Source organism: Carica papaya, chromosome 8 (assembly GCF_054855325.1).
Source record: "Carica papaya isolate Zhongbai chromosome 8, ASM5485532v1, whole genome shotgun sequence".
Taxonomy (NCBI): Eukaryota; Viridiplantae; Streptophyta; class Magnoliopsida; order Brassicales; family Caricaceae; genus Carica; species Carica papaya.
In genome coordinates this window covers 30,497,592-30,604,042 of record NC_142316.1, presented here as the reverse complement: position 1 = coordinate 30,604,042, position 106,451 = coordinate 30,497,592, and the positions used below count along the sequence as shown (strand labels likewise).

Sequence of the window (106,451 nt, the reverse complement as noted above, 5' to 3'; positions counted from 1 at the left end):
CCAATAAATTCTACTTTAACAACATAGAGAAATTGTTTAGAAAAATTTCATTGTCTGTAAAAAGCCTTTTTAACTTACTATAATTTAAGTAAGTATTATTTATGAATAAATTTCCATAATATATTTAATTTATTATCAGCATAATCTTTTTAACCCAATGTTTTTATTTAATTGGCTGAAGTCGTAGCCACGAACTACCACATTTCACTCAACAAAAATGAATCTATAGTTGCAAAAATTTTATAAAATTATATTTTATAATTAAAAAAAAACATGTTGCAATATTGAAACTTATTACAAATTTATTTTGATAAAGAATTTTCTAATAAAAAATAAATCATTGTGAAAAAAAAAAAACTCATAATAATAACAAACATATATTGGTACCATAAAACTCGTACTTTATGAGTATTGGCAAATCTTATATAAGTTTTTAATTGAAATAACTAGCCATTTTATGTTTTTAGTTATATCAAATTAATACAGCACGTAATTATTTTAATCAAATTTATTTATTTTGTTAGAATATAAATCCATCGCTAACATTATCTTTTTATCCTAATAGAACACACCTTGAGATTACAATATTTTCATTTAGCTTTATTCTCTTGTTTTTATAAAATAATTTTATAAAACATATATATAGTAACAATAAATATATTAATAGTAATAATAATAATAATAATTAAATTTGTAAATAATTTTGTCCATTTTTATTGGTTGCTCCAATTTTATGACACAAATATAACAAAAAAAAAAAGATAAATCTATCACAAAAAAAAAAATAAGTTTTATCTTCCTGCTTTATCCAAATTCTATATAAGTTTTTCATAAACTTTCTTATCAAAATCTATCCCTATATGAATTTTTGTTTGTACAAAAGTAAAAATATTGTGTAAAATGTACACTAAATATAATTATAAAACTATCAACTTTAATAAGAAAAAACGATGTAGGTTTAGTTTGTCCAAATGACTATATTGTATGTATAATATTTAAATTGATTCCTTAGTGTTGATGTGGCTTGATTATAAAGATATCTTATATATATTTTGGAGTATGTTTTATATTTATTGTGAGGGATATGCATTTATCCTGAAGGAGTGTTTGGCATTCATTATTAATAATATTTTATGTACATCTTGAAGAGTTTTGTGAGAAAAAAATTCTCGTAGTTTCTCTATATATAAAGATCTATAATTTTATTGGTATACTCTTATTTAATCATAATGAAAAAGAAAATTTCTTCGTTTATCCGTGAATATAGACACATTTACCGAACAACATTAAATCTTGTATCTTTTCTTACTTTATTATACTTTATTATAATTGTGTGCATAGTAGGAACTAATTTTTCCAACAACTTGCATCAATTAGGTATTGAGAGAAAGCCATATATGAGAGAGAAGAAGCTCATGAATTGCAACACCAAACTAGATTCGTTCATCCATATATGCGAGAAAAGAATAATTGAGTATGGCAAAAGAAGTTTTGCCAGTGTGTGGTGTTGGGGTTGAGAGAGAGACATCAGATCTGTGCAAAATCGATATTGTCATGCATGTCTTGAACCACAAGACGAACAGCAGCGTCTAAAACCAAGAAGGTGAATCATACGGTGACAATATATCCCAGTTCAATTGGATATGCGCAATTGAAGAGAAATATGTCCTAGATCTGTGAAGTCGAAGTCCCCATATATACATGACACTGGAAGGTTGGAAAGGGAGAAGTTGAGGCGACGGCCAACGTGCGTAAAAACAATATCTGACTTATTTTCAACATGATTTCATGAGATATGTTTTGGATCTAAGTGTGTTGTGACTTTCTGATGATTTTCGATCAAAGTGCAACAGTGCGTAGTGATTCTGATGGTAATGCATAGTGGTGTTTTTCCCATACAATGGTATTTCTATGTAAGTGGTTGTTTATTTTTTATAATGATAATTCTCTCTATTTGTTTTTGTATATAGTATAGGGATTCGAGACGATATTTGCAAAGTACAAGATAAAAAAATTTGATTGCATAATGAGTTTCAGTATGTAAAAAATTAGAATAAAGTCGCCCATAATTTTACAAGGTTTGTAGATGACAATTGAAGAAAGATTTTTAGAAGATATGAAAGAGTTAAATAAGGCATATCTACAATAGAGAGTCTTATGTGCGATTTTTATGAGTGCAACTGATAATATTATGCGAAAACTTGCTAGAGAAAATTTGGCTTCGACTTCGTGGAAGAAATTAGAAAAGTTATATTTTGCAAAATCTGTAACACCCAAATGATTATTTTTATTTTCGTATTTGAATTTTAGTTTAATTTTTTATATATCTAATTTATAAGATTTTAATTCAATTTAATTTAATTTAATGAAAATAAAAATAATAATAATGATAAAATAGGGTAAAACTATTTTTTGGATTTAATTGAAATTGATTTTGAAAAAAAGTGGTGAAAATTTAGATTCTGGGGGTATTTTTGAAAAAAAAATCGGAAACCGGTGGTCAAAACGCAATTTGAAAAAGTTGTGGCACGTCAGCAGTCCAGTCAGCAGCCCCGGCCAACCAGGACACGCCGCGTGGCAAAGAATGCTGACACGGGACGGGCCACGTGGGCGATCCGCGTGCGCGCGATCGGACGGCCCAGATCCGTTCCCGCGCGCACAGACAGCCCTTCCCGACCTCCGTTCGATGCAATTTTTATGCCACTGTGATCACCGTCCTTTTCTCTACAGGTTGACCAGAGCAAAACATCAAAACGCGACTCGCGCCGGAGAAGCCACCGTACCCGAGAGCACCGCCGCCGGTAAATCTCGGTTTTTCTTGATTTTTGGCCCACCGAGGGCCCTAGGGTTGTTTCAACGCAGGAACCAATGCAAGTTTGGACAAATTCGGCCGAAAACAGCAAACCCGAGGCAACGATGCAGTCGCATGGGGGAGCCGCCGTGACGAAATTCTGATATTGGCCGAAAGGGGCCCTAGGTCTGATTTGAAATTTTTTTTGGGACACGTGTAGGTACCGATAGTGCGTTTCAGTTTCTCGAGAAAAATTCAGGAAATTTAGGGACAGCCCGTAGGTACACTGTAGAGCCGATTTCAGACATCAAAATAAGTAAGGATCTCTCACCCTACCTCCTATCACGGTATTAAAGCTTAATAAATAATTAAACGGTATTTTGTGACTTTATAGATGTGTATAATTGATTGAGGTTGCCAATGGAGCCCGAATATGATATATTGTTGGTCAGTTATTGGTTGATCCATTTTTCAGTATTAAATGCAGTATGATATTTGATGTATTTATTTTATGGTCTCGTATGCATGAATCATAGTTTCTTTTATTATAATTTGTATTATGATGAACCCGATACTGTGTTGTCTTGTTTGGTGTCAATTACTGGTTTACATGTTGTGTATGATTGAATGATTGAGACCGAGAAAAAAAGGCAAAAAGGTTATGTGAATGATAAATGGATAATGTGGACAGCCTGACTAGATATCCTGGGAGATGGTGGACGGTCCGAGTCCATAGGGAACCCTATCGGGAACGTGGTCTCTCATACCGGACGGGGTATGGAGACCTTATGTGTTTTGGTGCCCATACCGGACGAGGTATGGGGACGACCCGTTTCACCCTCATACCGGACAGGGTATTGAAGTTTATGGTTTTGGCGCCCATACCGGACGGGGTATGGGGACGGCCCGTTTCACCCTCATACTAGACGGGGTATTGAGGTTTATAGTTTTGGTGCCCATACCGGAGGGGTATGGGGACGGCCCTGGAATCAGGTTACTAATATCAATGGTTCATGTGTAGCGGGGACCTCCTATAGATCCCCATGGATACTAGTAGGCTGGTAAAATAGGAAATTTGTTGTCTGATTATTGAAGTGCAAAAGTATAACATGTGTTCGGTTAAAAAGTGTACATGATTTTATGATGTTTATGATGTAATTATTTTAATAAGTTATTTTCATGAATCTCACCGAGGTAAGTGGACAGTAGAGATTTTTATGTTAATAAATGAGTTTGTTATAAATTATGCTACATTGGTTGTTTTTGTTTTCTACCGACCTTTACTCATGTGGCAATGAGATAGTGTAATGTCTTTACTGGGCTAGTGTAGCTCATTTCTTACTTAACCATTTCAGATCAGGAAGACGGGGTTCCCGAGCCCGTTCTGCAGGAAGACGGCGAGTTAGACGCCTAAAGATTTCATAGTTCTATTTATAGTTTTTATTTTGAGTATCTCTTTTAATTAGCTTATTCTTTCATATTTTGAGTACGTTTTTGGTTATTGTGTAATGGATGTCAATTAAAAATTTTGATTACGCTTCCGCATTTAAGATTTTTAATACATATATCTTCATTTAAATTCCGGGGCCGTTACAAAATCTCTTACTAACTACCTTTATTTTAAAAAAAATATTATATAATCTTTGGATAAGTGAAGATATACCTATTAACTAATATCTTGATAAATTTAATTCCATTATTATGAACCTCAATAATATAGATACCAACATTGATAATAAGAACTAGAGTTTAATTGTATTGTGTCCACTGTCATCTTCGTATGATACTTATGTTGTTAGTTTACTGCATGCAAAAGATAATAATTCACTAGATGATGTTAGTAATATACTAAAATTGAAGGAGTTGAAACAAAACTTCCCATAATACATAACATAATGAGAGAGTTTAATGAATAAACGAAGAATACATAATAATTCAGAAAACATATCAAAATCTAGAGTTAAGATGACAAATTGCTCTGGGTGGGGGAGCATAGTTACTTTAGGAGAGAATGTCCTATATTGAAATACAAGAAGAGAAAAAAGCAGGAGAGTTATGTTAATATAGTCAACATGAATAATTCTGATGGTACTGATAATAATATTGTTAGGGAAGTTTTATTTGTAAGTTCAAATCATAAGGAGAACTACTGGGTTTTTTATTTAGGTGTTATATTACATGTGTATATATAAAACATTGGTTTACTACCAATAAATATATGAGTGATATTGTGTACGTAACACCCATAAAAAAAAAAAAATTTGTGTAATTAAATAATTAATAAATATAATTTTTTATTAATTTATTATATTTTGTTGTATTTTATTTTATTTAATTTGGGATAAAAATAAAGTAAAAATTGAATGAGGATAAAACTGGAAACAATTTTAGAAAAAATGGGTAAAATTTTGGGTTGTTTTGAAAGAAAAATCGGAAACCAGGGATCAAAGTACGAATTGGAGAAGTTCTGCTATGTGGGATGCCCGATCAGCAGCCCTGACGAATCAGGATGAGCCACGTGGTAACGGGCTGACGTGGTGCCACGCGAGCAATATGCGTTCCCGCGATCAAATGGCCTAGGTCCGTTCCCGCACGCACAGATGGCCTGGATGCACTCCCTCTTAAACGCGATCGAATGGCTAGATTAAAACACGATCGGACAGTCCAAAGATCGCGATGAACGGTTCAGATTGGATCGCGATGAACGATCTCGATTCACTCCCTATTTAATCGCGATCGGATGGTCCAGATCAAACATGATGAACAACCAAGATTAAAAGTGGATGGATATAAATAACTCTCATTCCCATCAAACCCTAACCCTAGCCGCCAGACCCCATCGCCGAAGAAGACAACTCAGCCGTCGGGGAACAGACCGCTGCTACCCATCACCACACCGAAAGCCTTTCTGATTGCTAAAAAAGGTAAAAACTTCTCTTTTTGCACAAAATTCAATTTTAAGCACACAAATGACCAAATCAGAGTAAAAAGACGATCAATTGTTCGAAAAATACCAACAAAACCCGGCGGCATTGCTGTAGAAAATTTCACAAAATGCCTCCGATGAGGTCCTTCTTGATTCCCTTTCGCGTTATTTTTCTACCATTGTGATCATCGTTTTCTTCTCTACAGGTTGACTGAAGCAAAACACCCAACTGCAACGTGAGCATGAGGAGCCGCCACACTGGAGAGCTCCGTCGCTTGTGAGTTTTGATTTTTTATATTTTTTCGGTCAACAGAGGTCCTTAAACGTGTTTTCTCGTATGGATCGATGCAAAATCAGTTGAATTTGACCAAAAACGGCCAAAAATAGTCGACTCAAGGCGGACCGCCGCCGCGGGCGGCGGTGTCGTCGCTAGAGCACGACGGAGCCGCCGTGCTAGAATTCTGAAATTGGCCGAGTGGGCCCTGGGACTCATTTTGGATTTGTTTGAAATATTTGTAGGTACTATTAGTGCGTTTCGATTCTTGAAGAAAAATTCAGGGAATCTAGGGACTGCACGTAGGCACAGTAAACAGCTTAGCTTTTCGGGTGTCAAATCGAGTAAAGATCTCTCACCTTATTCCTTATCATAGAATTGAATTCTAAATTAATAATAATATGGTATTTGTGCAAATTAAATAAATGTGTATAATTAATTACGACTTGCTAATAGAGCCTGAACCGAAAATTATTTTCTGTTGATTTATTTTACAGTTTAAAAGTATGATAGCATCTGGTTTTATCACGTTTATGATTTGAATGCATAAATTGATGCCGTATCTGACTACTATTTAATTGAGAAACTGAGATATAATTGCATTCCCTGATGCATGTTTGTTTGCTCATGTGATTATGGTTGATTTGAAAAATGGAGATTAAAGGAAAACGAAAAAGTTGTGTGGTTAAATAAACAGATGGAATGATAGCCTTACTAGATATCCTGGGAGATGATGGACGGACTGGGTACATAGGGAACCCTACCGTGAACGTTATCTTATACCAGATGGGGTATGGAGACTTGGTAATTTGGCGCTCATACCGGACGGGGTATGAGGATGACCCACTTCACCCTTATACCGGATGGGGTATTGAGGTTTAATAATTTAGTGTTCATACCGAACGGAGTATGAGGATGGCCCGTAATTGAGATTGTTAAAGGAAATAGGTCATGTGTAACATGGACATCCCTATGAACCCTCATGGATACTAATAGGCTGGTGAAAAGGTAACAGCTATTATTTGGTTAGTTGACGATGTGTATAGATTTATGATATGTGCTATGTTGCTGATCTTACATAAAATTATCATCCGTATGATATTATTGTCTGCATAGGTTATTTTCATAAATTTCACTGTGGTAAGTGAATGGTAAATGATTTTATGATTGATAAATAGATTTGCTAAATTTAGTGCTCCATTAGTTGTTTTTGTTTTTATATCCACCTTTATTTATGTGTTAGTGATATACTGTAATATCCTTACTAGGCTGTATAGCTCATTCCTTATTTAACCATTTCAGATCAAGAGGACCAGGTTCCAGAGCCCGATCCACATGAAGATTGCAAGTAGATGCTAGATATTTTCTCTTTTCTGTTTATTTTCTTATTTCTTATGTTTCTTTCAAAATAGTGAATTCCATAATGTTGTTTAGTACTTTTAAGTTATTGTGTAGGAAATGTAAACCTTAACCCTTTTATTTTGTTTCTACACTTAAGTTATTATCTATTTTCTTTAGATATTTTGGGGGTCGTTACAGTGTATATGGATATTGATAGTCATTATTTGTAGTTGAGAATGATAATATCATATTAAGAATCTTTGATGGAGTTGTCAGAATTATTGAGTATTGACATTTCATCAAATAAAGAGGAATTTGATTTCTCTTTTTACATTAGAGTATCAAAGTTATAGATGTCATGCAGAAAATTGTGTCCTCAAAGTATGTAAAGGCTTTATGATAACCATGAAAGATAGTTTATACTCTAGATTATATATTCTTCAGGGCAATACGGTTTTAGGGGAAACTGTTTTAACATCAGAAAGCTGTAATCAGAATCAGTTGTAGCAATAGTGTTTAAGACATATAAATGACAAGAGGTTATCTATTTTAAGTAGATAAATTTTATTGAACGGTTATAAAAAAGAAGTCATAAATTTTTATGAACATTTTTGTGTTTGATAAACAGGTCATAGTGAATTTAAATAAAAAAGACAGTGCATAAAACTAAATATAAGTTGAATTATATCCATTCAACTTATGGGGTTTATATAAAATTTCCTCTAAGAGTGGCGTAAGGTACTTCATAACTTTGATTTATTACTACTCTTTAAAAGTTTGGGTGTACTTTCTGAAATCCACATATGATGCATTTTTAACATTTGTTAAATGGAAGATTGTAACAACCTCGGAAATTTAAAAGGAAATATATATAAAGAATATGAATGCAGAAGCGAAATAAAAAGTTCTGATTAATATCCCTTACATAATAACTTAAACGTACTAACAATATCAGAAAAATAAGTCCTTTAACGGGAATACTAGAAATGATAGACTATAAAAGAAACTAATAAACATCTAGGTATCTACTCGCTGTCTTTTTGTGGATCGGGCTCGGGAATCAAGTCCTCCTTATCTGAAATAGTTAAATAAGGAATGGTTTACACTAGTCCAGTAAAGACGTCAAACTATCTCATTATCACAGAAGTAAAGGTTGGTAGAAAACCAAAAACAACCAATGGAGCACAAGTTTCAAGTAAATTTATTTATCGATAATTAAACCATTTACCGTCCACTTACCTCAGTGGGATTTATAAAATGACTCATGAAAACAGTAACATCACAAATATCATGAATTCATACATAATCTATATCATAGTATATGTCATATTTTTATATTTCAATCATCAAACAACAGTTACCCCTTTTTTATCAGCCTACCAGTATCCGCAGGGATCCATAGGGGTCCCCGCTACACGTGAACCATTCTTTTAACAAACTTAATTTCCATGGCCGTCTCCATACCCTGTCCGGTATGGACCCCAAATAATAAAACCTCAATACCCCGTCCGGTATGAGGGTGAAGCGGGTCGTCTCCATACCCCGTCTGGTATGAGCGCCAAAATATTGAAAGTCTCCATACCCAGTTCGGTTTGAGACAACATTCCTGGTAGGGTTCCCTATGGACCCGATCCTTCCCCTGTCTCCTAGGATATCTAGTGAGGCTGTCAACTTATCCATTTATCAATTCACATACATTTTCTATTTTTTTTTTAGTTTTTTGTTTCTCACATAAACATGAATACTTTAAACAAGTAACGAGCATCCAAAAAGGCAAACATATCATCGAATTCACAAAATTAAGCCATAATGAAGTAAACAGTGATTCATGCATTCAAAACTATAGAATAAATAAATCAGATACTATACCACATTTAGACTGTAAAATAAATCAAATATGAACTGATAGAGAAATATATCTGGTTCGGGCTCCATTAGCAACCGTAATAATTATGTATATCTATTTAATTCATACAAATATAGTTTTATCATTTATTAGACTTTAACCCCGTGATAGGAAATATAGTGAGGGGTCTTTATCTGATTCGAAGCCGAAAATTAGATTTTCACTACGCCTACGGGCAGTCCCTGGGTTCCCTGAATTTTTCTCTAGGAACTGAAACGCGCCTACGGTACCTACACATGTTCCAAATAACTCAAAAATTAGACCCAATGCCTATTCGGCCAATTTTGGAATTCTGGCACGGCGGCTCTACCGTGCTCTAGCGACGGCGCCCCCGCTCCAGTCGGTGATCCGCCTCGGGTTGGCTGTTTTCGGCCATTTTCGGCTAAACTTGCATTGGTTCCTGTGAGAAAACACCTTTTAGGGCCCTCGGTGAACCGAAAAAACACCAAAAACCGAAACTTACCGGCGATGGGGCTCTCCGGTGCGGCAGCTCCTCGAGCTCGGGTTGCGATTTGATGTTTTGCTCCGGTCAACCTGTAAAGGAAGGAACGGTGGTCACAATGGTGTAAAAATTATATCGAACGGGAATTGAGAAGGGTCTCATCGGAGGCAAAAATCGAGAAAACCCGCGGCGGTGCCGCTGGGCTTCGACGGCATTTTTCGACTAATTGGCCAGTGTTTTGACTCCAATTTGGCCACAGGTGAGTTCAGTCTCTAATTCTGAGCCAATGAGAGAATTTTTACCTCGTTTGGCGGTCGGAAAGTGCTCCGGTGCGGCGGCGGGTGACGGCGGCTGGGCTGTCTTCTCTAGTGAGGGCTCTGGCGGCTAGGGTTAGGGTTTGGGTATGGGTGAGATTATTTATAACCTTCCGCTTTTAATCTGAGCCGTCCATCGTGATTTACTCTAGGCCGTCCGATCACAATTAAATAGGAAATAATATGAGTCGTTCATCGTGATGCAATCTGGGCCGTTCGTGTGCGATTTAATCTGGGCCGTCCGTGCACGTGCAATCTGGACTGTCCGATCGCGGGAACGGATCTCAGCTGTTCGATCGCGCGCACGCGGATCGCCCACGTAGCTCCCTTCTGCGTGGCCTCCCGCGTCAGTGTCTCTACCACGCGGCACGTTCTGGTTGGCCGGGGCTACTGACCGGGCAGCTAACGTGGCGCAATTCTTCTAAATTGCGTTTTGACCATCCGGTTTTCAAATTTTCTTTCAAAAATACCCCTAGAACCCAAAATTTCACAACTTTTTCCCAAAATTGCTTTCAATTAAATCCCTAAAATAATTTTACCCCTTTTTATTATATTTATTATTATTATTTCTATTTAATATAAATTAAAGTAATTTAAAATAAATTAAATTCGATTAACACTTAATTATATTTATTTAGAATTAATTAAAAATAATACAGTAAAATAATAATAATTATTATAATAATAAAATAAAATTTTCTGGGTGTTACAAAGACTATGATTGAAAAAAGACATAAATGAAGATCAAGTGTCTTATAACTAATAATGAGTTAAAATTTTGCAATCATATGTTTGATAATTTTTATAGTACAAAAGACATAATAAGATATAGCACTTGTGTTAAAATACCACAATATAATAGTATTGTAGAACGCATGAATAAGATGTTTTGTGCTATGGCACAAAACATATTATTCTATCCATGTTTGGGACATAAATTTTAGGCTAATGATGTAAACATTGTTTGTTACTTGGTTAATAGATCTTTATCTACGGCTATTGAGTGTAAAAGTCATATTTAAAGCATGGTTTGAATCACTTGTTGATTACTTTCAGTTGAGAGTATTTTGTTGTTCTGCTTATACTCATGTAATGAATGGTAAACTTAAGTTGATGGTAGAAAAATGCAAATTTATAATATATATAACTGAAGTAAAAGGTTACAAGTTGTTGTATAGTGAGCCAAAATCCCCAGGGTTGATTTTCAGCATAGCTATAATATTTAATGAATATGCTTCACTAAGCAATTAGAAGAAAAAGACAACAATATAATTAAGTCACAGTGTTAAAGAATAAATAGAACTAGAAGTTCAGTACAATAATCCAAGACATGAAACGCAAGTTCTTAATTAAAAAGGTGATGACGTACCTAATCAACATCAACCATATAATATTGTAACGGGTAATAAGATAAGACATATTAGACTACCACAAATAAATGAGAATTTAGTTACATATACCTTGTTAGTTGCAATGATAATTGATTTCTAGGAACCATGTAGTTCAGACACATATAAGAGGATTAGTGCTGTGTGTGAAGAACTTGATAGCAAATATCATTTCATTCGGGGATTAGGTATCCAATTTAGGCACGATCTAAACTTAATTAGAATATATAATACTCATTAATGCCCATGTAAGGACAATTTGGCAAGACAATGTGATAAGACGGTTACTTTCTTTGTTGATGAAGAAAATTTAAGCAAATGAGAAAATTTATTGATGTAATTTGATTATAGGGATATCTTATATATATTATGTGAGATATTTTATATTTATCATGAGAAACATGTATTTATCATGAGAGAATATTTTATATTTATTATAAAAAATATTTTATATATATTTTGAAGAGTTTTGTGATGGTAAAACAATTCTATTGGTGATGTACTATCAGTTGATCATAGTACAAAATTTTTTTTACGGTACTACCTGTAAATATAAGTACATTTGCCGAATCACGTTAAATATTGTGTTTTTTATTTTATTTTATTATATATTATTGTAATTATGTACATAGTAATGATTAACTTTTCCAAAACTTATATATTATATTCATATTAATAAAAAATTAGTTTGACTATGATACGTACATGTATAAATAAAAATTTAATTTTTAATGAAATTACTATTTTAGTTTATAAATTATAGATCATATTGGAATTTAGGTTCCAAAACTTTTTTTTATTCACTGGCCTATGAGCTTATGAAATTATGACTCGTTTAAAATATTTTATCTAAAAGTAATAAAATTATGTATATTATTTAAAAATGTAATTAATTAATTTAGAAGTAGTAATTTAAAATTTTGAAAAAATTAATGCAAATTATTTGTATTTGTTGTTAATTAATTCTATTAAGTTTATTAGTATTATTATTTAATTGTTATAATTTTTAAATATTAAAAAATAAAATAGAAATAATTTATCTTTTCTATCAATGCTTTTACATTTGTACAAAACTTATAAATTGAAATAAATTTTTGAGTTTTAAGTACTAAATTACAATAAAAGAAACATTAAAATATAATTAATAAATTAAAATGACAATTTGTTATATTTTTTAAGAGTTAAAACTTACAGTGTGACTTAACAATAAATAACTTAATTAAAAAATTAAAGTGTATATTTTAATCAACAAATGAAAACCAAGGTAAAAATTTTGAGCAGGGGCAGGGGATGACGTCTGGACACGTGGAAACGCGGCGATGCCGCGCAGCAAAGCAAAAGCAATTTACTGTGTGGGACCCACACCGAATTGACTCATGGGCGTACGTGTCCACAAACTCTCCACGTTCCCGCCCGGACGAAACAAAAATGTTTTAATTTGAGGGGTGCAGAAGATCAACGTAAAACGACAACGTGCAATGACGTGGATGGATAAGTATTACCTTTTGTTTCCTTTCGGGTTGCTTTTCATTCGCTCACAGCCGTTGATCTTGTAGACCAGAAGGTCCGAAACCCTTGATTTGGGACCCACGCAAGAACCCTCACAAACCACTTGTTTCTTAAAATAACGTAGGAGTTGAAAAAATATTTATTAAAAGAAAATAAAGATGTCGTACATTAATATATTTAGGATTTATTTAGCTTTGGCATCGGACTAAGAATACTATAAAAATGGGATTGTGTAGATATAAGATATGACAAAAATAGTATAATATTTAATAAAATATTATATAAAGATAATTTCAATAAAAATATGACATTATATTTAATTCTTTAGCTATGAAAATTATAATGTTCAAAGTTTAAATAATAAATTTTTTTTTGTATAAGTAGTAAAATAATTATTACGAATTACAATAATTTTTAATTTATTTTTTTGTTTTTATTTAAAAGCAGCTGTGTTTAGTACTTGAAATCAAGTGTATAAATTGAGCACTGAAATTTTTTTTTGGGGTTGGCAAGCTTGGTTTAACAATGATTTATTTACGCATAAAACGACATCATGAAATGCGTTTTACCTTGTATCTCATCGACGCTTTTGTTGTGTTGATTGTGTAATGGTGTGCTCTTCAAATGTTTGTGTGGCTCTGTTTGCGGGTTCCCCCTTCCATCACATAATAAGAAAGATTTCTTGCTTAGTCATCCACCATGGACGAAAACCAATTGATGGCTATTGCTCGCTCCTCACTGTTCATTCGATTCCCGCACGATATTTTCAGAACTTCACCTCCTATTAAACCACACATACCCATTAGCTTCCGTCTTCTTCTCCACTTCAAAATTCTCTCTTTCCTCGTCTCTCTGCCAACACATGAGGCTCTCTCCAGCAATCTCCCCTCTCTTTTCTGGATTATATCACGACTGGGGAAGAAAGCTGTGGGATAGATAGGTAATTTCTGGAAATTACTAGTCCTCTCTTTTCAATTTCTCTGTTCAAGTTCGTTCAATCAATAGTTTCATAATCAGAGAGTTTATCAGTTACTAAGATAAGCTTGAAGTGCCACATGGGATTGGTACTAATCTGCGTTCCCAGAAGATTAGAACACGCGAAACAGGATAAAAAATGGAAGAATCAACATCATCACCAACAACACAATTGGGTCTAATCGAGCAGTCTTTTAACTGCCGCTACTCGCGCTGGGTACGCGAAGCTCTCGACGAGTTGCCCGAAAGTTTCACCATCACCGATCCTTCTATTTCCGGCCACCCGATAGTGTTTGCGAGCCGGGGGTTCCTGAAAATGACGGGTTACTCGAGAGAGGAAGTGATTGGCAAGAACGGTCGGGTGTTTCAGGGACCCAGAACGAACCGAAGGTCCGTCATGGAGATTCGTCAGGCAATTCGAGAAGAGAGGACAGTAGAGGTGAGTTTGTTGAACTACCGCAAAGACGGGACACCATTTTGGATGTTGTTTCTTATGAGTCCGGTTTTCGGGAAGAAGGATGGGAGGGTTATTAATTTTGTGGCGGTTCAGGTCCCGATTTACGCAAAACAGAGGAGGAATGGTGCGAGGTTTAGTGATGGAGGTTCTGGTTTGCCGGAAGTTGTTTTGGGATCTTGTAGAAGAGAAGTTTGCTCCGATTCTTTGCTGGATTTTGGCCTTGTTTTGTCATTGGATACCAATCCTAGAGGTTTGTACTGTATAGACTGTTAATATAAATGCTAATCCTTGTTGGCAAATAGCAAATTGATCTCTTTCCATAGCATTGATTGTAGAGTCTTAAGAATTTTTTATTGACTGGTCAATATTTCTAGTGGTTAGTTTTTAGAAACTTCAGTAGCTTTGTTAGTCTGTTTTTGATTTTTTACTCTGGTGCAATTTACTAGAATTAATTGGAGCTGCTTCTTTTCCCGTTTTGGAATAAATCCATTTTTTTTTTCTTTATGTAATTTTATTTGCAAATAAATTCTACAATATTTTTTAAATTTGATTGAAATATAGCCTAACTGCATTCTGATAAGTCTCATTTGAGGTGTCTGTTATAGAATCTGAGAATGATGAGATAGAGCTGTCTGAGGCAAGTGATCTGAATAAGCAGAGAGCGCTAGGTGCCATCAACAACATCTTGTCTGTGCTAACCCACTACAGCGAATCGACTGGCAGAGTGGTATGTGGGAAGAGATGCTGCTTGCCCGGTGCTGGCTTCCTCAGCTCGTCACTAAATATATCTCTTGGTAGAATCAAACAAAGCTTTGTATTGTGAGTTATTTCAAAGTCCTAAATTTCTTAATTCATAGTAGAATTATGGCACTAGGAAGATATTTGATGTCTTCATTTATTTGTTATCTGCAACATATTCATGTCGCCCTTGCAGAACCGATTCTCAGTTACCTGACATGCCAATAGTTTATGCAAGTGATGCCTTCTTAAAATTGACCGGTGAGTGACGAGTGGTTTACCAAGTCCTTGTTGCTGGATGCTTTTATTGCTTGGGATAGCATTATCTTCACCATAAATATACACACGCACGGACACTGATTACTGGTTCCATTTTGTTACCTCCATAGGCTACGATAGACATGAAGTGTTGGGGCGCAATTGTCGATTTTTGAGTGGAGAGGACACTGATTCCTTGACATTATATCAGGTGTTATTTTGTTGTAATTTGTTGAATTAATCATGGACCTTTTGATGTGTGTATAATTATGCCTGTGGCTATATTTTTGCCCAGATAAAGCAAAGCATTCACGGTGAACGAGCATGCACAGTACGTATCTTAAATTACAGGTTGATTCTTTAACTGTTCTTCCAATATTTCTTGAGGAATTACATTAACATCTCTTGATTAAAGACATATATTGCTGTTTCAAATGCCAGGAAGGACAAGAGTATATTTTGGAATTTTCTTCACATATCACCAGTTCGCAATGCTTCTGGCAAGGTATGGTCATATACATAGATCTCATTTGTTGCTATTTCTGGTAATCAATTTAATTTTTAATGCTTGTCTTAGACACCTCAATGAGACTTTATCTTTGATTGAGGGCTGATGTTTACCAAATTGACTTCATAATAGAACCAGAAAAGCCAAATGCGGATTTGTTCGTCCGTATGCTCAAACTCTTATCTTTGCTGACAGATAGAGAACGGTAATTACAAATTTGTGTATCAAGGATACATTCTTTTGCCAATTTTCCTAATAAATCAGGATGTATTCCCTGGCTTATCAAAATTGACCTTAACTTGCAAAGCTACTGATATAGGTTCATAAACCTAAATGCATGGGGATGAACAATATACTCAGAATATGTTTTGAACCATGGTCCCTGCTCTAGCTGATATAGGTTCATAAACCTAAATGCATGGAGATGAGTTGTTTACTCATAGAATATTTGTTGAACCACGGTCACTGCTCTATGAATAATTTGTGTAATTTGTACTTAGAATAACCTGTGAATACTAACTCAAGGAAAATTAACAATTTAATACTTTAACTAAAGGAAAAAGACTACATGAGAGAATAAAATATAATAAAACATTATACTAGTACGCGAATTGAGTGCATAGGATAATAGTCCTTGTCACATGAGAGCTCTGGTATTGCATTTGGGGTATCTTTAGGATTTGGTTTATTCATATTGGTCCTAATTTACTCGACATATATACAAAGCTTCTTAAATGGTTGGTTTGAGGATCTTCTTGTTCCATCAGTTAGTTTAAGGTCAAGTGCAGTTATTATGTCCAATAGAATTGGCTGTGGAAACTGGTCTTATAAATGTATGCTGTCCCCACAGGCAGCATAGGAAGCACTAGAGAGCTGAGGCGGTACTATCTTGTGACTTGGGATGTAGTGAAGACCTACTTTGGTGAGAGGTCTTGGCATAAGATTTTAATCCGTTGTGAACAAACCTTTGTTAGTGAAGTTGCTTGGAAATTTATATCATGGAGTAGTTGTTTGTGGGGATAGGTGATTATTGCAAAATGCGGGTTAGACAATAAGGGTTGGAAGTTTGCTAGGATCAGCCAGAGTTATGCTACTAGTCTTTGGAAGTTGATTAGTAAGGATTAAAGCTATCCTTTTAGCTTCTTGTGTTGACTGGTAATAATGAAGCTTCAAGCTTTTGGGTGAATCGGTGGTGGAGATAGAGACTACACAAGGCTAGATTTCCTACTATCTTCGTTATTACTAGGAACAAGGATGTTATAGTTAGTGATATTGTGGTTTGCAATGGGAGCCTTACCTCCTGAGTGAGACGTCTAGCTCCTGCTGCATCTCAATAATTGGTAGATTGTTGGCATGTCTCTCTCAGAAGCCTTGCTCATGGCTTAGATCTACGAAAAAGAAAGAGAGAACATAAAAAGAGAGATTGATTTGCTTTTGAGGTAATAAATATTTGATGCCTTCATTCGTAGAACTCTTGCCTGTTTATAGGCCACAAATGGCAGGAAAAATGAGCGAAAGGGGAAGCGGGAACCTCCAGGCGCCTGGAGGTTGCAACGGCTGAACAGTCGGCAGTTAGGGGTCACTGTCAAACGGTTTTTCAGTTTTACTGTTCCAAAAACCTAACCCTAATTGGTTACAGTGGGAAAAATCCCCTTTGCCCCTGTGAGTACATTTTCTTTTTGACCTTTTCTTCTGTAGTACATTACCAGAGGCTTTGGTAGCTTGTTGACAATACCTTCACCTTAAGCATCAATCTCGTTCTCAAGGTTGAGATGTAGAAATTACTGCTGTATACATTCATAATCTTCTTAAGTACATTCTTTTGCTGAAGTGCATTCCCACTGTTCGAGGACTTGTTCTACAGGCAGCATTCCTTGTAGGATAACCCACTGTCATAGTATTTGTTGGGGTTGAACACTGAGTAAGTCTTCTTCTTTCTTGTCTGGTAAGTGTTCGATTACCATGTCTCCTCTTTCCGTGTACTTCTTAAGTTGTTATACGTGAAACACCGGGTGGATTCAAGATGAAGGAGGCAGCTGAAGCTTATAATCTGCTGCTCCAATCTTCTGAATTATCTGAAAGAGCCCATAGAAGCGAGGTTATAGCATGGATCTTCTTGTTTGTCTTATTGACCCTTGCTTGTATGGTTGCAGTTTGAGTAGTACCCAATCTTGTTTCTTAAAACTTCTTTCACAGTAGTTCCTATCTGCATGTTACTTAGTTCTGGTTTGGGCTTTCAAGAGTTGTTGTCAGATCATTCGGTTAACATCTTCTATTTTTGCTAGTAGTTCTTCAACAGATAGTGAAGCTGGTGAAAAGTTAACTATGTCGGAGAAATGTGGAGGTGAGAACCCATAGAGAGCTTATAAGAGAGTCATTTTGGGCCTGTGTGGTAGGATGTGTTATACCACCATTCAGTAGTGGATAACCATTTTACCCATGTTTTGGATTGATCATGAGTCATGCATCGTAAGTAAATTTTCAGATATTAATTGAGCTGCTTCGTCTGACTATCTGCTTGCAGATGATAAGCAGTGCTAGAATGTAGATTGGTTCCTACTGCTTTCATCAATTCCTTCGAAAAGAGACTAGTGAATTAGGGGTTCCTATCTGATACTATGACACATGGTATTCTATGCAACTTTTGAATAGTCTCCATGTAAAGGTACGCTACTTTTCGAGTTGTAAAGGGATGCCATAAAGGAATAAAATGACCATACTTAGTGAACCAGTCTACTATCACCAGAACAATGTCTTTTCAGACTTAGGTAGTTGTTCAATAAAATCCATTGATATGTGAGTTCAAGTTTGGGATGACATGAGTAACGAATGTTAGAGTCTAAGGATGAACATTTTTTCATTTTTGCAACATTGGCAAGTGTCACACTCTTGCACCCACTGAGTAACTTGTTTCTTCATGCCAGGCCAGTAAGAATGCTGTTTGATCCATTTATAGGTGGCCTTGATGCCCGAATGATCTTCTATGATGGAGTTGTGGTATTGATAAAGGAGTTGATGCCATAGTCCTTCACTGTTACCAATGACTAGACTCCCTTTATATCGCAGAAGTCCATTAGAGAGGTGGAAAAATGACTTGCTTTGTGGGGATATCATGAGTTATATGATGAGTTGTTGCATAAAAGAGTTTTTGGTATAGCTTTTGGACACCTCACACACCCAAGCAGGAGTAATAGTGGTGACAGTGTAAAGAACTTCTGTTGTATTCTCATGTTCCCTTTTGGATAAGGCATCTGCAACTGTATTTGTGGCCCCATGTTTAGATTGGATGAGGTAATTCAATTACAATACTTTCGTAATACCTTTTTTTTGGACCATAGAAGATACTCTTTGATCCAATAGGTACTTGAGACTGCATTAATATGTCCAAATAATGAAAGAAACACCTTCCAAATAGTGGTGCCATTGACCAACTACATATAAGACAACTATGAGTTCTTTTTTGTATATGGACTTGGTTTAATTCCCGAGACTCCAGACCTTGCTTATAGATGCTATTGGTTGTCATTCTTGCATTAAGATGGCTCCAATTGGTTTATCGCTAGCGTTTGTTTTTATGGTAAATGGACCCCCAAATTTCAGAAACTGCAATACGGGACTTGAAGGCACTGCTCTTTTTAGTTGTTGAAAGGCTTGTTCGGTTTGGCCATACCCCCATATTGTTTAATGAATTTGTGATAATAGCTGGTTAAGCCAAAAAATCCCTAAGAACTTTGAGAGATTGTAGGGTCGGTCAGTTGACCATGACATCAATTTTCTTAGAGTCTGTTTGAACATATCCTGAGATATGATGTGTCCCAGATATTCTACTCGAGTCTGCAGGAAGCAGCATATAATTCTTTTGGCATATAATTTGTGCTCTTGTAGTAACTGCAGTACTATTTCAAGTTGAAACAAATGCTCTTGTTCGCTGGAGCTGTAAATGAGAATTTCATCAAAAAAGAAGAGGACAAATTTTTTAATAATTTCTTTGAAAATATGATTCATGAGAAATCTGAAAAGTGGTTGGGGTGTTGGTGAGACCAAAATGCATCACTCTGAATTTATAATGGCCTTGATGAGTTCGAAAAAACTGTTTTGTGAATGTTTTCTTCTTTAATATGAATCCATTAATATCCTGCTCTCAAATCAAGTTTTGAGAAAATAGAAGCACTATGTCACTCGTCAAGTAAATCATCAATAATAAGAATAGGAAATTTATCTTTGATTGTTAGTGAATTAAGTTCCCTGTAATCTATACAGAATCTCTAGGTTTCTTCTTTCTTTTTGATCACCAAGGCTAGAGATGAGAATGGGTGCGGCTGAGCCAGATGATTGATTTCTGTAACATATTCTTTACTTGTTTTTCTATTTCATTCTTCTAGAGGAAGGAGTACCTATAAGGCTGAATATTGACGATTGCTTCTTCTTCAATTAATGAAATTGCATGATCAAATTCCCTGGATGGAGGTAGTTGTTGAGGCTCCTCGAATATGTCCTTGGATTGCTCTAGCAAAGACTTTAAGGATTCATTGTGAGTTAGAGTAACTCGATCTTCTGGGTCAACCTCCATAACTAGGAAAACAATCCCTTCTTCCATGTTGCTTTTTTGTTTTCCCCATTTCTTAGTAGTAGCCTCATTCATTTGGCCAATTGTGTCATGTCCTTTAAGTACTATGCACGAATTGCTATAGTAGAACTTAATGGTGGCATTTACAAATCAAATATCATAGGACTAAATTGCTTCATCAAGTCCACTCCAAGTATCACGTCATATCCACCGAGTTGAATTACTTGGAAATTGTACCCAAACTTGTAACCTTACGTTATCCAAGAAACATCCAGTCATTCAATACTTCTTGTGATTCATTGCCCATTTGCTACCTTTACCATCAATGATTTGTCCCTAACCACGCGATTCTTAATTCCTTTGGCCAAATCTTCATTTAGAAACAAGTCTGAACTTCCATTGTCCACCAAAACTAGCACATTACAACAAGTCAGTGTTCCTCTGATTTTAAAGGTGTTGCATGGTGAAATCCCTTTTATTACTTGTATGGACAAGGTACTTGTTAGATTTTCTTCATCTGTGATCTCCTTTTTGGGTAACTTATCTAAGATGTCTTCTTGGTTAGAAACTTCCTCAGTTGCCATCATAGTTTTGTTTTGACAAAGGTGTCCTGGGAAATAACAGTCATCATATTTCTAGCATGATGCCAGTGATTTCCTAATGTCCGTTTCTCTTCCCGTACGCTCGGAGTTTCGAGCTGACATTTCCCTTGTGCTACCAGATGAGTAGGGAGTTCTCTCTATACAGTATGAAATCTTGGGCATTTCAATTATGGATTTCTCCTGAAATAGAGCTTCCTCAAAAGTTTGATTAAGTATGTGACTTGAGCAACCTTATCACTGGCTATAGCTTCGGTTTGAAACTATTGATAAAACTGGATATAAAAGTTTCTCCAAGAGAGTGGGATTGTCCGCATTCATTAGGGCGCGCAAATGCTCGAATTATTCTTAGTATTCTAGAACAATCTCAGTTTGCATCAAATTGTAAATTCTTCAATGAAATCCTTCCTTAAAGGCCTGCCATATCTTTGTCAGAGATCCTACACAAAATACTCTCGCTTTGTCTCATCACTTTTTTGTTAGCCACCATTTGTACCATATATCCGCAATTTCTCCCAAGAAGAGGGTCCGACTTCTACTTTGTGCTCATTTGGTGTGTTGTGCGCTAGAAAATACTTATCACACCTACTTATCAGTCTGCAGAGATTTACTCCCTCAAACGTGAAAATTTCCACCTTAGGAAGAGACGTGATTTTGGCTGAGTCCGGTTTGATTCGGTGTCGCAGATGAACCAGTTCGATCCAGGGGTTTCCAGTGGGCTGGTTCAGTTTAAATCCTCCATGATGTGAGCATGGACCATGAAAATATTATAATATCAAGTGAGCCTATTACAAGAGGGAGAGTAAAAAAGATTACAACAAGTTTTTCAACTCTTCATCCAAGAATGGATCAATGAGGGGGCATGGGTTTGGATCATTTAAAGAAGCCCAAGTGCAGTACATACATCTCAATTCAAGTGGAAGAGGAATATCCCATAAGGTGTTTCTTCTCCCAAACCTGCCAGCAATCTTCTCCCTTAAAGGGAGAGTCAGCCAAGGGGGGGATTTCCTTCCTAAACTGCATAAGAAATCAAGAGGAGGAAATCAAATCTCATGCCTTAATGGGAGATTGAAATCTCATGGATTTTGGAGAGATGATGGGAGCAATTAATCCGTTCCTAAGTCGGTCAAAATCTTTCTTAATTCTTCCCTCAATCATACCCATAATTAGTTAAAATCTTCTCCATTTAAAAGAGGGCAGATCATACTTATTTTAATTGTAATCTTCTTGATTCTTAGTATTTTCTCATTGAAGTTTATATTTAATTTCTTATGTAATTTCCTACAATTAATTCAAAAGATCTATTTTTTCTTATATTACACATAACCTACTCCATAAATAGTTTTTTAATTTCTAGTTGTAACCATTTAAGTTTCAATTAATAAAATTATAGTTTTTTTTTAGCTAATAAGGTATTTTCATCCTTCTTGTTGAGTAAGGAGTTGGATTAACTTATCAAGATATCACTTGTGGTGTTTTTCCTGTTCCTACTATTTTAATTTATCAATGATTTTAGTTCCTTTCACTCTATTAATAGCAGGTTAAGTAGAAAGAGTTTTTATAGGATTTAAGTCTTTCATGCCTTACTGAGTATTGTGTGAGTTTTAGATTACAACGGTGATCCTGGGTTCAACATCACTCAATTGGACCAGTTTGGTTCATGGGTTCAATGGTGCGCAACTTATCACTTGAATCAAACCCAACCTGTTTTCTTGCTACCACATTGACTGGATTGAGGGTATTTACCTCAATCGGCTCGCACAGAGGGGAGAAGGCAAAATGCCTCTTCTCCTGCAAGTTTATGTTGCCAACAATTTTGGCACTTCTACCAACGACAATTTACAGAGAATCAACTCCACCATGAGGCCGAGTTGTCTAGAGGACAGTCGTTGTGACTCGTAGAACTCCGTCATGAACTTAATCAGCCGTTGATCTAGTTCTTCCACGGTGGGTTCGGCCGCCATTTCACGGGATCCACCATCCTCGGTTTCCTTTTGGATCGATTACGCAAGGCGACTGTGATGTACGTTTTGGCCGCCTCCGAGGGCTTTGATACTACATTCTCAAAAACCTTGCTTGTGACTTCAATTTGCCAAAACAAAGAGAATAGGAAAAGAGAGATTAATTTACTTTTGAGGTAAAAAATCTTTGATGCCTTCATTCATAAAATTCTTATTTGTAGGCTACAAATGCAGGAAAAATGAGCAAGAAAGGGGAAGTGGGAACTTCTAGGCACACCTTGAGGTTGCAACACCCAAATAGCCGGCAGGTAGGGGTCACTGTGGAATGCTTTTTCTGTTTCACCATTCCAAACCTTAAACCCTAATTGGTTACAAGGGTAAAAGCCCCTTTTGCCTCTGTGAGTATATTTCCCTTTTTATCCCTTCTTCTGTAGTACACTACCGGAGGTTTTGGTGGCTTCTTGACATCCTCTCTTTTGACTTTTCTTGAGTCCAGCCGTTTTGATCTGATGCCTGTAGTTACTTTGTGGTCTTATAGTAAGAATGGAGTGTTTTATAAGAGATCCTTTTATCAGAACTCTCTCTAAATGAAGTAGCTTCAAGAAAAATTTGAAAAAACAGCCTCCTCCTGTGGCTTTCTTTGCCTGGAATAACTTAAGGAAGCAGGGTAGACTCATTGTTAATGGGCGGCCGATGCGCTTACAAGAGGATCTCTTCCTACAGTGTGTTGATTTCAGAAGTCTCTTGGGATTTATATTTTCCCTTCCTAAATTTGTTCTGGGTGGCCAGTGGTTCGATTGTGGATGAATTAGTAGCTTGGGATGGCATCAAGGTGCAAGTCCAGGAGAAAGATCATCTCCCTTATTCCAGTGGCTATCATGATGGTCATTTAGAAGAAAAAGAATAGGAGAATTTTTTTGGCATTTTATCTTCTTTTAATAGCATTCGAGATAAGTAGTTCCACACTCATGAGTATTTTCTTTTATAGTCGGCCTCTAATATTTTAAAAGGATTTAGTGAACCTTATAGATATTTTGTTTTTTGCCTTTTAGTTTGTGTTCGTTGCTGGCACCTTCTTGGTGCTCTGTTAATATAACCAACTCCTGTTTCTTTAAAAAAATGTGAGTACGAGCTCCATATCTGGAGGGATACAATATAGTTCAGAGAACTGATAGATCTGGTCACAGAGAAGAAGCTGGTGGTTTTCATATCAAGGAGTGCCAGTAGCAGAGACACTGGCGAAGCTTGGAGAGGTGAATCTGCCCTTGGAGGGAAGAACCTTGCTGCCACCAACTCTCATTGTTGGGCTGCAAGCTGCTAATTGGCAGCTGTGTCATGAAATAAGCTGTCTATTTTCATTGAATTAAAAAAAATGTCAAAGTCATTCAGATTCCATTTAGTTATACAGCCACTAACTGTAAGATTCCATCTAGTGCAATTTCTATTCTTTTTTTAGCTAATTCCTACTTTATTTTTCATTATAGTTTTTATATATTGGGAGCGAAGGTCGTTCAGATAAACGTTATTGTGGATATTAAGAATAAAAGTTAATATGCTGGCAATTTAACCAAATCCACCGTAAGTAGTATTTCTGTGGGCTGGAATTTATTCAGAATATAGCATTTCTTGATAGGACCGCCCACTCAGGTAAGTTTTGAATTTAGAAGCTGATGTCGACAAATTTGTGACACATATGAAGGGTGGGAAAGTAATAAATTCATTGCAGTCCTAAGCATGGTGATACTGTGAGCCTTAAGGATGAAATAGTGTTTCTTTGTCCTACTATTCTGCCAGCCAACTCATGTGCATTAAACAGATGGAAGTCTCAGCAAGATGATTCAGCATACCATGTGGATTTCTGCGCTTCTTTAATGTGCTTGGCAAGTTTCTGTGGGCAATTTATGTACAGAAAAACCATTCTCCAGTTGTGTTGATGACTTAACAGCAACTGTAGCTGATAGGGAATTTAGATCAAGTATACTCTTGACTCCCTTAAGTTTTGAGTTATGAAAGCGAAGTAAGTGCTTAATCAAAAGGATTAGTGGCAAGTTACTAGTCACTGGAAAAATAAGCCGTCTTATTTATCTTTGTTCGTTTAGTAATTGTTGAAATGAATATGCGATTGTTTTTTCTCTTTGGCTGAAATAGATCATAAAGAGGAGATCTCTGGTGTTGGGAGTTGGATAATTCACTTCCTTGAATATTAGTCTTCTTTTGACGATGAATTTATATTATGACAGTGGATTATTTAGATGAATCACTAGTTGTATTCGTTTACACAGCTGCATATCACTGTCCATTACGACCTTAGGTAGCTTAAGATTTTGGTACTGGGCATAGTATGTTCTGTGACCTAGTAGGAAAAATTAGTAACTATGAAACATGGTAGTGTTATAATAAATGTACAGGCATACAGTCAGGTGACCTATTCAACTTTTAGAACCTGAATAATCATTTAAACCTTTCAAGCTTTTCTGGAAATGAGCTCCCAAAAAATCAAATGATCTAAATGATCAATATTTAGGTTGCATTGATAAGCTTATATCATTATCTTGATTGTGTGCATGTTCCTCTTTCTAGCATCTAGGAAAATGAAAACTGAAACAGCAGTCCCTTTTTGCCATCTTATCCTCCTGCTAATGATGCAATTGTTTCTTACTGGGGTCTACCGTTAATGGCTTTCAGATAGCATACTTTGTGGGTGTTCAAATAGAAGAATGCTGCAAGAACCAGGACATAAATGGGTTGAACCCCGATAGGAGACAGCTTAGCGCTGTCGGTGCAGTCAAGATTGCAGTGAGAAGTTCATCAATGGGTGCTGGCTCATCCTTATCTTAAGTAGTAATGCTACTTTGACTTCTAGAATTCGCCTATGGCACCACGTGTGTATTTATTTAAGGTTAGATTCTGTTGAACATAATAAGATAACTGCATATAATTGCGGACAAGGAGCTGGTGATGCTTGAAATTTGAATGGAGGAGAAAAATGGGAAAGAGGTTTTTGCTTGTGTCATTGTCGTATTCATAAATGATAATCGAAATACTTATGCAGAATTTTTGGGACTCTTATTGATCTAATTCATGTGTCTCGACTATAATAATATGGAGGTAGGCACTTCGATCAGTGCTTATGATGGATATTTACACTCGGGTCCAAACAATGTAGGTGTTAAAGTTGAGACTTCTGATGGATATTTCAGCTGACAAGATTTTGTAACTTGCAGTAAGCCTACGACGGATTTGTTTAACGCAGTCAATTCCTTAATACCTTCTTTTGTTTCTCAGGTAATATATAAGCTGTTAAACAGACTGCCTTATAAATTTTTTTTGGAAAATATATTTTTAAGTTGATTTTTCTAATATCTGATGATTTTAAAATTAAATATAAGTTGTTTTGAAATAAAGTTAGGCTAATTTTTTGCCATTTATATCCTGTATTTTGTATATTTATTCAAATTAAATTAATACAGTAGATGAGCTGGTATAACCTTTACATAGTATAGAGCATGCAAACAATGTATTAAGTGATAATATGTATTAGATTTATAATGCATCAGATACACCAAGTAGCATGCGAAAAAATTGTCAACAATGTTGAGAAAATAGAAGCCACCAAAAATTACTTGAAACTTTTTAACTATCTCAAATATCACAATGGAGTAAACTAAAACAGGAACCGACACATGTTTTACTAACGAGGAAAGGATTTCTTATTAATTTTTGCGCATTGAAAAATATCACCACGGTTTGATGTATCACTAGATTTAAATTTGAGGTCACCTAGTTTCTTAACAACACATTTAATAGAACAATATAATAGTTATTATTTTTATCTCGAGTGATCAAGGTATTTTCTTTATGAGAGAAGGTAAAAGTGGACAGTTAAGGATTTGAGAAGGTACCGTATTGAAGGTATCATTAAGTCCAATAAAAAAATTGGTAAACCTTTTCTTCTTCACATTTAAGAAAATATTCTTTAATAGTATTCATCCCAAAGTTCCGTTAACTTGATATAATAAGTAGTGATAAAAGAGTTTTTTTTTTTTTTTTTTGGTTATAAGAGGAATAACGTCCACTTGAATTAATGAATATGTTTTCCTTGGGAACATCTTTCTTCAAGGTCGACCTATATTTCATAAGTCATCTCTGCATAAGCTATGCTGAAAAAGCCATGATATACATGGAATTGCATTTCTATCAATGACCATCTGTTAGTCTGTTAAAGGTTTGGGTAAAGAACCATTAAGACAAGGTCTATTTTTTGTACAAAGAACATTAATAACAACTCATAGGTAGAGTAATTATTTCTATTGAGAGAATCTAAAAGAATAATAACTATTGATGATAAAAAAAAGTTGGAAAACAAATGTTAGAAAATACCAAAATGAGTTGAAGCTGCATATTGAGAGTTGTTTTCATTGTTATTATTGGAAATTTTAGCGATCAAGTTTTGGCCATAATTTTCTTCACCCATATTGGCTAGGTATTGATAAAAATAGAAAAAAAAAATATTAGGATTGATGTCTTGATATAAGATGAATTTCAAGCACATGCATCTTTCTGTATTTTTGTTGGGTATGCATAAGGTTAAAAGAGTTAGAAAACATGACATTTTATTTCTGATTTCATTTTTGTGCCTTGCGTTTTTTTTTTTTTTTTTTTGTGAAGATAGATTTCCATTTCATGATGTTTCAATTATAATTCCTATCACAAATGATTTTCTTGTGATCCCATTACCATTTATTGATGATGTCATGTCACAAAATATAAATGAGAGATTATATTTTTTTCTACTTTCTTTTAACGAACTTGCACCGCCATCTTTTACTACTATTTTTCCCTCATCACCTCTAATAAACTAAATATCATATCCAAACCATGTTTCACATCCTTGACACATCCAAACCAAGTCATTTTACTTGCAGGTCTTTGTGCAGTACTTCCCAACTCAAGGATCACATCCCTATCACTCCTTCTACAACCTCATCAAGCACCTCTTACTCATTTTTTCAATTTCTCTTATAATCGTATTCATCATGTACATTGTACTTTATTTATTGCCATCTTTGGAGGTGAAACCAAAATTTATCTCAAGCTCTCGAAGATTCCCATTAGAAAGATGTCATGAACTATGAACTCGATACACTTAAACAAAATCAAACATAGGTATTTGAGCCAATACCACTGGAAAAAGTACTACTAGTTGTAGATGGGTTTATAAGATCAAATATAATGCAGATGGTACTATTGAACATTATAAAACACACTTAATTGCAAAAGGCTACCCATGAGTTGAGGGTCTTGATTTTCATGACACTTATGCTCCTGTGGCCAAATTGCCGTATTTAATGTTTTTTTTTTTGTTATTGTTGTAATTTGTCATTGAAAGTTACATGAACTAGATGTGGCCAATAAATATGATGACTTGACTAATGAAGTTTATATGGATAAACTCCCTAAATATGGTGATCCAAATGATCCAAGAGCATGCATATTACACAATTCATTATCTGGTCTTAACTAGGCTATACATAGTCAGTATTCCAATTTTACTAGTACTTCTTTATATTATGATTTCAAAAAATTTGAAGAGGACTATAATCTTTTCATATCTCATCAAGGTGACATCTTTCATACTATTTCAGTGTATGTGGATAATCTTGTTTTTATCGAAAACATTCTTTTTGTTGCCAAAAATTCAAGCAATGTATGCACACTTGTTTTTATAATCGAGATTTATGTCCTTTAAAATACTTATTGGGTATTGAAGTTAAATCCTCACATTCTGCCATTTTTTTTATATCAATGAAAGAATACTCTTGATATTCTTCAAAAATGTAACATGCTTGAAACTCAATTATTTTTTTTTCCTAAGGAACAACAACATTAGTTATCAGCTTAACCAACATGTTTCTGATCCTGGCTAGTACTATCGTCTTATTAGCCACTTAGTTTGTCTCACCATCACTTGCCTTGACATTATATGTATTGTTCAGATTCTTAATCAATTTATGCAAGATTTTAGACAACCTCATTTAGACACAGTGTTTACATTCTCCACTACTTCAAGTTATCTCTAGAATAAGGCATTCTTCTTTCTTCTTTCTTCTTTAAGTGATCTCTTTCTTCAAGTTTATCGTGATTCAAAGTGGGCTAGTTTTCTAATGACTCGACGGTTTGTTACTAGTTTTATCATTTTTCTTGCACATCCCAAATATCATGAAAAACTAAGAAATAAACTATAGTCTCCCATCCTCAGCTAAGTTGAGTATCAATCCATTGCTACTACAATTAGTGAGCTTCTTTAACTTTACTAATTACTTCATACTAGGTGTTTCTCATCCCCAGCCTATGCAATTTTAATGTAATAACCAAACTCTTTATGTATTTTTGTTAATAATATCGATCATGAACATATGAAGCATATTAAAATAAAATTATCATTTTGTTCAAGAACGGTAAAATATGGAGATATTATTACTTTTCATATTTCGACCATTCTCACGTCAATAAATATTTTCACTTAAGCTCTAAGTCATGATAAATTTCATTCTCTATCGAGCAAGTTGGATATTCTTGATATTTATGTGCCAATCGAAGGGGAATATTAAGACTTAATTTTAGCAATCTGTGTTAAAATGTTATTTTAGCAATTTGTCTCTATAAATAGATTTAAATAAAAATTATTTTAGAAGATTTTCTACACTAATTTTTTGTTGTTTGTTTTCTATATTTTGAATATATATTCATATTAAATTAATAAAATAAATAAACTGATACAATTTTTACAACTATCGGTTGGTTTGTGAACAACATTAAATAATATATTATTGAGATTTTATTTTATAGAATCCATAATAATAATTGATATCATTAAGAGCAAAAAATATTTGTGTTTCACTTAATTAATAATATTTGTTTTAACAAATTTTATAATATAAACATTAATGAGTATAAGTAAAAAATTGATAAATTCTTTAATTGTTTTTTCAGGAACTTTCATTAGTACATTAATTTGCATTATTTTAGACGTATGTTATTCATATAAATGTCACCTAAATTTTCATTTATTTACGGGAAATTAAAATTCCCAGGGAAAATGGCGACCAAGATGCCAGATTGCAATATATTAGCAGGCGTGTGAAAACTGCAAAAAAAAAATAGGGAAAGTGGAGATGCGGGGTATCGATCCCCGTGCCTCTCGCATGCTAAGCGAGCGCTCTACCATCTGAGCTACATCCCCTTGAAGGTGCGGTGATAACATTATATTACAAATACATAATTTTGGTAAATTTATGTATGCTCCTTAAGCTTTTGATAATTATTTTTTTCTAAATAAAATCAATTATGAGACTGGTATGTAACTTATGTTTGTTATGAGAATTGCTCTTTAAAAAAAATATTTAGATACAAGAAATTTTATCAAATTCCAAGCGTGAAAACGCAAATCTCCCATGTTCGGGTTGAACACGCATCATTCTCCCTCTTGTTAATTGCTTTCAATTTTTAATATATTATACCGGCATCTCTCCCAATATGCTACCTACTAACACTCCAAACAGAGCAATCATCTCGAAATGGAATATACTAAATTTAAAAAAAAAAAGCTAACAACTTGCAGCACGTACACAGTATTGATTTGCTCTTTAATAAACATGAGCATTGAACTAATCTTCATTTACTACAAAATAATACGAAATTTAGCCGTTGATTTGAAAATTTTAAGTAATGATCAATCTCCTTCTCTATCTACGGCATTGATGGGTAAAACCGCCTTGTTACGAGCAGAGCATTCCCTGTGCCAGCCTTCATGTTTTTCTAGGCGTCAGACTCGGCGCTCGCGATAGCGTGCGTGTTTTATATGCACATTGACTACTTTTGCTGATCGCATACGCAGTTTCAGCTTGTTCTTGTTGATCTGTACTTGTATCGCACCGCCCAGAAAAGATAGTGCAGGAAATTCAACCCGCTAAGCGCGCACATCAGCCAGTAGAATCTCTCGAGGTGATAATGGTTTATGTTGCCGCCGGCGAGCCAAGGTTTATGACCGGAGCCGTCGGTAACATTGTTAACTAGTGATACAATCACTGAGCTTAGGTAGTATCCCATTGCCAGGGAGGCCCAGGAAAGCGAGGTAGCCAAAGACCTCATGCTCGTGGGTGCTTCTGTGAAGAAAAATTCAAGCAATCCAGCCAATGTGAAGAGATCAGCAGAGCCCAGGAACAAGTACTGGAAGGCAATCCAGAAGAAGCTGATGGGTAATGGCTGTTGCGAGTCTAGGAGCTCCGACTCGGTTGCTACTCTTTTTCGCTTGATCTCGACGAGAGCTGCCACCCCCATTGCGAGGATGGAAAGGACTAAGCCGATTCCGATTCGCTGCAAATGGGTGATCCCCATTTCGGATTTGGTTACTCTCCTGAAGAAGGGAATGATGAAATGGTCGTAAACAGGGGCCAGGATCATGATGAAGACTACAGGGAAAATAGGTAAAGAAGCCGGGGGAACTTTCAGCGAACCGAGCTTCGTGTTCATTGTAGCAGCTTGATGGACTGAAAAAGTAGAGAGCTGAGCTAGGCAGCAGTTGAGCATAATGGTGCAAGCAAAAATTGGGAGGATTTCCAACACGATCTTGACTTCTTCTACTTCATCGACAGTGCATTCTAGTGCTCCGTGAACTGGCTTGTTAATCGCTGCTCTGTTGAGGAATTTCAGGCTTCTCGTCGGGGTAAAATTGGCGGCTTGATCCTTTTCTTTGGTGGTTTCCTGCTCTGCTTCTTTGTTGAGTTGGGTTGGCGAAGAAGGGCTTGTGGCCAGGTTAACAATGGCGTTGCTTGAACTTGTACTAACGCAAGTGCTTGTGGCAGCTGCAATCATAACCTGCCCAATTGAAACACAGAATTTTCCATTTCCATTAGCCGAACTATCATCAGCAAAACCAAACACCCACTTAAACTCTTGCTCTATAAAACTGTATTTTAACTTGCCTTGAAGATAGTGGTAAGTGGACTTCCGCAAGGAATCTTGTTTCTGTAAAATGGCGAACCAGCAAGGAAAATCGGGATTGACAAGAAGATAGAAATCGTGGCAACCCCAAAACCCCATTCCCAACCTTTATTATCTTCAAGCCACACAACGAAGGTGACGGCGATGAGGCCGCCGCAGGAGAGACAAAAGACGAAGTAGTTAAAGAAAGTCGACCTTTGTTTTCTTCCTTGCGGAGACGTATCGTCGAATTGCTCAGCGCCGTGCGGCGGCAACGAGCCTTTGATGCCTCCAACGCCCAACGCCACCAGGTACAGGCCGAGAAACAGTATTGCAGCTTTTGACCCATCAACTTCTTGGCATGGAGGCATTGATGGGCCGCATGTCGGTGGCTTTAAACCAGGCAAGTGAGCTTGTATTGTCAGCAGAATCAAACCCTGTTTTTCATTTTAACCTCATTAGAAAAACAGCCATGGTTTCTCCATCATCATTATTTTTCAGTTTCACAGGTTTCTGAATAGCAGTAAACCAAGGGTGGGTCTAAAATGGTGTTCGGGCCTACAGTTTTGACCCGAGCCCGACTTGGGCAGGTAAGCAAGTAGCCTACCTCATAACTCATAAGAAAATTACAGTGTCCAGCATTAAAGAGGGGGAAAAGTTAAGGTTACATGCAGAAACGGGTGGGGCCCAGTATCACACGTGTCTCGTTCCGACGACACGTGGAAGAGTTGGATGGCAACACGTGGTCGTGATTTAGTATATGATTGGGTGAGATTGAGGTGGTCTTATCGAGTGGAGAGAGACAAGATTTTGTTAAGCAAAAAGACAACGGAGGAGGTTGCTTTCACGCTGAAATTGAGAAAAGCAACGGTTTGGGTGGGGTCCACTCCTCCCGCCTCGAGAACCATACTGGGCAGCAATTGGATACGTTGCACGACTACAATGTATGGGACCCACACGTCCCCACCATTTCATTTATGACCTATCGTGAGTGACATTTATACAATAATACCCAAATAAATAAAACATAATTAGTAATTAATCAATTGCAATTTGCTTCTTAATTTCCATTTACGTAAATAAAACACACATGATCCTACCAACCATCGCTTCAAACCGCTGGTATTTTATTCTGTGTGTTCAGAAAATTAATTATATTATTGTTAATTATTAAAATAAGTAAATTTTTTATTTTAAAAAAAATGATAAAAAAATTTAGTTAAAAGAAAATGATAAAATTAGCGGTGATGACATGATTTGTTTTGGGGTAAAGAGAAAGTATGTGATAGAAGGTAAGTTGCTCATACAATATTCCATGCAAATTAAAGCTTTCCTTCCTCACCGCAATGCATGTGGAGGAGAGTCATGTAAAAAGCCAAAAACAGCCCAGAGCAATTTTAGTCATGAATTTGTGTTATTCTAAAAATTGTCTAATTTCTACTAATATAACCTTTTAACTATAATACTTACATACATAATAGATTCAAAAGCAGTGCGTATATACATATACACACATATATATATATGTATATGTTATTGTTCCTCATTTTCTTAAAGAGAGAAAAGGGAGGGATTAGCAGAAATGAATTACTAAAACCAGCATGTATAAGAAAAAAGAGATGGCAGAGGAGATTTATTATGGATGTATATAAGGGATTAAGAAGAGGGTCGAAGTTAATTAAGATGATTATATGTAAAAATTAAATTGAGAAAGAAGCGAATCAGGGAGATGAGAGATTAGTTACCAGAAGTTGAATGAGAGCGCTTATCAGATAGATGTGATAAGTAGTAAAGAAAGCATCCGAAAGAAAACCACCAAGGAGAGCAAGCAGGAAGGCAGTGCCCATGAAATTGGTGACGTTATTAGCAGATTTTGATGGAGATAAGTGCATGTAATCGGATAGATATAACACCAGATTGCTTGCATTTGCCAAATACGCCAAGTTCTCCAAAATCTCCACGCCTATACATACATAGAACAAAATCATTAGTTTAGCATGTAATATATATTACGCAATATCACAGAAACCCACATGGAATTTTTCAACAAAATGTCTTCAAGCTTATTTAAAAATATATATATATATGTATATATTGATGTGTATATAAAGATTACAGATTACAGATTACAGACCTAGTACAAAAGAAGCAGCCAGCATGCCGCCATGGCAGCCTCTGAGTGCAGGTCTGTTCCTCCAATCTACATATCCTTCCCATCTGCTCGCCTGCTGTTCTTCTACTTCCTATAATTACAGTACGTACAGTACAAGGCTCATGTGAAATCAGTGAACCAAAAAAGCTATATACATATACATATACATATATGTATGATCACGAAGACAACTGAAGACGAAAGAACGATGGAAAGAAAAGTAAAAGGAGAAAGTATTAATTAACCCACCATTTCTGTGGTTTTGTTTTGTTTTCTTCTTTTTCCTTTTCTGGTCTGGTGAGAGGAGAGAGAAGAAGAGAGAGAGAAAGTCTTATAAAGAATGGAGGAGGTCGAAGTGTCCAAGTTGGGGAAGAGAATGGTCTAGATCTTCAGAGAATTACTTTCATCTTCCAGACCCTTTTCTCTTATTTATAAGAATTTCTCAAAAGAACCAAAGAAGATTTTTTTTTTTTTTTTAAACTTTTCCTTTTGCTTTGTTTCTCTCTCTAAACAAGCATCCAAAACCCATATCTGACTGACCATGAAGAGAGAGGGAGAAGAGACGGAGAAGGTTAAGTCCTTAACTGGTCTTTTGCTTATTTTGATTTTGAATTAAATATATATATGTACAGTTCTTCCTAAAATAGAAGAGAAAACATGTAATATCTAAGCATCAAGCTCTTTTTAACATCGCATAATGGTCACCAACCATTCTCTATACTATAAATATATTTTTATTGTGTTATGTTCTTGTTGGAAAGGTTATTGTGTTGTGAGAATCAAATTTTGTGATACAAAAATTTAATGTGAGTAACGTGCATTAACCCGAAGTATATTTACTATTTTAAATTTTTATTGAAAAACTAAATATGTAAATTAATTGTATAAACAACCTACAAATTGGTCGAAGAGAAAGTAAAAAAAAAAAAAAAATCTCAAAAGTCTTATACGTATAGCTTCAAGAACAAAAAATTTTTAAGATTTGCACCGAAGAAAAAAAAAAATAAATTTTAAAAAAAAAAATGTACTTTATTATGTTTGACCATTCTAACTATGACCAGCTTCCATTATGTTAAAAGAAGTCTATCTTTATTTATCTTTATTTTTTTTTAAATAAAAAAAAATAAAGCTGAAACAGGAGATAAGAACTTGAGGATGTCATCTTAGTTATATAATATATAGTTTCTTTCTTATCTTATTATTATCATTAAGATATTAAATAATTTGATTTTTTAAATGGGTAATAACAATACATTTAAATGGACATTGACTTACCAATTTGGCCATTGATTGAGGGGTAATTTATAATATTATTTTGAACAGCTTCACAAATGCATATGTCACCCGCTTTTGATATATTATTCATTCTATTCAAATAAATAACATATTATATATATATATGGGTATTAAAAAATAAACGATTTTTTGTTTTTAAAAAAGCAAAAGCAAAATAACAATAGATAGTTGCATGAAATTAAACAAGAGTGGAGCTACATATTTAATGGTTAAGAAATTTTATTTCGTTTATATTAGTAATTTCAATTTTAACTCTTAATTAGTGCGATAAATATATATTATATGGTATTTAAAAAATTAAATTCAAAATTTTACACGCATGAATCATAAATAGGAGTTGATTAAAGTTTTGGTACGGGATTTGAATCTAAATAAAATTAAAATAATAATAATAATAATTCACAAGATTGAAAAGTGAGTCAAAAGATTATTTTTGAACAAAGGAGATTATACCCACCACCATGCTCCACCTACTGTCCCACTGGTGCAACCCAACACAACAAGAAATTTAAAGAGATGTACATACATACATGTATATATATATATATATATATATAAATGTATATATGTAGATGGAGTGAAGTATAAAGTTTAGCCCGTGATATGCAACTTCAGATTTTTTTTTTTTTTTAGGATACGAGCAGTGTTTTACAGATGCAGATTGTTGACCTCTTATCTAATTGATTAATTGTTCATTTTTTTTTTTTTATAAAAGAAATTTAATTTCATAAATTTTGAAAATGCTGGGGCCAAACATGTCTTTAGAATTAATGAAGAAGAAAAGCTATTTTGATCCGAACTAAAAAAGGGAGTTAATTATTGTATTAAACGTCTCTTAAATTAGTGCAGACCCATGAATTATGTTCTTTACTTTCCTTCAAATTTAATGCATTATGATCCACACAAAACATTTGACCTGCCAAACCACCGCACTCTCTCTCTCTCTCTCTCTCTCTCTCTCTATATATATATATATATATATGTACTGCACATTTTATTTTGTTGGTCCAACTATGGAAATATTTATATATATATAGATATGTATCTACCAATCTCAAACATAAAAGAAAATAAGTAATTAGTTGTGGTGTATGTACCTACCAAATTTAGTTAATATTGCAAATTTTTTTTTTTTTTTTTTTTCTAACATACAATCTGTCATAAAGCATAAATGAGTTTGTTGAAAATTTTTATAAAGAAATAATATTTAAAATGTATAAAATGAGCATTATATACGTTTATTTAGCTACATTGACTTTATATATTGATCAATATGCATGTTCTTTCCTTGTGCAGACTAGAACTTTTATGTTACATGAAAATAATAAATCTATATTATAAAATTTATATCATTATAGATTATAAATGCTATTTTATTGGCTTTATATATACATATATATATATATATGTGCTCGTGTGTACGTGTGTACGTGTGTGTGCGTGTGTATATATTCATGTATAATATATGCAAGTTGCAGAGGAAAGGGGTGTAGATAAATGTAAAAGCATCTTTATAAGCACATTATGACATGACATAACAATTAAAGATCACCACTTGTTACAAGCATCCCTTGTCATGAACATGTTATAAGACATAAATTTCATCCTCCCTAATCCCTTCTCCCACATATCCATCATATATATATATATATATATATTACTAAAATATTGCTATTTTGAAAATATTATAAATTTTTATTCATTTTAATCAAAGTTTTGAATTAAATTAAAATGAATTCCTTTTAATCCGATTGGTCAATTTTGTTGGAAAAAAAAAAAAAAAAACTGTGGAATTAAACAGTTGATTTTGATATATGAAGCTTTGCATATTAATTAATTTGTAGTACGTAACATTTAAATTATCATTTTTTTTTATACGAATCCAATTTTAACTTTATATGATTTAAAAGATGCACTTGTTTGATACCCTGTTTATATATATATATATATATGTATTTGTTTTTTATGTAAGATAAAGATGGGACATAACCAACAAAAACAAAACGTTCTTTTCATAGAAATTTTGTTTTATATATACTCGAGTAGACCCACACACACATATATATATACATATATATTTTATTATCTTTTTCATTATTAATTAGAATATATAATAGAAAATATTTCATATCACAAAATTATATACAGATTAAATCGACTTCAATGTATTCTGTGTTGACTATAAGATTATTACTGATGTGGGTACGTTATAAATATTTCCAAAATTTCTGCTATATAATTCTTTTCCTTGAAGCATATTGTATTCTAATTATATGAATTGATTTCATGTATAATTAGAATACTATGTTATTATTATAAGATTAAATGAAAGTTAAAAGTATATTATTTTTTAAATTTTACATAAAATTTGGTCCGATGTTTATTTTTATTATTTGAATATTTTATGAAATCAAATATAATTAGATCATAGATAACTTAAATTGATTGAGTTGATCTTTTTGTCTTCAGTCTGATCATTAAATCATCGGTTCTGATGAAGCCAGGAAAGAGTAATCAGGTGGGCCACACCACCCCTATTGTTGTGGGGTCCAGCAAGCTGACCCATCTTTTAAGGTTAGTATGTGTAACCGACGGTTTCTGTGCCCATGTGATGGTAGAGGCCACCATCGCATTTACACTCTATGATTCCCCCTGAATTTTCAATATTCAATCCGGTTACGGCAATGTTTATTTTCACATTATTAAATTATTATTTTAAACCATCAAATATTTTATTTATACATTAAGCATTATATATATATATATCAATTATACGACTGTCGAATCCAGGATATGCGAACTCACACATATACAATTAGGATAAAAAAAATTTATTCGTTAAATAAATTCTATTTATTTAATTCACAATTAATTTATGATTTGAAAGAAAATAATTATGATAAATAAATTGATTAGGACTACACAAAAAAAAAATTAATAAATTAAAATTAATTTTTCAAAAATTGATTACAACATCACAAATTATCTTAATAAATAAATATTAATTTTCTATTTAATAAGAAGGTCGAAAAAATCTCTTTAAAGAACATTAAAGTCAATGGCTTCTTTTGAAAAGTTTTTATTTTATTGTTTTGAAACTTCTATACTTTATAATTAATGCATAAAAACCAATTTCAAACTTTACATGATAAGAATTATAATAGAAATTTAATTATTAAAATATCACTAATATTTATTTATAAATATAATAAATACAAATTTTTTGTGAATTTGTTTCATGCTCTTATGAATTTGTTCATAATATATGTTCATGATTTTCTTTATACTTTTGAGCTTTTAAACTCGTGTAAGCTCCCATGTGCATTTGATTTAAATTACATATAAGACATTTTATTAAATAATATTTCTTTACATTTAAATAAAAAAAGATCTCGTGAATGAGTTCATGATATATTGTCATAATTTCTTTTATAGTAAGTGAGCTTTCAAGCTCGTGTAAGCTCCATGTGAACTTCCATGTTGTCATGAGTTTAATTTATGTTTTATATGTGAAATCTCATGTGACCTAATATAATTTATTACACCTTAATTTATGTTATTATGCATATTAGAAATATAATAAAGGATTAGCAAAGATGCTTTAGTGGGAGTTGACAATTGTTATTCATTTTTATGAATAAAATCTTAAGTACTTCGGTTAAATTTAATATAATTAATTCCATGATGTATAATTTTATTTTCTTAATATAGTTAATAAATTATATGTAATAAAGATTGGTTGAGAATATGTTATTCAAGGTGAAATCAATGAAAATATAAATCAAGACTGCTAAATCTTATAAATATAAATAGTATATTTTAATTTTTTTAACATAATTTAATAACCATTTAGATTATTACTAACACTATTTAGGAATTTCATACATATATAAATATTTGGAGACACGTTTGATATTGCTGAAATTCCCACAGAATAATTATGGCTTTTTGCCATACAGTAGAATAGTTCCACAAGGCCTTTTTAGGACCAACATATATATAATATAATATTTTTTATAAAAAGTAATTATATATAATCTGGAGAATATCCTTCTAATTTACAAGAGAAAACATGTTTAAGATGACATATCAATGTTTTTTTATAATTCAGGTATCTTTCTCCACACCCAAATATATATATATATATCAGACTTTCTCAAAGGGTGCCTTTTTTCCCATAATTTAAGGTCAGTCCACTTTACATTCCTATTTATAATAATAAGAAACTTTTAATTAAAAATATATATATTTCATAATATATATATATATATATATATAACAACTTATTAGCAAAGAATAAAGTATACATTTGGATGGTTATATAATTTTAAAACCAAATCACATGTCAAATTAATCTAAAGATTAGAAAGCATAATAAGCCATCGAGAATATTAATAAACTATATTTTCTCGCCCTATCTTTAGAATTTAAAACTGCGAGTTACACACTTAAAACTAGCTATTAATTTAATTTAAGATAATCATTGTATAATAATTAAGTAATTATTTTCTAAAAAATTAATTAATTGGGTTATTACATTTATAGATACCATACTCATTCTATTAATTTATTAATATAAACCACTATTATTTAAATTCTATTTAACATCAAGTTTTTAGTTACAATTCTTTTGGATAATATAATTATCATATATTAAAAAAATATTAATTTATTATAAATAAATATAAACTTAATTTTCAAGTCATTTTACCTTTGCAAATAGATGTTAAAATTTTAACATTTATCTAAAACAAAAGTAACATACATATTATATTACTATTAGAAATATAACTAATGAATTTTGATCCGAAAATTATTCGAATTCTCATTTACTTTAGATACTAAGTTCCGAATTTTGTATAGCACAAAATTATACATAAACTTAAGTTTACACTATACTTTAAAAAAAAAAAAAAATTATATTTGAAGAAGGGAGCATCTTTCATGGATTGCGTTACGTTCCATGGATCATTAATTTCTTGAGCTTCACATTCACGCATGGAATTTGAAAAAGACACAGGCGGCTGCAGTTTTCTTTTTTAAGTTTTTGGCATTTATCTTTTCAAAATTATACTCTTCCCCTTTATATAATTCTTCTTCTATGATTAGTGAAGAAAAAAAGTAACCAAAAACTAAAAAGAAACTTTGTTTGGTTCCCCAGAAAATACAAAAGAAAAACACCTTATCAGATTATCTTCTTTCTCCAATTCAGATTTTGTTCACGTTTCAATAACTATTCCATGAGTTGTTATCAAGTCAAACTTGAATTTAATCATGCCTACATCACGATCGAACAATGATTAGACACTTGTAATCAAATTTCTATAATGTACGTGTGTGTGTGTATATGTATATATATGTATATGTATATGTATATGTATACGTAAGGTGTAACATCAGTAAAAGAACATGACGTCGTGAGGATAAACTGTTTTACTAGTATTATATAGATTTAATTGATGGAATTAATTAAGCAGATATACAAATGTATGTAAGCAGTTAAATTGTGAGAATGAAGCTTCGAGATCGTTGACGTTCAATTATATAAATATATAATATAATTTATTATTTCTCATGACTCGGAGGAGGTGGTGAGAGTTAAGTCTACAATTCGTAGACGGCAGTCTATGAATTTCGATGACGAAATTATTTATATGTAAATATATGCCCTATATATATATATAATCATACTGTATGATTTGATGCCCGTATCTTCCTCACATTTCATTTGCTTCAAACATAATATGTGTTGTGTATATATATGTAGTCACGTGAAGGATTAATATTTATATGACCCCGTCAACAAACACCTACCTTAGATATATCTATATATACATGTATATATATAATAATACAGGCAAAACCTGACATATATATATATATATATATTTATATATGTATGACTCAGATTTTTATTTCTCACTTTCTTTACATAATTTTTAGTACTATAACAAGCCTGCAAATTATATGATATAATTAGATAAAGTTGAAAAAACGAACTGGTTATGACCCTGTGGTTATTCGCTTTTTAATTTGAGATAAAAAATTTAATTTTAACTTCAGTCTACAGTAAAAGTAATATATATTATGTAGTATTTATATATATATATATATACACATATAAAGTTGAAAGTGTTGTCAATTACTATTGGTATTATACTTATACTTAATTTTTATTTTTTTATTTCATAAAATTAAAATTTGAACTAAATTTATTATTAATTGGATTATGAAAAAGATAACAATTAACCTTAAAATATAAATAAAATAAAAATATTTTAAACCCTTTAAATTTATAGATACTATACTCTTTTTGCGTAATTTTTTCACCGTTTTGATCACTGTTTCCTTCTCTACAGGTTGACCAGAACAAAATACCCAACCGCAACGTGAGTCGGAGGAGCCGCCACACCGAAGAGCCCCACCGCCGGTGAGTTTCGGTTTTCTACGTTTTTTCGGCCAATCGATGGCTCTAAGTGTCTTTTCTCACATGAACTTATGCAAGTTTGGCTAAATTCAGCGGAAAACGATCGAAAACAGCCAACCCGAGGTGGATCGCTGCCAGAGCACGGTGGAACCGCCGTGCCGGATTTTCAAAATCAGCTGAGTAGGCTCTGGGACTGATTTTTGGGTTATTTAGGACATTTGTAGGTAACGTAAGCGCATTTCAGTTCCTGAAGAAAAATTCAGGGAACTTAGGGACCGCCTGTAGGCGCAGTAAACCATTTAGCTTTTCGACATCAAATCAGGTAAGGACCCCTCACCCTATTTTCTATCATAGATTTGAAGTTTGAATAAATAATAATACGGTATTTTGTACAAATTAAATAGATGTGCAAAACTAATTACGGATTGCTAATGGAGCATAAACCGGACATTGTTTTCGGTTGATTTCTATTGATTTATTTTACAATCTAAAAGCATGATGGTATCTGGTTTATCTGCTTTATGGTTTAAATGCATGTATTACTGCCTTACTTGATCACTGTTTGATTTTGAAATTTAAGATATGATTGCATTACCGGATGCATGTTCATTAATTTATGTGATTATATTTTATTTGGTAACGGGGACTAAGGAAAAACAAGAAAGAGGTGTGATCAAATAAAACAGATAAGATGACAGTCTCACTAGATATATTGGGAGATGGTGGACGGACCGAGTTCATAGGGAACCCTACCGTGAACGTTGTCTTATACCGGACGGGGTACAGAGACTTGGTCATTTGACACTCATACCGAACGAGGTATGAAGACAGCTCTTTTCATCCTCATACCAGACGGAGTATTGAGGTTTAATGTCTTGACGCTCATACCGGACGGAGTATAGGGATGATTATGTAATTAAGATTGTTAAGGGAAAGGGTTCACATGTAGCGGTGACACCCCTATAGATCTCCATGGATACTAGTGGGCTGGTGAAACGAGAAACGATTATGATTTAGTTATTGTTAATGAATATGAATTTATGATATGTTCTATGTTATTGATTGTGCATGAAGTTATGATCTGTATGATGTTATTGTCTTTATAGGTTGTTTTCATAAATTCCACAATAGTAAGTAAACTGCAAATGATTTTACGATTGATAAACGAATTTACTAAATTTACTGCTCCATTAGTTGTTTTGATTTTCTACCAATCTTCACTTCTGTGCTGGTGATATAGTGTGATGTCCTTACTAGGCTAGTGTAGTTCACCCCTTATTTAACTATTTTAGATCAAGATGACCTGGTTCCCGAACCCGATCCGCAAGAAGACTGCGAGTAGATTCTAGATACTTTATATTTTTCTTTACTTTTCTTATTTCTCGTATTTCTTTTAGAAAATTTATTCCGTGATATTTGTTTAGTACTTTTAAGTTATCGTGTAAGGGATGTAGAACTTAATCTTTTATTTCGCTTCCGCACTCAAATTATTATATATTTTCTGTTGGATTTTCGGGGTTGTTATAATTGGTATCAGAGCCACGTTCCTTAGACCTGTCCCTTATACAATAATACTTAGAGAAACACCAAACCAATGAATTATCACTCAACCATTCCTTATGAAATACAGGTACAGAGAGATGAGGAGAGGAAGACCCCCACTAAACTGAGCAGCCAAGTATGGTTCGCTTAGGGAAGACGTTGATAGGATATTTGAGATGCTGGAGAGACTCATTGCTGCCCAGCAGGGCCGAGAGGAGAGGAGGGAGCTACCTGACCCTCCCCTGCTACCATATGTTGAGCCACCACTGCAGTGAGAGGATCCTGAGCCACCCCGGTACGACCCTGCTCCTCCACAGTACCACCTGGGAACACCGCAGTATGATCCGGTGCCTCAGCCACAGTACCATCTGACATCGCTACAGTACAATCTGGTGCCCCCACAGTATCAACAAGTACCACCACAGAGCCATCTAGTCCCTCCTAAGCCTGACCCAATCCCTTTTCCACCGGATCCAATTCCTCCCACAATTGACCTAAGCTACATAGAGAGGTATAAGAGACTAAATTCATCTACTTTTGCAGGGAGATCCTCTTTTGAAGATGCCGAGTACTAGTTGGCAGAGACATAGAAGGCCTTCAAGACCCTAGGGGTGACTTCTAAGCAGAAGGTCACCCTTGCTATCTACATACTAGTGGGAGAAGTGGACCGCTGGTGGGAACTCAAACAGACCACCCTGCCTGTTCCAGTTACTTGGGAACAGTTCCTAGCAGTCTTTCATGCAAAGTACTTCCAGAGCACCTCCGACATCTGAAGGAGATGAGTTCAGACAATTAAAGAGTCGTGAAAAAAATTATCACATCCATGACTTAGAGCTTGCCGCAATCATACACACCTTGAAGACTTGGTGCCATTATTTATACGGAGAGACCTTTCAGATCTATACCGATCACAAGAGTTTAAAACACATATTCACTCAAAAAAGATCTCAACATGCGTCAAAGAAGGTGAATAAAACTTCTTAAGGACTATGATTGTGACATCTTATATCATCCGGATAAGAGCAACGTGGTAATCGATCCACTCAGTAGAAAAAGTGCAGGTATATTAGCCCATTTGATAGTTTCAGAATGCAGGCAAATTTGGACCACACAACAGGTTCAGATTCCGAACTTGAGAAGAGTCATATGTTTGGATCATCTGACCGTTCAGCCTGAGTTAATTCAGAGAATAAGAGAAACTCAGTCAGCCGATCCTGCCCTAGTATCCCTCAAGAAAGATGCAGAACAGGGAATTAGCTTAGAATTCTGAGTCTCTGCCGATGGGTTGCTCCGATTCCAGGACAGGGTGTGTGTTCTAGGTGATAGTGAGTTAAAGAGAGATATCATGACAGAGGTCCATAGCTCAAAGTTTGTCATGCATCTCGAAAGCACTAAAATGTACTAAAGTATGCGACCCCGATTTTGGTAAAACAGAATGAAAAGAGATATAGTTAACTTTAGTTCTAAGTGTTTGGTATGTCAGCAGGTCAAAGCAGAGCATCAGCGCCCAGACGGGCTACTTCAGCCATTACTGATCCCGGAATGGAAATGGGAACATATCACCATGGACTTTATGACAGGTTACCTAATGAACGCTCAGGACGTGATGTTATTTGGGTAATTATCGACCGGCTTATCAAGTCTTTCCACTTCTTGGCCATCAGAATGACTAATCCCTTGGACAAGTTAGCAATAATGTATATCTGGGAAGTGGTCAGATTGCATGGAGTCCTAGTGACAGTGGTGTCCAACAGAGACTCCATGTTCACTTCTCGATTTTGGAGTAGCTTTCAGCAAGCCATGGGAACGAAGTTGTCCCTTAGTACTACATTCTACCCTCATACTGATGTACAGTCAGAAAGGACAATCTGTACACTTGAGGATATACTCCGAGCTTGTGTCTTTGACTCCGGTGGGACGACCATCTACCCTTGATCGAGTTCGCCTAAAATAACAGATACCAAGCGAGTATTGGCATCGCTCTGTATGAGGCGTTATATGGGCACCCATGCAGATCGCCGATTTGTTGGGAATAAGTGGGCGATAAAAAACTGTTCGGCTCAGAGCTGGTAAAGAAGACTACATCCAAAATAATTAAGATCAGAAAGAACTTTCAGACGGCTGAGAGTAGGTAGAAGGGTTATGCGGACACCCGGAGGAGAGATTTAGAATTTGAGGAAGACGACCTGGTGTTCCTTAAAGTCACTCATTTCAAGAGAATCAGTAGGTTCGGCAGGAAGAGAAAACTGAACCCTCGATTTATTGGACTATTTGAAGTTTTAGACAAGATTGATACCGCCGCCTACAAACTCGCACTACCTCCGGAACTTTCTAAGGTCTATAATGTGTTTCATGTGTCTATGCTACGCAAGTACAACCCGGATCCCTCTCATGTCTTGCCCCACGAGCCTCTTCCACTCCAAGAGAATTTATCCTACGAGGAAGTATCAGTCAGCATTTTGGATCGAAAGAGCAGATTACTCCGCAAACGGAAAATTTTCTTTATAAATGTCATATTGCACCACACACCAATGAAGGCTACATGGGAGATAGAATCAGACTTTAGAGCACAGTATCTTCAACTGTTCGATCGAGAGTGAGAGATAAATTTGAGGGACCAAATTTCTTTTAAGAGGTGAGAGTATTAACACCCAACATTTAATTTTTTATTTTTTATTAATTGTTAAATATAATTATTTATTAATTAAATTTAATTTACTTTATTTTAATTTAATTTAATTTAATGAAGATAATAATAATAATAATAATAAGGGTGAAAAATTAGTTAAGGATTAAATTAAAAATAATTTTGGAAAAAATATGTGAAAATTTGGGTTCTGTATGTATTTTTGAAAAAAAAATAGGAAACTAGGGAGTCAAAATATAATTTTAAAAAATTATGCCACATCAGATGCTCGGTCAGCAACTCCGACCAACCAGGACGCGCCAGGTGGCAGAGGCACTAATGCAGGAGGCCACGCAGGGGGGAGCTATGTGAGCGATCCGCGTGCGCGCGATCGAACAGCTGAGATCTGTTCCTGCGTGCATGGATGGCCGATTGAAATCGTGCATGGACGGCCTATATTGAATCACACATGGATGGCCCAGATTAAATTGTGCTCGAACGGTTCAGATTGAATCGCGATGAACGGCCTAGATTCACTTCCTATTTAATCGTGATCGGACGGTTCAAATCAAAAGCGATGAACGGCTCAGATCAAAAGCAGATGGGTATAAATAACCTCATCTACACCCAAACTCTAACCCTAGCCGCCAGAGCCCCTCGCCGGAGAAGATTACCCAACTATTAGGGAGCCGACGACCGCCACCTGCTGCTGCACTGGAGCAATTTTTGACTGCTAAACAAGGTAAAAATTTTACTCTTTGCTAAGGAATTAATTTTAAACACACTCATGACCAAATTGGAGCAAAAGAACCGGCTGATTGGCCAAAAAATATTGACAAAGCCCGGCGACGCCGCCGTGGGGTAGTTCAAAAAACGCCTCTGATGAGGCCCTTCCCGATTTTTGTTTCGGTAATTTTTCCACTATTATGATCACCGTTTCCTTCTCTATAGGTTGACCGGAGTAAAATACCCAACTGCAGCGTGAGCCGGAGGAGCCGCCGCACCGGAGAGCCCTACCGCCGGTGAGTTTCAGTTTTCTACGTTTTTTCGGCCAACCGAGGGCCCTAAGTGTGTTTTCTCACAGGAACTGATGCAAGTTTGACTGAATTCGGCCAAAAATAGTGAACACGAGGCGGATCACCGACACAAGCGGTGGCACCGTCGCCAGAGCACGGCAGAGCCACCGTGTCGGATTTTTAAAATTGGCCGAGTAGGCACTGAGACTGAGTTTTGGGTTATTTAGGATATTTGTAAGTACTGTAAGCGCATTTCTGTTCCCGAAGAAAAATTCAGGAAATCCAAGGAACGCCCATAGGTGCAGTAAACCATTTAGTTTTTCGGTCTCAAATCAGGTAAGGACCCCTCACCCTATTTTCTATCATATATTTGAAGTTTGAATAAATAATAATACGGTATTTTGCACAAATTAAATAGATATGCATAATTAATTACGGATTGCTAATGGAGCCTGAACCGAATATTGTTTTTGATTGATTTCTGTTGATTTTTTTTATAGTCTAAAAGCATGATGATATCTGATTTATCTGTTTTATGGTTTAAATGGATGTATTAATGCCTTACTTGATCACTGTTTGATTTTGAGATTTATGATATTATTGCATTACCGGATGCATGTTCATTTGTTTATGTGATTAGATTTGATTTGATAACGAGGACTAAGGGAAGACAAGAAAGGGGTGTGATCAAATAAAACAGATAAGATGACAGTTTTACTAGATATCCTAGGAGATGGTGGACGGACCGAATTCATAGGGAACCCTACCATGAACATTGTCTCATACTAGACAGGGTATGGAGACTTGGTCATTTAGTGCTCATACCGGACGGGGTATTGAGATTTAATATCTTGGCGCTCATACCGTACGGGGTATGGGGACGGTTCTGTAATTAAGATTGTTAAGGAAAATGGTTCACGTGTAGCGGGGACACCCATATGGATCCCCATGGATACTAGTGGGCTAGTGAAACGAGAAACGATTATGATTTATTTATTGTTAATGAATATGAATTTATGATATGTTCTATGTTACTGATTGTGCATAAAGTTATGATATTTATGATGTTATTGTCTTTATAGGTTTTTTTTATAAATTCTACAATGATAAGTGAACTGCAAATAATTTTACAATTGATAAACGAATTTGCTAAATTTAGTGTTCCATTAGTTGTTTTGATTTTCTAGCAACCTTTACTTTTGTGTCGGTGATATAGTGTGATGTCCTTACTGGGTTAGTGTAGTTCACCTCTTATTTAACCATTTCATATCAAAAGGATCTGGTTCTCGAGCTCGATCCGCAAGAAGACTGCGAGTAGATGCTAGATACTTTATATTTTTCTTTACTTTTCTCATTTTTCGTATTTCTTTCAGAGAATTTATTCTGTGATATTTATTTAGTACTTTTAAGTTATCGTGTAAGGGATGTAGACCTTAACATTTTATTTCGCTTCCGCACTTAAATTATTATATATTTATTTTTGGATTTCCAAGGTCGTTATAGAACAACTATATTTATTTATTATTTTTTGAATTACTAAAAATAAATAAATATGAGAATAATTTAAAAGTAAATAACACTTCGAGTAATTTAACATAATTTTTTTCATAATCCTTCTCAATGGCATAGGTTATTCAAAAATAGAAGTCCATAATTTAATTAGACGTTACTCAAACCACTTACTAATCGTGTTGGCCTTAGCCAAAGGTGTTACCCTTGATCATGGTAAAGTAAGTCTTTTAGGCTCGAGGCCTCATGGTGAAGGAGCAATCTTTTTTTGAGTTCATCAAAAAAGGCTAGGATATAGGAACTGGAACTAGAGAAAATCATTTAGTAGGTAAAAATAACAATTGCACCGATGTTTTTAAAACATATAACAAAAAGGTATTGCACAATGTATTAAAAGAATTAGTATTACAAAGACAGAATTGGAGAGATTAACTAAGGCTAGTGAGATTAATATGACTCGAGAGGATATTAGATAAAAGAAAATAAGATTAGATGAGCTTTACCATTAGAAAGAAATTATGTGGGTACAACGTTCTAGAGTGGACTAATTGAGGTGGGGGAATCATAACATTTGTTAATTTCATGCACGTCCAACTGCAAGAAATAAGCAAAATATAATCTTAGGGATTATAAATGAAGATAGTGGGTTGAAACATACCCAAAGAAAATCGAACAACTATTTCATTAAGATATTCAATGAGGCAAACACAGATAATGTGTTTCTGGCCTTTAGCTATGTGGAATCTAGAGTTACAACCTTTATGAATGCTCTCCTACCAGAACCTTACACTATAAAAGAGATATTCACGACTCTACAATAAATGCACCATAACAAAGACACTTAGCCTAGATGGTATATCCCCTATCTTTTATAAAAAATATTAGTCAATTGTCAAATCTAACATTTCCAAGTTTATTCTAAACGTCATTAACAATTGTGCTCCTCTTAATAATGCGGATTACACTTTCATCGCTCTCATTCCTAACACCTTTAGATTATAGGTCTATTAGCTTTTTCAATGTTGTTATGACGTTAGTTACTAAATCCATTGCAAATAGATTAAAGGGTTTCCTTTCTAATATCATTCACCTATCACAGTCGACCTTCATTCCTGGCAAGTTGATTACCATGCACTTGTTGTCCTTGAGCTTTTTCACTTTTTAAGAAGTCATTCAACATCTAAACGATGGTATTTTGCTTTAAAACTCAATATAAGTAAAACATATGATACAGTGTCTTAGACTTTTTGAAACATATATTACAAAAATTGTATTTTTACGAATTCTTTGTTAATCTAATAATGAGATAAGTTACTTCAGTTATTTATGTTCTGTTAATTATTAAAAAACTAAAAAATATTATTTATCCATCTAGAAACCTCTAATAGAGGGATCTTTTATCTCATTATTATTTTTCAGTTTTTATAAGGAAGTAGAATGACTTGGACGAACCTTACACAGTCAAAATTGGTAAAGGGCCCCATTGATAAGCCATCTGCTTTCTCCGGATGATTGCCTTATCTTTGGTAGGATAAATCAAACAAAAGTTTAAGGAGTCAAAATGATCATAAAACAATATGAGAAAGCATAAATTCAAGTAATTAACTTTTTTTTAAAAATCTACTATCTTGTTTGCTAAAAGCGCTTATAAGAAACTTCAAGTGACTCCGAAGTAGATTTTATGTTTTAATATGGTAAAAACTCAATCTCAATATTTGAGACTCCCAACTGTAGTGGATAGATTATTTATCAGACACTTTCAGTAACATAATGAACAAAATGGTAAAGAGGAGGCAAGGCTGGTAAATGGCAACTTTTTCCCGTGCTGGAAGAGAAACAATACTCAAATTGATAACGTATGCAATTCTTACCTACCTTATAAGTATTTTTCTCTTACTCAAATCTATATCCTTGTAGATAGAATGGTTAATTTTCAGATTTTCCTTGGCAAAAATATTGGAGGTAGTAAGATTCACATGGTCAAAACATAAAAACAAGAATAGACAAGAGATATCATGTAGATTCATCTTCTTAAACCCATGTGAGAAATTAAAGGTATATTTATATACGCATAGACATATATAAACCCGAATTAATAATATATATATATATATATATATATGCACATAATAGATCATTCCTTTCCGGGATTAGGTAAAGAGGGATAACAATGCAGAAACTTGTTTGAAAATTTATAACTCCAAATAAGTTTTTAATTCATAAAATTTGAGAATTTAGGTTTTATTTGGAATAAATAAATTATTCTTATAAAATATATTTTAAGATTTTAATTGTATAAAATTTTTGTATCATAAATGCATGGTCTCATATTCTCTTTGATTCTTTTATGTTAGAATTTCAATTCCTTGTAAATAATAATAATATATATATATATATATATAACTTTTAATTTCAAAAATTGAACAGTGAAAGTCATAGACTATAGATTATCGTACATATTAGTTCCTAATTGTTAAATTGGTATATGTAAAATTTTGTGAAATAATTAATAATTAATTTTGATTTAATAAATTTTATTATACTGATATTTATTATATATATTTATATAATTTAAACAAAACTATTAAAGTATTATAGTTAATATTTTCTAAAAATATCCGCAAAAATTAGTGCCTAATGAAATCATCGAAGCAGTTAGCAGAGTTTCTTGTGGTGTATTAATTATATATATATATATATGGAAAAAGCAATCTCTTTGAAGAAATATGTTCATGCTTCCTGCAAAGAAGGAATTGGATTCTAAATGATAGTCTCATAGAATGATCAAGAAAAAAAAAACACCTACATCTATACGTACATATATACATATACATATATATTATGTATTCAGGCAAAGAATGCAGGTGAAGTCAAATCTCCTCATCTTTTACTGGTCCCATTAATTTATATATATGATACACTCTATGAGCTACTAACTGATCTTTCCTTTTAACTTTTTAATATATAATATATATATATGTATATATATGCATACACATATATATTTATTAATCAGAACTTTCGGTGAGGTAATGGTAGGTATCAGATCCAATTCCAGAGTTTCAATGTTTGAAAGTTTGGATTTGTCAAAATTTATTGGAAGACCAAAATATTCTTTTTATACCTACCAGACTAATCAAACATGCATGCATGCATATATGCATATATACATATATATATATATATATGTTTATATGATCCTCTTTTTCACAACATCAAATCTATGTTTGCAATAGTGAGTGTGATAGGTTAAAGATATCATATCTTTAATGTTTGAAAATTTAAATAATTTTAGGTAAGTTAGTGCACAATCTAAATTAGATTGCATAGGTTTATTATTTACTTCATTAAAAGGTGATTGATTATACCGTTCATATTATATTTTTACTTTTTTAAATCAAAAAATATTTCTTTCCCTCCATAAATTAAAGGTTGAACAATATAAAAATAACATATATATATATATAAAAGTTTGTAATAAAGAAATTATACTACTCATTTATTATTTCTTTCAAATCTATCATTAGCTATGAAATTGTCACTGCCATCTGCCAATGATATATATACTTGGAAAACACCTTTCCACCATTGTTTGTCAATATATATATATGTATATATATGTGTGTGTATGTATAATTATTATACATCACCAGAAAAGACCTTTGAATTGCTTTATCACTAATTAAAAATTTTGTATCCTAAAGGATGATTACAAAAAATAAAATAAAATGGGTATTGCAAAATTCATACGAGTCCGAGAATTAGATAAATATATAATTAAAAATACGAAGGTACCATATTATATATAGACCATGGTTAATTTTATTTTATTATCAATGAAATTAAAGGGTACCCGACATATCATGTGATGTGGGTATCTCTTAGAGTTATATAGTTTTTTTATTTAATTTTATTCCATAAGTCAATTAATACATACATATATATATATATATATATATATTTTGGAAGATCTTTTCTTTCGGGTCATGAATAAATTAGTCTCGTTCGTGGAATCAATTCAATTCCCTTTTGCATGTTACTTGATTTTGACACAACCAGATCAAGTTATATGAATATATAATTCTCCTTTTTTAAGACCGGAATTAATACCCCTATAAACTCCAAAAACTTAATAATCTTTTCCACTCACCTTGGATTTTGGCCACATTGATCCCCCCCCCAATTGCCTCCAATTATTAGAGCCGATTAGATATTTCTCCGTTGTAATTTATTTTCTCAGAATTTCTTGGTGTAATGTTCTTCATTCATCCATCCACAATAAGAGAACCAGACATATTCAGTGCATTGTTACGTTTCTATCAAGTCTATGGAGATTTTATTTTGTGTGAATCTCAATTTTGGAATTCTTTTTTTCTAAGGTGTTATGAAAAGAGGAATCTTCCATATGCACTGACAATCACATTAAATTGATAATATAGAAAATTAACTTTTAGAAATTTTTGTTTTCCATGCGCTATCTTATTCTTCTTCGAAAGCAAAACATGGGATGAAATGACTAACGCAGTGTTTAAGGCCGAGTCTATCATCTAAATAAATGCAAGTAAAAAATACTCGAGCTATAGAAGCATGAACTCTGCATTTGAGTTTACTGTCCGTAATCTCTCAAGAAAAATAGTAAAACCCTATACCGTTTGAACTCCATTATTGTCGAAAATCAAAGATTTGATTCCGACCAAAAGATCACAACAGCTTAAACTGTACGATCCCCGCAGATGCACACGAACGTTCATCAGTAAGAACATCTGAGCTAACAGGATAAAAATAAATATGTTGCTGGTTATCGGTATGACAAAAAAAAATGAACTGAATAATAATCACTGTACAAAAACGTGCTATTACCGATTAAAAAGGTGAGCTAATTTATGAGTTGCATCTATCTGAAATCTTCTTGCAACACATAGATAGACAAGGCGTGTTGAGCAATAAATTTCTTGATAGTACCCGCTCACTCCCCAGTCCACTTGTTAAAACCTTCATGGATTCCCCATGTAGACTGGCTATCAGCAGGTCTTATCTGGTAAAGAAAATGTCTCTTCGCTTAGTAAAGCATAAAATGAACTGAAAAAATGGTGGGGGAGAGAGTCAATATAACTTCTGGTCAAACAAATTAAGTGAAACTTTTAAGTAACACTGAATGAAACCCATTCTTGTCTCGGACTATTCTCAAACTGTTGAGAATTATTAATATCATGATAGCTACATTATGACAGTCCCACAAACTCTCAGGTTTTTCACAGTCCATAGGAGCAGACATTTTAAACTTATCAGACTAAAAGCATTAGCAATGGCAACTTTTTCTCATTGTGCTTCTGCAAAGCATCATTCTTTCGCTGTTCTTCATGTCAAACAGCACAGGATTAGTGTTGGCTGCATACCCAGATAACCTCAGCCTCCCCAAGATTTCTCCTGCTTCTTTCTAACATTTATTAAATTCTAAATCTTCCGGATACATCTTTTATTCGCAAGCCGGATTTTTAAGTTTTAACACCGACAAATACTCAAGTAACAAGAATGCCAAATGGGGGGAAATGCATGAAGACGAACAAGAATCTAAACAACAAGAAGGACAATTACAATGACAGAACCTAATTGACTTTTCCAGCAACTATGCGCCAAATGACAACACTGCCTCATTATTACAAAATCACTGGCTTCAAATGTAACGTACAGATACTACTAAAATTTGGACGTTACTCTCAAATCCAGGACACAATTTTTAACAACCCAATGCGTGTTCTGCAAAACATGTTATTATATGTGTTTGTAATCACATTACAGGATAATGCAGAAGCTTGTTATTTGCCTACAGCAACCTAAGAACTATGTTGCTTCCTTGTTAGTTCCTGTTTAATTAAGTGCACAGTAAGACATAATACGGACTTCTTACTAGCATACAAACACAATAAATTGCATCTATACATGAGAATGAAAGACATAAAAGTATATAAAAGGCCTAAAATACTTACATTCAGGAAAGACGGCGCCACAAAAGAGAACATGCATATCGATGTCATTTGAAAGAAGCTGCAAAAGCTTGGCATTCAATGGACTGTTGAGATTATTTTGAATTTTGAAGATTTATGAATGCTTAGATTCATTGCAAGTGCTAATTTACGTATTTATTATTTTTGAAGTACCTGTAGTACCTATATATATATCCTTTATAACTGAGTTTGTCAAACAAGCAAGATATATGTATAACGCTTCTTCCTAAGCGCCTCTCTTCCATCTAACATGGACACGATGGTATCCTCAAGACCCGTCTGTCTCATCAAATTTTCAGGTCGATTCTGGAACCTCATTTCCTTTGAAACTAAGATAAACATGATTCTTTGAGTCAACACCGTTTTTTCATAAACAAAAAAGACTTCTAACCAGCATCATCATAGCCACTCCGTCCACGTAATTACTCCATATGTAACATTCTTATTCTTCATACTCCAAAACACTTCCATTGCCTTGTTTATTTCCACATTTCCCACACACTGCCATGTTAATCTTGTTCCCGCCTAGATAAGTATTAGCCCATGTCCACTGATCAAACAAAACAGAAACCATACACCTCATTCACCTTAACCATCAAATGGAACAAATGAAATGCTTTCCTTGACTTCCCACATTGCACATATCCAGAGATTATCGCATTCCAAGTAATAGGATCCCTTTGAGGCATTTTCTCAAACAACTTTGTCGTGGAAACAATGTTCAACCATGGCTCGTTTTATATCCCAAACTGGGATCTTGAATTGATTCAAGCACTTCCTGGCAAGAAACCGGACAACCAAATTCACGGTACGTAAAAACCAACCCGCTTTGAACATGTAGGCCCCCATGCCCAAACCCTTTTTTTCTCACTGCACTGTGAACCAAACAGCCCAATCGCGAGCCAAGAAATTGAGGATGTCATTATTGGGTGTATAAATTTTATTTGGAATGAAGAATTCTGCTGTAGAATTGAAAGTTTTTTCTACGTTGAGTTCTTGCATATGCTCTGTTCATGGAGTTTGCCGAGTTCGTGCTCTGGTCTACGAGTTCGTCCTCAGTTCAGGCTGGTTTGGTTTATCATGGTTGATTTTTGAATATGGGCCCGGAAAAATGATATAATTGCTAGATTAATTCACTCGTCCCTTTGATTTTGCACTTGTGGGTTGGGCCACAGTGCTTTTTTAATTAATTTATTAAATATGGATTTGGAAATTTAATGGAGCAACCGAGCCCATTAAGCTCTTTTGCATATTTGAAATATTTTGTATGATAAATTATTAAATTATTTAAAGTTTTACATTTATTATAATTTGATTCTTAAAATTTTTTAATTAAAATTTAATCTATAAATTTTGCATTTGTTTCAAACGTTTAATTTTCTTCCATTTTGTAGTTAAAAAAAAGATAAAATAGTTAAGTCTTATTTGAATATTTTGAAAAAAAAGGTCAAAATGAATTTAATTAATTAATTAATCAAATTAAAATCAATATTAAAAAATACGTATAATATTATCAATTTAATTAATTAATTAAAAATATTTTAAAATTATTTAAAAATAATCGAAACAATATAAGGAGTGACTCTATCTGAGTTGATACATAAAGCGATAGATAAAAGAAAATATTTGAAATACGACTGCCAATAACCTAAAGTAAGTGGATAATATTGATTCATTAACTTATATAGTTTTAAATTATTTTATGAATTTTTAGTATAAAAATGTATAAGTAGATATTGTGATATTATGATTTACATATTTTTTGAAAATATTTAATTTATACTTTCGTATTTGTTAAGTAAGTATTTATTAAAGTTTTAATTTAATATAAGTGTTATTTTATTTTTTGTTTTCAAAGTGTGATTTTGATATATATGCATAACTCATTATAGAAATGAGTTGTTCTTAAAGTACTTGCATTATCCTACGCTCCAATATGATCATACATAATTATTTCGTGTTCAGGTATATTGGTAAAGTGATAAGTGTGTCCCCGTACATAATTGTTTCGTATTCAATTATATAGGAAAATAGTGTGATCTGCATGCCCTAACCGTTCCGTGTTTGGGGGGTAGTAGTGTTTCAAAATACTTATATATATCGTTTCATGTTTGAGTACATGGGGAACCAATGATAAATATGTGTGCCTACGTATAATGTATAATAACTTATTGATCATCTATAATAGTGATGAAGTATAAAATGAAGCAATTGAGAATCTGTTTTCTGATTTATACATTTATCTTGATTTATACATTCATCTTCTGATTCGTATATTTGTTTTTTTTTTAAATATTATACGATATATCTTTATGTTGTATGTAAAGAAAACTATATATTGCATATACTATGATGTGATTTCATAATATTACTTACTGAGATATTTTATTTTATCTCTTATCACCCTCAAGATACCGAAGATACTGCTGCAGAGTGAGCGATGATACAGCGAAAAAATTTTGAAGGTAAAATCTGATATTAAGGTTACTGTTTTGTACTCTTGTTTTGTAATGTAAGTAAGAAAGCCTACAATCTCGTAAATATATTTATGTTTTACATTTAACGGATGTAACACTTTTGTGACTATGTTATGATTAATAAAGTTAAGTTATTTCACTTAACTCAAGTTTATATAACTTAAGTAAATATTGTAAAAGCCCAAAACCCCTTTTTGGGATTCTAAGCATTTAGCCGGCTCATAATAACAAAGATACTGAAATTTCATTTAGCAGAAGAATTAAAAGTTCAAAAATTATATTTCTTGCACATTTACTTAAAATGCCCAAATAGAGGCTATGGGAATGCTTTGGAACTTGAAACGAGAAAGAAAAAAAAACACTAATAAGTAAATATTTTTAATCTCTATTCGAAATTGACAAAGGGGAAAGAGGTAGTTATTTGTTGGTCTCTTGTTGTTCATGATCCCGGTCTTAGTCGTCCTGATCTGAAATGGTTAATAAGAAATGAGTGACCTACAGTATCTTAGTAAGAATATCAACGCCTTACCACTGATACGGAAAATCAAAGGATTGTAAAAAATATAAAATAACCAATGGAGCATGTTTTAAATAAAATCTGAATGTTAATGCATCACTTATTTGTTTTATCGAAAACATTATGTTCCCTTCCTCAACTAGTAGTCCTTTAACCATATCACATCAAAATAAAATCAAGATGATAATGAAAAGTAATAAGTATACATTCTATGACACGTTTTATTGAGTTCTTAACCATTCATCCATAGTCAAGTTACTTATTATATCCATTCTCGTCATGTCATTCCACTTTTTTCCCTACTGATATCGCTGGGGGCCTATAAGAATCCCCGTTATACGTAGAAACCAAACATTTTTTTATTTCATCAGTCATCCTCATACCTTGTCTAGTAACGGGCACTACGATTTAAACACCGTCTCAATACCCTGTCCGATATGAATGTAATAAATTATTTCTAACTCTGTCCAGTATGGGACTTCCTAGCCCAATACGACCGAGGATACGTCCACGATAGGGTGAATCCTATGCATCAAATCTGTACACTCTCTCCTATGATCCTAGTAGACCTTTTTTATCAATTCACACATGCGTATTTTCTATTTGTATTTAACCCATATAAGATTTGTGCTTCAATTAATACTAGAATATAAAATGCATGTTTCGAAACTCGTTACAAATGTAAATAGAACGAAGTAAAATATCGTGATAAAATAAGATCTTTTATATCTAATATTATGAACAACAAAATGAAATAAATAGATTAGGGCGAAACTAACAAGACAGGATACGATAAATAAGTAGAACGCAATAAATAAACAACACAGAATGAAAAACATATTGAGACCAATACAACGATTCAAGATAAGTATTTAATACATTAACTATAGGCGAACATGGTGAGATGAAAATAGGTTAGACCAACATAAAAGAAATAGGAGGCTTCAAAATAAGAAAATAAGCAAGTAATAATGGAAATAAAATAACAAATACAATCAAATAAAAATTGAAGCAAGAATAGCAAATAAATAGCGTTAAGTAAAGTTAGTGACTAACAAAAATAATCATTTAACCAGCTCCATCAGCAACTTGTATTTTAATTATCAAGAATTCACAAAACAATTTAGAATCGTTATTTAAACTCCATTAACTTTAATTTAACCATAACAGGAAAAGGGTTGAGGGATTCTTACTCTAGATCGGTGTGCAAGACACTGCCTTTTTCACTACGGTTCGTAACGGTTCTCAATTTTTGAATTTTTTGGATTTTTCAGGGGTCAAGTTGGGGTTCCGGCACTGATCTCCACCACATGATCATCCTTCTCCGACGCTTTTTCCTCTGGGCCAAACCAATTTTGGCAGTTCCTAGTGAAAATTTGTTTAAATCGTGGTTCGGGGGGTGTCTTACGGAGAAAGAGACCAAAATCAGCCTTACTGGGCAGTTTTCAATCTCTGGTGCGGCGGCACAACTGTGCTTTATCGTCTCTCTCTCTCGGGTTGCGGTCTTTCTTAATTTTTTCTGCATTAGAGTTAGTCTAAACTACCAAAGGCAAAAAAATAGGGGGAACAGGAAAAAAAATTATGCTCACTGGCACGTTTTGGTCTCTAACACGGTGGCGCCGATGTTCCTCCGGTGGCTACGCTTCTCCTCTAGCCACCCTTTTTCTTTTTCTCTGGTCAAGATGTCGATTAGGGTTTCGGGGAGCCGACCAAAAGAGGTTTAAATACCTCTCATTCTTCAATCTGGGTCGTCCGTGCAAGGCCACGTGGAGCAACGAAGGCCGTCCGATCTGGCCTATTTAGGGCGTTTGGATTTTCCTCCCGTGTGCCTCTTAGATCGTTCGATCGGTCAATCCTGTGAATCTGGGCCGTTGATTGTGTGACCATTGGATCCATCACGTGGACGATTAGAGTTGTTCGTTTTAATTCGGATGGGATTGCAATTGGGTCGTTTGTGTAAAGACCCGAAATTTAAAGGAAACAAATTCATATTTTAATGGCAAAAACAAACAATAATGTTAGGGTTACATTCCTTACACAGTAAATTATAGTGCCCAATAGGATTATGAAAATGTCCTTTTTACAGCAGTTTGTAAAAAAAATTAAATAAATGATTGAAAACAAGTAAATAAATGTCCTATGGGGTTAACCTCCACTAGCACTTAATGGAGTTCGGGAGGTAATCTACTCACAACCCTCATGCTTATCAGGATCTGGATCTTATTTTTCTTAATATGAAATGGTTAATAGGAGGGTGAGCTATACTACCCTAGTAAGAATATTACACTAAATACTGATATAGAAACCAAAGGTTGGTAAAAATCATAAAATAACTAATGAAGTTCTTAATTTAAGTAAATTCATTTAACATCAAACTGTTTATTCCATATCCATCGTTACAAATTTTTTAAAATCAATATATAAAGACAATAATTCAAATAACATTATAATTTCATATACAAGTAGATAAGAACATCAATTTTTCTTTTTAACTGCTTATTGGAACCTCTAAGGGTCCATAGGGATATTCCTCTACTCGTGAACTCAATATTCAGATTCTATCAATTAACTCATCCGTCCCATACCCCGTCAATAATGGGCATCAAACATACCATCGCTTCGATATCCCATCCGGTATGAGGGTGAATCATATCTCTCAAACCCTTCCGGTATGGGACTTCTCTGCCCCGTCCAACTGAAGTGATGTCCACAATAGGATTTCCTATGTACTGAATCCGTTTACCCTTTTCTATAGTACCCAGTAAGCCTTTATTACATAGATTCATACCATAAATCGATTATCAGTTGCATACCAATATCTTATGTTTACAGATCAACAGTAAGTCATGTAATAGGTGATACGTATATAAAGAAACATAATTGAGACATTTATTACAAAATCAACCAACAATTGGGGATATGCAGTGAGGTAAACTAAATAACCGAGAAAGCAATTAAGACTAACAATTTAATACACATAATATAATAGTAAGCATTTTAAGCAGTTCAAAAAAAATAAATAATAAACCAGGGCAAATATGAACTGACTTGTAAAGGCCCGTGACCTTAAAAAAAATAGATTATTGTCTAAATGCAAAAGCGAATAATAAAGTTAAAGTTCACATTCCTTACACAGTAAATTGGAATGCCCAATAGGGCTACGAAAATATCTTTTCTACATTGGTTTATAAGAAAAACAAACGAAAATAAAAAATAAATAGATATTTTAAGGGTTAACCTCCACTAGCACTTAAAAGGAGTCTGAGAGGTGAACTATTCACAGCCCATTTGCTGATTGGGATCTAGATCTTGATTTTCTTAATCTAAAATGGTTAATAAAAGGGTGAGATACACTAGCCCAGTAAGAATATCACACTAATTATTGATACAAAAAATCAAAAGTTGGTAAAAATTAGAAAACAACTAATGGAGCCCTTACTTTAAGTAAATATATTTAACTTTGAAAATTTTATTTCGATACTTACCGTTACAATTTTTTTCCAAAATCAACTTATAAGATCAGCAATTATTCTTTTTTAACCTACTTACTAGGATCTCTAGGGGTTCATATGGATATCCCTCTATTCGTGGATGCAATATCAAGATTTGATAATTAACCCAGCCGTCCCCATACCCTGTCTAGTAATGAGCACCAAAAACATCATCGCTTCGATACCCCGTTGGTATGAGGGTGACCATATCTCCCAAAACCCTTTTGGTGTAGGACTTCTCATCTCTGTCCGGTCGAGGTGATGTCCACAGTAGGATTTTCTATGTACCGAGTCTGTCTATCCTTTCCTAGGGTATCTAGTAAGCATTTCTTACATAGATTCATACCATAAACCGATTACCAGTTACATACTAATATTTTATGTTTATAGATTAATAGTAAGTCATGCAATAGGTGATACACACATCAAGAAACATAATTGAGACATTTATTGAAAAACCAACCAATAAATGGGGGATATATGGTGAGGTAAACCAAATGACTAAGAAAGCAATTAAGACTAACAATTTAATGCATATAATATAGTAATAAGCATTTTAAGTAGTATAGAAAAAACAAACAGTAAACCATGGCAAATTTGAATTGACAGGTTCTAACTTCATTAGTGACCTGATATTATTCTTAGGGTCTTTTAATTTTTTACAAAACACAGTATTATCGATTATTAAGCTTTAATTTACTGTAACAATAAAAATGGTGAGAGATTTTTAACCCGAATCGATGTCTGAAATACCGTACTTTTTACTATGTTTTCTAGCGGCCCTTGGGTTTTTTGAATTTTTTCTGCGAAAATTAAAATACCCGTCACGTATCTAAAAATACCCAGAAGACCAAAATAGGTGTAGAAAAACCTTTTTGGCAAACTTTAGGGTTCTGGCACGGCATTTGTAACACCCCTTTTTTTTTTTAACGGTGTACGATAAAGCACTCATACAACACAATACCGAATCCATATTATTCCAACCATGCACAAGAGAAATTTGTCCACCTTCCATGTTCCAAATCAATTGTACATACATCTCCACCTCTACAACACATAGTAATACAATATCAAACATTCCTAGATATTCAATATCCAGACTAAACCATCCTTTCAAACTGCTTTAAATCACAACAAAACTTGTGCCCTATGGCACTACCGACGGGGCTCCGTTACCAGCCGTTCGGATCCCAATTCCGTCCTTACTCCGCCTGTGAATGATGAGAAGTGAGTTCACATAACTCAATACGATAAAAATCAAGTTGTAAGTGTAATATGCAGTGACAAGAATTTCCAGAAATGTCTATATGTATTTATCCTACCCAACCCCAACAACTCATAACCCTCTCCCTACACTAATTATCAAGGTCCTATTCCAAGGAAATAGCACGACCAAACAACCCCACCCACCCAACAATCATCCATTAACTCCCGTCACCAACATCGGCGACTCATACACTCTTCCCCCATCTCCCGACCTCACGAGACCACACACACACCCACCCAACCACCTTCATTCCACATCACCAATATCGGCGACTCATACCCATATCTCCACCTCTCGACCTAATAGGCCACGCACACACCCACACACCATTATTCTGCGTCACCAACATCGGCGACTCACACTCACTCCTCCACCTCTCGACCTAAAGAGGCCACACACACACACAAATACCATTGTCTCGCGTCACCAACATCGGCGACTCATACTCACTCCTCCACCTCTCGACCTGAAGAGGCCACACACACACACAAATACCATCGTCTCGCGTCACCGACATCGGCGACTCATACTCACTCCTCCACCTCTCGACCTAAAGAGGCCACACACACACACAAATACCATCGTCTCGCGTCACCGACATCGGCGACTCATACTCACTCCTCCACCTCTCGACCTAAAGAGGCCACACACACACACAAATACCATCGTCTCGCGTCACCAACATCGGCGACTCATACTCAATCCTCCACCTCTCGACCTAAAGAGGCCACACACACACACAAATACCATCGTCTCGCGTCACCGACATCGGCGACTCATACTCACTCCTCCACCTCTCGACCTAAAGAGGCCACACACACACACAAATACCATCGTCTCGCGTCACCAACATCGGCGACTCATACTCACTCCTCCATCTCTCGACCTCGTTGGGCCACGCACACACACAAACATTTCCACCTCCCGTCACCACCATCCGTGACTCATGCACCCTTCTACCCCTCTCGGCCTTGCTAGGCCACACTCACATACATATCCCCTCCCCGCTCCACCAACATCGGCAACTCAACCCGCCCCTACCAACGGCCTCCAAATCTCCCCTCCCAAACCGCATGCTCCCATCTCCCCTTATACCATGCTAGCCCCAAGCGTTCTAACTTGCTAACTCCTACTGACCACATTACTCCCCTTCTCCCATCCAATCCCCCTCAAATCTTGTTTCCTAGTCCCCACTGCCGTACCTTCCAGCTCCCTTCCCTCTCCCACTGCCCCCTACCCGCTACCTCCCCCATCCTCCTGCCTCCTCCCGGTTCCTATACACTTTTGCCTACCTAGGGCGATTAACCTCTCCGCTTGCACCGTTTCACGCCACATACACGCCCTCACCACCGTGCATTTCGGGGAAACACATCACCGCCTATTAGCGGCTCCCTCCACATCCCCACCCACGCACACACCACGCACACACCTCTTCTGTCCTCTCGAGTTTTTATCCCACCCGCGCCCCCTAGATTGTTCTCTCACATCCTCCTCACTCTGTTCTACCCGCACCACCCCCATCCTTCCCCACGGCTCCCCACACGCCTCCAACACCGCCATACTTTCCATTCCTTCCCCGATCACCTCCGTGAGTGCGCGGGACAACCCCACGCTTGCGGCCTACCTTCGCTGCTCCACTCCGTCGCGCCATTGCCGACGCCGCAACCTGCAACAAAATTCTCTACACACACACACCACACCAAACAGCTCAAATTTTCACTGTACCTCCCGTTTCCATCTTCCTTCTTCCTGCCGGTCGCGTCGTCCGTCCACGGCCTCCTTCCCTCTCCCTTCTCGCTCCCCTCTGCCCCGACTCTCTCCTATCTCCTTCTGGAACTTTCCTCTTCTTCTTCGTCTCCGCTGTCCTCCTTCCCTCCTTTTCTCTTTTCTCTTTTTCCTTTTCTTTCTCTTTTTTTTTCCTTTCTCCTCCTTTTTCCTTCTCCCTTTCCCGACCTCCTTTTATACTCTGCCAGCCTACCCCAAAATGACGTCGTTTTCCTACATCCCAAAACGACGTCGTTTTCCTTTCTTTCAAAACGACGTCGTTTTTCCCCTCTCTAAAACGACGTCGTTTTTATTATTATTATTATTTTTTTCTATTCTTCTACTTTCTAGTCCTTACAGCATTGCTGCCGACTCTGCCGCCCACGGTGGTGATTTGCCTCAGTCTGGCTGGTTTCGGTTGGTTTTGACCAGTTTTACATTTAAACCTGTAAAAAAATGAGTTAGGAGGCCTCGGTTGGCCGAAAAAGGTAAAAAACTGAAACCTACTAGTGGGGTGGTCTTTGGGTGCGACGACTCCGCTAGTTTTCCTTCTTGGTTGAGGTCCATCTTCGGCTAACCTGTATCAAAAAAGGACGGTGAACACAGTGGTCAAAAAATCACGCGAAACAAATACAGAAAAAGGGTCATCGGAGAGAGTTTTGGGTTTTGGCCACAGTTGTCGGCTAAAATTTGTCCATAATTTTTGGCTCACTGACCGACCCTTTGACTCCGATTTGGGCATAGGGAGAATCAGGATCGAATTTCGAGTGGGAATAAGGAAAAATTACTTGTTTTGGTGTCAGTTGTGGATCTGGTGCGGCGATGACGGCAGTCAGTTTCTTTTATGACCGCCTTTCTTCTTCTTCTCTGATGAGGACTGGTGCAGCTAAGATTTCATGAAACACGATGTTTAAATACCCTCCCCATATCGATCTGGGCCATCCATGCAGGAACACGTAGTCCTCTTCCGTCCGTTAGATCTCTCTTATTCGGAAAATGAATCTAGACTGCACGATCGGATTAAATCTGACCGTTCGATCGCGCCTGAAGGAGAAACGTATCTAAGTCGTACGTGTGTGTGGGATGCGATCTAGACCATCGGATAACCGAGGCACACAGATCGCCTGCATGGCCTCCCGCGTCAGCGTCTCCGCCACGCAGCATTTTCTGGTTTGCTGTGGCTGCTGACATGACCGTCTCACATGGCTATGTTTTTTCTTTTTGTGATTTCACCTACTATTTTTAAATTTTCTTTCAAAAATACGTCTTTATTCACAATTTCACTCATTTTTTCCAAAACTATTTTCAATTTCGTCAATAATTTATTTTTTCTAATAACTTAAATAAAATAAAATTATAATATATTTTTTTTACTAATTTATATACATTTACAGTTTGTGTGAGCGGTAATAGATCTAAGCCGTTCGATCCCATAGGTACGTGGATCGCCAGTGTGACTTCCCGCGTGGAGAGGTCTGCTGACATGTTTGCCATGCGACGCGTCTTAATTTGCCGCGCTGCTAATGTGGTCGTCCTACGTGACCCGTTTTTTTTCTTTTCGCGAATTGAAATAATAATTGAAATCTCTTTTTAAATCTCTTTTCAAAAAAATAATAATTAAAATCCATTATTTTGAGACTAATTTTCGCACTCAGGATGTTATAAGTATACTTCAGTCATTACTCTATAAGATGGGATATGGTCCGTGATGAATACACTTAATAAGTTTTTCTAAATCGACATTAGATCTCTTTATTATTTGGCTAAAGACGTATGATTCATAATTAGACTAAAAAATTAAAAGATTCATGAAAAAAATCCTTCTAATATGATTTTAAGAATATATTTAACTCATAAATAGATTATATTTAGTAAAATACAGAAATTTCAAAATTATGTTAGTAAAATATTTATAAAAATAATACATTTATCATTATTTTTTGTCGCTTTTTATTAAAAAAAAATGATTAAAATTAAAAAAGTTTTTGTATATCAACATAAATTTTACTTAGTAAAACAAGTTACAGCAAATTCTATCCTGAAACTTAGTCGACCTTCCCTTTCCCCTTCCCCTCATCTGATTTTATGGCTTGTTTTTGTTTTTGTTTTTACCCATTTTCCCCTCATCTTTCACTTATTATTATATCAAACGAATATCTTGCTATTGCTATTGCTATTTATATAGAATTCGAAGCTTCTTATAATCTTGTTGGTAAAAGAATAGGAAGCCATATTTGAATAAAAGATAAAGAAGTATATGTTAATTTGGAGTCAAGTTTCTAATCTGAATTTATGCTCTATTTTCGTACCTGGGTAGATACAATTTAGTTATTGTAAAATAAGAATTTCTAAAAATTATATTTTGCAAGAATTTTTATTTATGCAAATAAAAGTTAATGTTTGAAAGAAAGAAGCACCTCAGTTAATCTCACATTTGAACTCAATTTTATATAGTATAAATTATCTATTTGAAAAAATATGTATATATAGATAAGATTTTTTTTATAACATAAAGAAAAACTCTTTTCTCAATCTTTACCACGATCATATTAATCGTTTACATTCAGGTCATGAAATTATGTCGAGACATATTACATGTTACTGCACATGCAACTATAAGTACTATGATTACCGGATGATTTTCTCATATAAACATTTCATATAAAAAAATTTAATGTTTTAAGTTAGTTATTGTAATCACATTCAGAACACTAGTGAACTTACTACTGAAGTAAGCATTATGAGTCAGTTACCACCAATTTATAAGAAAAAATGATCAATTTTATTTCGTCGGTGAGATTTGAACTCATGATCTTTAAATAAAATATTAAAATTTTAATTATTATACAATCACATTATTAAAAATACTCATAAATTATTAAATAATAGTAACCTGGAACGATAAATCAACCTAAATTACATGAATTAAATATGTAAGCAGTAGCTAGAACTTAAGAATACCTGAACCATCTTGCATAGGATGAAGTGATTCTTTTGCAAAACAATCATGTTTGAATCTAAGTTGGATAAGGTCAAAGATTGAGAAATTTCAAGTTTGATCAATTTTCGATATTGAACCATAATTACTCAACACATTTGATATAGAAAATATATAAAAGATTAAACTAGTCTCCAAAATTTAATATTTATTATAATTTAGTTCTTTATATTTTTTCATTACAATATAGTTTTTTTATATTTTCTCTTTATTCTAAACGTCCAATATCCTTTCGTTTTATAGTAAAAAAAGTTGAAACTAGTTAAATCATGTTTCAATACTTTAAAAAATAATTTAAAAAACTAATAATTTATATTAATTAATTAAATTAATAATAATAAATTTTAAAAAATACAAATTTATTAATTTAATTAATGAATAATAATTATTTTTTGAACTATTTTTTATAATCTCAAATATAATCTAACTAGTTTATGCTTTTTTGTTACGAAAATAAAATAAAATTAGACATTTATAATAAAAAAATATATATAAGGGACGGACAAAATTATAGCAAAAAATATTAAAAAGTAGATTGTAATAAGAGTTAGATTTTAAAAATTAATTTGATAATTTTTTAAAAATATATTATTTTTATTTTTATTTTTATTAATTACCTTTAAAATATATCTATCTGGGTAAGAGATAGAGATGAAGTTAGTGATGTTTAGAGGATTCTATTAATTCCATCACTTAGAGATCACCATCAAATTTCCCTTGTTAGACCTTCAATTCAGATAGAGATGGTATCCTCATAATTTCCAACTCTACCTTCCATTTAAAAGAAAGTTCCTACCCACCAATGTACTTTGCTCTGTGTGCATGCGTCTCTCTATATATATATATATATATATATATATACACGTATATATATATATATATACACACACGTATAAAGGTTAGACCAATTTTGATGATTGACCAAGATGGAGTTTCATATTTACAAGCATGGTCTAGATAGATATAAAGCAATGTAGAGTACTTAAAGAATTAGGCAAATTGTGAAGTTGCACACAACTTTACTTCTCTTTTTATTCACGATCAAAACACAGAAAAATTTAAGTACATCCACTTACTTGATTTATCTCGTTATTCAAATAGGAAAGTGAGATAACTTTCCTTTTCCACAAGTGAAGTAATTGAAAACACACTCTACCTCCCAACTATTCAAACCTCAAATGCTTCCTTGATCAACAACAAGGTGGCAAATTTTACCAGCCTAACTACACACACACACACACACAAAAGCACATGCAGCTATCACCAATTAACTTGTAACCATTAATGCATGCACTTGTGTGTGTGTGTATACGTACATATATATATACATAGATGTTGTCATCTTGGGTTCAATGTATACATATGTTGTATGTTAAAGTGAAGAGGTCTGTCCTAATTAATCTGCTTGTCTCTTGAGCTAAGAAAGCCAACATATATAGCTAAATGCAGTAGTTGAAATAAGTTTAGATATTTTGTTGTTACATCTTTTATGGAAAATTAAGCTTTTTTTATTTGCTTTTATCGGATGATTACTAATAACTATAAATTAATGCATTAAGATACGATAATCCAGCAGGTTCATGAATTAGATTAGGCGTGTTGAGATTCAATTGTTCATAAAAAGAAATAAAAAGAGGACAAGATAAATATGAAGTTTAATCATACCCAAAATATACACCAATTATATATACCAACTTTCTTTTATTGTGAAACCCAGAAAAAAAAAAAAAAAAAAGGTAAAATATAATTTTATGTTATAGTTTAATTTTTGTGAATATAAATTTATTAAATTTTTTTTATTTTTTATTTTAGTTTATTAGTTTTAAGCTTATGAATATTCATTTTTGTTTATTTGAAAAAATATATTCTTTTCTTGTATGATCGATTTTAATTTCGATTCTAGTCATATCATTTTTTACGATAATAATTTGATTATCGATAATCAAATTATAGACCCGCCCAGCAATCTTATTAGCTAAATAAATTTTCTTAAAAGGTTGTTTTAACATGTAGAAGATATTTTCTTCAATAATAAATGAAACACCTTTTTGCACATAAAATATCAAGAAAACAAGACTTCTTATTAATTTGGATAAAATTTTATTAAATAATTTTGATTGTGATACCTATCTAATTATTTAAATGGAAAACTATATTTAGTTATTAAAAATAAATGTTATTATCATAATTATTATTTTTGATAATTACTATTTACATCTTTTATTTATATAAAAATATATATAATTAAAAAGTAAACTACATAAGCACAATCGAAGTGTTTGATATTAAAATTATTTGAAAAATAAAAAGGTTAGGAATGATTATAACATAAAGACTGATAACTTTAAGGATAAAATAAAATAATAATTAAAATATTTGTTCTTCCTCTGCCATTAATCTTATTTTAAGAAGCATTATCTAAAATCATTCACAACTTTTAAGCAAACAATACAAATATTATTTAATTTATCTTCTTTCTTTTGCTTTTCCTCCGTAAAGTTTTTAAATTTTAATATTTAAATGAAATTATAATATGATTAAAGAATTGAGGTATAAAATTATTTTTTTAATAAAAATACTTTAATATTATTCATGCATTAATTTAATAATTAAGATATTAATATTTTCTTTAAAAGTGATGAGTGTTTTAAATTTATTATTTATATGTATTAGAAATTAATTTATAATATTTAATTTAATAATGTATTAATAAAATTTTAATAATTGAATTAAATATTTTTCTAATAAATTATTATGATCTTAAGAGAAAATATCTAATAGCGTTTAGTTTCTTCATAATTTGAAAATAAATATATTTTAAAGAATAGTATTTTATTTTTTTAAATAAAAATATCAATAAATAACGAGTACCCTGCAAAAACATGTACTACCATAGTCTTGTAGGTTGTGGCAGAGGAGAGGGGTATTTTGGTAACTTCAAACATCTATCTACCCTCCCAAGAAAAAAAAAAAAAAAAAGCAAAGTCCCCTGTCCTTTCATGGAGCCTCCTTATAACCCCCATCAAGCAATCCACCTCAGAGGAGAATCTCTCTGTTTTTTTCTTCTCTCTCTCTCTCTCTGTCTCTCTCTCTCACTCTCTAGTTTTCAGCTTTCAAGTTCTCTGTTCAACACAGAAAACGAAGTCGTTTCAATCTCTTCCCATTTCCAACTACTCACTGAAGAAGAAACCTCCTTCTGCTTCTCGCTTTCAAGCCGTACCTTTCTCTTCTGGTTAACCTTAACGTCCTGTTTGCCGACTGCGACTCTTCTGGCGCTCGCACTCCTACATTTATAATAACTATAAGTAATCCAAAGACTTCTCTTTGTGGAAGCCAGAGCCTTGTAGATCAATCTGAAAGTGAAATACATTATAATTGCTTCTTCACCCAAAAGTATGACCTTTTAAAATTTCTGGGAATTTTTACAGTATCCATAGCTCAGAAGCCATGGCAGGTATAAAAGTATGCGGCAATCCCAACATGGCTCTTTTCCTTCAAAATGAAAAGCTTCCTTCTTCTCCTCAACTACTTGAGTCTCTATGGATTCCCACTTCCTCTAATCTTCATGGTAAATTTCTCATTTTTGTTTCTCTTTTTCTGGGTCCTTTAATTTTTTAGTTATTGTGGGAAATCACTCTGTTGTTTGCTTTATCTTTTCTTCTTGGGATTGTTGTCTTCTACCCTTTTATTTTTTAACTTCGAATCATGGGTTTTATCTGGTTCTTGGAGATCTCGAAGTAATAAAATATGTTTTTCTCTTTGTTTTTCTTATTATGATCACTGTTTTGTGCTGTATTGGATTTACTCGATCAGTTCATGGCGTTTCAAAAAGCTTATTTACCAAAAGTTGTGACCTTGTTTTTTCCAATGGGTTTCCCATATCAGAATTAACCATTTACCAGTAATCATACTGAAAAAGAAAGGTTGGAATCTTTTACTTAAATTCCCACTTTAGGGTTCACTAAACTGTGGGGTTCTGTACTCTCTTCACCTTGACTTTACTTCATTTTTTGTGCTTTTGGAATTAATCCTTCACTTTTGTTAAATTCAGCTGCTTTACCGTTAGTCATCGAGTTTGAGAATTGATTTTTTTTTAACTTTTCTGGGTGTCTCTGTATTTTCTTCAGGGTCAAGATCCATGGTTGATTTTGAGAAAGTGACAGAAGGAGAAGCCATTGATGCAGGGTTTTTTCAAGCAATGGATAGAGAAGAAAATGTGGATGAGGATTATGATACGTGCTTGAATCCGCCGGGAAAGAAACGACGGCTAACAGCCACCCAAGTTCAGTTCCTGGAAAGGAGTTTTGAAGTTGAGAACAAGCTCGAACCAGAGAGGAAACTCCAGCTCGCCAAAGAACTTGGCTTGCAGCCTCGCCAAGTCGCCATTTGGTTCCAAAACCGCCGGGCTCGGTTCAAGAACAAGCAACTCGAAAGAGACTATGATTCATTAAAAGCTAGCTTTGATAAACTCAAGGCCGATCATGATAAACTCCTCAAAGAAAACGAAGCTTTGAAACAAGAAGTAAGCTTCCTTTCACCATTACTAATTTGATAATGTTCAATAACATTTTGAAGTTTGTTTCTTTGATGCCAATGGCTTCTTTTTTTTATATTACCCAGCTCGTCTCAATTCAAAATAAGTTGATTCACCAAGACAAAATGAAGGAAAAAAACCTGGAGCCAGCTGATCAGGAAATTAACCTATCAAATGAAGATGAACCTAATCTGCCATTAATGATGACCCTTAAACAGGAAGATGTAAGCTCGGCTAAAAGTGATGTTTTTGACTCGGATAGTCCCCATTACACCGATGGAAATCAGTCATCACTCGGAGAACCTGCTGATTCTTCTCATGTTTTTGAAGCAGATCATTCTGATTTTTCACAGGATGAAGATGATAATAATCTCAGCAAGAGCCTTTTGCAGCCACAGTGGTTTTTGAAAATGGAAGGTGATTCTACTTACGGACATGATGACATGGCTGCAAATTCATGTAGTTTTGTGTTTGATCAGCCAATTTGGTCGTGGCTTTATTAGTTAGTTGAATCAGGACTAATTATTATGAATCATCTTGGTTAAAGTTCTACATCCATAATCCATCCTTCAAGAAACTTTGCACAAATCAATGTTCCCATGTTCATTGTAAAATTATGGTTATATAGTGAATGGCCATCAGTAAATCTCCTAAAGGTTTAAATTTTTTCTGATCTTACTCTATGAAGGTGGTATGAGTGAATTATCAGATACTTGAGTATCATATCATATCATATCATAAATGGGTTACGAGACTACAAAAACATAAATGGAATAACAAAGAGAGACACTTCTCACCATGCTATTTTAAAGTAGAAACCTTAATTGCTGGAAAGAAGATTATAATATTTTTTTTTTTTTTAATTTTTGGGAATTTGGAAGGCAAAAAGTCAATTGAAGTTTTTAAGGAAATCTCAAAAATTGATCAACTAGGACAAAATAATCAAAAGATCAATTTCTTTAATTCTCCAACCAAAATTAACAAGTTTAATTTGAATTTATTTTTGGGTCGAGTTTGATTTTGCACAACCCTAATTTTGGCTGCTAAAATTAAAAATCTTTAAATTGAGCATGAACCCACCAATTGCAATTTTGACAAATTAGGCTTTGAAAAAGACAGGTGAGGTTTTAGAAAGTCAACATTCCAGCGGTGCTCGTTTCCTACACTTCCTTGTTTGGTAATGACTTTCGTTACTCTCTTTGCTTGTCCATGATGTTAATCATACACTTTGTCTTTCGAACCTTGGTGTACTTATTTCATTATTTTTATAATTTTATTTAATTTTAAATTAGGAATTTATTGTTATTTTTAATTCTATTTTCTTTTTTTATATATAAAAAAAAAAGTTTAGATTTTCTGTTAATATAATCTTCGCTGATGCAATGTGATTCCCAATATCTCTCTTGGAAAATGAAATTTTCTTTTTTTTTTTTTTTTTAATTAACAACACATCAATGCTTTAGTTTTTTAATTAAAAACTTTAATAATTTTTTAAAAAAATTAATATCGTGCATTCTGTGAAATTTCTTCTCAAATAAAGACAGTAGTAATGGATGAAGGCCTATGATTGTTACAGTTTAATATGATAACATGTGTATCGATTCAAGTTTATAGAAATTTTAATATCAGCGTAAGATCGGAATTATTAATTTTGATTTTTTTTAAAAAATATTATAAAACTTATTCTAATTTTAATAAAGATTTTAAAATAGTGCTCGCTATTTAGTGATTAAAAAGATAAAAAAAAAAATATAATTTCAAAAGGGTTTTGGGCCTAATGACTAGAGATTATTTATTTAATCTTATTTATTTTTTTTTTTAAGAATAGAATTCGAATTTGAATTACTAGTCTTTTATTAATAAAATATTATATTATTTTAAACTAAATGATCTAAATATTAAAAAAATCAAATTATAATAAAAATAATATTTAATAATATATATTATGTTTTCATAATAATATAATAATTTTTTTATTAGTCTGAATGAACTCATAATTTCATGGGGGTTCGATACCGAAGAGTAAAAGTATGAGGTCAAAGCGCATGTCACTACACCAGTAGTAGTGTAAAATGTCAGAACTTAAATAGAAATAAATTTATAAATTAAATGCGGAAGCGAATGATAAAGTTAACATTTACATTCCTTACACAATATTATTATAAGAATGTCCATTCTAAAATACAAACGGTAATTAAAAAAAATGAATAAATAAATATCGTAACACAACATTCACTAGTATTTGAAAGGAGTCCGGGTAGTGAACTACTCATAACTCTCTTGCTGATCGGGATCTGGATATTTGTCTTCTTGATCTGAAATGGTTAATAAAATGGTGAGCTACACTAACCTAGTAAAAAATCACATTAATCACATATATGAAAAACTGAATATTGGTAAAAATCAGAAAAACAACTAATAGAGCTCTTAATTTGATGTAAATTCATTTAATATAAAGAACGTCATTTATTTGTACTTACGTAACGAGTTCTTTTTCCAAAAATAACCTATGGAGATACATATTCATACTATTTTCTATTTTCACGCATATGATAATAAGAGACGATAACCTTCATTTTTTACCTACTTACTGGTACCCTTGGGGGTTCATAGGGATGTTCTTCTACTCGTAACTCAATATCTAATTTGAATAATTAACCAGTCGTCCTAATACCTCATCCGGTAATGGACGCCAAATATTTTATAGACTCGATACCTCGTCCGATATGAATGTGAACCGTGTCTCCCAAACTTTCTAGTAAGAGATGTTCCAGCCCTGTTCGACTAAGTTAACGTTCACGATAGAGTTTCTTGTGTACCAGGTCCGTCTGCCTTTTTTCAGGTACCAATAAGTCTTTCACATACAGATTTTTATCAACAAAACAATTTATCACACAATACCAACATATCATATTATATTTATAAATCAATTAAACTAGATTCATGTTGATAGTATATAGCCAAATAAACCTGATAAATTGATAAAGTTATAAAAAATATAAATTTAGAACATGCATAATAACAAGCAAATAGAGCAATACAAGAAAATAAACATAAAATCAAGATAATAGTGAACTAACTGATTCCGGTTCCACTAGTAACTTGTAATTATTTTTAAGATTCTCTAATTTTTCACAAAAATACGAAATTATACATCATTAAGCTTTAATTTACCGTAACGGAGAATAAGGTGAGAGATCCTTACTCGAATCGGTATTTCGAGACGTTGAGCTGTCTATTACGCCTCCTATCGGGTATCAAATTCCCTAAATTTTTCATGTGGAATCCAAAACACTTGTCACATACCTAAAAATACCATAGAAATCCAAAATCAGTGTCCAAAACTCATTCCGGCCAATTTTGGGGTTCCTACACGGTGGTGGCGTTGTGCTCCAGCGCTGGCTCCGCCGCCCACGACAGAGGTTCACCTCAGTCTGGCTATTTTTGGTCGGTTTTGGCCGATTTTAGCCGGTTTTTACTGTATCCCTTCAGAAAAATACGTTAGGGGTCTCAGTTGTACTGGAGATCACAAAAAATCGAACCTACCGATTGGGAGGACCTCCAGGGACGATAACTCTACCAGTCCTTCTTTGCGGCTAAAGTTCTTTTTTCGGCTCACCTGCACAGAAAATGACGGTGAATACAATAATAAAAAAATCACGTGAAACAGGAATTAGTAAGGGGCTCATTGGATGAATTTTGGAGTTTTGGCCATGGCGGCTTCATTGGGTTTTGCTCGCGATTTTCGACTTATCTACCATCTCTTTTGCTTCGATTTTGCCATAAGGGTGCTTTGAATCAAATTCCGAGCAGGTAGAGGAAATTTTTACCTTTTTTGGCAGTCGGCAGTGGCTCTGATGCGACAGCGGTCGGTAATCGGCCTCCTTTTTTAGTGTATGGTTCTTCTTCTTCGACGGGGGCTGGTGGTTAGGGTTCGGGTTCCCGTGTGATGCGAGGTATTTATATCCATCTTGCGTTGATCTGAACTGTCTATCGCGATTTGATCTCGATTGTCCGATCGCGTCTAATGAGGAAACAAATCTGGGCGGTCCACGCGTGCGAGATTAAGTATGGGCCGTCTGATCACGGGACACGCGGATCGCCTGTGTGGCACCGACTTCTGCGTGTATTGCCACGCAGCGTGCTTCGGTTCGTCGGAAATTGTTGAGTGGACAGTCTTATGCAGTACAATTTTTTCTATTTGCACATTGACCCCTTATTTCTATTTTTTTTTTTCGAAAACACTACCAAACCTAAATTTTCACTAATTTTTTGTAAAATTATTTTCGATTACATCCATAACCTATAAATTCAAAAAAAATAAAATTAAATTAATTTATAAATAAATTTTTATTTATTTTTAAATTGCTAAAATTGATTCCGAATTAAATTTCGGGACCGAATATTATAAGTAGTGGAGGTAATAATAAGGAATCAATTAATTGGTCGGTTTATGGTACTTAATATTTAAATGTTGAGTACAAAATGTGTATTATGCACATATATTGAATTTATAAATTATTATTAGAAATATATTAGTATGTGTACCTTATTTTAAATTAGGGCAACTACCAAGCACGTAATGAAATTCATTTTCTGGTCAATAAAATCAAGCTATTTTAAAATGCATTATCTTTTTTTATTTGTTATTTGGAAACAAAAACGTTTACCAATTTGATATGACAATCAGCGGCTAACGACTTCAAATTCTCGTAAAAAAAAATTATATTAAAAATTTCGTCAACAAAATTTTTGGAGGATCCCAACATATATACATTAAAAATTAATTTTTTTAATAAGTTTAATTACCAAATTATAATGGATAATAAGTAAAGGGTAAAGGGTCACCTACCGAAAATATATTTATTTTAATTACAATGATAAAAATTATATTTAAAATGAAATTCAAGATATATATATATATATATATATAAATCAAATAAAAAATAATATTATAAAAAGTACCGTGTGAAAGTAACTTGCCAATTTTACAAGTCAGTGTGGAAAGAGATGTTTTCAAAGCTCCATTTTTTGAAAGTGATGGTTGAGGAGACTACTGTTCCAAATCTTTTTTTTTTTTTTTTTTTTTATATTTTATATCATATAATAAAAATAATTTCAATATAATATTATTTATTATTAATGTTTTAAAATTTCATAACTTATATAATACATTAATTTATTTTTGCATTTAATTCATAATTCAAACCTAGTTGTTTATCTTCTTATTTTGTGTTTTTATGCATATTATCTTCAAAATTGTGATATAAATAACATAATAATAATAATAATAATACAACATATTAAAAAATTTATATGAATAGCTAGAGTTACCCCGTTAAGTTGTATACGTGATATCTTTTATTTAATGAGTTGCTTGTGTGTTTCTCCACTTTGATCAAATTTTATTTCAAGTTGAATACAAATTCTCTTTTTGCTTTTTTTATTTTATTTTAATGGTTAATGAAAGCTAATTGGTGGAAAATACTATAAAGTTGGTGATATTTGCCATGTGAAATTGGTTTTTATGGTGAACAAGAAATCATTGGATGTTCAAAAATAATAATTTATTTACTTTCATGTTGATTTAAAAGTTCATTACACTTTACCTTAATGTCTTTTTTAGCCGCGTTTTATATTAAAGATAATTTATACAAAAAAAATTTAAATATAAAAATTAATAATGATATTTGATTGAAGAAGAAATGAGAATCAATAGTTAATATTATAGTCATAAATATAAGGGATAAATTTAACGTTATTAAAATTAGTGTATGTAATACTAATTTCTTACCGCCTGAATATTTTTTGTTAAGATATATTTTGTATTTCATAGTTTAAATGATATAATTTTTATGTCTAATTATTTTAATTAATATTTTTTATTTGTATAAAAAAAATAGTGTATGTAAACTAATAATAAAATTTTACTTTTAAATATAATGTTTTGATTTTGAATACAATAATTTGATTTGGTTTAAACTTGTTAAATTATTTTTATTTGTTCCGCAAAAATTTCGTTTGAATCCCCTTTAAAGATCCTTTTGAAAAGAAGAGCATCGAGGTCAAACTTTTTAATTTAAAAAGAGAAATTACGGTTTCTTCAACCTCTTCCTTTCTTAAAACAAAAAAAAAAAAAAAAAAAACTTTAAATTCTAAATAAAATAATGTCGCATTTTTTATTAAAAAAAAAAAAAAAGAGGGAGACAGAGAGGGTCCATTAACAAAATGCCAAGTGTACACAAGAGGCCCCACCAAGGAAAATCCAAATCTGGCTCTTAAAAGCGACAAAAGCTGTCTACCACGTGTACGGCTCATATAATTTACCATGAAAGCAACCGTACACGTGGCCAGGTGGCAAATCCAGCATTTTAAAAGGCTGCAGTGAATAAACGTGGCGAGAAACGAGTGGTGAAGCGTGTGGGCCCAGCCGCCCGAGCTGTATAGTTCTGCGGGGCCCAGTGCTCAAGTTTCACTTTCCCTTTCACTGTGCTCAGGGGGGAGGAACAGATAAGAATGAGGTGTGGGGCCTACGAGACTGAAGATGTATTGGCAGTGACAGCTCACAAGCATCCACCTCCGTTCTCTACCTGATATCACACGTGTACAGTCATTGTCATGGGGCCCACAGGCCACGTGCGCACCGTGCCTCCTTGTCATCATTTAAGTCGATGTGGCGGGAGATTGGGCCTGAGCATGTATATTTAAAGTTGTAATTGCATTTCATAATATAATTCTTTTAAAAATTAAAAAAAAAATATTACCTGGGAGCCTGAGCTTGGCTCATTGGGCCCAAGCGGTCAAGCCCAAACCCATCATCATGGGTCGGGTTGGGTTGAAGTTTCCAGCCCATTTGCTATAGTTACCAGTCTAAAGTTTACAATTTTGTTAAAATTGCTTTCTTTTGATTTATATTTATAGTTGTAGATTATTTTTTAAAAAATTTAATTTGGTATAAATTTATTTAAATACACTTTAAATTATTAATTTTAAAATGAGTGAAATCAATAAAAATTTAAATTTTTTTTCACTTAAAAAAATACCTACACATTTGAGGTTGTATGACACATTCAGCACATGTGAAAATTATTTCATTACAATTTATAATATTCACCAGATACAATAATAAAATATATAAAACAAAAAATAAATAAATATATATGGACATATATATAGCTAGATCCTCTTAGTTTTTTGTTCAAAATTTTATTATTGTGTTTTTATCTATTATTTCTTTTCGTTCTTAACATATTCTGTCTGTATATAATAATTTCACATCAAATTAAGCGGTATATTTATTATACCAGATGATTTCTAATAAGATATACTAATATGTACCTCTAAAAGCATATGGTATTCTTGTTTAATTTATTTAATTTTTAAATATATACTTGGCAAGGACTAATTTGTGCTTAAAAATATATAATTTATTTTTGAAAAAATACTTTAACATTGTATGTTGTGACGTTAATTTACGCCATATTTTTACATTATAATATAATTGGCAGAATTAAAAAATTATGTTACACGTGAGTGAAAATTGCATTAACCCAGGTAGAAAACAATGCGGGAACCGATCACTCGCTCACTCACTGAGTCACTGACTCAACCATCAAACACAAACTCACAACACGACGCAAACGGATCTGAACTCTAACCCTTTCTGCCTGCATCTACTTTCTCAAACGTTAAACTCGTCAGAACAATCCAGACCCTTGAAAACATGAGCCGCAAGAGGGACAAACCCTACCCCTCCCACCACGTGCCCGCGCGCGTTTCTAAACGGCGTCGCCCTTTCGTCAGGCCTCCTCAACTGGCCGCCGATGATGACCTCCCCGACAAGCCAGTCGCTAAACCCCCGCCGCCGCCAGGTTTGGTCATCATGGGGCTACCTCATGACTGCTCCGTCCTGGATTTGAAGTCGCGGTTTGAGATCTACGGCTCCATCTCACGCATCCGCATCGACGGCGATGGTGTCGGATGCATCGCGTACCGCACCAAGGATTCCGCCGAGGCTGCCATTGCTGCTGCTCTCGACCCCTCCTTCGGCATCACCATCGACTCCAAGAAGGTAATCTCTTTCTCCCTCAACTGTTTGTATTCTGAGAAAATTCAGGAAAGCAAACAGAGAATCTGAACATTATTGGTTAATTATAGGTTTCATGTTTCGATAAAGCCGAATTAATTTAATCGAAATTTAGCTTTGAGCATGAATTGATTGTTCTGTTTTTGTTGTTGCAGGTGAAGGTGATGTGGGCGACGGATCCACTTGCCCAATGGAGGGAAGGAGTCGTGGGTGGTGGTGGTGGTGGTGGTGACAAGGACAAAACGACGTCGTCTTCGTCGAAGTTGTTGCGAGGTGAGATGCCACTGAGCAAGCACGGGAGAAGTAATAAGCTAGCTTCCGCCATTGTTAACCCGAGAAGTAGCAACGAGGTTCGCCCAATGGTGGATAGGCCATTCAAAGGCAGAGAGATAGTTGCTTATGATGATATTCTGTAGTGGAATTTCGTTGGTTTTTTTTTTTTTTTTTTTTTTTTTTAAAGTAATGGTCTGGTTTTCTGATTTGCTTTATAGGATTATTTAAGTTGGATTGTGTTGAACTTTGGTAGTTACTGTTGTGGAATGAGTTGTACAGTTGTGATTTATAGAGGGAGATAGATTCATAGACAAACATATATATATATATATATTGTTGATCTTTCAGTATTGAATTTAGGTTGGTTTTCATTTGTTAGAAGGTGATTTAAGTTGAGTTTACTTCAGTTTTTATCTATTAAAAACTTAATAATTATCTATAATTATCAATTTATAATATTATAATCTATAATAGAAAAATAATAAATAATAACTAAATAAAAATATAAATAGTTTTAAAAAAATAATTAATTGTTAATACCTACAAACTGAGATCCCAAAAGTTTTGGCCCGTCTCCATCTCGGGTCGGGTTTCTAGAACCCAATTGTACTTGCAAAAACGAAAGACAAGCGCGACGATGACTTAAAAGTCGGTCTGCGACTGTGGAAAGTTTGATGGAAGAACAGAGCAGAAAACCAAGAAAAGTAAGAGAGGAGGAAGATGAGCAAGAAATATGGAGTTGGGGGGCTGGTACGGATGGCCAACTGGGCACAGGCAGGCTTGAAGACGATCACCTTCCTCAACTCCTTCATCTTCCTTCTTTATCATCTCTCGGTCCCATCTCTCTTCTCGCTTGCGGCGGCGCTCACGTTATCGCCTTAACCGCCGGTACTACTTCGCTCCATTCCTCTGTTTTATTTTTTCAAGATAATCTCACACAGACACACAGACACACAGACACAGACACAGACACACACATATTTATGTATAAATAGTCGTATTGATCAACATAGACTTGTTTGCGGGTTATATATCTCTACATCTTTAGAAAAATTTTCAGACTTCTTCAGTTGGAACTAAGGTTTGTGGTTCAAATTTCAATTAAGTAGTAACAACAATTAATATAAATGAGTGATATTTTAACTTAGTTCTATTTACCATTCAGATGAGCTGTTTTCCGTCTCAAGATCGAAAAAAAGAGAGCTGTTTTTGTCAAAATATCATTGCGTTATTGTGGAATTGAAGATCCGAGTTGAGATGGTTCAAATATGTACTCAATATATAAATTAAGTAATTAAGATAAGAAGTAGAATACGAATAAGATAAATGTGATCTAGATGCAACGGAAGTGGAAGGGGATGAGGACTAAACCAAGTACAATGACGGAGAAATTATAATGTAATGTAATGTGGCTTTGTTCTTCTTTCATTATTATTGATAGGAACTTTTGTGTTAAGAGCCTAGTAGTCATTTACAAATAGATCCATACTACAACCACAAATCCATGGGTCAACATTTTGTGCGATTAGTAGGAAACATGGATCCAAATAAGCATAGTTCACGGCACAAGGATGAAGGTTTTCTTTATTTTTCAATTTCATTATTGCAGGTGGGAGGGTACTGACATGGGGAAGAGGAACATCAGGTCAGTTGGGCCATGGAGAGAATGCTAATAGCTTATATCCAAACCCTGTTACATCCTTGGAAAGCTACACGATAATTAATGTTGCTGCTGGATGGAACCATTCTGGGTTTGTTTCTGGTTCGTTGTCAAGATACTGATGGTTTCTGCTCCCGCTAGTTTGTATTCTGCAAACTCAAATTCATGTCACGAAACTGTATATCTTGTATGTTGGTACCTTTGTAGTGCAAAAATGTACTTGTCAGACATACTTCTTCTTGGATACCCTTTGTACCTTTCCTTATTCTACTTTGTAAACTCTCAAGCGTTTGATTTGCGAGTTTTCATTGCTCTACTTGGTATATGCTCTAGTTATGCTTCTTAAGAGATGATATAGAATTCACATCTGCTTGTCTTTGCCATTAGACCCTGATTTTTAGTTTCATTTACAGATAGTGGATGCCTTTTTAGTTGTGGTGATGGATCATTTGGTCAGCTTGGGCATGGTGATTACAGGTCACATTGCTCTCCTGTTAAAGTATCATATTTTGTTAATAAGCATGTTCGGCAGGTAGCATGTGGTATGCGCCATTCACTTGTATTATTGAGAGGTAAACATGTGATGAATCTTTTGTATTATCAGTATTCTTGATTCTCTTTTTGAGTGGGTCAGTACTGGTAGTCCTTTCTAGTTGCTAAATATGGGTGTCAATAATGCCTTGCTGCTTTCAGTACAAAACTCATTTCATACTTGAAACATACAGAGAAAGTTGGTGAATAGGAAAGTTTTCTTCCAAAATGTATTTGTTAGAAGTTTCTTAACTAGGATGTACTACATGAACAGATGGTTACTAGAGTCAGAACACGGATGAAAAATATAATGCTTTAGATCACTAGATGCATGAAGGTGGAGCTAAATAGGTCCTAGCATTCTAAGCAAAAGCTGAGGAATCCTGGGACTAATGAAGGAATAGTTGATATACACATACATATCTGGAATGTATGCTGAAGATGTGAAAGAGGAGCAGAACTGTTCTTTAGGATGCTGGCAAAATCATGAGCCGAGTTGCTACCACCAGTTTCATGTTTTAATAACTAAGATTGCTTTGATGCAGATTCGTCCAAAGATCAAGTCTATGGATTTGGATCTGGAAAACGAGGTCAACTGGGTATCTCGATGGATATGGTAAAATCCATTAACCTTCCCCAGGTTACACTTGGATTTGAGGATGTTGAAATCACTAACATCACCGCAAATGGAGATCACAGTGCTGCATTATCTGGTAAATCCTTACATGCTCACCAAACAAGACCTTAATTAAGTTAACAGCTCTTAGGAAGTGCATAATCCAAAGTGACGTAAACATTGTGGAAGATCTCATATTGCTGATAAAAGTGACGAACTAAGTTACTTTTACTTATTTGTTTTTGTTTTTCTTTCTGCATTGCAACAGCTGAAGGCCATCTGTACACTTGGGGAAGAGGGTTCGCTGGCACTTCTTCTCATCTGTGTCCTCAACGTTTGTCTTCATCCTTACTGTTCACTGGTGTAGCTCTTGGATGGAATCATGCTTTAGTATTGACCAGTATTTGCTCAATCTTCTCTTTTCTCTTCAACTGAAAACCGAGATGGTTAGTGATTCTAACAGAAGTCTTTTGTATCTTAAACAGGTGATGGGGAGGTTTTTATGCTTGGAGGCAGCCACCATGGAGCACTAGGTTATCTAGAGAAATTGACTCCAGAGAAGCACTCATCTGGTAACACAATTGGCTGAATTGAAAACGCTTAAGCCAATTTAGCCAGTATTATTTGCATTCACAAATTTCAACCAGTGTGATCTATAGTTTTGCTCTTCTTTTTTCTTCGTACCCAGAAGATTTCAGGGAAGCTGCTCTAGAGAAGGTCCATGACACTGATGGAGCGAAAGTTATGCAAATTGCAGCTGGAGCAGAGCACTCTGCTTTTGTAACGGGCAAGATACCACCAATCTTCATAGATTCCTTTACAGAAAATTACCATTTTACTCTTTATGGTTTAGCGTTCTTCCAGTTTAAACCCGTTTCTTAATGATCATTAACTATATGTAGGTTGAACTTTTATCGTTCCATGTAAAATATAGTTCATATAAATGTTTACGCTTTTATAAACTACATGTTTATATAAAAGAAGTGGGGATTTTGTTGAGTCTGTATTATTCTGAAATGCAGAAAAAGGAGTCGTGAAGACATGGGGCTGGGGGGAGCATGGTCAGCTGGGATTTGGCAGCACACGAGATGAGACAGATCCGCAAGTTGTGAATGTAGGTCAAGAGCTCCTGAACCAGGATTTCACAGTCAATGTATATTGTGGAAGTGGCTTTACATATGCCTTGAGGAGAAGAAGACTTCCTTTCACCTCTCCTAGCTGATGTATTCACGTCGTGCTGCCGTTTTGATCTTTTTTCTTTTCCGTTTTAACGGCCACGGAAGAGTTTGTCCTACTCTGATAAATTTGTGTTGTATTATATAATCATTTATTTACATTTTATTTTATATTTAACTTTATTAAAAATGACCTGGCTTTTGTGATTATTAACAATATAAAAAAAGAGAATACATTTTAAGTAATAATTATATTTTTTAATGTATTTTTCTCAAATATAAATGTATTTATATATATATATATATATATTTTCGAGAGGGGGCTTGGTTTGAAGGTTTGGGGCTTATTTAGAAATTCTCCCCACATCCTGTCGCTCAAAATAAGCCAAATTATTGTACCTTCTACACCACGTGGCGCTCTTCTAGTCAATCAAACCAGTGGTTGTATGCAGAATGCGTGCATCTAAAATCAAACTGTTTTTTCTCCTTCCCTCCTCATCTTCTCACATTAACGCTAATATGTGGAAAAAAAATAAAAAGCCCTTGAACACCAGTGAAGCACAAAGCTGAAACCTCTGTTTCCATCATTCTTTATTGTCTAAAAACAGTGTGTTTGGAAGAAAGGAGAAAGACAAAAGAATGATGGATGTTGCGGTTTCATACAGGGGTGGATTCAACATCAACGGAAGCGGCTTGACCGGCACTCTCGCTGCCAATCCTGGAGAGCTGAAGCTTCAAGCTTCCATTACCGACGCCAACATCTCTAATGGCCTCTATTTTGACTTCGGTGGCCTCTTACTCTCCATTGAGAAGCCTGGTTCCTTCATTGTCGACTATGACGTCCCCAAAAAGGTATGCTTCTAGACAGATTTAGAATTGTGGAGTTGCTGCTTGGTTGTCAGGAAAATGTTGGATGAAAAAGAAGGTTGACACAAATTTGAATCTTTTCTTTCTTCCTAACGTGGAGGTTTAATTGTTGTTGCACAGGATGTTCGGTTTCAGTTTATGAATTCATTCAAGTTCATGGAAAAGCAGATAAATTTCACTTATACTCACACGAGACAAGAAAACAGGACGATTTTGGATGGGTCGTTGGTGCTTGATACTGCTAACAAGTTGTCTGCAAATTATGCGCTTGATACTCGCAATTGCAAGTTGAAGTACAGTCATGTTCATAGGGGGTTGACAACGTTGGAGCCGACCTATGATTTTGCCAAGAATTCGTGGGACTTGGCCGTGTCGCGGAGAGTTCTTGATGGTGATGTAATCAGAGCTTCGTATGAGACATCTAGCCAGATTTTGGGTCTTGAGTGGTCTTGGCAATCCATGATGGATAAAGGTGGAAGGTACAAGGTATAATATTATTACTTATAATTATGCTTTGACATTCTGTTTTCCCCATTGCTTCATGACTCTTGAGGTTAAAGGTTCAGAGTTTACAATATTTCATGCATTTACAGTGTGTGTGCCGAAAGTAAATGAGTTCATAGTGCCTAAAATACGGTGACAACTTCTCTACCAACTTTTAGCTGAAAGCATATGACTGGTACTGAGTTCAAGACTCACATCGTGGGTTCTCTCATTCAAGTACTGTGCTCCTAAGAATCCAATTTAATCCTGTTTGAGTGCATTTTGTGAGAGAAAATGGTGGTGATTTGTGTATTTCTACAGTGGATTACACGTCTATTTAATAAGTTCAATTGTGGGGACAAAATAGCGGATAAAAATCTGTTATGATTTGACTAAGTTAAGGAACCCATCATATATGTTATAGAAAATGTCTATGATGGTGGTTGTTTATCGATTCTTTATATTTGTCCTTGCATATTTTGACATACGGGGAGATATTTATTCATTAATTTATATCTTAGGCTTTGTTTGAAAAAAATGAACTCCATTTTAGGATATATTGGAAATTCGCTCTTGTTTAAATTATGGGATAATGAATATCCCTCCTACTAGAGGTACTATTCTCAAGCCTTTGATGAATGCCACGAGTCACAAGTATGGTAGTTTCCCAGCTTTGCTCCCTCGAGTCACGTCCATTTTGTGAGGGGCTAGTAGGACTCCCTAGATGATGCCATGCGTTGTAGGGACGAAACCTCTCCCATCTTTGACCCCTCAAGCCATGCTTGTTTTAGAAGAGTTAGCAAGTGGAGCCAGCACATTGAACCCAAATTTTATAGAACAGATAGGGTTGGTTTCGCTAACTGGGGATTTGGAGATAGAAACTTATACATTACTCTCAGAGTTTCTTAAATGTCACATCGAGAAAAACCTTCAAAAGATTTTATTAAATAACTGAATATTGTCCCAGAAGTTATACAAATATATTTATAATGCTCTATAAGTTATCTTTACTAAATAGGACTAACTAAGAAATAAGAAACTACTAAGATTAGAAATATTACTAATATAAATAGGAAAACTAAAGATTAATAAGAATAAAATCATGAAATTACTTAAACTATAATAATAAATTCCTACATAGTATGGTAGTTTTATATTTAATAGAGTTGCAATTTTTAACCTCTTTGAGTAATATATATGTACCTCATTCTGTATCTGGGTCTTTCATGGCAGTATTGACACCCATGGATTCCATTCAGCTTTTAGCTGGTGCAGCGATGGAGTGTATCTATTTTGGGTTGAAGATGTTAGGGGAGAGTGAATACAGTATGCTTCTTGACCTTTCTGTATGGAATAGACTATACAGCACTTGGGTGGGGGATCCACAGCAAGGGATAAAGTGTTATGGGCTTAATATGAGTAGCTATCTTAGATGTCTCTCTGCTCATATGACTTCATAGCTGTGGAAGGTCTTGGAATCAACATTGCGGTACTAACAGGGAGTGGTTTTGGTATGGGAAGGAAGACCATTAACCTGAAGGTGTATGTTTGACCAGAAGAAATATCATAAACACAGGAAATCCTTTGGTTTTTAGGCATATCTGAAGAGACAAATGGTTTGGATCTTAGTTGAAGTTTCTGTTTATTGTATGAGTTGAAACGAGCATAGCAGAGGCAACCAGATGTTTTTAGTTCGTTCTGATTTTGTGGTTCACTAAAGAGGCAATGGACAATCAAGATGAATGGTTGGGAGATGGGATGCTATTTATGAGGTGTATGGGCCTGAAAAGCTCTGGCTAGAAAGATGGTGGAAGGAGTCTTAATGGAGTAATGTAACCATAGTTAACACTACTTGCCTATGCTTTCACTTGACAATCCCATTATATTGCGGAGTTGGTGGGGGGGAGGGGAGGTAGGTGCTTTGATGAATTATCCACTGTGTATAGTGTGATTACTCTGCAGTAAAAAAATTCTCAGTCACACTAGGGAAGTTCAGAAAGATGGTTGAGACATCTTATTTGTCCTTTAGGCGAAACAGCCATTTATAATAGGTGAATTGATCCACAAACATGACCAAGTGCCTAAAGTTGTTTATAGACATAATGGGCTGGTTCTCAAACATTAGCATAAAGTTTTGAAGTTTAGACCAAGACTAATCTGTGACTTTTATTACGCTGACAAGCATTACATTAAAATTTTTCTATGCTAGATAATGGGATTGATAACAAAATTCTTTTGTTTGGACAGTGTGTGAAACCTGACTGAGGGATGTTCTAACCTATTGCAATAACTTATTTGGTTCCTAGTAGTCACAAGAGCATAAGACCTCTCCAAAAGTTAGTGATAAGACTGGGTTTAGTTCTGCCACACAGCTTTCAGCTTGCATATTGAGATCCTTCACAATAAAGTAAGATGGAAAGATTCAGGAGATGAGCTGTTTGTATTACATAACTAAGAAACAAAGGTGAAATTTTGTTCATTGGATGGACCAGAAAGGAAATCTGGTCAAATAAATTAATTGCTAGAGGATGGAACCTACCGCTGCTGGTATTATTTACCTGACTTTCGTAATTTATAGCAACCACTGGATGATAAGCCTGTGTTTCCTCACAGTTCAGAAGCTGTATTAGGTGATCTTGTTGTGAAGCTCCTCAATAGAGATGGAAAGAATCTCATATGAAGTGATGTCGCTATCTTCTTGATTCGAGATCAATCCCATTTAATGTATGGTCAAAATCATCGTCTGAAACAGCTGATTGAATTGATGTGGCTATCTTCTTGATTCCTGTTCAATCCCATTTAATATATGGTCAAAATCATCGTCTGAAACTGGTGATTTGACGAGTGCTAATTCATCTGTTGTAGATTTAACTGCTTGTTGATAGAAATTCAGCCCCTGATTTACTATCTTGAGAAACACCATGTTTCTTCTTCAATTGCATATTCGGAAATCAGGATCACAACTTGCTGGTGGAGAGTTTTCAAGTTTCAGCCATGCATCTTGTGATGTTTTGAAGAGTGAATAAGCAAAACCACAGTTTTCAAAGCTGAAATTATGTAAACATGCAAGATGAGTTGATCTTAGTGAAGCCAGAAGAAATTTTTGGAGTTCCAATAGTCCCCTGCAGCTTGCTCGAGGGTTCCAAGCTATGATGTCATGGAGGATGGGAAATTTTCTACCATGGCAGATTTCCTTGTTAGGGTGTTTACGGCTCTAATATAATGAAAGATGAAGGGTACTGCAAGAATTTTCTGATGACTTCCATTGATCATTTGAGATACATATGTAAGCTCACAGAGATTACAGATAAACGGCAAAGCAGGGTCACATTAGATATGAGCAAGAATTAGATAGTGGCTAGGTTAGTCCTGTTAACTTTTGCTTTTACCACCATATGCGTGCAATAATAAATTGAGACAGGAGTGAACCCGACACTCATTCTGACATTGGAGTGAAAATATTTTACAAGGGGAGTGAAACTTCTTTCTGTTTTCCAATTAAGCTCCTGCAAGTAAAATGCTATTAGTGAAAGAATTTCTTTAGAGTTTGTTGCTTGCTTAGTTGAACAAGATTTTAATGAGCTCTTGGAGAATTTTGACTAGTGAGAGCTTGTTCTTTCTTTTTTATCATTCTATTGATTGGTTGAGGTTCTAACCTGTAATCATCTGTCTTGCCAGGTTTCAGCAGCATTTGATTTGTCACAGGGGTTTCAGTTTCACATGCCCAAATTAAGTGCTGAAAGTTCTTGGAACTTTGAGGCATAGCTTTATTTTGCTGGCAACCTAGACATTTTAGTTTTTCATGTAAAAAGATTTTTCATTTGTACTTAAAACATATATGTGCGTGAGCTTTTGCTATTGTAAGTGGTCATGGTTTATTAAAAATGATGTCTTTGGTGGAGTGCTTGCTAAGCATATGAGAGAAGTGGGAACTGGAAATCAATAACCTACATCTCTAAATTATACTAGCATTGGTTTTTGTGACAACTAGTGGGTAATATGGCATATGGAATTAACAGCATAAAGGGAACCAGAATATCAACTATAAAGAGATTTAACTCAGATGGTAGGGTAGAATAAATGGTATGGGGTCAACATTTTGAATCTCCAAAATTTGCTAAGCACATTTAAGTGATTAAATGCGAATCTATGTAATATATTATTAATCATTTGAGCACACCTTCAACATTAGGGATGTAACTCAACTTGCGATGGATATGGGATCGATGATCTGCATCCCAATGTTCGGTAACTTGACTTTTATATTATCTTGTAATAGCAATGATAAACTCACTTTTTAATAATTGACTGCAAAAGTATTTCAAATGTAGGAAAGGAATGTAGCTTAGATGATTGGACACTTGCTTATAGCTTGCAAGAGGTATTGGCATTGATACACTTACCTTGGATCTTCAATTTGCTGTTTTTTTTAAAAAAATTTCTTTTTAGTCAAATGAGGCATCTAATTTTTTCTAATAATAACATTTGAAGAATTTCAAATAGAAAATATGACGTAACTCAAATGGATAGCCTTCTCTTAGTATGCAAGAATAACATTTGAATAATATCAAATAAAAAACATGATGTAACTCAAATGGTAGAGCCTTCTTTTAGCATGCAAGATGTACATGCTTGATGCCCTACATCTTCCATTTTTTTGAGTGCATTTCGTATATTTCGAGAATCGGTACCTCGCATCTTTAATTTACTATTTTTTTTTTTAATAAATATTTTCTAATCATATGATGAATCTATTTTTTATTAATAACATTGGAAACACATTTCAAAAATAAAAGGAGATGTAGCCAAGATGGTAGGGTGATCGCTTAGCATATGACAAGTAGGGGGATTAATGCCTTGCATCTTCAAGTTTTCAAGTGCATTTTTTATTTTTTTTCTTTGGATAATATTGAACACACGTGTAATGTGAATAGAATGAAGATTCTAATTTCTTGATAATAGTTTTCATGCACTTATATACTCGACCAATTTGATTAACATATTAGAAATGATAGTTTAGTTATAGAATTAACATAGCATATAAATGGTGTGTCAATTGATATTTTGCATTTTCAAAGTTTTCTAACATAAGTTTTAGTTGTTTGATTGATGAATCTAGGTTAGGTATTAAGAATTTAATTGAATCGCATCTTAAATGCAAGAGGAGGTAGCTTAAGTGGTAAAATACTTACCATGCGAGAAGTATAAGAACTAAAATTGAACTTGATTAGTATACAAGCAATTTGAGGACCGATATCTTGCATTTTCAAGTTTTTTTTAATATATCCTTTAATTCTTGTTGTTTGGATGATGAATTTACTTTCAATATAAAAAAAACTAGTTGAAACATATATCAAATAGAAAAAGATGTTAACTCATATATTAAATTGCTCACTTACTATGTGAGAGGTACAAGGATTTATATCCCACATCTTTACCTTTTGGTGTCTTTTATTTCTCTTGTTTAGATGATCTCGCCAAAAGACGTTTCAAATGCAATTGTCATCTAGGTAGGATTGACACTGTTAAAGAAATGATAAATTAGGTTAAATAGTATAAAAGTAAAATATATTTTATAATTAATTATAATTAATTGTCTATTTTTATTTTATCCTAGAAAGCCTATATATATATATATATATATATAAGGTCTGCAATATTAAATAAAACACATAAACTATTCTTGAGATACTATCAAACACTAGTTTTTTTAAAAATCTAACCTCAGTTACAAACCCTATTCAACATTCGTTGTCAAAAATGAAAAAAGAAAGATCCTAAAAAGGTTATGCCAGTCTTCATAGCCAACAACTGTAGACCAGTCGCCAACCACCATGAGTAGCCTATCTAGCCTTTATTGTTGGTACTAAAACCTTTCAATTACACAACTAGACGTGGCCACGACCAAACGTGTGTTGCAAACTTCTCCATCACAATTAAACTCAATTATGATTAGGTCGTAACACTAGCACACGAGCTTCTTTATTGTGCTTTAGAAGCAATCGCGACCTAATGTGACCACCATACTATACTACCATACGCAGTCGTGACGAGGTGTGATTAAAATGCAACCTCACATATCAAATTATGCTCACCCTTTGCGCCACTCTTAGCTGTGTGAATACAAATCCACACCATTGAACCTCTCTGGATAGTCTCCTTTATACTCCATCAACTATGTAGAAACACATAACACCAGCTAGCCTTCATCTCCAGTAGTGTACAGAGCCGCGATATAGCCAATCGTGCACAGGCCAACTGCATATAAATAAATTGTGAACCTGCAATAATTGTTCTTTGATCTAGTTGTAACCACTTATGTTTTTGGATAAATATGTTCTAAAATTTTTTATTCGACCTTAACTAGTATACAATTCCTAAAGAATGTTGAAGGTAAAATCTCAAAATACTAAAATACATAACTACGTTGAAAATTTCATCAGTGAATTTCAATCATTCAAACAACTTATCACTTTACAAATAAAGATTATTTGAGCTGATCTCAATTAATCCAAACTATTCTCAGGGTAAACACAAATTAGCTATCTATTGGGTATTGAACCAAAATCTAGAGACTATACATTTAATTTTTGGGATGAAGAAGATTTTATGATCATGACATGATTATAGAACTTTATGACTCTAAAAATAAGCACGATCGTGATTTTTCTGCCTATAGGAAAAGCAGTATGGCATGCAATCGATAAAATCTAATCTAAAGTCAAAGATATAGTACAAATTTAAGATATGACAATTAAGATATTATCTTCTAAATAAAGGAATAGGTTTATAAATGAGTATTCTAACTTGTTAAAAACTAGTGGTAGAAATTGGATCAATATCACAACATTATTGTGGACTACATTATAGATACAGCTTGTCTTAAGAAGTTTGTAAGAAAAGATCGTGCTTATCAATTTTTGACATGATTAAATTCTTAATATGATCAAGTACGAGCCAAAATTTTAAAAAATAAGAAAATGTCATCACTCAATAAGGTAATTTCCATTGGTAGTAGATAAATGAGGTGATTTTATTTGAGAACTCAATCTTGGGAATAGATAACAGGGACAATCTTTGGTGTACCTTTTGCAAAGGACGCTAATATACCCAAAAACACTGCCAATCTCACTACTTTTAGTGCTAAAATTGAATGATTGTGAAATTATTTGGAGGATCTTCAGAAGCCCACGATACAAGTATAACCAAATACTTGTGTATGTTTTTCTTTTTATACAATTTAAATATATCAGATAAACTCTTTGAAAATTCTTAAATTTTACTTAGGAGTTACGAATTATATGATCAATACTTCTAAATATTTTCATACATATGTTCTCTATCTAAATAATAAAAAGATTGTTAATGCAAGTGATTCCCTTAACAATATTACAGGCAAGAGCAATATCATGATTATCCTAAAAAATATGTTAGATGTTCTTAAATTGTGTACAAATATTGTATCAATTAATAAATTATTACAAGAATTGAACTTCAAAATAGCATTTAACTCTTTTCATTGTGACTTACAGGATTAGAACTAAAAGAAGATTATTAAATGTGCTGAAGGTAGAAACTAATTCAACTACTTGAATGCGCCTAGGAGAGCCTTCTTTATTATTACCACTAATCCCATCCCATATATAAGATTTAACTCCACCACGAGAGATTTGGGCATCCATCTTTCTCTATCTTGAATATTATGTTTCCTTATTGTTTAAAAATTTAGAATATAAAAATTTAATATTCACTTAGAGAAATAAATATTTTTATACGATATTATAGAATTATGGTATCTTGTTTTATTTTTATACGAGACCATAGGATAAGAAATGGGAGAGGCAACTTAGTCACTTGAAGAAATAAATTTTTTTATACAATACCATAGAATTATGAGAGAGGCAAAATAATCACTTGGAGAAATTAAAAATAAAGCACAGTTGCAAGACTAAGTTCAGAATTATTATAGATAAAGACTTTTGGAAAATTTTATAGTCAAGTGGAAAAATCTTACTTATACTATGACGACAAGTCAACATTAAGCATTGTATATAATTGAACGCAACATAACATATTGAAGTCGAAAGATATTTTATCAAAAAAAAATTTGATAATGAGCCAATATGTACTCCATTCATGCTAACCAGTATTTAAGTAGTAGGCATATTAACAAAATGTTTGAACAATCTAACATTCCATACTCTTATTCATAAGCCAAATAATATCAATTAAAGAAAGTGTGTTAGAGAGATAATAAATTATGTTAAAGTGTTAGAGAAATGATAAATTATGTTGAAGGTTATCATTGTAGTTCAAGTGGTAAAACAACATTCGTCTGGTTGTGAATGGAAGGACCAACATACAAGTGATATGTACATATCAATGAATTTGTTTTTTTTGCTATAAAAAAATGATTGATGTAGATCACCTCTCCCAAGTGCAATGAAGAATGCTAACTTAGATCATGAGTCTTCTTGATCGCCCATTGACCCCGTCCCGGTCAGCAAATCACCTCCAATTCAGAGATGTTTACAAGAGCCAAATACCACAATAGAAAGTATGAAAAAGAAAAAAGAACATTTAGCATCCTTCATCATTTTGACCTCTACCTTTTTCCTTTCCTCCCATTTCTCTTCAATCCCCTAACACATTAGCTAAAATTGTCAAATGCATATTTATACAAATCCTCTAGGGTTAAGGAAAAAATTATCAGAAGATTATCAACAGCCACCTGCTCCATTTGTTAACATGAAAGAAGTTTAAGAAAAGAAACCCTGCTAATGCCTTTTTTTTGTGTTTATGGAATGGAGAAAAGATATCTCTTGAGCTCCTTTTCTCTATGATATTACAAGTAGATTATTCTCATACCCATTGTTATGAACAATAGGACGTAGTGGGTCAATCTTCCATTCACCATCAACAATGAATTTGATCTGTAACATTGTAAAACCGTTGAGACTCTCAGTGTCCAGAGATAGAGACAGTGAAATCATATCCTGAGTTTGACAAAGAAGACTGATCTACCTCATATTTGCCTGGATACAACTTCAGCCACACTGAAAAAATACCTGTCCTTGATTTCTCCATCTTTCTCTGAGAAGCATCACAAGGTAAAATTTAATTTTAAGCAGATATCTCAAAGGAACAAACAAGGCCTTCCCTTAAAAAGCTAAGCAGACCGCCTGCAGAACCTACCCTGACTGTTCATTTATTATTTGTCATACATTCCTTCTTTAAAAAAGGTGATGTCTGCTTTGGGTATTTGCTTTTGAGTGAACTTAATATGATTGCAGATGAAGTTGTAGTATATATCTTTGAAAATAGCATATTGCTTTAAATATATAAATATCTAGCAAACAGCTAACACCAAATGCATGTGCCAAATTATTAATGTGAGCACGTCTAAAACTACTGGTAAGCTCCACAGATAAGTGAAAAGCATTATGATGATTGCACCAAACCAAAGTACTCCAGGAAGGCCAAAGGAATCTTATTTATTCTTCCCTCTAACTCATGGTTTGTTTCTGTTTATGTGATAATAGTACTGATTAGCAAAGGGAATAACCTGGGTGGCCCAACCGTCAAATGAGCCTGCCACGAGCACTTCTGATGCTGAATTAGGCCAAACAATGCAGGCAGTCCGAAGAAGTTGTAAAGCTTTATGAGCATCATCAATCCTCTTTTGTTTCTCTTCAACTATCCTTTGAGCATCTCTATAGAAGAAAGATGAGAATGTGACATTGCATGACATATAAAAGGTATATGCTTCCAAGGAAAAATCACGCATACATTATTGCCAATGCCATCTTTCCTTCTAAAACTGCCAACTTTGCCCGCATTGAACGTAGCTTGTCCCGGGCATTCATGATCTCATTTTCCTGATACTCCCAAGCATCAGAAAGCTTTCGAAAATTATCAGAGGAGCTTTCATGTCCCTGACAAAATTACAAAGTAGGATTAGAAATGATATAGATTTGCCAACTGTAATTTCTTGAACGGGTTTAAGATAAGAAGGCTGCAAAGAGGTGGAACTGGAACTTCAAAAGTTGATAAAAGAAAAGTTCTGCGTGAAAGTTGTTCATCTTCATTTTCTTCCTTGCAAGAAATAAAATTTCCTCCACAGAAACTACTTTTTTATGTTTATCACACCATTGATGCATCTAGAGATTACCATAATGCCATAAAATTGACAATAACCATGAAGTTCATCTATATTTCAAATTTACTGCATCTCCACATAAGATGCATAGTTGTTACTTAAATCACTTAAAAACGTGAGTACAGAGTGCTAAAGCTCGCTTCTCTTTCCATTTTAATGCATGAAGTTGCAGAGCCATGTCATTCATGAAGGGAATAAGCTGTTATTTTAGACCAATTGATGATTAAGCAGAGAGTTACATCAATAAGATAAAAGCTACAAAGTCATGCTAAAGGTGTGGACCAATTTTATACATAATATTTTGTCAGAAAGGCACATGAAATGATTAAGAAAGAGAACATGCACAAGTTATGATCCCACTCATGAACCTATAGGATACAACTGAAGCCGCATTGCTATTGTCATTTTCGATACTATTCTTCTTTAAGTGTTATCAAAGGAAAATAAATTTTTCACCACACTCAAAGAGGCTCTCAAAATTAGTTTCATTACTCTTTTTTAAGTATTAGCAAATAGAAGCAAATTAATTCATCCACAGGGAAGAAAAAAAGAAAGAAGAGGATAAGATCAATTACCCTCAGTGACACAACTTCATCAACATTAGACCTCAATGTTTCAAGCACAGAAGATAACTCGAACTGCAGGTGCTGTAGGCGGTTCCGTATGTCATTGCAATTGATCTCTTTATAAGAAGAGTTCAGTTCTTCCCTTCTGCTCAAAGACTCCCCAGAACTCCCTCTTAGTTCTTGACCTTCTGATACATCAGTAGTTCCATGCAATTCCTTGGAATTAATCTCAGCAGCTGTGCATTTAATAATTAAACGGAGTTATATTGTTCTTACTATGTCACATTAAAGACAGTTCGCAGAAGGCCTACCCTCAAATTCGGCATCCGACAATCCAGCCCTCTGCATGCTCCAAACTCTCCACATTTCTGGCTTAATTGAAGTCTGCAAACCATCAGTGCGTAAGAGAGGCTTCTTCTCGCAAAACATGCTTCCTGAATCATTGATCAGGCCTCTAACTGGACTTAATGACACTGGTCTACTGCTTCTTTGAAAGTCCCCAACTGTCTTTTACAATATAAGTAAAACAACACCACAATTTATAATCTTGATTAAAGCCCCATAAAAACTTTTCATCACTTCCAAATTCAATACTCTCAGTCCACCAAGTATAATCAAACTGAGTCTTTACTCTATAGAGTAACTTGAAATTGCAAGTATGTTCATTTAATGACAACATGGCAAGGAGACAGCAATCTCTAATATCAACATACCTCAACCACAAGATTCTCCATAGCATAAAAATAAAAATGAATTAATAGAAGCCAGAAGATGCCAGAAGATAAGTGGAACTAAACTTACCGAGTCAAGAGACATTCTAGCAAGAGAGTCGCTTTTTCCAGCGTTACTCAAGACACGTTCCGTGTTTGTTTTCTCTCTCAAACCTAGTCCAAGGTTCATATTCCTTTCTTTCTCCAGTCGACTCAGTATACCCTCAATCCCACCATCTTCCTCGGCTGAAGCTTCTCTGATAGAACGTAAAAACAAATCAAATATCTCAGCAGGAGCCTCGGCGGTTCTTGTGGTAGGTAAGAACGTACAGTAAAAGAAAGGAAAAGTTCCAACATCATAGGAATATAAGAGGCATTGGTGGCAAAACAAGAAAACAGTAAAACAAAATAAAAAACAGAGGAAGTCTATAAAACAATAGTATGGGAATAAAAGCACCGGAGAATGTTCTCTTACTGTTCTAGAAAATTAATATAAAATACATTAGATGCAAACTAAATATATAGGTACAGAGAAGTTAAACCCTAAAAAATCTGCAATCACTACAAAAAAACTTTCAACTAAATAATATGCAATCACTATATAAAAAAAAACTTCTAATTAAATTTATAACTGACATTCCATGATCTAACTTTATGTTTCTACAAAATATAAATTGATTTATTGATCTGGTAAATCAAAAGACATTAAAAAGTATGGTGCACTAGTTTTTAACACTCCCCCTTAGTGCATGCTTACAATCAAGAACTCCTAGTGCAGTTCTGAAACTTTCAAACTTAGGCTTTACCAAAATCTTTGTAAATATGTCTGCAACCTGATAAACTGTGGAAATTCCTTTTAACTCAATTTCTTGGTCCATCACTTCCTCTCGAATGTAGTGATGATATACTTCAATATGCTTTGTCTGGCTGTGAAAAGCTGGCTTCAATGCAAGCTTAACAGCACTTTCATTATCATATCTGATTTGGACAGCATAATCAAGGTTAGACACCGTGTCTCCTATTCATCTCTTCAACCACATACACTCTTGTGCAGCCATAGTTGCCGCCACATATTCAGCTTCAGTGCTAGATAAAGCGACCACCGATTGTTCCGTACTACGCCAGGATATCATTGTTGAACCAGTATTGAAACAATAGCTTGAAGTTGAATGTCTATTATCAACATCTCCAGCCCAATCTACATCAGTAAAACCACTTAAGAAGAACTTTTCATGCCTTTTGTACATAAAACCGTAATCAAGTGTGCCATTTACATAATGAAGAATCATTTTTGTTGGTGCTAAATGAGAACTTCTTGGACACTGCATGAGTTGGGAAACCACACCAACAGCATAAGCAATTTCAGGTCTTGTGATAGTCAAATAGATTAAACTACCACCAAATTGTTAAAATTTTCTAACATCCATCAATAGCTCTCCTTATCTTTTATCAATTTGAGATGTGGCTCCATTGGAGTAGCTTTCTCTTTTGACTCCCCCATGCCAAAATGTTGTAAAAGTTCTCTCGCGTAACTTTTTTGAGAAATAAAATACCCTTGATTTGATTCTTCAATTTCCAGACCGAAAAACAACTTGCCTCCCCCAAATTTTTCGTTTCAAATCGAACAGAGATTATCATATCATCCACATACAATAAGACCATCAAGTGCATATTTGATTCTAATTTAATAAATAAACTAGAATCTACAGCTGAAACTTCAAATTCACAAAAGAAAGTATTGAGTAACTTTACTATACCAAGCATGTGATGCTTACTTAAGGTCATATAATGCCTTCTTAAACCTTCTTAAGCCGACAAACATGGTGAAGATACTGCTTCGAAACATATCCTTCGGGCTACTCCATAAATACTTCACGATCTAATTTTTCATAAAAAAATGCGTTCTTTACATCAAGTTGCCACTTCAACTTTTGAATGTTGCAAGAGAAAAAATGGTTCTAATTGTTACACTTTTTGCAACTGGCTTGAATGTCTCCTCATAAAAAGGTATGTTTGATATTAATAAAAAAAAGTCAAAACATTATTTTAAACAACAACATTGGAGTTCTCTTTAACGAAATTAAAGGTAGTAGCTCCTTTTGATGAATTGTAATTTATTTTCACAAAATATATCACTCTCGTAATAAGAACAAGGGTGTTAACCTTGTACTAGAAGATGACTTTGTTATTAACTGCCTGGTGACTCGATCCTTAATTAGGGAACATAACAATTTGCTATCAGAACAAGACACCATGGGCGATCAAAGTTTACGCGAAGAGTTGCGGAATCTAGAATCTTGGATGACGGCTTCTGAAACTGCAATAAAAGAGAGTTTGCGCCAAATCATGTAGCAATTAGAATTTCTTCTCAGCCGAACCACCCAAGTCCAAGAAAAAGAAGAAATTGATAATATAAAAATTGACAATAGTGGTTCAAATCAGAATCAGGGAGGGGAAAGGCAACACACTAAACCAGAGCGCAGAGAATCCAGCATCAGTTCTAATAACAACGAATGGATTCCTTATTATGCAAAACTTGATTTTTCCGTTTACGATGGATCGGACGACCCGTTGGTTTGACTCCATTATTGTGAACAATTTTTTATTAATTAAAGAACAGTTAACAACAATAAGGTTGGATTGACAGTCTTCTACTTGTTAGGCAATGCTCAACTTTGGTACTACAAATTGCAACAGGAGGAGATAGGGATGTCACGGGGCCAGTTTGTTCAACTCTGCATATTGCGGTTCGGTCCACCCCTACAGAACAATTCATTAGGAGAGCTAATCAACCTAAAACAAACAGACACAGTGGAGAACGATATACGATAGTTTCAGAGACTCTTGGCCCGTACCCATAAAGTACGGCAAGACCAGCAAATTGACATGTTTACTACGGGTCTATTAGATTCAATTAAGCTGGAAGTTGAGATGCAATCACCCACCACTTTTATGTATGCAATGAGCATGGCAAGAACTTTTGAAAAGAAACAACAGTTGTGGGATATGACCGAACACAATTATAATGATTATTTTTAGTCCGTTACCAAACCTAACAATTTAGTTCACAAAACATCACAAGACAGCAACTTCACGACACAATCTGGTAACAGTTTCACTCCATTTATAAAGAAATTAACAAGGGCAGAGATGACAGAAAGGAGACTGAAGAGGTTGTGTTATAACTACGATGAGTCGTTTGTTTCGGGTCACCAATGTAAACAACTGTTTTGGCTCGAGATTGAACGCAACACTGGTCCTGAGCAATAAGAAAAGACCAACAAGTTAGCTACATCCACAATTCAAGCTTGAGGACAAATTTGAAAACTAGGGGGGAGTAATGTTATGAATGCAAATATAGAATGCGCAATAAGAATAGGAAATTAACGTTCAATTAAATATGAAATTCTAATTAGTATTAGAATTCTAAATAGTTGAAATCTTAATTAGTACTACATTCCTAAATAGTTGGAATTCTAATTAATATTAGATTCCTAAATAATATATACATTTTTCATTAGTACTTGATTCCTAAATAGTGTAAGATTTTCAATATTTTAGTAAAATATTCCTAATTAGATTTAAATTTCAAATTAAATTAACATTCTTAAATAAGAATTGTAATCTCTATATAAAGAGGTAGGTTTGACATTAATAAAGACAAGTTAGAATATTATTTTAAACTACAATATTTGAGCTCTCTTTAACAAGATCCAAGATAACAGCTCCCTTTGATGAGGTGCAATTTATTTTCACAAAATAGGTCGTTCTCGCAATAAAAACAAAGGTGTTAACCCTTTATGATAAGATGACTTTATTGTTAACCGCCCGGGACTTAATTAGGGAACATAACAAAATTCCATGTCTAATTTTTGTTTAATGCTTCAATTTGCTTCTTGCGCGGTTGCTTCCCATTTTGATCTCCTTTGACTTCTTCATAGCTTGTTGACTCTTCATCCAATGATCCTATAAAGAAACATGAAGCAATGGTGCAATAATTAAGTTGAATCTCAAAGATCTCATAATCTTTGAGGTAATTTGGTTATCTTCTCTCTCTTGTGGACCTCCTTTCAGCTTGTTTTTCACCACAATTTATATTGCTTTGAGTTGAAGACTCATTAGTGTTTAAATTACTGTCAGGAATCAACTATGAACTTTCTAGATTACCATTAAGAATGACTTCTTGAGCTCAAGATTTTTAGGCTGAATAATGGAGGATATTTCATCGAACACAACATCTCTAGAAATAACAAACTTCTTGGTTTCTGGATCCATACACCTCCATCATTTCCTATATGAATCATAGCCAACAAAAATACATTTTTTTGCTTTAGGTTCAAGTTTAGTTCGATAAGATTTTGAAATATGAACATAGCAAATTGAACCAAATACCCTAAAGTAGTTTACATTTGCCTTTACATTGTACAAGATCTAAAAAGAAAAATTTTCTTTATCTGTTGGCCATGAAGGTAAACGATTTATTACATGACATGCACATTGAAAAGCTTCAGCCCAAAGTTTTTGAGGGAGATTTTTGTCATGTAACCATGCAAGACTTGTTGAACCGATATGTGCCAACTTTCTTTCTGCAAACCCATTTTGCTGAGGGGTATTAGGACATATCATTTGTCTCTGAATGTCATTCTTCTCACAAAACTAAAAGAAATCTGTTGACATAAATTCATCACTACTGTCACTTCTTAAACACTTTATTTTATGATCAAATTCTTTTTCTACATTGTTGTGAAACTGAATGAACTTGGGAAGTGCTTCATTTTTCTCTATTAGAAAATACACCCAAGTGAATATGGAGAAGTCATCTACCATTATTATTGCATATTGATAGCTATTGTAACTTGCTATTTTTGTTGGTCCCATCAAGCCAATATGCACCAGCGCAAATGGAATTGATCTATGGTTGGATGAATTTTTGAAGGGAAGGCGATGTGGTTTGTTATATTAACAAACTTGACAAATCACATTGTCACGTATATTTTTCAAGGTTGGAATGTCATCTATCAACCTTTTTGAAGAAAGTTGCTGCAACATTTGATGGCCCAAATGATTCAATCGAGTACGCCAAATTGCGGCACTATCAATTTAGCTAGTTTTCTTCACATAAGTTTCACTTGGAACATGATAAACATCATTTAGTTTGATGTTTGTATCATCAACACCAATCTCCACAACTCCTTCATTCACTACTGGATAAATAGAGTTGTCAGTTGTAACTATAACTCTCTCTCCATCATGTTTATGCAGCTTCGAAAGTAGCAAATTATTTCTAGTGACATGATGAGAGCAGCCAGAATCAATAATCCACTCTTGCTTGTAGCTTTTACTATTGAAAAGAGCATGAGTTGGTTCAGCAACAAAGTTTTTCCCCCCTTCAACTACTTCAGTGATAAAGCATGGCTTCCAACAGAGTGATTGATTGCCTTCATTTGCAATGTTTGCTTTGGAAAGCTTCACCCTACAAGTCATCTTAATATACCCAATTTTTCCACATTTGTAACACTTGACAAATTTGCGGTTTTGTGAGCTTCCAACAGTAGATTATCCAACATTTGACCATTTTTCGTCGTTCTTGTTTCTAGCTGCTAAATTTTTCTTGTTTTGCTATCCTTGTGAGAAGAGGACAACACCTAAATCAAAACTCCTTGCCATTTGTTTTGCCAAAGCCTCTTGGTTGTAAAGCAAATATTCTAGCTCTTCTACTGAAGGTTGCTTGGGCCATCCTTGGACGGAGGTAACGAAAGTTATGTACTCCTTTAGTCCGCGAATGAGAAAACATCGTATTCTTGCTTCACTATTTTCTCATCCGGGTCTAGTTATGAAATTTCAGCACAAATACTTTTAACTTGTAAAAAATATTTACAAATATACATACCTCCTTGTGTTAGCATTGCCAATTCATTCTCCAACAATTGCAACCTGATTGTATTCTTTTGGGAAAACAACCTCTCTAGTGTCTCCCAAACTTCTTTTGGTGAAGTAATATCATGAACATGGTCAATGAACTCTTCACTGATTGAAGTCGTTAAAGCAAAAAGAGCTTTATTACATTTAATCTTCCATTTCCTCCATGGTTCAGCATTTTCTGGAGTATCCTCAGGAATTGCTGCTTGAACACCAAGAAGTTCCCACAGGTCTTGACCTTGAAGATAGGCCTTCATAGACATTCTCCGGTACTTGTAGTTTGTCCCTACAAGTTTATCAATGCCATATTGTGCACATGAACTGTTTCCCCCATTTACTAACTCCATACTGCATATAAAAGAGCTTCCCCTTCACAACTTTCAATCTCCTCCAACAAGCAAACAACTTGATAGACAAAAAAAAAGAAAGAATTGCAAAAGTGCGAGAACCTGGCTCTGATACCATAAACAAAATAAAAAACAGAGGAAGTCTAAAAAGCAGTATAAAAAGCAGTAGTATGAGAGTAAAAACACCAAAAAATGTTTTCTTGCTGTCATGGAAAATTGATATAAAATACATCAAATCCAAACTAAATATATAGGCCAAAAACAACTGAAGTTAAGCCCTTCAAAATCTGCAACTACTCAAGAAAACTTCCAACTGAATAATCTACAATCGCTATATACAAAAGAAAAAAATACTTGTAACTAAATCTATAACTAACAGTCCATAATCTGACTTCATGTTCCTACAAACTAAAAATTGATTTGTTGATCTAGTAAATAAAAAAAATTAAAAAGTAAGATGCACTAATTTTTAACAAACAGAAGGGAAAGATAATATCAAAATTAGAAGCCTCACAGTGATATACCAGACGAGGTAGCCGAAGAAGAAGAAATATGAGTTTTATTTTCTACTTGACAAGCCCCATTATGACATTCTGTCTCGGTTACAAAATCCTTGTTAGCACCATTTTCTTGAACCCAACCCTTCTTTTCTTCCTCCTCGTTATCAGAATCCCAACCCAATGCCAGCCACCCTCGTTGCCTCATAATACCTTCCACAAGATCCATCCTCCCTGCATCAATCAATTCTTTCTTGCTAGGAAACACTTCCGGCTTCGCTGAGTTCCTCATGAACTCCAAAATCCCGGCCTCCAGTTCAATATTCCCTTCGCTGCTCCAACTCCTCTTGCACCCCCTCGCAAACCCACCACACCACCGGCAAGAACCTCTGTTATCCTTCCTTTTCGCGCCAAGGAATCCCAAAAGAGACCCACTTTCCTTGGCAGCAAGAAGACTCGAAGAAACACTAATTTCCCGCCTATTCCGCCGCGTTCTAAGGTTAATGGCAAAAAATGAAGGAGAGAAAATATGGGTATTCAAATCTGCGAAAGAAGAAGAAGAAAGAAGGAGGTGAGTGGACTTCGCGGTGAGGGAGAGCATCCTTCAGGCATTTCGTCGAACACTTGGTAGCCCAAAGCGGTCGCAAAAAAGAACAAGAACGAAAAGGAAAGAGAAGAAGAAGACGAAGAAGAAAGAGGTAGGAAATGAAGCAACGAACAATGTCAGCGAATAGCGTAGAATGCAATAAATGAGAAGGCGCTTATATGAGAGAGTGTTGGGCGGGGGAAAGTGGCGTAGGCATACGAATACACCGTGAAAGCAAAGGATCCGTCTGTTAAAATATGTATTTCCTTCTACGCTTTCAGTTTCTGTCGTTTTGGGGTTGTTTGTTCAGGACGTGTTTGGATAAGGTCGAAAATCTGGCCTATTTATTGATGAGTACTGTTTAAGCCTTCACTAAAAGACAGGGTCCTGGATTTTAGGCGGGTGCATTAATTTATACAATTAAACCATATTGCATGAAGTGAAAACTTTATTTTATACATTTTTTTAGTTAATATCGAATTTATAATTGTTATACAAGTTTTTCAGACTTTAAAAAATAGTTAATTGATAAAGAAATAATTAATAAATGAAAGGAGAAGAAAAAAATTCGAAAATGAACCAAAAAAAAATAAAAATGAGATAAAAATTCCAAATCAAAAAAAAGTTTTTGGTTCCTTTTTAATTTTTAAGTCCAAAATTTAATGCATGCATGAACACATCCCATTTAATATATTAAAATTTATTATCTCTTTTAAGCCTATAAAAAAAAAGGAAAAGTCTTTATAAATTCAAAAAAATTAAATTAATTTCTTTTAATCTCTTGATTGTGCCAAGAGCCCTATATTTTCAATTCAAAATTCCCATTCAATTTTGGAATGAATATGTTACCACTTGTGCCTATTTGATCAATACTCTAGTTTTTCATAACAGAACTCTTTATGAATTGCTATATCATAAAGCTACAGATTATGAATTTTTGAAGATATTTTGTCATAATTCTTTTATCTCCAATTTATCAACTCATAAATAAATTTGAACCGCTAGTTAGTATTTATGTGTTTGTTATATCCATCTGACGAGTTAGAATTTATGTTTATTGATCACTGTGATTTATAGTTTTCATATTTAATGGATTTAATTTGCAACAAGTTGGTTCATTCGATTTTCTAGTTCGTACTAGAATAAGACCTCTCCTACTTGAATCCTACTTACAATTGTCTATCTAAATTAAATAAACTAATGTCTTTACATACATAAAATTTAGTTCCTAACTATGCCAAATATGACACAAAAATTACAAAGTACAATGGCTTATCCTGATTAAAGAGATTAATATCTTTGTATATATAGATAAAGTATAGATTTTTATGTGAAATGCGGCACAAAAATCACATTGCTATGTGACACTTTCTTAAATCTAGTCAAATCTCTTTAATTATGTTACAATGTCAATACAACAACTATTGATTAGAATTATTTTGGTTAAATATCTAAAGCTCAAAATAACATGTTACCAAGCACAAAAGGAATGTTGTCTTGGCCACTATGAATTTCTATTATATCACGTGCATATGTTATTTGGTGTTATTATCTATTTTAATAAGATGATTTAATGTTGAAGGCAAAATGAGGAAGACGCATTTTATGAGTGAGTATGAATAAAGTCCTTCTATTATTGATTAGTGGATCATGCTCTTTTTTTCTTATTGTTTCTTTTTTGTATCTAAAATAGTAAACAATGAATAATTTTGTAAAAGATAGATTGTCTGTTTATTACAAAAGATTTTATTTTTCATATACCAAAGATTCTATGTGTTCAATTTATTATTGTTTTATATTTTTAATAAAATATATTTCTTGTAATTAAAAAAAATCCAACATAAGAAATAATTTATTGTAACATCAAAAATTCCAATATCGGTAGATACAGACGTTAGTACAATTTTTTTAATTAGTGAAACATATGAATATTAAATATGCAGGGGAACTATACTTTAATACACATTTCTTGTGATTGGATAATTATTTGTTTACACATGATTAAGACATCTAAATTAATTTACAATATTAAAATAAAAACTAAAAAAATTTTTTTCGTCATATTCCTTTGATCTTTGACTTCCTCTAACCTGGATGAGGGTGAATTGGGATGAGCTTCACGAGCTCGGTAAGAAAAATGATTATATGATAGAGATTTACGTACATACATTCACTCAATATATAAAATATAATAATATTTATAATAAAAAAAATATCAAACAATGCATCTCAATTAAAATGTACAATAAAATAAATCATCACACAAAATATATTCTAATCCTCACTCTTTTAACCTAATTCTTGTTCTCCTTTTAAATTACACTCACATTTGAAATATCACAATACACTCGAAATATCACATATGAGGTTTCATCGCGCGATGTCGTTTATATTGTCATCGAGGAGAGGCAAAATGGAT

General features: G+C 34.0%; 7 protein-coding genes, 1 long non-coding RNA gene and 1 other non-coding gene across 25 annotated transcripts; 5 read left to right on the top strand and 4 right to left on the bottom strand.

The window, feature by feature from the left end:
- The first annotated feature begins 13,674 nt into the window (after positions 1-13,674).
- On the top strand, positions 13,675-26,008 carry PLPB (PAS/LOV protein B). Of its 5 annotated transcripts, none has more exons than XM_088210202.1 (8): positions 13,675-14,573; positions 14,929-15,142; positions 15,258-15,322; positions 15,451-15,530; positions 15,615-15,650; positions 15,761-15,824; positions 15,960-16,032; positions 25,640-25,779. In XM_088210202.1, the coding sequence occupies exons 1-8, from the start codon at positions 14,006-14,008 to the stop codon at positions 25,641-25,643; spliced, it is 1,104 nt and encodes a 367-aa protein (XP_088066328.1). In that variant the 5' UTR covers positions 13,675-14,005; the 3' UTR covers positions 25,644-25,779. The 5 variants fall into 5 exon arrangements, with proteins under 5 accessions (XP_088066328.1, XP_088066327.1, XP_021908446.1 ...); XM_088210201.1 differs by having other exon boundaries at positions 15,615-15,670; XM_022052754.2 differs by lacking the exon at positions 15,960-16,032 and having other exon boundaries at positions 13,676-14,305; positions 14,417-14,573; positions 15,615-15,670; positions 25,640-26,008.
- A 4,116-nt stretch (positions 26,009-30,124) lies between these two features.
- Positions 30,125-30,197, bottom strand: TRNAA-AGC (transfer RNA alanine (anticodon AGC)). Its single transcript has one exon. It is a non-coding gene; the product is annotated as a tRNA-Ala (tRNA).
- A 318-nt stretch (positions 30,198-30,515) lies between these two features.
- Positions 30,516-34,671, bottom strand: LOC110822849 (Major facilitator superfamily protein). Its single transcript, XM_022053077.2, has 5 exons — positions 34,338-34,671; positions 34,071-34,179; positions 33,682-33,899; positions 31,939-32,373; positions 30,516-31,831 (listed from the first exon to the last, which is right to left on the bottom strand). The coding sequence occupies exons 1-5, from the start codon at positions 34,338-34,340 to the stop codon at positions 30,854-30,856; spliced, it is 1,743 nt and encodes a 580-aa protein (XP_021908769.1). The 5' UTR covers positions 34,341-34,671; the 3' UTR covers positions 30,516-30,853.
- Positions 34,672-52,981: 18,310 nt separating this feature from the next.
- On the bottom strand, positions 52,982-55,577 carry LOC110822816 (uncharacterized). 2 transcript variants are annotated; one of them, XR_015814125.1, is made up of 3 exons: positions 54,492-55,577; positions 53,365-53,539; positions 52,982-53,272 (listed from the first exon to the last, which is right to left on the bottom strand). It is a non-coding gene; the product is annotated as an uncharacterized LOC110822816 (long non-coding RNA). The 2 variants fall into 2 exon arrangements; XR_002541295.2 differs by having other exon boundaries at positions 52,986-53,267.
- A 14,488-nt stretch (positions 55,578-70,065) lies between these two features.
- Positions 70,066-72,212, top strand: ATHB54 (Homeobox-leucine zipper protein family). The gene is made up of 3 exons (XM_022037455.2): positions 70,066-70,591; positions 71,151-71,545; positions 71,644-72,212. The coding sequence occupies exons 1-3, from the start codon at positions 70,471-70,473 to the stop codon at positions 72,058-72,060; spliced, it is 933 nt and encodes a 310-aa protein (XP_021893147.1). The 5' UTR covers positions 70,066-70,470; the 3' UTR covers positions 72,061-72,212.
- Positions 72,213-79,136: 6,924 nt separating this feature from the next.
- On the top strand, positions 79,137-80,275 carry LOC110811059 (homeobox leucine zipper protein). The gene is made up of 2 exons (XM_022037434.2): positions 79,137-79,628; positions 79,799-80,275. The coding sequence occupies exons 1-2, from the start codon at positions 79,281-79,283 to the stop codon at positions 80,057-80,059; spliced, it is 609 nt and encodes a 202-aa protein (XP_021893126.2). The 5' UTR covers positions 79,137-79,280; the 3' UTR covers positions 80,060-80,275.
- A 261-nt stretch (positions 80,276-80,536) lies between these two features.
- Positions 80,537-84,088, top strand: LOC110811039 (Regulator of chromosome condensation (RCC1) family protein). 8 transcript variants are annotated; one of them, XM_022037414.2, is made up of 8 exons: positions 80,537-80,804; positions 81,526-81,678; positions 81,990-82,148; positions 82,653-82,820; positions 82,992-83,084; positions 83,209-83,295; positions 83,415-83,510; positions 83,746-84,088. In XM_022037414.2, exons 1-8 carry the CDS (start codon positions 80,591-80,593, stop codon positions 83,943-83,945), a joined length of 1,170 nt encoding a protein of 389 aa, XP_021893106.1. In that variant the 5' UTR covers positions 80,537-80,590; the 3' UTR covers positions 83,946-84,088. The 8 variants fall into 8 exon arrangements, with proteins under 8 accessions (XP_021893106.1, XP_021893098.1, XP_021893088.1 ...); XM_022037406.2 differs by having other exon boundaries at positions 83,412-83,510; XM_022037396.2 differs by having other exon boundaries at positions 80,539-80,804; positions 82,992-83,123.
- Positions 84,089-84,309: 221 nt separating this feature from the next.
- On the top strand, positions 84,310-89,160 carry LOC110811070 (outer envelope pore protein 24B, chloroplastic-like). 2 transcript variants are annotated; one of them, XM_088208978.1, is made up of 3 exons: positions 84,310-84,750; positions 84,886-85,251; positions 88,927-89,160. In XM_088208978.1, exons 1-3 carry the CDS (start codon positions 84,538-84,540, stop codon positions 89,011-89,013), a joined length of 666 nt encoding a protein of 221 aa, XP_088065104.1. In that variant the 5' UTR covers positions 84,310-84,537; the 3' UTR covers positions 89,014-89,160. The 2 variants fall into 2 exon arrangements, with proteins under 2 accessions (XP_088065104.1, XP_088065105.1); XM_088208979.1 differs by lacking the exon at positions 88,927-89,160 and adding an exon at positions 86,482-88,913.
- Positions 89,161-93,506: 4,346 nt separating this feature from the next.
- LOC110811421 (5'-AMP-activated protein kinase-like protein) lies at positions 93,507-104,363 on the bottom strand. 4 transcript variants are annotated; one of them, XM_088209361.1, is made up of 8 exons: positions 103,464-104,363; positions 96,775-96,940; positions 96,285-96,357; positions 95,983-96,161; positions 95,038-95,183; positions 94,814-94,961; positions 94,273-94,341; positions 93,507-94,181 (listed from the first exon to the last, which is right to left on the bottom strand). In XM_088209361.1, the coding sequence occupies exons 1-8, from the start codon at positions 104,045-104,047 to the stop codon at positions 94,086-94,088; spliced, it is 1,461 nt and encodes a 486-aa protein (XP_088065487.1). In that variant the 5' UTR covers positions 104,048-104,363; the 3' UTR covers positions 93,507-94,085. The 4 variants fall into 4 exon arrangements, with proteins under 4 accessions (XP_088065487.1, XP_088065484.1, XP_088065485.1 ...); XM_088209358.1 differs by having other exon boundaries at positions 95,983-96,209; positions 96,285-96,480; positions 103,464-104,362; XM_088209359.1 differs by having other exon boundaries at positions 96,285-96,480; positions 103,464-104,362.
- Between the last annotated feature and the right edge of the window lie 2,088 nt (positions 104,364-106,451).

Excerpts from the sequence above, each read along its gene's own strand:
- PLPB (XM_022052749.2), top strand. The coding sequence starts at position 14,006 with ATGGAAGAATCAACATCATCACCAACAACACAATTGGGTCTAATCGAG. Across the intron at positions 15,143-15,257 it reads ATCAAACAAAGCTTTGTATT|AACCGATTCTCAGTTACCTG; the intron begins GTGAGTTATTTC and ends TCGCCCTTGCAG. Across the intron at positions 15,531-15,614 it reads ATTCCTTGACATTATATCAG|ATAAAGCAAAGCATTCACGG; the intron begins GTGTTATTTTGT and ends ATTTTTGCCCAG.
- LOC110822849 (XM_022053077.2), bottom strand. Across the intron at positions 32,374-33,681 it reads GCGCTCTCATTCAACTTCTG|GGTTTGATTCTGCTGACAAT; the intron begins GTAACTAATCTC and ends AATGAAAAACAG. Across the intron at positions 31,832-31,938 it reads CACTTACCACTATCTTCAAG|GTTATGATTGCAGCTGCCAC; the intron begins GCAAGTTAAAAT and ends TCAATTGGGCAG.
- ATHB54 (XM_022037455.2), top strand. The coding sequence starts at position 70,471 with ATGGCAGGTATAAAAGTATGCGGCAATCCCAACATGGCTCTTTTCCTT. Across the intron at positions 70,592-71,150 it reads CACTTCCTCTAATCTTCATG|GGTCAAGATCCATGGTTGAT; the intron begins GTAAATTTCTCA and ends TATTTTCTTCAG. Across the intron at positions 71,546-71,643 it reads ACGAAGCTTTGAAACAAGAA|CTCGTCTCAATTCAAAATAA; the intron begins GTAAGCTTCCTT and ends TATATTACCCAG.
- LOC110811059 (XM_022037434.2), top strand. The coding sequence starts at position 79,281 with ATGAGCCGCAAGAGGGACAAACCCTACCCCTCCCACCACGTGCCCGCG. Across the intron at positions 79,629-79,798 it reads TCACCATCGACTCCAAGAAG|GTGAAGGTGATGTGGGCGAC; the intron begins GTAATCTCTTTC and ends TTGTTGTTGCAG.
- LOC110811039 (XM_088208974.1), top strand. The coding sequence starts at position 80,591 with ATGGAAGAACAGAGCAGAAAACCAAGAAAAGTAAGAGAGGAGGAAGAT. Across the intron at positions 83,124-83,208 it reads TCATGCTTTAGTATTGACCA|GTGATGGGGAGGTTTTTATG; the intron begins GTATTTGCTCAA and ends TATCTTAAACAG. Across the intron at positions 83,511-83,745 it reads GCACTCTGCTTTTGTAACGG|AAAAAGGAGTCGTGAAGACA; the intron begins GCAAGATACCAC and ends TCTGAAATGCAG.
- LOC110811070 (XM_088208978.1), top strand. The coding sequence starts at position 84,538 with ATGATGGATGTTGCGGTTTCATACAGGGGTGGATTCAACATCAACGGA. Across the intron at positions 84,751-84,885 it reads ACTATGACGTCCCCAAAAAG|GATGTTCGGTTTCAGTTTAT; the intron begins GTATGCTTCTAG and ends GTTGTTGCACAG. Across the intron at positions 85,252-88,926 it reads ATAAAGGTGGAAGGTACAAG|GTTTCAGCAGCATTTGATTT; the intron begins GTATAATATTAT and ends CTGTCTTGCCAG.
- LOC110811421 (XM_088209358.1), bottom strand. The coding sequence starts at position 104,047 with ATGCTCTCCCTCACCGCGAAGTCCACTCACCTCCTTCTTTCTTCTTCT. Across the intron at positions 96,481-96,774 it reads CTAGAATGTCTCTTGACTCG|ACAGTTGGGGACTTTCAAAG; the intron begins GTAAGTTTAGTT and ends ATATTGTAAAAG. Across the intron at positions 94,342-94,813 it reads TTGACGGTTGGGCCACCCAG|AGAAAGATGGAGAAATCAAG; the intron begins GTTATTCCCTTT and ends GATGCTTCTCAG.